Source organism: Sinohyriopsis cumingii, unplaced genomic scaffold, assembly GCF_028554795.1.
Source record: "Sinohyriopsis cumingii isolate HCF-2022 unplaced genomic scaffold, ASM2855479v2 utg000198l, whole genome shotgun sequence".
Lineage (NCBI taxonomy): Eukaryota > Metazoa > Mollusca > Bivalvia > Unionida > Unionidae > Sinohyriopsis > Sinohyriopsis cumingii.
In genome coordinates, this window is record NW_028315875.1 from 4,734,863 (window position 1) to 4,861,675 (window position 126,813).

The following is a 126,813-nucleotide window of genomic DNA, read 5'->3' on the forward strand; positions in this document are numbered from 1 at the left end:
TCTGAGAGCACGTTGACTATGGACAAAACTCCGTGGACGCTAGGATACGCAATGACAAGTCATTCATCACAAGGCTTAACCATCTCTGATACAAATGTTTGGATTGTAGATGATCGTATCGAATGGTCAAATTTAGTTTATCTTGCAGTGTCTTGAGTCAGAGGAATATCTCAGCTGCGGAGAATTGTCATAGATTCCACATAAAATAATAATCAAATTCAGGAAACCATTGCTGGCAATGTCGATGATATAGTAAGAAAAAAAATTAGCTAAAAGCAATGTGACTAAAAATAAGCGCGACTTTGATCTTGATGCTGAATTTATAATTACATTGAGTCAACTTCACGTCTGCAATATGTCGTTGTTGCAGATCATTACTTTTATAAGATACATCATGAACATGACCTGCTTGATCAATAGCATTTATTAGATACTCTCCACGTCTTGATTGATCTTTCTCGTCAAGTCGGATATCAAGTCGTGTCCAGGACCACAATAATTATATCCTTCCTGGAAGATGTTTTTCTCCTGGGTATTTAGCCCTTGAGTTCCTGGTAATTTTCCTGATGAAGAAGCGATATCACCACAAATTGTATTATTTGAAATTTTGTTATATTTATTTGTACCACATTTTACACATTTGCCTGTAAGTGCACGCTTTTTATTTTGTGTTAATATTGTTGCTATTTCACTTGTGGGGGTGGATGCTCTACATAGAACACAATATAAATCATATTAGTCATTATATTTGTATAACATGAATTCCATTGATTTCTCAGCAACACGAAAACAAGAACCAATAAAACATATTTCAGCATTACCGAATTCCATCAGAATGATAATAATAGGTCCATCCGGATCGGGTAAAACACAATTACTGCTTAATTTGATAATTAGATGGCCCAAATGGGATAAGTTGTATTTAGTAGCTCCGTCAGTTGATGATCAGTGATGTTACGGTGTACTTAAAGATTTTTATGAATATGCAAAATTGTTGGATGAACATGGTAATGATATTATTAATTTTATCACCGATATTGATGAAGCCCCGTATGTAGATGTCCTCGATGGATTTATTAATAATTTAGTAGTATATGATGACGTAATGCTGGACAAACAATCAAATCTAGCAAGAATATTTTCTCGAGGCAGACATAAAAATACTGATGTGATTTATGTTACTCAGCGATATACACAAATACCTAAAGTGATCAGAGATAAATGTAATATTTTATTTGTGTGTAATGGAGTCGAGACACATTCTCTGCGAAACATTCATCATACTTGGTGTAGTGAGGACATGGATATGATTAGGTTCAAAAACTTGTTTTTAGAACCACAATCTGCTCCACACGGATTTATAACAATAAATTAACATGATCCTCGATCACGATATCGTATAGGTCTTGATAAAATATTTGGCTGAGAGATTAATTTAATTACTCATACATTTATAGCAGCAGAGGAGGTGCAACCTCAGTGAACTGACGACTTGGCTTACGTATTCACGTGTGTCTGCTACAGCGGTAAATATCTAAAAATCGAGTTGGTTGAAGGGTAATGAAAAGTATCCTAATTTGTCACAGTACTAGTGAACTTTAATCATGCACACGACACAAGCTGATTCGTTTAGCCGCCTTGTCACATGAAAATATTCAAAATAGCTCTTTGCTGTCAAAAATTAATTTATAAAAGAGGAGTTGGTGGTAGTGTTGTTTCAGTATCGAAGCCACTAGTTGTAGAAGGAATCAACTTGAATAGCTCAGGCAAAATCTCACAAGGATGCTTTTTACAAAAATCATTAATTTTTATTTGTATCTTTAATGCAAAATTAATATATCATTGTCGGATGAAAGTGTACCCCAAAAAGTGTCCAGTGAGAAATATAATGGACAAGTTTTCGAATGATTTGAATACAGTAGGGTACTAATTAGGACGGGGTGGGGGTGGGGGGGGCAACTTGGCTGAGGCACCAAAACCACAGGCGCAAGAGGTCTTTGGGCGCCAAAACCCATTTGGGCCATTATCATCGCCTCGGACGCTATTTACGTTTAGAAACGTTTCAGATTTAGTACAAATTTCGTTAGATCACAAATTTAATATCCCACAAGAAAAAACGAAGATAAATCAAAGAACATTTCGTCTTTCCGTGTCTCCCGTGGGGACGGTGGCATGTGAATGACTTCGTTCTTTATTAGTCTCTATATGCACAAATAATGCATTCGAGATGCTCTGCTTTCTACCTCACCGATGCCATTTGGCTCCTATGCGGGATGTTGCTTTCTAATGTATGAATGACATTTGGATATAATGCATGATGATGCTTTCTAACGTATAAATGGCATTTGGATACAATGCAGGATGATGCATTGCAATATATCAATCACATCTGGCTACTATGCGAGATGTTGCTTTCTGTTGTATCAATGACGTTTGGTTACTAAAGCAGGATGATGCTTTCTAACGTATGAATGATATTAGTCTATCCATGGGGGATGATGCTTCCCAATGTATCAATGACATTTGACTGTTAATGCAGGATGATGCTTCCTAACGCATCAATGACATTTGGCTGTCAATGCAGGATGATGCTTCCTAACGCATAAATGAGACATGCCTATTAATGCAGGATGATGCTTTCTAACGTATCAATTACATTTGCCTGTCAAAGCAGAATGATGCTTTCTAACGTATCAATGACATTTGGCTGTCAATGCAGGTTGATGCTTTCTAACGCATCAATGACATTTGGCTGTCAATGCAGGATGATGCTTTCTAACGCATCAATGACATTTGGCTGTTAATGCAGGATGATACTTTCTAACGCATAAATGAGAAATGGCTATTAATGCAGGATGATGCTTTCTAACGTATCAATGACATTTGGCTTCTAAAGCAGGATGATGCTTTCTAATGTATCAATGTTATTAGCATATCAATGCAGGATGATTCTAATGTATCAATGCCATTTGGCTGTTATTATTATCGTGTGCAGTGCGTGCTCAGCCATTTAACAACGTCATCGTCAGCAACGTGCAGAGTCTGCAGTCCACCGGGAAACTTTGTCAGTGGACAGTTGTTCACAATGAATGACATTGCCTGATCATATCCACAGCAACAGGAAGCGTTAAGGGCCTGGCCCCATCGGAGAAGATTGACTGCACAAGTTATCTGTTAATGCATGACGATCTTTCTAACGTATCAATGACACGTCTGTTAATGCAGGATGATGCTTTCTAATCTACCAATGACATTTGGCTATGACTGCAGGATGGTTCTTTCTAATGTAACAGTAACACTTGACTATTAATGCAGTGAGAGTCTTGTGTGGAAATATGGGTTAGAATATATGTTAGTAGTTTTATTCCAAGAGCTGAATTTATATTAAACTATTTTATATACAGACATGCATAAGGCAGACTTAGGAGCTTGCAGTAAAGTGTTACGGTTAGGGTTAGGATTCAGGGTTTAGGGTTTAGGGTTAGGGTTAGGCAAAACGGAATATGTGGTCGGAATTGTTAAGGTTTCTAAGAACACTGGCGCAGGGAGAATTACTTGCGTTCCTTTTTTTATTACTAATAAGTATCACATAGGTGTTTATTTTTCCGGTATCTTGTTTATTATTTTGTTTAGGAATCTCCGGCGAAAGTGTCTTCACAATTGACTGAAATTCCTGGATAGTTTCCAGTTTAAGTTTTATCCTCAAATTTCTTTTCGCCCAGTCAAGCGCCTGGTGCGACAGTCTTAATCGTCCAGTCCGCAAAGCTGTAGCCAGCAATCATCCCCATTAATTCTGAAATTCGTTCTCGATAATGTTCCGATAATGGCTGAGCGACATTGGTTGCCCATGTTCTATTTAAGTTTTGCAATTTATAAACGAGTCTTGGGTTCAACTGGGTCGATTTAAGAAACGTGTCCATATAGGAAACCTGTTTTTCAAATCATTTTTGTCCTGTGTTCGTTCTTCTCTCGCCGTCTCAAAACATTTAAATGATAAAGAGCCTGAATGATTTGATTAAAAAACTTGATAAATTTAACATTCGGGTTTCTAGACCTCCAAAACTTGTTTCCCATACGAACTCGGCCCTGATCATTTGCCATTGTCGTGAACAAAAATTAATTGTTTCTTTGTACTGTAAATGTAGTATTCCTAGACTTTTAATTTACCTGTACATTTATTCAGTAAAAAGTTTGCAGATGCAGCAAATATCGTGATAAAAACAATTTGAAACTATCAAAAATGTGCAAAAATATGAAAAAGTTGTGAAAATATGGGGAAAACCCCCAGAATAATAGCAATATTTATCTTTTCTTTGAGATGTGATCCTTCCTTCAATCCACGTTCCGGAGCGGTGAACGAATACTTGTGTACACTAAATACTTGACGGAATCACCGAGGATTGTTGAATTCGTCACTGAATATAAAAGTGTATATTTTACCACTAATCCTCGCCAAATGAGACCCTTTCACATGAATAAATCGCCTCCCTCGCTGTAGTTCCTCCTTCTTGTCCTGGAATCTAACACTCACAATAACAGTAGTTAAGTGGGATACATTAGCCTCAGTGGGAATTAGCATTACAGAACTCCTTGGGAACGTTTAGCCTCAATGGAAATTTAACATGGGGAAAAATCCTGCGACAATATAGCCTCAAGGGGAATTTAACATAGGAAAAAGTCTTGGGTCACTCTAGCCTCAAGGGGAATTGAACATAGAAAAAAAATCTTGGGTCTGTTGAGTGACAATGGAAAATGGAACAGGGTCGGGACCCTATTTTAATATGGTTCCGACCTGATGGGTCTATGAAAACGGAACATACGAAAATTGAAACAGGGAGGATTCTCTATTTTTTTAAATAAAAAATAAATAAAATTAAAATAAAAATAAAAAATAAAAAAGGGGTAGGCAATTGAAAGTCTGTCTCTTTTCGAAAGATGTGGGTGGCCCTGAAAAGGGTCTTTGGGTTTCTTATTCTTCTAATTTCTTCTATTTCTCCACCAACTTCTTTTTTTTTCTGTCCTACACTTTTTCTCTTCTTTTCTTTCTTTTCTTCCTCCTTTTTCTCTTCTTTTGGCTTTTCCTCCTCTTCTTTCTTCCTCTTCTCATTTTCTTTTCTTTTTCAATTGTTTCGTTCCATTCTCTCATCCTTATCATTTCCTCTTCATCCTCCTTCTTCTCCTTTATTTCTTTCATCAGAGCATTGATCATGTCCTTTCCTTTTCTTAAATTGTTGATCTCCATCTTCACTCGATGGGGACTATAAGAATAGTGATCCTCGTTTAGCCTCACTAACATTTGCTCCATCCTACCCAAATTGTCCAGGACGTCTTGCAATGTTTTCATTTTATCAAGTTGGTTTGAAGCCATCTTCTTTTTTATTCTGTGTAGAATGGTTTGAACGACGAATACTGTGAGTTCTTATACGAAAAGCGAGGACGTGATGGAAAACATCCCCCTAAAGCCCAAAAGTTATATTACCTAGATCATCACTTAAAACGTGCGGACGTGAAGGAAAACATCCCCTACTTTTCTCATTTCATATGATCTACTATCCACATAAGTGAAGCGGCAATTAACAAACCCCAAATCTACTATCCACACATGCAAAGCATTAAAATGAAACCCTAATCTACTATTCACACAAACCAACTTAAGCTCTTACATAACCCAATAATCTACTATCCACACAAACGTACGTGAGCTCTTACAAACACACACACACACACACACACACACACACACACACACAAACACACTCACACAAATAAAAAGAGTCAGTGTTTATATTCACACTATTCTACATACACACATTGGCAAATCGATTACTATTTCTTTTCTAGAGTATTGGGTATCCCTGAAAAGGGCTGTTTGTTTTTGAACTCCATGGCACCTGGTTAATGATGGCACCTTCCAGGCCTGGCACCACACACACATCTTCTTCCCCAGTCTCTTTTCACTCTTTTTTGGGGGAGAGCAGAGGCGGGATAAGTGGCTTCAGAACCCCAATCTTCTGTCTCTGGGATTCTGAAATTTCCTCTCTCCTTTTCTTCCTCTTCTTTGTTTCTTCTCTCCTCCTCTTCTTTGTTTCTTCTCTCCTCCTCTTTCATCCTTCCCTCTTCTACGATGGCCTCTGCAGCCAGCTCATACACTATACGCCTGGCATATTCCAGGTGCACATGAAGTTCAAGCAGTTTAGCTAGTCTGGTGTTCATTCTGGTGGTGTTGATCAATCAACAAGGGTAGCTAGACTGCCGAACGATTTTTAATTTATACTGAAAGCGCGGACGTGATGGAAAACATCCCCTAAAACAAAATTGATCTTACCTAGATCATAACCAAACAACGCGCGGACCTAAAATAAACACTCACTCACTTTTTTATACTACCCATCACTATTCTAAAAAATTTTATTAAACAAATAATATAATATCCACATACGCAAAGCAATCCAATCAAACCCCAAATCTACTCTCCCCACACGTGAAACACCAAGAAAAAAAATCCTCATCATAATCTACTATCCACACAAACGTACGTGAGCACTTACAAACATACAATCATATACACAAACACATACACTCACACTATAAAAAAAGAGTCAGTGTTTATATTCACACTACTCTTCATACACACATCGGCAAATCGATTGTTATTTCTTTTCTAGAGTATTGGGTAGCCCTTAAAAGGGCTGTCTTTTTGTTTGCTATGGCAATCTTTTAGTTTCTAAGAATGCGACGTCCTCTGTGGATAGACTTTCTGACGATAGGTCTGCTTCTTCGGAAAGAGAAGAAGAACTCTTTGGTGTCGATACGACAATCGAAAAAGCCTCTGTCAGGTTCAGGTTGCTGCTGCTGCTGCTGCTGCTGCTGCTGCTGCTGTTGTTGCTGTTGCTGCTGTCTCTGAAGTCTGTACTTCTCTGTCCATTCTTCTTTCTCCATGTTCACTTCTTCTCTGAAGAGCTCTTCTATGAGGTCTTCAGTGACTTTTAGCATTCTTATATTCTCTATCTCTTCAGGCTTCGGTATCAGACTGTGTCTGACCCTATGCAAATTCACGTAGGCTTCGTTTAGCTTAGCTAGTTTGGAGCACATCTTCGTAGGAGGATGAGTCGACAATGGATGGTTAGACTGGAAACTACCCCGGTTCTTAAAGTCAAAGCGCGGACGTGAAGGAAAACATCCCTCTACGGTTTTCGAGCCGGTACGATCAATGAGTGTCATGAGAAAGATAGAGAGAAGTCAAAGAGTATGAAACAACATTCTTATAGCCAAACAAAAGACAAAGGCATTTTTTTCAAAACACAACATTTATTATTCAAAAATCACTTAACACTAACCAACAACTCTAACATTTTTAACAATAATCCAACAATATAACATCAAACATTTTTTTTCAAATCCCAATCATTTTTTTTCAATTTACTCATTATTTTGACAGGGGTGACAACGTTGTGAATGAAATTGTGATTTCCACTGTTGGAAGTCATTAGGCCATTGATGGACACTACGTTTCCTAGCTTGAGACAAAAGATAAGCATAATGGTCACAAAACCATCGATCTACTTTCACATCGTTTCTAGAAGAAGAACGAGGATCAAAATGAGTCACTAAATGTTCTAAGGAATAGCCCAGGCTGCGATGATGCAGAAAATACACACAATATTGTCCACACACCAAGGAATCTGTGCCTTGTAATTTCACATTATTGAATCGGGTGGTTTGAGCATTTCTTCTCATAAAGTCAGTGATATCGTCTTCCAAAGGGGGCAATCCATACGAATCGAAATATTCCACACATCCTTCTTGAGGAAAGTAGACGGCTACCCAGTGGGTTCCTGGGAGATGACTGTCGTCCGTGTTGATCACATAAGCTAGATGGTCTTGAGGTTTGCGATGAGGGAGTTCATCTTTAGCATAGACGACAGGATTCCAAGAAGCCGTGTACGAACTGTGGTTCAAAAGGTAATAAAGTTCCCAGGTATCCATGTTTTGTGTGGTTTTTTTCTTCTTCACAGGTAATAATAAGTCATCAATTCGATCCTGACTTTTTGCTTGAAAATGTCTGACAAATAACCGTTTCTTCGCTTCGTCTCCCCACTCTGATTCAGGAGAGCTTCGATACGATGGATCTCTTGAGTGGTTAATGGTGGACAAGAATGTTCACGCAAGTCTTTATACCACTGATGCAACACGACTTCGTCTGAGATGAGACTCCAAGCTTCGTCTAGATACTCGTTCAATTTTTCTTCTTGACTCAGCATTAGGCATTTTTCGTGTTGAATTTGACTGGGATGATCGTTTTGACATCCATAGCAATCTTTCTTGACCAATTCCGTCATTTTTTCGACCAAGTGTTTGGCAAAACAGGAGACTAAATGGGCTTCTTGTTCTGGCCATCTTGACTTCATCATGATCACTTCTTCGTCTTTGTCTTGAGATTCTTCTTCCCCGGTCTCCTCACATTCCATTCAAAGTTTCTCCACTAGGCAAACAGGGATAACAGTCTTCCATGGCTTCTAATAGTCTAGCATGACTCCTCTCAAACTGTTGATTTCTATGGTATTGTCAAATTCTGCATACAGGAGGACGTTCACTGTGTGATCTGGAGGTGGATTTGCAAACTGAAGTTCCACACGAATCTGACCCGATTTTATAGGGTGGAAATGTCCCTCGTTGATGCCTTGGTCTGGAGTGAAAAAAAAAACCCACAAAGAGTAGCCTCCTGCATAATCGTTGTACGAAATACCGTGACTGGTGTTGGTTCCTAACTGTCCGGTGGCTTCATACAGGGACAAGTACGATCTCAAATAATTCTTCGCGACACCAAAGTTGGGCTCAAAGGGTCGGGTACACAAGGTCTTGCCGTCGCGACTGACTTCGATCTTGGACACATTGTAATGTTGAAACTCAAAAGGATTTTGATCGTGGGTTCCGTTGAATGCTGAATTCCTGACGATACCAACAATCAAACGCTTGGGTAACTGACCTTGGAACAGATGATCTTCGATCATAGATCGCTGTCCAGCGGGAATGGTGAACGTTTTCACTTCTACGCGTCGTATCTGATACTTGGCGGTCGTTCTGCTCAACGTCTGACTGACGTCGTTTCCCACTTTAGGTAACACTTCCACACGACGCACGTGAAGTCGGGCTTCTTGAATGATAGTTTTGTATTCATTGGCATGGGCCATCAAATGGAAAGCGGCACTGCTACGATTAAGTCTCAGACGGATATCCACCCCGTTCAGCAAATACTTTTCTTGTAACCACATGTCCAAATGCAAACGATCCATCAGTTCTAAACTTCGCCCTTGCAGAATTTTCTTACGACGGTCGTTAAACCCCACATTGTGAGGATTGTCATCTTCTGTCAGGACTGTGTCGCTAAACGTGCCTATACCTGCCGTGTCAGGTTTCCATACCACGCAAGCATCCAGATGAGTATTCTTGGCTTCTTTTCCGTACGTCAAGAGATTTTCCAGGTAGGCACGATATGGGTAAGTATCCATGCTGTTGCTGACCAGTTTGTTATTCAAGTACAAGTCCGCTTCGCTGAACAAGGAATGCATGAAATTGTTGACAAGAGCTACTCTAGCATCGCCTCCTGGATTGGTGTTGTCCGTTTTGCTCACTTTCACTTTCAAATACAGGTAACTGCTATTCAGATCGATGTAATCTTCGGGTTGTCCTTTGATTTCAAACTCGATGGGAGCGGAATCCGTCAAAGAGGAGACGGGATGAAATTCCACCCACTGGGATTCTTGCATGGTCATCATGGTGGGGGCATGGCAAACAGATCCAGTTCCGACTTGGAACAAGCGCAAGACTCTCGGTGCATCATTTTTTCTCTTTCTCAATAATCGAAAACGTCTAAGTCTCGAACGGTTCTTCTTTTCTTTGCCTTTCTAGCTTTAGACGTATGAAGTCTGGTGAAAGGGTGTTTTCTTCGTCGTCTCTTTCTGCCTTGTCCTTGCTGAATGCTTGACTCGGTAGCGTGCAGGGCATTTATAGGTGTGTCTCGTCGACCCAAAAGGTCTTTGCCCGTTTGCAGCAAGACATTTTTGCTTGCCCTCATGAAGGCTTCTTTAGGATTTTGTTTGTCGATGATGACATTTTGGAGAAATTCTTTCCCTCGTGTCAGTGCCGCATCTTTCAAGGCGTGCAATCCGCGTGTCATCATCGGTTTCAACACCGGGGCCACCGAACGAAAGGCCGATTTTAACATATCTCCTAAACCGTGTCCTCGCTGTCGAGCAACCCCTCGGTACACTGGATACATGACTTACGAGTCGTGAGAGAACCGTTTTCGAAAATGGAGTTTCACCGTGACTTTTCCTTTGGTGAATGGAATATTTTGTCCCAGATCTCCTTTTATAGCAATGTTGACCGTGTCCAAATAGGACTTGCTGACAGGCAAATAGTGAGGATGTACAAATTCTCGGTGAACGTGGTAAGTGTTTCCACCTTCCTCGTCAGTGACCGTGGCAGAATCCACTTTGATAGGAATGACACGCAGTAACGGCACAGAGGTGTGTCCCACCACGTTATACTCCACCACATCGGAGTACACAAACATCAAATTCAGTCCTTGGTTCAGTTCTACCGGGGCACGAAATAACTTGCTAAAAGACTCGTTGTCGTAAATGATTGGTAATTCGTTTTTCTTGAGCATGGCCTTTCTCATGTCCATGTCTCCGCACAACATGTCAAACAATTCAGGACAAAATAAAATGGACACGATTTTACTCCCGTCAAATTTCATCAAGAAGTGACGAGCTGCTTTGTGGTATTCCATGGTGACACTTTTTTTGACACTTTCCAAAGCTTTCAGAAACACGACATTAAACCTGGAGGTTATGGTGCTCACCAAATATTGACCACTAAAATAATAGCCTGGGGGAACGAACAAGTGATAGGTGGTGTACTTTTGATTTTTTGTGCCAGGGGTTTTCTTGTCATATTTGCCATAGGTATCCAAGCACTGTTGCAATTGTTCGTCATGAACTTCCACATCAAAAAAGTTTTGATTGGGAAGGACATTGAGGACTTGGGTCGGGTGAATGATTTCTACTAAAGCCACTTCCCAATGGGCTTCGTGATCTAATGGGATGGTCTGAGGTAATTTGGCCGTGTAACAGCACAACGTGTTCTTGGGAAACACCTCCATGGAACTGTCACTGGGTAAGGTTAAGTAAAATTGGTTTTGGTGACTCATAATTCCAGAGTTCTGTGGCTGTCCGAGGGGTTACTGGACGTCAGAGGCGTGTCTCCGCTCAAAATGGGGTTATTGTTGTTGTTCAAGTGGTGACTGACACTGGCACTGGACACAAGGTTCCCCTGGTTCCCGTTGGAAGAGAATTTCAGGGAGGGATTGGGAAGCAGGTAACCGATGCATCTGCTCAATAAAATGGTCCACAATTGTTTGTCTCCTTGTTGCAAACTTAAATTGGCGATGGCTGCCCCGATGACACAATACACAACGAAGATTTGGCAGAAAAAGACGATTTGCGTTTTAGGCACACGTTCTCCACACCACACCCACAAGGGTTGTTTCTGTAAATCTTGCAGAGAAGAACTGGGTGAAGGAGTGGTCGACGTACCTGCGTCTGTGTGAAAGGGCATGATGGTCACTTCTTTTTATAGTCGATGACTTCCGAAGCGTCGATCCAAGAGTCAAAACTGGGTGGATATCCTTTCCAACGTGCTTTGACTTCTTTGACACGTCGTTTACCCACTTTACGGGTTCTGCGTTCGAGAATGCTTTCGATGTCGTACACGTCGTCTTCTTTTTTGGTGACACGTTGTAACTCGGGTAAGTAAAACGTTTCTTTGAGCACTTCTCCGTTCATGTCTTCCAATTTATAGACGGCAGGATGACGGCCATGCACTCGTCCAGTGACACGAAACAATTCGGTCGTCCAGTTAGGTAAGTAACCTTTGTCGAAAGTGCGTTTGGTTTTGCCAATGCGTACCCAATCTCCTACGGTCAACACTCCACTTTTCTTGGGGGCAGCCCTCGTCGGGAAAGTACCAAACAGGCGCTCAAACACCAACACTTCGTTCTCGGGAGTCACTTCTTGAGGGGCACGTCCGATGCTTCGATGGTAAGATTGGTTGTACGCTTGCATCAGGTGCGGGAAGATGTCGATGTACTTCAGAGTGTGGTGATGCGTAAAATATTTCCACATGCGTTCTTTCAAAGTGCGTTGAAAACGATCCACGATGCTGTGCTTTGGTTTCGGGATTCTCGGTGGTAAAAAAATGAATGTCACGTTTCTTTAATTCTTTTTGGAAAGCTTGGTTTAGAAATTAGGTGCCTTTGTCCGTTTGCCATCGAAGAGGGTGACGACCGCTTTGTTTCAACACTCGTTGCAGGGCTCGCACTAACTCGCTGCTCGATTTGGAAGTCAAGGGTACGACCCAGGCAAATTTGGAAAAGACGTCGATGACACAAAACAAATATTTGTAGCCACGATTGTAGCTGGCCAAATGAGAGACATCGGCTAAATCGGCTTGCCATTGATGATCGATGCCTTCCACTTGGGTGCGACTTCTGGAAAACTTGCGTCGAATGGGTTTCTGTAAAGTGTAGGTATCTTGTTCTTGTAACCATCGTTGCACTTGAGGTAAACGGAGACTTTTCAGTCGCATTTTGGCAGCACGATACAATTTTTGAACTCCTGCGTAACCTGCAGGATGCGAGGGATCGTAGTAAATGCTGGCTAACACTTTTTCCATTTTGTGTTTGTGTGTTAATAAGGCACCAACTCTTGGAAGATGCTACTCTTTTTCTCTTGGGGTACTTTCTTGGATTGCAATGCTTTGCGTGTGCGACCAGCAATAGGTGTCGCAGAGGAGGATGTCGGAACAGGGGATATCGGTTCTTGTTTCACTTCTCTCTTCACTTCTGTCTTCACTTTCTTTTTCTCTTGTGATGAAGAAGGGGTGGTCATCATCTTTTTAATCCATCCAATTCTGGAGGTAGGTGGTGTTGTTAACTTGCGTACTTTTTCTGGTGGAGTTTGAAACCCTTCTTCTTCTTCTCTTTCTGTCTTTGCCACTGGTAGTGGTGGTGGTACTGGTGATGGTGGTGGACTTTTCATCAAGGTCTTAAAATCTTTTAGAGTGGGTACAGCTGTTTCGTCTAAGGCTTTCTGGTGAAAGAGTTGCAGTCGTTGCAAGAGTTGACCGTACTTTTGCGATTTTTCTGTTTCGGACAAATCTTGGCGATCCATCAAGGACTGCAATTCGTGTTGTAACTGGGACATCTCGCTCAAATGGGGATTGGGAGGTAAATGCGGGGTGCGTTGTTCTTGCCACCGATGGTATTCCATCCATCGTTTGTAAGGCACTAAAGCTAGTTTTCGTCCTTCCATGGGGTTGTCAAGGGTCGATTCTAAGATCTTGGGACTTCCGAGAGCCTTTTTATCTTGCTCCCACCAGTCCTCCCATCATGGTTCTCAAAAATCCTTTCAACAATGGGCCTAAGAAGAGGGGTAAAATTCCTCCACGTTGGACCAACATCTTCTTTTGACGAAAGGGAATTTTCTTTTGAACCATTTGGCGAAGAACGTGACGATGTTTGCCTAAGCATTGTTTTTGGTGTTTGGACAAAGGGATCGTGCCTTTCAAGACGTTCAAACAACATTCCTACACGGTATCGATGACCTCTTTGGAAGCTGATTGAATGAGTCTTTTTCGTAGGGGTGGAGAAGCTTTGGACAGGACAGATAACATATCCCCATGTTTGACTAAACGTGGTGGCAGTCCTTTCCTTTTCTTTCCTTGGGGTTGTTTAGAAGAGGGATGTTTTCTGGAGGGTGACATCTTCAGTAGCATCAAAACACTGATACCCTACTTGGTCACACACCTTTTTTATACTTAACGCGTCGCCACTGATTGTCTTTACGTCGTATCAACTTCTGGACAGGCATGACACGTCGTGCAGGGGTACGTAACGGACTAAATCGAGCCAGTTCTTGCTTGGACAAATCCAGTAAACTTTGTAACATGCCCGATCTTTCTTGGACTTTGATTTTGGGAGAAGGTACTTTGTGAGCAGCAGCCACTGCCACTAAATTGGAGGGTCCTGCCACTGGGGAAGTTCTTGGGGTCATCAACGGAGAAGTTCTTGGTGTGATTAACGTCTCCAAGTACTCTTCAGTTCTTGGTGTCATCAACGGAGAAGTGGATGAACTTGAGGCTGCCGGACACGCGGTCACCGCCGTGGCAGGTCGTGGTTTGCGAGTGTAAGGTTGCGTCCTGGCCGAAGTGCCTCTCTTGCGACTAGTTTTCTTCTGTGGACTTTTCTTTTTCTGGGGACTTTTTCTCTATTTCTTTTTCTGGGGGCTTCTTTTCATTTTCCGGGGTGGTGTTTGGTAAGAGGAGGGTCCCGCCACTGGAGACGTTCTCCTTGGGGACCTGGTCTTTTTCTTCTTCTTGGAGCTTCGTTTGACTTTTTTCTTGGGGAGAACTTTGGGGGCATTAGGATCCCATCTTAAGAGAGAGCGAATGATGACCCCTCCTAGAGTACCGCTCGCTCCAGGTTTCAAATTGATTTGTTTTTTGGTTTGAGTGTCGATGCGGGGATCAGCCAGTTGGGTCAAAGCGACTTTGTTTCGATCGAAAAAGCGTTTGGTTTGATGAGGAATCTGAATGATCCCTTGGAGTAATTGACGTGCTGTCACCGTGAACCATCGTAAGACTTCTTTGAGACTAGCTTCTAAGACACGAGCTCGTGTTTGTGGATTTTTTTCTCGACTGATGCCATACAAGGCACGAATCAATTTGACGGGAAGATGCGACTGAAGGGGTGTCATGTTGACGTTGTGTGAGACAGACGAAAAGTGTCTGAGGTTTTTATAGATTTTTTTTGTGGAATGAAGTTATGTCGAGGACGGAGACGTGTACAGGACAGGTCCTCCGTCTTGCCACCAGTGGTGAAACAAGTGGGTACGAAATCGCAAATCATCGTGGGTCGTAGGTTTCAAATCGACGAGTAAATAGGCTTGTGGAGTTTGAGTGGCATCGTCGTACGCCTGAGTCAGCCAAGGCGTTCCTAACTGTTTGGCTAAGACTTGCACTTGCGATTTATCTCGAGGGCTTTTAAACAAGACCACGTAATGCGCATTGAGACTGATGGTGCGATGGGCTTTACTTTGTTGAAACAAATTTTGAGTGATGTAAACGACACTGGCATTACGATAACGCCCTTTGCGCGTGAACCACAGTTTAATTTCTTCTTCGTCTTCTCCTAACATGTCGTCGAAAATGACCAAATGGGTTTGACGGGAGTCAGAGACGATGCCGTCGTCTTCTTTAGGAATGCCTTCCACAAACACGATGGAATCGCCTTGACTTTCTCGCAAGAGGCTGTACGCCGATTGCCACTCTTTGTAACACCACACGATTCGCTGAGGTGGCCGATCGATCAAATGATGTTTATGTTCGATCAAACATTTGACGAATTCGGTTTTGCCTGAACCGCTAGGTCCAGCAGTGAGCATGTTAAAGGGATGGCGAAGATACAAAGCCTCCCAACTGGCACGATCTAAGTGTTCGTCGATGACTTTGACAGTAGAGGAAGAAGGAGCAGAGACAGCAGAGGTAGCCATAGTGTTAGGAATGTCACCTGTGACACGAAAACAGACAAGACAAGAATTTATATACTTTTTTCAGGACACGTTTATTGAATGTTTTAAACATGAACACGAAGGACAAAAATACATAAAAGCCAAAGACTTAAGTACAACGATAAAAGGCACATGATAACCATCAACGTTGAATAAACACAAGTGTCTGTACAACATGTTTTGGGTAATGTTCTGACCACTTCTATAGGGGGTAAGGTCACACAAGTGTCCTCCCGAAAGGGTCTTTCAGGCATATCCACGACTGTCCTGTCCTGGGTGACGGGTTCTTCTGGTACTGTCACTAACACAGGTTAAAAAGTGACTTTTTTCTTTGGACGTTGAGAGGAAGGATCACAACTCTCGAGCATACTGGGCCACTTCTTGGGTCAAAGCCTCAAAATCCCATTTTTTCCAGGCACGGATATCTGTCCAATGGGGGTGTAAGTCTCAAGCTACACACACATCGTCATACACGTCTTGGGTATCTAAAAGTTGACGAATCTTTTTTTCCCGTAGAGGTCGAGAAGTATCCAGATGAAAACGTAAGGCTTTGAGCAAAATGAGTCTCTCGTAAACATTTAAAGGCACCACTTTCATGTTGAATGGGGTGGTAAATACTGTTCGTAAAGAGTCCACAAGGAATCGGCTGGTAAACGAAATCCCAGAAAACAAGTCACTAAGACACACACTATGCGTCGTCCCAAATTGATTGGATACGGTTCTTGTAATAATTGATGGTAATGATCCACGGTTGAATATGGTCATTGAGTTCCTTCCACGGAATCTGTTCAATCACATGTGATAAAAACCTCGGCATGACAGCCTGTTTTTATACTCTCTTTTTTTCGGATGCAATACAAGTACTTTCTAGCCAGACATCTTCGTTCTCCAGTAGGAAATCTAAATCTTGCATACTGTAACCTACACTTCAGAGTTCGTTTAGGAGTTTCCTCTTCCGCTAAGTAGATTCCACGTAAAATATGTTGGTAATCCTTTAACTTGTCTTCCACAATGCGTTGATCTAGGTGAATCTCGAAGTAACCAAAATGATGAACATGTCGATCATTGGCGACCTCAAAGTTTTGAACAATGTCTGACCACTGAAACAATTTCTGACGAATCAGTTCTTTTACACCATTCAGGTACCAGTGGTTCAAACACCGGTGACGTAACGGATGCAACTGTTCTTTACGTTTGACTTGTATTTTGACCAGCTCTCGGTAAATGCGTTCTCTCAACTCCACAGGCAAAGCACGAATGTTCTCTTGTAAAGTATCCATAAACAGATTATGCTAAGTTACTTCAATGTCTCGGTCCCACTAAGGGTAAGTAATGACAATTCGGTGACCATCGAGCATGTTCTACGTAGGCCGAATCTTGTGGTTCCCAGTGATGAAGTGACACACCGCAACTGAAGCACTTGACTTTATCTCCTTCGCCCAAGTAGAACAATCCGGCTCTGGCTAATTCTTCGGGGATCGGTCCTCCCAGATACTTAGTCCATTTTCCTTTGAAGGATTGAAGACGATTTTCAAAGTCGCAGTAATCCGACAAACGCACAGGAAACGAAAATTTGTCTTTCACAGGTTCGTTTCGATGAGGGTTGGGTGACATGGACAGGAGTTTGCTCAGGGTTGGATGACATCCGTAGGGAGGTAGACGTGAAGGTGAACATCCACCTTTAAAACGAAACCCAGTAAAATGTCCAAGAGGACGAGCGGCATCGCTTTCGCATCCCTGAGGTTTGACACGCACACCATCACTTTCCATGATAGGGGTAGTGAGAACAAAGTTCCCATGATGCTTTACGGCATCGCTAAGGTTACAGCGTACAGCATCGTTCCCATCGCAAGGCTCACAATCGCATTCCAATTCAGAAGCCCCACACTTGAATTGTGCTTGTCTGAACTTGTTTTGTGTTTCTCTGAAAGTATTCATCTTGTTCGCTTGGTCTTGGTAGTCACAATGAACTATCGATCTTGCCTAGGGTTACTATTTATATACAGACCAATACCGACGTGTCCATACGGTAAGGTGAAATGATTGGGCAGTCGCACTCTCTTCTGGTACACTATTTGATAGACTTTTTCCAAGGGTCGACTGACGATGTGGTGAGTGGGTAAACGTACAATCTTGTTGGGTTGATAGGTGGTGACTTCAAAGTGTTGATCGTTTCCAGACTGCAAGGCTTCTTTCAGTACCCCAAAGTTGACCACTCGACTGGTACGATAATTCAGAGTCAATCCTTTCACTTTACACGTCGTGTGCACTTCTCCTTGTTTGTCCCGGTATTCGTAGCCGTAATTTTTAGGACCGCTACTGGCGAAACTTAGAATCTTGTCGTCGGGATGCTCGTCTGTCCAGGCTCCTAAACGGTCTCCTTCGATGTCAGGGTGCTGTTGACTCGGGTGATGGATGTAAATGCAACTATCCGTGTCAAAGTACAGGACACGTTCCCCTAACAGTTCTAAAGCTTCGTACAATTTTAAGCGAGCATGAGCTGTCACGTAAGCCGCAATGATGACATTTCCAAATGGGTCGTCTTGTACAAAGTCCATATCTTCTTCGTAATTCACTAAGATCAAATCCTCGCGAACGACGTCCACGTGTTTCATGTATTTGGTTTTGTCGTGAATCATCTGGAAGTAGCGGGAAGGTTCTGTCAAATATTCCGTCTTGGGTAAACACGGTCGTTGTGAAATTTTTCCCCACAAGCAATTTAACATCACTTTGGCAAACGATCGCCTGCCTTCGTTTTTCTCGATGTGGTCTAAAGGGATACCTTCTTGTGCCCAGTACTTCTCTTTGAATGTCTTTTGGTCTTCGGGAGTGTGACACCAGGACGGATAGCCGCTGGCTTCTTGCTTCAGTTTCAAAAAGGCATCCACATAGTCGGCGAAAATGCCTTTCTGAGTGGGGTCACCCTTGTGATATTGTTCTGTCTTGGGAAAGTGACAAATTTCGTACACTTCTAACAGTTGATATCCCATGTCCAGAGCTTTGAACAATTCTACGCTGACCCACGTCCCCGTCAAGGCTCGTTCTTCCTGGGTGTGATGGCAAGGTTGATCTTGGTTGCACGTTTCTGCACAAGTACGGCACAAAGGAAACATCAGTTTGCCTTGGCAATGGTGAGGTAACACGGGATGGCACAAGTACGTGGGAGGCAAAACTTTACACTTGATCAGACCTTCGTATTGTCGAATGCTTTTCAAGTCGATGTGTTCCGTCAACAATTGTGAGTGCCCTACAGGAAAGCGACAATATTTGCACACGTAGGGATACAGCGAACACACGTCCAAGTATTTGATTTCTTCTCCTTTCTCTTCGTCGGCTTGGTACAGCAAACAGGTGGCATTGGTCCTTCCTCCGTACAAACTATCCCTCGGGTTCAAGGGGTCCATGAACTGGTAACTTTCCACGACACGTTTAAACTCGGGATCGGTTTTCAAACGGAGATCGTACTCGTGTTCCCACATTTCCACCACTTGGCATCCTTCCTGTTCTAACTTTAGGCGTCGCTGACAAGTGGCCTGGTACAAATCTTCCATGGTTCGTTGTAAAAACTGATTTTTAGTGTCGCGGTCAGGGTAACAGACGGGACATCCGTGAAATAAGCAACCGTTAAATTCGTACACGATCTTGGGGTTTTCTAAGTTTCAGCCATCGACCGAATGCTTTCCGATGGTCTTTTCACCTCCTCCGTTGCGGGCATGCTGAATCCATTTGTCTTCCTTGTCGCACAAGTAATGTAACCAACGTAGGGCTTTGACCGAGTATTGACGTTTGACATAGTTGGTCGTTTGAGGACTGATGACAGCCACGGTGTTTTCAGGCATGAATCGTTGGCGGTACACTAAGGAACACGCTTTGGCAATGGTACAAGCTTCTTTCAAAGGATCGACCCCTCCGTGTTCCATGAACAGTTCTCGAAATTTTCCACAGCATCGCCGTAAAATGTCCACGTCGGAACGACAATGCTTTAGCATTTCTTCCTGAAAGTCGAAGGGGTCGGAGGCGTGAGCCTGGTACCAAGCGTAGAAAGCTTCTCGTTGTTCGGTACGCATGTTGTCGGGATCGTAATAGTGAGCCTCAGGCAAATGGGGTAGAACGGCATGTTGATTGGCTTCCGTATTGAAAAAGTGTGGAAAGTACCCTTTAGCCATTTCTGTCATTCCAAACGTTTTAGGCATTCGACTCAAAGGCATGGCTAAGTAACTCATCGAATCTTTAAACTGCACTTGTCCCACTTGCATGAAAATGATTTTGGCTCCGTTCAAAGTGACTTTAGGACGTTCGGTGCCATGTTCCGTATAGTACCTGAAAAGAGACTGTCCATCGTATCCGGAGAAATTGTGAGCCATCACTGTGGCATGACGATGACAATCTCCGTAACGTTCGATGTCCTCTTGGCTCCACGTCTTGTCGATGGGGTCTAAGACCCATTGGGCAAAATCGGCTAGCGTGTTCGGTCCTCGGAAGATTTTTTTCACGCCCTCCAGGAATTTTGCTGCAGTGAGGGCAATAACTGAAGATAGGTTCTTGAATACACTTCTCGCACCTCGATGAGCCACACAGAAATTAGGAATGTGAATACCGGTCTCTTGCATGCATTCGAAATCGAAAAAGATGAAATTGCCTTTGTTCTTGTGTCCATCCTCTTTCTCTGGTGGGGATTGGTATTTTTGCACGTAGCATTGGTGTTCCAAGTCCACGATGTGGTGACAAATGTGACATTTTTTTTTCCTGAACATACGTGTGCCTTGGCATTATTGGTACGTACGCCTTGTCCACACGTAGGGCACAATCTCAGCAGTTGACAAACACATTTCTGCTGTGAACCTTGCGTCTTCAGATGTTGTTGGCAACAGGCAGGGCTGACAAACGTGCGCAGACAAGTTTAACAATGCACTGGTTCTTGCCCTTCGTTCAGACAGGGTGGAGAGGCCAAACATCTTGAGCATTTCGAACCACAATGCTTGTGTTGCTCTCGATTGTTATAGCCATAGTCACATTTCTCACAGTAGTAAGCGTATCCCAGGAATCCAGTGATACTGGTAATGGTATCGAAATGGTCATCGTGATGATAGACATGAATGTATTTTCCGTCCTTAAAATCTTTCCCTCGAAACAACAGAGGCCCACGCATTTCTTGAGGATGCACTTTCAAGGTGTATCGTGGAACTAGGGCATCTTGCAATTTTTGCATCTCAGGAATGCCACAGGGTGTGTCTTTGGGCAAGCCAGCTTGTTGTAACAGGAGTTCTGCTTCGTTTCGTTGTTTGGCTCGGTCCGATTGTCGAATAGTTTTCCAGGCTCTTTTCCATTCTGCCGTGTCGTTCTTATCGGCATAGGTTCGTCCCACCACGATGGCCCTGGCTAAACACATCTGGTCTTCAGGGTTGTGAATTCGGACGAGACTCTTTTTGGTGCTGCGAAGCTCGTCCACCAATAACATCTTTTTGCGTCCAGTCCCTTGACGAGGAGAGACGTGTGTCATGTTCAGTGTGGCTTTTCCATCGGTGATGTCAAACTGGTCATTGGATTGTTGTACGTGTTGAATCTTGTCCATGACTTTGGAAGCGGTCAATTCTGCAGGACTGCTAAACTCGATTCACACAGGGGATTTCAAACCGTCGTGTTGTATGGAAAGTCTCAAGCGATCGTCTTCTTTGGGTTGACATTGTCGCTTGAGTGTGGTAAGTAAAGAATCCCACACCCTGGTGATGAACCCTTCTGCTTTCTCCAACGGTACTTCGGACTTGAAATCTTTAAACTTCACCGTGTATTTGTAAGCCGTGGTTCCAAATTTTCTAGAGGAGCGCTTTTCTGTCTCTCGAATGTCATAGTACTTTTCAGGGTTGATTAAGGATGGCGAACTTTGTTTAGAGGGTTTGGATTCTGGTTCACTCATGTCCTCTTCAAAATCACTGGCATGAATTTGTGCCAAGACTTCAGCTCTGGTACGAGGCGATAGATTACGTTTCTGCCTCTTACTTTCTTCTTCTTTCTTCTCAAATGAATTGGATCGTTTCATCTTGAGTGCAAAACGTCAAATGACAAGTTTAAACACCATAGACTAATTTATAGTCATGGCAAACCAGCGTATATAAAAGGGTGTGTGTCTTGTCCTTTCACTATTCATTTCACTCTCAAACCGAGCACAACGATGGAAGAGACTACCCAGATGGAACGTTTCATCAGATTTTTGCTAGGGGTTATTAGAAAATTCTCTTCAGACCAGCCGAAGGACTACTCTCCTTCCTTTCGAGATAAAAGTCAAGATACTTGCTATATCTGTCAGAAGAAAGGACATTGGTCTTCAGAGTGTCCAGACCGTCAAAATAGAACAAAAGGGGTTAGAAAAGACAAAAGTCAAGATACCTGTTATTATTGTCAAGAAAAAGGACATTGGTCTCCAGATTGCCCTAAGAAACAAGAGGAGCAAGAAGAGAGGGATTCTGGAGAGGAAGACGAAGAGGAAGAAAGTAGACAGGTGAAGAAAAAATGACAGGAGAAGAAAAGAAGAAGGAAAGAAAGTGAGGAGGAAGAGGAGGATAAGACTGTGACGGTGAAGAAATTGAAAAAAAACAGAGAGAGTAAACAAAGAAACAGAAGAAGTCTATGAACTTTTTAAAGTACTCAGTTGTGAATTGTGAATTGGATTGTAACTATTGATTAAAGAATAAATTAGGTATAAAAGGTAAGTGTCCTTGGGTTTTGATTTTAAAATAAGAACGTACACTCACACATTCATACACACGTACTATAGGGGTAAAATGGGTTTTTTTGTTAGTTTTTTTTGAGCTATTGGCAATTGAAAGTTTATCTCTTTTCGAGAGAAGTGGGTGGCCCTGAAAAGGGCCTTTGGTTTTTGGTGTAGGGGTGAGTTTAAGCAATCAACTTTAACTGCCTTAAGCCTTTGCTACGGCCGAGGCCTACTTCTGATGATGATGATTGGGTTGAAATCACTAAGGGTGGTACGGTAGGCTTAGTCACAGGGTTGGTGTGTTTATCTCGGGAAGGTCGTGTTCTCTTCGGTCGTGATAAAGAAGTCTGATACATTTGTTTCAGACTTCTTAACTCCGCTAAAATGTCTAACAGTACCGTGACCGTTTGATTTTCACCCTCTTGTTTCTTTGCTGCTGCTTCTTGTTGTTGTTATTGTTGTTGTTTTCTTACCTCTTGTTGCTGTTGTTGCTGTAAAAGAAAAGCTTGTTCCGCTTCCTTTTGTCGTTGCATAAATTTCTCCAATTCTTCTTTCTGTCTCTGTCTAAAATTCTCCACGTGTGGTAATGAAGGTGACGAAGGTTCCGGAACAAATTCTTGCGAGGTAAGAAAATCCACAAAATCCCAATGTACCACTTCTGAAAGTAAGTCCGGGTTCCCTTGTGTAGTCTCCACTGCTGGTGCACCCCAATGGATCGTTTTCTGAGTTTCCGTCATGTTGAATCACTGTCTCGCATCGACTGACTGCACACAGGCGGTAGCGAATCTATGTAGACCACGTGACGTCACAGACTGTTCTCTTCGGATTGGATGCGGGCTGACTGAATTTTGTAACGCGTGTTTGGATTGGTCAATGAACTCAATCCGTTTCAATCCTTCCTCTACCTATAAATAAGCGCAGTTCACTGCATTGATTCACCTGTTCTCGGCGCCTCAAGATGTGGACCACAGTCGAATCATCCACCCTTGTTTCTTCGATGATGTTCAGGACGGACATGCTAATGTATGTCCGATCCAAGTGGACAGTTGTCCACAAGTCAGACACTAGTCTGTGGATACGAAGAGTGTACGTGGAAAGACAATGATGCCTCAAGAGGACTCTGATTTATGGCCCTGCAGTAAGACGCAGCTTGAGGACAAGAAGATGCCACAGAAGCCCTTTATGTTAAGGGCATATTAACATAAATCCAAAGGCCCTTTTCAGGGCTACCCATATCTCTCGAAAAGAGACAGACTTTCAATTGCCTACCCCTTTTTTTATTTTTTTAATTTTATTTTATTTTATTTATTTATTTATTTATTTATTTATTTATTTATTTTTTGTTTAAAAAAAATTGAGAATCCTCCCTGTTTCAATTTTCGTATGTTCCCTTTTCATAGACCCATCAGGTCGGAACCATATTAAAATAGGGTCCCGACCCTGTTCCATTTTCCCTTGTCACTCAACAGACCCAAGATTTTTTTTCCATGTTCAATTCCCCTTGAGGCTAGAGTGACCCAAGACTTTTTCCCCATGTTCAATTCCCCTTGAGGCTAGAGTGACCCAAGACTTTTTCCCATGTTAAATTCCCCTTGAGGCTATATTGTCCCACGATTTTTCCCCATGTTAAATTTCCATTGAGGCTAAACGTTCCCAAGGGGTTCTCTAATGCTAATTCCCATTGAGGCTAATGTATCCCACTTAACTACTAATAACTCTTCGAATTTTAGAGTTTATCTCACTAAATCCCCACTAATTCGTGTGTCTCTACTAAAAGTCTGACAATTAGGAATAAACTAAGCAAAAACATTAATTAACATAAAATCAATTTTTGGGGGTATTCTAAATAATTGTAATCTTTTTGGGGCATTTTTATGTTTAACACCAACGCCAACAAGAAATAAAAACACTTATTCAACTTATCAATATACACCAAAAATGGTTCCATCCGTTAGTCACGAGGCCTTTCTGCGTATCGCCTTCTTAAGGTGACAACTGCAAGTCTGAGGGGCTGTGTGTGCCGTTGGGGTATTTATATTCCTAAACTTCCCCACCCCCCTCATTTTTTTCTTTCTCCTTTTTGTTTCTTAATCTATTTACGACAGCTTCCTACTCATCGCTATCTCGAGAAAAAACGTGCCCAACGTGCTTTTCAATCAATTAATCAGCGCACGCTTTGCCGTCAAGCGTCAACAAAAGCGACTAGTGCTCCCATTGCCTACCCATAAGGAGTAGTGTAGTGGTTTGTTTGGAAAACATATGTTTAATCTTCTTACTTATCAAACGAAGCCCATATTGTTAGCCGTGATATTTCCTTATTCCTTAGAAAACAGAGCCAAAAGATGTCTGCTCTGAAAGGGGTAGTTATTGTAAGTTCCGGTAATTAAAAAGATATGTCAGATTTAAGGTCTTAACCCAGTTTCGTCTAAACTTAAGAATTAAGAAAGGGGCTGGATTGATCGATTTCTAACTGGTGTTATTCAGCTTCGGTATACCTCTAAGTCAGAGTCAGTTTATTAATAATAATAATAAGGAACGTAATAACTATACGAACACTATTTAAGGTTTCTTACTTATCAAATGTAGCCCATATTGTTAGCCATGATATGTCTTTATTCCTAATAAAACATTGCCAAAAGATGTCTGCTCTTAAGGGGGTAGTTATTGTAAGTTCCGGTAATTAAAAACGTGTGTCAGTTTTTAAGGTATAAACCCAGTTTCCTCTAAACTTAAATCTTAAGAAAGGGGCTTGATTGATCGAGTTCTAACTCATGTTATTCAGTTTCTAGGATGGAGTCAATTTAATAATAATAATAATAGTAGTAATAACAATAATAAAAATACTGCTAGTACTACTACTACTACTGTTACATCTGCTACTACTACTAATAATAATAATATTAATAAGAAATAATAACAATAATTAAAATACTACTAGTACTAATAATAATAATGATAATAAGTAATAAGAACAATATTATTATTATTATTATTATTATTATACGAGGATGTATATTAAAATACATAAGGTTGACGAATCTATGGACCTTGATTACTACAAATACTGACACCCTAGCGCTAAGCAATCAATTTCAATAATTCGCTCCATACTGGGTTTTTGCTTGGTATCGAACCTAGGACCTCTTTATGCAAGACAAGACAACTATCGCCTGCCTGCACGTTCCAGTGCCCATACTATCCATACTACAACGGCCACCGCCACATCACCAAAAACTTATGTTTTGATAGCCGTTCATATACGGTAGGCAGACACTCTCGAGACTTAGATATACAGTATTTGTCCCAAGATACCTTGACACTGGCTAGGTTAGGCTTTTTATATGAGGGAGTAATTTCACATTATATATATATATATATATATATATATATATATATATATATATATATATATATATATACACCCTATGACTGACGTTAGCTGTTGTTCTATATACCTTCGTTTATCATCTTGTCTTTGGAAAAACCCATTTCTTGTATCCAATCGTTTGAAATCAGATCAGCTGAACGTCAAGGCCAGTGGATCCCATCTGAACTGATTTTGAAACAGGATAAACTAGTTTGAACCGGTCTGATCAGAATTGATCCGGTTCGAAACAATTAAAACCGCTTAAAATCTGTAGAATACAGACTTAAACCTTAAAATCTACTTGGAATAAATCGGCATGAACCGGTTCTAAACTAGTATTAACTGGTTTGAACTGGTTAAAACCGGATTGTTTCGGTTTGGTCAGGATTTTGCAAGTTTGATCACGTTTACACCGGTCAAAACCTGTCCAATACAGAATTTAAACTTAAAATCTACTTGGGATAAACCGGTCTGAACATGTTTTGAACCAGGATAAACTTGACTGACCCTGTGTGAACCGGATGTAACCGGTTCGATCCGGATGGAACCGGTTTGTACCGGTTAAAACCGGAAAAACCTGTCCAATACATCCTTAACCCTTAAAATCTATTAGCAATAAACCTGTTTGAACAGGTTTCGAACCATGATAACCTGAACTGAACCGGTTTGAAACGGATGGAACCGGTTTGGTCCGTATTAAACAGGTCTGAACCAGAGGAAACCAGTCAAAACCAGTCCAAAACCGCCTTAAACCTTAAAATCTACTTGGAATAAACCGGTTTGAACCGGTTTTAAAACGAAAATGAACTGGTTTGAACTGGTTCGAACCGGATGGACCCGGTTTGATCCGGATTGAACCAGTTTGATCAGGATTGAACCAGTATAAACCGGTTTAAACCGGTCAAATCCTGACCAATACAGCCTTAAACCTTAAAATCTACTTGGAATAAACCGGTTTGAACCGGTTTTGAACCAGGATAAACCGGTTTGAACCCGTCTGAACCGGACTGAACCGGTTTGATCTGGATTGAACCGGTTTGAACAAAAGCTGTCTAATACATATTTAAACCTTAAAATCTACTTTGAATAAACTGGTTTTGAGCCAGGATGATCTGGTTGGAACTGGTTTGATCAAGATTGTTCCGGTTTGAAATGGCTAGAACCAAACAAACCCTGTCTATACATCCTTAACACTTAAAATCTATTTGGAATAAACTGGTTTGATCCGGTGTTGAACCAGGATATTACATCTTACTACATACATTTCATACAGACAATACTATATCGAGTGACATCTTAATGCGAGCCAAGTGCCTGATAGAAAGAGCATTTCAAACAGCCAATAATTGATATAAAACCATCTTACTACGAGCAATTGAAACAGACAACGCTAGATCGAAAGGCATCTTACTAAGAGACTTTCAAACATAATATACTAGATCGAATGACTTCATACTACCGGCATTTCAATCAACCAATACTAGATCGAAGAAGCATCTTATCGAACGCATTTTAAACGGCAAAAAAGTGATAGAAAGACATTTTGCAAAGAGCAATGCAAACAGCCAATACTAGATAGAAAGACATCTTACTACGAACATTTCATATAGAAAATACTAGATCGAAAGACATCTTACTACGAGTATTTCAAACGTACAATATTAGATCGAATGACGTCTTACTACGAGAATTTCAAATAACCAATACTATATACAAGAATCATCTTACTAAATGCATTTCGAACGCTAAATGCTTGATGGAAAGATATTTTACGAAGAGCATTTTAAACAGAAAATACTAGATCGAATGACATCTTACTACGAGCATTTCAAATAACTAATACTACATACAGGAATCATCTTACTAAGTGCATTTCGAACGCCAAATGCTTGATGGAAAGATACTTTACGAAGAGCATTTCAAACAGCCAATGCTTGATAGAAGAAACATCTTACTAATATCAGTTCAAACACCAATTACTAGACAGAAAGACATCTTACTACTAGGATTTCAAATTCCATATCCTTGATAGGATGACTTCATAATAAGAGCATTTCAGACAGACAATCTGAGATCGAAAGCATTTCAAACAGCCAATATGAGATCGAAAGCATTTCAAACAGCCAATATGAGATCGAAAGACATCATACTACTAGCATTTCAAACACACACACTACTAGATCGAAAGACATCTTAATGGGAGCATTTCACGCAGCCATACTAGATAGAAAACGCATCTTACTAAACACTTTTCAAACGCAAAAATGCATGATACAAAGTCATCTTGCTAAAAGCATTTCAAACGTCTAATTCTCGATAGAATGTCATCTTCCTAAGAGCATTTCAAATAGCCAATATTAGCTAGAAAGACATCTTAATAAGAGTATTTCAAAGAGTTAACACTAGGTAGAATAAACATCATACCAAAAACCTTTCAAACAGCCATTATTAGATAAGACTATTTCAAACACCCAATACTAGATGGAAAGACATAATACCAAGAGCATTTCAAAAAGCCAATACTAAGTAGAAAGACATCTTACTAAGAGCATTACAAACAACCGTTACTAGATAGAAGAAACTTCTTGCTAAAAGCATTTTAAACACCAAATGTGCTTGATACAAAGACATCTTACTAAAAGCATTTTGAACTTATAATACTGGATAGAATGTCATCTTCCTATGAGCATGTCACACAGCCAATATTACGTAGAAAGACATCGTACTATGAGCATTTCAAACTGCCAATACTAGATATAAGAAACATCGTACTAAAAGAATTCAACAGGCAAAACTAGATAGAATAAATATCTTACTAAAATAATTTAAAACAGACACTGTTAGATAGAAAGACATCTTAGAGGATTTCAAACAACCTATACTTGATAGAAGAAACATCGTATTATAAGCATTTCAAACACCAAATACTAGACAGCTTACTAATAAGATTGCAAACAGCCAATACTAAATAGAAAGACATATTAGTAAGAGACATTCAAGCAGCCAATACTAGATATATATACATCTTACTAAGAGACTTTTAAACGGCCAGTAAAAAAAATAGAAGAAGCATCTTACTAAAAGCATTTCAAAGCCGAATTCTTGATAGTAAGACGTTTTACTGAGAGCATGTCAAACAGCCAGTACTAGATAGAAAGACATATTGCTATGAGAAATTTAAACAGACAATACAAGATCGAAAGACATCTTGCTAAGAGCGGTTCAAAACAGCTAATACTATATACAAGAAACTTCTTACTAAATGCATTTCAAGCGAACAATAGTAGATAGTAAGACAGCTTAATAAGAGGATTTCAAACAGCCAAAACTAGATAGAAGAAACATCTTACTAAAAGTATTTCAAACACCAAATACTGGATAGAAATACATCTTACAACTAGCATTTGAAACAGACAATAACAGATCGAATGACATCTTACTAAGAGCATTTCAAATAGCCAATGCTAAATAAAAAGACATCATACTTAGTGAATTTCAAGCAGCCAATACTAAATATAAATACATCGTACTTACAGAATTTCAAACGGCCAATACTAGTGAGAAGAAGCATCTTACTATAAACATTTCAAACGCCAAATCCTTGATAGAAAGACATCTTACTAAGAACATTTCAAACAGCCAAAATACTTGATAGAAAGACATCTTAAAACGAGCATTATAACAGGCAATACTAGATAGAAGAAACATCTTACTAAAAGCATTTCAAACATCCAATGCTAGATAGAAAGACGTTTTGCAAAGAGGCTTTCAAACTGCGAATACTAGCAAGATTAAACATCTTACTGAAATCATTTCAGTCACCAAACACTAGACAGAAAGACATCTTACTCCTAGCATTTCAAACAGACAATACTAGATCGAAATACATCTTACTAAGACCAAGTGCTTGATAGAAAGACATCTTACTAAGAGCATTTGAAACAGCCAAAAATATATAGAAGAAGAATCTTACTAATATTATTTCAAACGTCAAATGCTTGATACAAAGACATCTTACTAAGAGCATTTCAAACAGTCAATACTAGACAGAAAGACTCTTACTAAGAGCATTTCAAAAAGTCAACACTAGATTGAAGAAATATCTTACTAAAAGCAATACAAACACCAAACACTAGTCAGAAAGACACGTTACTGCTATGCCAGCATTTCCAGTAGACAATACTAAATTGAGAGACATCGTACTAAGAACATTTCAGAATACTGTCAATACTAACTGGAAGAAACATCGCAATAAAAGCATCTCAAACACAAAATTCTAGATAGACATACATCTTACCTCTAGCATTTCAAATAGACAATATTAGATAGACATACATCTTACCTGTAGCATTTCAAACAGACAATACTAGATAGACATACACCTTACCTCTAGCATTTCAAACAGACAATACTAGATAGACATACACCTTACCTCTAGCATTTCAAACAGACAATACTAGATAGACATACATCTTACCTCTAGCATTTCAAACAGACAATACTAGATAGACATACATCCTACCTCTAGCATTTCAAACAGACAATATTAGATAGACATACATCTTACCTCTAGCATTTCAAACAGACAATACTAGATAGACATACACCTTACCTCTAGCATTTCAAACAGACAATACTAGATAGACATACATCTTACCTCTAGCATTTCAAATAGACAATATTAGATAGACATACATCCTACCTCTAGCATTTCAAACAGACAATACTAGATAGACATACATCTTACCTCTAGCATTTCAAATAGACAATATTAGATAGACATACATCTTACCTCTAGCATTTCAAACAGACAATACTAGATAGACATACATCCTACCTCTAGCATTTCAAACAGACAATACTAGATAGACATACATCTTACCTCTAGCATTTCAAACAGACAATACTAGATAGACATACATCTTACCTCTAGCATTTCAAACAGACAATATTAGATAGACATACATCCTACCTCTAGCATTTCAAATAGACAATATTAGATAGACATACATCTTACCTCTAGCATTTCAAACAGACAATACTAGATAGATATACATCCTACCTCTAGCATTTCAAACAGACAATACTAGATAGACATACACCTTACCTCTAGCATTTCAAACAGACAATACTAGATAGACATACATCCTACCTCTAGCATTTCAAACAGACAATACTAGATAGACATACATCCTACCTCTAGCATTTCAAACAGACAATACTAGATAGACATACATCTTACCTCTAGCATTTCAAATAGACAATACTAGATAGACATACATCTTACCTCTAGCATTTCAAATAGACAATACTGCATCGAAAGACATCTTACTAAAAGCATTTCAAAAGCTAAGTCCTTGATAGAAAGAGTTGGGCGCTTTTCTTGTGCAGCAGTGGTTAAGAAGGTTAGTGAGTTTAAATGAGGTGGTGGTTTTTTTCTCTCGCGTTGATTTCCTTCATTGTTCAATTATGGAATGACACAGTACATTTTCAAAGTCCGCCATTTCATTTTATTCTCTGCAAAATCTCTCTCTCTCTCTCTCTCTCTCTCTCTCCATTAATCACTTGATACCACTCATCCATGAAATACTAGTAACCAATGCCGAGCCTTTGGGTACCAGAAATTAGAAGACTATTTATATATAACTATTTTTAAGATAATGACTTCGGCACTTGATCAGGGAAACATTAGGCCGTATTGTGCTGGACTGGATGTAATACTGAGAAGACTTTTGCTTCCAGCCATCATAAAAACAATTCGCAACAGTGATCGTTATATTTGTATTAAAAAGTTTGAAATATTCTTTATTAGTATAATTCAGTATGATTTGAAAGATTGAGATAGAATATAAAAACGCCATACCTTCACAGAATTATAAAGAAGTTTATAAAAATGCAATATAGCAGTTATTGTATGTAAGCTTTATATATATATATATATATATATATATATATATATATATATATATATATATACGACAAACAATCATTCATTTTAATACAATAAAGATCAGACGTAATACATTATATTTATAGCAAGTCAACGGCTTGTTCAGTCCCAGTCTATTTTTTGAGCATTTGTTTTCTCTCTCTCCTTCTGGTGGTTATAGGAGACTTAGATATAGGCATTTTCAGCATTAGTTTAAAGGTAATTGATTATTCTTTAGAATTTGAGCATTATGGTGTGGTTGTCTGTGTGTATTTAGGCGATAGTCCACAGTGAGTAATTAGGCATTTATGATGAAATCGTGTCCCGATATATGGTGCTGTTTTTAGGCCTAGTCCAGCCTCTGAAAACAAATGTCGGATAACCTACAAGGGCTTGTATCGTCGCTTACAATTTACCTGTCAAACATCTACTGTATTTATTATACATGGGTGCTCCACGCGAGCTTGATGTTGAGAAAAAATAATAATAATCTGAATGGGAAAAAAAATCATACAGAGTGACAAAAATACCTTAGATTACCCCCATGACTCGTTCTGACATAGGACCCTCTCTATCATAATATATATGAGATTATATATTATGATAGAGAGGGTCCTATGTCAGAACGGGTCATCGGGGTATATTATGATAGAGAGGGTCCTATATCAGAACGGGTCACGGGGGTAATCTAAGGTAGTTTTGTCACTCTGTATGATTTTTTTCCTTCAGATTATTTTTTTTTACTTCTCAACATCAAGCTCGCGTCGAGCACCTGTGTTATTATACAGTACATGTATGACAGGTAAATTGTAAGCAGCAATACAAGCCCGAATGGGATAAACCGTGACAAGAAATTCACCCGAGTTCAACTTTGAAGGTACTAAAGAAGAAGATAATGATTTATTTTCGTTTGGACACAATGGAAAGTTCAGTACTAAGAAACAAATGTTGAGAAACTTTAACGGAACATATTTTTGGCACTGGGACTACGAAACTGGTTGTGGTTATCATTTTACTATTTACATATAAAGTGAACTTTGACCATTAGTACACCTGACTAAACGCTTCACCGGAATCCGGAAGTAAAAAGCCGACTGTCACAGACGGGACAAAGATCAGGTTAAGAAAATTAGATCTTTATTTGAAGACGGCAGATGAAAAAGTTGCAGTGTTTAGAACAAAATAGTGCGCATCTGAAGAACTCATCCTAGAGTTGTCATCTCTGACGTCGTATTTCGGTAATTTGATCAAAACAATCGTATTCATCGTTTTATTTTTCTTTTCTTGTGGGGTGTGTTTGCGTGTGTTCTTTCAAATGATACACAGCTAAAGAGGGTTATCACATGCCATAATTTGTAGTATTAAAATGTCTGATCCAAGATGAATAAATTTGCTGGTGGATCACTAAATACACTGTCTACGCCAATGTGATGGGTCAGTAAAAATGTCTACTGTTGGTTATCATAAATTAACATACACGGGTCTTATCTCTCCTTACAATTTGTCTATAAGTCATGTATGTATGTCTTATCTCTCCATACATTTATCTGTAAGTCATATATGTACTGGCGCTGTAGCAGCTGTATGATTTGTAGATAAATTGTAGGGGACGATACGAGCTTCTGTGGTTAACAAGTGGTTTTGTGCAGAATGTTTCTAATAAAACATGTCATGTCATTCTATTTATATGAAATTTTGTGTTGAGATTATCTGCCAAGACCCGGTGTTTGATAATTTAAAGTGAATGCCTGCACCAGAAATGACCATATGTGGATCTGTGAGATGAAGTAAATAATTGTATTGGCTGTTTAAACTGTCACCACACATGCCAAACTAAACCAGTTGCATCCCGACCCAATCCACTAATTTCAAAATTGTTGTTGAAAAGGATGTAGAGTATCATGTTAGAACCAAAAGTTTGGGAAATCAGAAAAGGTGATGTTATCAGACTTAGCAAACAATGCAAATAATGCAGAATTATACCAAATAGCAGGTTTTCTGATTTTTGGGGTTTGTCTATTAAGTCAGTAATGTATTCAGTAACATAGTCTTTGTAATTGATGTTTTCCTAGCACATACATCCTAACCTCTGGTTGATATTGTAATTATTGCCTGTAAATGAATCCTGTGCATGCTCCTATTTCCACTTTTGCTTTTCAGTAAAAGCATAAGGGCTGTTCCAGTAAAACATATACCCCCCAGGGGGGAAGGCACTTTCAAATTCAACCAACCCATAGCAGAAGCATTTTTAAAAAATTATTATCCACCGTCAGATGTGTTTTAATCGAGAAACACTGCCCCCTACAGAAGTACATTTTTTAACATAATTTCTGGCTATGGGTTAGTGGGCAGTAGAAGTGATTTTAATATTGGGTTGGGGACAGAAGCGATTTAAATGACAGCTGGCTGGAGGTAATCTACTGAATTCATATACATCATATAATCTACTGCATATTTTTATTTGTATTCATTCATTATAATCAGTCTTTTGTCCTTTTGTTTGTTTGTCTGTCAGCCAAGTATGTCTCTGATACTGTGAAATCACATATTTTCATGGTGGCTTATTATTTGTAGATGTCATTGATCAGTCCCTTAATACCTACTAATTTAACATCCATGAATACAGATTTTATAATAGATAATTCTATTCTAATACAGAAATCATGAATTTGTATCCTTACTAAACTCTGTGTTTCCTAAACTGATCAATATGTCTTGCTATTTTTCTTTGTTCTCAGGCATGCTGCTTTTGATTATAATAGTTAAATCTTGTATTGCTTTAAATGTGTGGTCAGATTCTATGATTTATTGTTATTATTTTTTCCAATAAATGTTTTGGTAAACTTTTATGATTTGTCAGAAGAAAAAAACAATGATGCCTGTGAAAGTGATGTTGCATCATTTGTCTACTTTTACACTATATCATTTCTTGTAAGAACATCTTTTTCAGTTACCGATGTCTTATTTTTATGCCTTGTTGCAAGACTAATATCAAGTTATAAAAAAATGTAGCAAGTCAATCATTTTTATATCATAGATTTTAAAAGTGGATGAAAGTCAAAGAATCATTTTTCCAGAGCACTCATAAAATCAATGTCATTGCAGTTAACTGTATTGTCAATACATCATAATCATCACTGATGGCCTAGCTGTAACATTCTGCACTTTCAATCCAGTTGTCACAGGTTCTATCTCCCACTTCTGGTCTTTCATACGAGACTTATACCTATGGCCTGAGGGGCTTTCATGGCAGAGTGGTATAAGATGCTTGTCTTGTGATACAGATCTGAGGGGCTTCCATGGCAGTGGTACAAGATGCTTGTCATGTGATTACTTGCCTCCAATATGTAAATGAGAATGCTGCCAGTTACTTGTGGAAGGTCAGTGGTTCTACATAAGTGGTGTTTCGTGTCTCAAAAGAACTTTGATTTTCTTCAGCAGTAAAACTGGCTGCCATATAAAGATTCTCTTCATCTGAAAATGGTGTAAAGGCCATAATGATCTACTGAAACCCCCGAGATCTCATGTCTAAATGACTTCAGCTGTTGGAGATAAACGTCAAATCAACAGAGGCTCCATGTGCTCAAGTGTACTAAGGTGCTTGCTTTTACATCACTTAAACATCTCACAGAGTGAGTTTGTGTCACAGATCAACCAGTTTAGGTTGGTGGTCTTTCGGGGTTCTTCCTCTACCTAACATATTGTAAAAAAAAATCACCAACAAACCCAAAATCAAACCACACTGAATCAACCAACTGATCAACCGTGGCAACAGCAGCAAAGGTACTAGTCAATCATTTTTGCCACAGCCATACGAGTTTATAACTTTTGACTCCAGTAATTTTTGTAGACCTTAGAATATCGTCGAATATCGTCAATTATGCCTTTCTGACAGTTACCTAAAAGTCATCATCAGTTGGTGCAAATGGATTTTTCATGGTGAGCATATGAGATGGAAAAGTCTTGAGCAATCCTGCATCACACACTGCCGAAAGGTTTACATTTTAGCTCATTTAGATTTTCTCTTAACAATGTTCATTGTTCCAACTAGAACTGTTATAACTTATTCAAGCGATATTCACCAATATCTGATGATATGCATCTGTAATAAATATTTGTAACAAAGTATGAGAATGCATCAGTGTTTTTCAATGATGCATTTGAACTGAGCAACAACCACAATCAACAAACCAAGAGATAAAATTATTCACATCTCTCAGGCAGAAGTAGGGCATAATCATAATCTGCCAAAAGATTTTTAATTTTTTAAATTTGCCAAATATTTTTTCCAACCAAACTGATTCAGTGGACATATCACCAGAATGGACAGAAACAGACCAGAAGGTTAAAATCAATTTGATACAGCTTTTAAGTAGCTAAATTCCTATTGGTTTAGTTAACTGTACACCCTTTATTGTCTTCCTTTTGATGAAATTTCTTACTGAAGTTAAGAAAATAATGTTGCACACATAAAAAAGAGGCACACTTCTACCCACTATTGTTTTTATTATACTCCTCCATTCCAGCCTGTTCTTACGATCTTCTCCCCCCACATACTGTTCGTCTTGTTTATGATATGTATCTAAATTTCTCACTTACTTTTCCTACTACTATGCAAATGTTCTGTGAATGTGAATATCAGTATGAAACACAATGGGGAGACTAAATCCAAGATTGAAAACCTCTACGTTTCTGGATGTATTCTGCTTGGATTCCATATTTCTGCACAAGACTCAAGAGTTCAGGACTCTGCACTAATTCAGTTCCCACTGTAAATTTGTGCAAACACCACGAGATTAAAATTCAGTAACTTAAAATTCTGAGTGCTCATGATCAAATTTATATCGGTATAGATACGTCTATGACGACAGCTTTTGCGAAGAAAAAAAACATAACAGCCGCACCATTTTCTGGATCTATACAAATTTGAAATGTGTGCTTTCAATACTGCACCAAAGAGTCAGCTGCTGATTTCAGTAATGAGTCATCCAAACTCGGGTCTGTAAAGGGATGGAAATTATGTTAATAAAACAATGTCCCTCACTTTTTTCAGTTACAAGTAAGACAAGCTCTCAAGCTTTTTCTAAAACTTACTTTCATTATCAACCAATCAGGGACAGTCAAACACATATATACTCTATTTTATCTTCACTGATTTATAGTATGGTTCTCGTTCTTTCACATCTGTAGTAATGCGAGTCCTTGAACAACTCTCAATGCTAAATGAACACACTGTAAGATAATGTTCAAGTAACAGAAATACCATGGGATAACCAGAGACCAATAAAATTGAATAGTCAAGTTATCTCCTCTGCAGGGATGCTGCCAGGATTTCAGGGTGTACTCTAAGTTTTGTGTGTGTGTGATCTCCAATGAGGAAGTGGTGGTAGTGGGAATAGCCATTGTTAAATATCTCCCTAAGAGATGTCATCTCATGTTGTATAGCGATTATTACTGTAATGTCATTGGGCATGGTCATGTGGTTGTGGTGGGGTCTTGGTTGGGATGGCATAAAGACTATAGGCTTACTCCATATTTGACCGCTAATTATGACGTTATCAAAAGAATTTAAAAATTTCTAGCAACTCAGTTGGACTCGGATACTTGATTCGTAGTCAGTGAACAAGTTCTAAAATTGATGTGTTTATATTGGAGCTATGTTCCTCCATCACATTCAAGATTTGGATATACCAAAGGTGAAATTGGTACAGTTACATCCTAAACTACTATCGTGGCCACTTCAAATGTTATTTAATGTGAGACTTTAATGCAAGAACTCGTAGCTTCAGTGATTTTTGGGTTAAAAAAATTAATTTCTTCTCAAACAACTCAATTTGGTGCAGATTACATTGTGTTTTTAATGATACGGTGAGATTTCTTGATGTGTAAAAATTGCACAAGAAATGAACATCAGATCAGAAAATTACTACCACTGGGAAAATACTGATAGGAATATACAGAAATAATGATATAATTATTTAAGTAGAATATGTGGTGACAATACGAGCGCTAGTTCTACAACTTTGTGCAAAATACATCTTGTACAACTATTCTGTTGTTTCTAACAACACTGTAATATGGCAATAATTTCTGTCCACTTTTTACTTTAGTCCCTTGCTAATTAATAGTTTTAGATTTTACAAAACTAAGCACATTTTACCTTTTGGCAATAACACATCATTACAAATATTTAGACTGCAAGAAAATAGAAGTTACAATTTTATTAAAAGTACTGGTAGCAGTAAGACTAAAGGAGATGGTAAAAAAAAAAAGAATCAGGATGAACAGATTAGTAGTGTAGTAAAGAATCCATATATCAGAATGACATCAAGTATTTTTTCATCAATTTCATCATCAGTTAATGATACTGCTTAAAAATGTATCGTACTAGATAATAGACATTTTTAGTTATCCATTTTGCAATACAAATACCAAATGATGGCTTGGAACTAAGTGCCAAAAGGTCTGCAGAAAATACCACCATGATCAAAATATACATAGGAAGAACCGAACACAAACAGGACAAATTTTTATCCATCTTGCTTTGAGTTTACACAGATCAGTCTCTTATGTTTAATGTCATTTAATTTTTGCACATAGAGAGCATGTACATCATTTGGTCATACATCTGCATGATACAAAAGTTTGTCTTTCTCTTCCTTTGTTGCTCAGTGGTTCTGCCAACTTGAGATCTACACACACTTAATTATATTGTATGGAGATTCTCTGATGTTCCCTATGAGCATTAATCTGTTAATTGTTTCTGAAATTAAGATGATCCTCCTCCTCGGTGTACAAATATTATTCTGTGATGTGAACTCCTTTCATTGCATGCTGTCTGAAACGCATATGCATAACTAGCTTGAACAAGTTACTGTTCTTAAATGGTTGTGCAATTTTCAATATCTCTCATATATGGCCCCATGGGTTTTCTCTCTTGGATATCTCTGTCCCAAAATGAAAAGTTTTGAACCAGAGGTCTCGTTAGGATTTTAAAACTAAGAGTCCATGGCTCCCATTTGGGTAAAAATGAGTTCTATCAGGAAAAGTTGCAGTCCCCTCTCAGAAAACTATGCCAATTATAAGAACTATTGGTTGCCATAGAGTTTAATTTCTACATTCTTTAAAACACTGACATAGCTCTTGCTTGTCCATCAGAGTGAGTCTGAATTTTGTCGATCCAAGGAAGGTCTTATTCAAAGCACTAAGCTAGGCATCACACACTTTCTTACACTTGGCTAATGTCCCTTTCAAACTATCAGTTCTAGCAACTTTAGCCCTCTCCTGAATCTCATAATCTTCGTCAGTTTGCCGTTGAACCCCAAAATACTCATTCAAGTCTATGTCTCAACATGTCATGATTCCGAGGTCACGTGCACTGCTTATTCCGTTACACTCTGAAATGAACACAAGAATGAAAGCTAAAGTTGTTTATTTGATGTACTGTTATAAATGACCACATGTACATCTCTGGGTATTTCTGCCTCTGAATTCAAGCATTGTAAATATCAGTAGATTTTCCCACCCAGCTGCCAGTCAAAGCCTTTGATCTCGCCGCTTAGCTATTGCAGCATGTAGTTTTGATGTACTCTTATCATGGTGACGACGGGGAAGCTTTCAACCACTAAATTCTGTCATTGTAAATATCATCACAGCTAACTGATCAACACATTTTCCCACGATGCAGGTAACTGAAGCTGGACTGGCACGTCTTTGAATTTTACCGCCCACCTAAATAAAAAAAATTGGCGTCCAAATACGCGTGATTATAAGCGTTTCCGAGACCTCTGTCAGTTTTCACTAACATGAACCTGCCAAAGATTCACTTCCTTGAATCAGTGTTTTGCTGCCTCTTATGCCAGATTTTTCTCTTCCATAATGCTGTATTAGGGTTTTAAGTCCAACATTCCCATAGTCTGCTTGTTTAGGCATGGGTATATTTAATAAATATAACCGGCATATTGTCCATCCAACACGTACATCGGACTCGCACTCAACATCAATTTTAGGCTCAAAATCACACAATGGTATTTCCAGTGACATTTTTTAAATGTTCAGCAGACCGATATACATGAAATTCATTGTCATCATAGCTATCACCAGCCAGTTTTTGCCGACGAAAACGTCGTCTGAAGACAAACCGTGTTGTGATTGAACCATTTTGGTTTCCTGTGTGGCCCTTATTGGAAACACGTATTTGTAAAACTTCCACGATGAAAGTTAGGCTAAAACTCCATAAAATGCTTGTTCCAGGGCCAATGAACGAATCAAATTTAGTTTAACAGTCATTCATGTCGAACCGAAGTATCCAGCTGTCTGAATGTCGCATCAAGCGCTGTGAGACAGCTGCGGCAGCGCGAATTACGTCGCGAAATGCACTTTTAAAGTTAAAGTTAAAAGTTTAATAAAAATTTCATACTGCGCAAAGCACATTTTTTATATCCGCGGCGTTGACGTAATTTGCCGAACGCGTATCACTGCTTTAAAAGTACGCGAATTCGTACAAATTACGTGCACTCGCGTGTACTTGCATCATTTTTGGACCCAATATTTTATTCACGTTAGACCGCTAGGAGGGGGGTAGATGCAATTTTAAATATATATTCGTTTTTTGTTTTTTTTTCTTCTTTCTGACAACCACACCAGTTATTTCTCATTTTGTTAGCACAACCCACAACAGAAGTGATTTTCCTAACCAACCTTCCACTGTCAGAATCAAAATAGTTCGAAACACAACCTCCTACAGAGGGTTTTTTGAAGTGCCGTCCCCGGGGGGGGGGGGATATATGTTTTACTGGAACAGCCCTAAGTATTTGGCAAGTTTATGCAAATTTACAATTTGTCATGTAATTAAAGATTTGTAAGTTTAGAAAGAAAAATGTTTTGTCCTCACAGCTGTACGTTTCTGCTTCCTTACTATGGGTTCAGTTCAAATGGGATTGCACAAGTTGAACTGAAGGCAACGGTCATTGGCTCTGTTGGTGTTATGCTTATCAAAGTCTATATATATATATATATATATATATATATATATATATATATATATATATATATATATATATACTAACAGAGAGAGTGAGAGACACTGATATAGTGATTTCTTTAAATTTATACAGAGAGGGAATGCCTCCTTTGACATTTTGATAAGGGAAGGGTAAAGTTTTAAATAAATGGAATTTTTATATGAGAACAATATTGATGAATAGACCACTTATATCATGTTTTAACAAATGTATGCATGACAAACAATTTATATCATGTTTTAACAAATGTATGCATGACAAATCATTTATATCATGTTTTAACAAATGTATGCATGACAAATAATTTATATCATGTTTCAACAAATCAAATGTATGCATGACAAATAATTTATATCATGTTTCAACAAATCAAATGTATGCATGACAAATAATTTATATCATGTTTCAACAAATCAAATGTATGCATGACAAATAATTTATAGTATATTTCAACAAATGTATGAATGACAAATAACTCCTAATTACTTAAGATGAATTATGCTGAGGTTTAGCTTCATTATTGACACAGAGTAGTGATCATATTTTACACCATGTCATGTACAGTCATACACGAACTTCATGTTTTGGCAGACTTTACTACCAAGTACTGAAGACTGCATGTATGTCATTGTACAATCTCACATAGTGCAAACATTTTTTTATATATATCAGTAATATTCAATACTCAAATGCATGTAATAAACACTTGATTGGTGGTTTATTTAGAAGTTGAGTGCTTACACGATGTGATAGAGTTTTGTTAATATTGATGCATTGTTTCTTTATCTCTTTATGCTGTTGGTAAATTGACTGTGCACAATTTTCACATAATTATTCATGACTTTAATTTAGGGCATTATTGTACAGTCTTGCATCCTGAAAAAAAAAACGGTTTAATGGTTTTACTTGGCTATTTATTAGACCTCACTTAGAATTCTTCAAGAATTTTACCATTTAAAAAAAATGTTGGACACTTTTTGGTTTATATAAAAAAAATTGATCCATATTTAAGGAAATTATGTTCTTCTACCCTTATTTTTTTATATACTTTTGAAAGAATTCTATCATTTTTTTAAAATCAAATGTTTAAGCTTGTTTGGTAGGGTTTATTGTCCTGAGGTTTTGCTGTATTTTATCATTATATACTTACGTTAACTTTAAGTTGGTTATATATTGCTGGTTTTGTGCTGACATATAGTGAAACCCTATATATGCATAATACATATTTTTAAAATTCTTTGAAACATTTCCAGATTTATTCTAGACTGCCATGTTGATTCCTAGTTCTCATAATTTAAATGTTTTGATGATTATTGATAAAAAATATTGAACAGTTATTGTTATGTTTTATTTCTTAGAACAGGTTCAGATTGGAATATCTTGTATTGAGAATTTCCAGAAATGTATTTCTACCGATCTTTTAACCACATGTGCCAGCATTTAGTAGTCTCAGGTTAAGGACACCATTTTACAATTATAGGTAAATACTGCAAATCAAGACCTAACTACAGCTGTATCATTCTTTACACTAGTATATTGTCTATAAATTGATTATATATTCTATAGGTTTATTTATATAATTATTAATTATCTTGTATATGCACAGAAAAGTGCTAAACAGATTTCTAACTGTACTTTGTTATATCATATTGATATTTGTGTAAGTTAACATTTAAAGTAATCTCTTATATGTCTTAATTTTGATTTTCAAATGGCAGCCAGATAAGTCTTTTTTTAAATAACTTTAATTTGAATGATCAAACAATTGTTTTTATTTTTTATTTTTTTTTAAATTCTAAGTTGTGAGGGAGTGCATCGAGCAAGAAAACTGGAGAATGAACTTGCCACAAGGGGAGATAACTTCTACTCCAGACTTATGCTCTGAGAGCCTGGTGCCTGATGAATTGACATGGGAAGAGAAGGTCAGTTTTATTAATAATGATATTTCAGAAGCACCTTTTAACCTGGGTATGCCATTTTTACTAGAAGTTGGTACTTATATATGTTCCAAAACCTTGATCCTTTTTAAAGTTTATGAACATTTTTCTGCTGAAAATATCACCTGTTGTGTGATTTCCTGAATATGGTCACATTTTAAAGCAAGCTTTGTATTAAAAGTTACAGTTCACATGATAAATACAGTGTGGCACACAGAACATTGGCTTGCAGGTTTCCTGCCATTTTTATATTATGTTCACAAAATCTTGATCCTGTGTGCCATACTATTTGCACTTTTACATCAAAAATTATTTCCTTTGTTACTATTTTTAGTAAAAACATAAGTATCTGGCAAATGTATGCAAACACACAATTTGTCAAATAATTTATGATTTGTAAGCTTGAAAAGAATCAAAATAAAAAAGGTATTATTATTAAAAAAAGCTGGTCAGTAATGAGTATATGCAAACGCTAAATTAGAGAGCAAGATCTGGATTGGAAAATTCCATGGTTTTAGCTCATTTTGAGTTAACCAGATAATGTTTTCAGGAGCTACTTGAATACATGATGAAATAATTACTGCAATAATATAAGTGTAAAAAAAAATATATGATAGTACAGTGCTACTATAAAGTTATGGTGACAAAACTGTTGAAGCATCCAAGATTATCTTATTGTTAAAGTACTATTTGTGTGTTATGTAAAATAACATGTATTTTCATTTACCCCTTTAAAATTGGGTGTATCTCCCAGATTTGGAAGAAGGACGATAGTGTCTCCAGTCCTTGGGATTTTTATGTACAACACTGTAAATGAATGGCCTCCACTATAGAAAGACTGAAAGTGTGGGACAGTTAACACTCTAAATGAATGGCCTCTTCCATAGAAAGACTGTAAGAGTGGGACAGTTAACACTGTAAATGAATGGCCTTTACCATAGAAAGACTGAAAGAGTGGCACAGTTAATGATGCAAATGAATGACCTCTACTATAGAAAGACTAAAAGAGTGGAACAATTAACACTACAAATGAATGACCTCTACTATAGAAAGACTGATAGAGTGGGACAGTTAACACTGTAAATAAATGGTCTCTAATATAGAAAGACTGAAAGAATGGGACAGTCAACAGTTAATACTGTGCCAAAATCTTATAGTTTTAAGGAAGAACCTGTTTCTTAACCTGTTAACAACGGCCTTCTTGGACCCATTTAATAGAAAACCTGAGGACAAAAGTCATTTGGACCCATTCAATAGAAAACCAGCTAACAATGGTCTTTGATCCCAGTTAATAGAAAAACACAAGACATTTCACTTCAGTTGTACAAAACGCAGCCTTTTCTTCTGCTTGCTAAAGCATTGGTCCAAACATTTTTTAACTGAACTACTTTAATGAACTAACATTTTCTCTTCTTTGAATCATATTTGCTTTGGCATTAATAATATTGCCTCAGTAACTTCAAAACTCTATCTCTTACCTTTTATAGCTTTTTACCATGATTATATGTTATGTATATCTATATTTTGTAATTGACCTTAGTCCAAAATCAAGTTATTGGTCTACGTGACTAGCAACATTGACTTTGCAAACAACATAATAGATAGCTTATATCTATCTATAGTTACATCATAAATATTCAGATCATTATTATTAGATGTAAATATGTTTAGTTGAATCTGAGTATGGGACATTAGTATTCCACTTGGAAATTCCTAAACTTGTTGACAACTTTAAATGTTTTATAAAAGAAAATGACCTGCATCCTGGCTCAATTATTGTGTCTTAGCATTTTTTTTCAATGTTGCTTACTTTAAAAATTACTCATTCCTAACTTAACACCCAAAGCAGAATCAGATTTATTTATATAACTTATTCACTAGAATTACAAAGTGCTCATTAATACTTCTAAGTCATTAATTTGTAATTATACCAAATTCATTCAAAGACATTTTGGATTTTATTATTGTGTTACATCAAAAGACTATCAACACATAACCACATTAAAAGCCATTGACACATTAGCCCATATGAGACTACAGGCACATTGGCACATTTAATACTGGAGTTTATCTACTGGAATTCAATTGGAGCTTGATACATTTGGACTTGTGATAGAACTTTTGCAATTATTTGGGTTTTAATTCACAATATAGTTATCTTTAAATGTTCACTTTGCATTCTATGGAAATAAAATATTTTATGAATTTGGCAAAATGTATTGGTTTACACGCTTTTCTGTTACTTATTTTAAAACCATCGAGTCGTAATACACCATGCCCCCCCCCACTTTTTAAATGATATAGGAAACCATTTTTTGTATTTCATAACTATGTAAAATTATAGGTTTAGCACTGAAGGCCATCTAATGTGTTCATGTCTGTTTCACCCATTCTAGACAGTGTGTAAAAAGCCTCTGAATGACATGACATTTAATTGTGTAGCTTCATGCATCACACTCACTTATGACTGGTCCAGTTAAAGTTGTATTGGAAGGACCAATTGCACTTGATGAAAAGATTTATCCAGCAGCATTAACCATTCATTTTCCAGGCACCTTGGTTTATTCATGCCACCCTTTATTCATTTCACGATGTGAAACAGGGCCATAGGTGGCCAAGTGGTCTAAGGCACATGCCTCAATAGATCACCTCACTCAGTGTGGGTTTGAGGCCAAGTGGTCCAAGGCATATACCTCAACAGATCACCTCATTCAGCATGGGTTTGAGCATTGACTCAGTCAACATTGGTATGTGAGATAACTAGCAGTAACTTACTGTGAATCTGGTTCTTCCTGGGTTCTTCCTCCTATAATGTGCTGAAAAATGGCATTAAACCCACAAAACCAAACCAACCATGCAAAACTGGTTTATTGTACTGTAGAATAAATGTTTGGATGCCTCAGTTATGCTTTAAAGATACCACCTTACTTTATCTGTTGATACTGGCCCTCCATTAAATCATTATCCAAGTATTGTGCAGCTGTCTGGGCCTGATCATTCCATACCAAATTAATTGATGTCTAGCTCAACATAACAATGCACATAATGTCTAAATGAACACATCATACTTTACCATGGCTGCCAGTACCAAGCAACATTCCTCCTCCACATCTCCATTGCCAGGAAGCAACTACAAAATTACTAGCTAAGGTCTATGACAGTGAGAAACTTCCACTGTACATGGACATCATTTCACATCCAGCAGTCCGCTTGGCTTCAAGACATCCAATCTGGTTAGGTCCATCATCGGAGGATATGATAGCTATTTCAGCATTAAGTGATAAGTGGTCTTCAACAGATGATGGAAACCATTCTCACATAGCTGAGCCATCTGTCTGCCCTCCTGGTTTCAACTTTCCATGACATCTGTGGACCATGCTGAACCATTTCTGGACAGGACATGGGCATTGTGCAGTGAACATTGTACATTGGGGCCAGGCAACTGACTCTTCCTGTACCTGTGGAGCTCTGCAGATCATGTCACACATTGTGAAAAACTGCCCATTGACAAAGTTCCCTGGTGGACTGCAGGCTCTGCACCTTGCTGATGATGGTGCTGTTAAATGGCTGGGCATGCACTGTACATGATAAATAAATACAAAAAATAGACCAGGCAGCCACATGACCAAGATGTTTCTGCAGTAGCCGTGGAAAGTTTTGAATAGAAGACACTTAATCATATCCTACTTCACAAAGTTATTATTAAAAATAAAGTTCCAGGATTCTATCTTAACTTTTTTATATACACTTGTTGCAAGTCATGCATAATATACCTTATGCTGTTGACCATCCATCCTAAGAATCCTGCCTTCCTTCCTTCCTTCTGTTAAGATTTGTTTGTCTCGCCAATGGTGGAGGAGATTTTTTGAAATTTGTTACTAAGTGCATATCATGACTAGGTGTGTTGCATACCAGACAGGCCTTCTCTACAAGGTCAAGGTCATGGCAAGGGAAATTGTAGTTTTGTGACTTTTGTCTTTGCATGGAACATAACTTTTTTTTCATCACTGCAGTTAATTTAATTAAACTTTATCTTGTTCACATATAAGCAATGTAGTAATGCCTCCTGCATCAAGATGAATGGCATAGTAATGGAAAATGTAAATTATCATGCAATATTCAAGTTCCTAGCTTAAAGGTCAAGGTCATTAGTAGGTTAAATGTCATGACTTGTGATTATCATATGCTCTTTGAGACATACTTGTAAATTTGTAATTTTCAGTAAGTATTTATTCATGGTTCTGCCTTTGCAGTAGTTCTCTTAGAAATTGATGGACAAGCTTGCTATAAGAATTTTTGTTCTTTTCCCAAGCTATTTGTGTTTTACTTGTATTGCACACTGGGACTGCCCATGTGTCATTTGAAGACATAGTTTCATCGGTATTTGCTTTTAATTTTCAAGAATGTACCATATGGCTTTTGACTTACTGTTTTGTGTCCTGAATAATACTTGTTTATTACATTTGAACCCATTTAAGACTGCATTGTATGGTAAAGCATGCCTCATTATGATTTCTTGTTTACAGTACTCTGATGAGGCAAGGTCAGAAATTCAGTATCCAACATCAGTAAAATCACCTTCTAATGAACAACCAAATGTGATGCCAGTCTCTGGTGCTGAAAGTAAAACAACCAGTTATTCTAATAGAGGATGTTTTGATGACTCAATATCCACATTTCCTTTGGATTCCATTAGTAGTATAGATTCTGTTGAATTATTTGGAATGTTCCATTCATCATCTGAAGAACAACTAAATTTGATATCAGCCCCTGGTGCTGAAGGTCAAGCTACAGGCATTGATAATCAAGATAAATTGTTAATGCTGCCGATAACTGAAGACACGGTCAGCATTTTGGATGAAAATTGTCAACATGCTAATGTTTCTTTATCAGAGAAACTTAGACCACAAGGTTTTGATGGAAGAACAGGGAATTACTCTGACTCAAACCCAGACAACACTTTTGAAGGCACTCATTTCCCACACATCATCAATCTGTCAAGGTCATTTATCTCTCAGTCTCCCAGATTGGTTGGTCAAGGCACAGATTACATTCGTTTTAAACCTGGTTCTGCAACCTCAACTAGAGCTAAAATGGAATACACAGGAGAAAATAAGATCCTGACAAAATGCCAAGGTCCATATCTAGATAATAAAGGTACCCTAATGAAGACCACAAGTGTAAGGAAAGGTCCGATTTTGCTGAAACGCAACTCACAATCTTCTGAAGTTGATCTAAGTGTAAAAGAGAAAACTTTTAATGAAAGCATAGTCAACCAAAACCAAAGTGGACTTGGACCAGTTTCCTGTACAGAGACAGTTGGTAGTGATGATGATGAAGAGGGGCAAACTGATCCATGTCAAGGTCAAATGTATCCTTCTCCAGATAACCTAGATCTTGATTATACAACAACATCTTCAGAGCCAACATCTCCACCACCACAGTTATCATTAATGGACAGAATAACTCCATCAAGGCCACCAGTTGGTTTCCATCCTCCTCAAGGAGTTTTCTCTGCATTTGAAACACCATTAAGAAATGTAACTGGGGATAGGATATCAGCATTAGGAACTGGTCAAATAGAAGAAGATGGAGATTATGTGAAAATGACTGGAAAGCCACAAAGTTATAGCAATAAAGAAAACTTTGAAGAAGCCAAAACAACAGATGGGCATGAAAGAGTGACAATTGAACAAGATCCCAAAATGAGGACTATAGAGGACTCTGACATGAAGGAAGATAGACCTCAGTCTCAGATCTACCCCATACTAACTGAAGATAAATTCCAAACTGAAGAAAAGATCCAATATAAGAAAGACTCTGTGGAAAACAATGACCATACTGACAGAAGGAACTTCATGGAATCCCAAAGACTTTGCCATGGGAGCAGACTTTCTGCAAAAGAGGGATTTCAAAGTGATAAGAAAGCCTCACCTGATGTCCAGGTGGATGCCATTGAAACAGATTTGAACACAAGTTTCCACAAAACAGTGGAGAAACTAATATTAATGGATGATGCTGAGAGGATTGTCTCATTGGATAGTGAAGCCGATGTAAGAATTAAGAAAAGTAGTGATTCAGGTCAGTAGGTGTTTCTTTAGGCCCTTCTCTCATATTGTACCCATACAAATAGAAAACACTATTACACAGAGAGTCAGTTCTTATTGCACATTTTATACAGAGAAAATTAAGACTTTTTTTAAATGATATAAGGATTTTATAAAATAAGAGGAAAATTTAATCATCATTATACATTTTAATTAGTGTAAATAGCCTTTCAAATTATTTTTGGTCATAGTTAAATGTGAAGCAAATGGAATAATTTATCAATGTCAGATTCACAGTTTAGATCATAATGAACTATTTAGTTTCGTTTCCCCTCACTTTGCTCAAGTTAATTTATTTGATTTTACCTTTAGCCATTTATATTTCATGTTCGCAGTGCTCAGATGGTGAGATATTGTACTTGTAAATTTGATCTGCTGTATTATGTATGTTTTTAGTTTATCTAATTGCAGTTTATAGAGATAAAAGACATGATTTAAACCCTTTGAGACCACGTCCTATGATCTCTGCTGAATTTCCCTTACCTCCACCCCCAGAAGTCCAAACGAGTCCAATTAGTGAAGGTGATGTTGATAACCAAGGTAAGACATGGCAGCCATATGGCAAGAAAGGTTGAAAATTTTCTTCTCTTTGTATTAGAGAAACTAATTTGTCTGTGAAACGCAATAATTTATTAAAAAAATTAAAAAGCAATGATAGTATAATTGTTTTGGTATACAGTTCTGTATACAATGAAAGCACATATTGAAGTCCAGTTTCTTTTTTTTTAAGAATGTTAATGCACAAGGCATCATGGTTATGAAACAATTTATATGACTTTTATTGGGTACAGCTATGTTCAGTTTCTCTTTTCACTCCTGCAAAAAATGTTAGGTTACATATTTACTGAATACATTTCTTACAAAATTTGCTTTTTGTGGGTGTGAGGTTAATTGTGCTAGAATTTTAAAAACATTGATTGAGCACTAGATTAATTACATGTGCCTCACTTATTTTCATCTCTATGGCAGTCCATACATTGGCAGTTTGGTTTCCACATGATAACTTCATTGACAGTCCATGCATTAACAATTTGGTGTCCACACAATAACTTTAGTGGCAGTCTATACATTAATAATTTGGCATCCACACAATAACTTTAGTGGCACTCTATACATTAACAATTTTGGTGTTTAGACAATAACTTTAGTGGCACTCTATACATTAACAACTCTATACATTAACAATTTGGTATCCAAACAATAACTTTAGTGGCACTCTGTACATTAATAATTTGGTGTCCACACAATAACTTTAGTGGCAGTCTATACATTAACAATTTGGCATCCACACAATAACTTTAGTGGCAGTCTAAACATTAACAATTTGGTGTCCACACAATAACTTTAGTGGCACTATATACATTAACAGTTTGGTGTTTAGACAATAACTTTAGTGGCACTATATACATTAACAACTCTATACATTAACAATTTGGTATCCAAACAATAACTTTAGTGGCACTCTGAACATTAATAATTTGGTGTCCACACAATAACTTTAGTGGCACTCTATACATTAACAAATCTATACATTAACAATTTGGTGTCCACACAATAACTTTAGTGGCACTCTATACATTAACAATTTGTTGTCCACACAATAACTTCAGTGGCACTCTATACATTAACAATTTGGTGTCCACACAATAACTTTATAACTTTAGTGGCACTATATACATTAACAATTTGGTATCCACACGATAACTCTAGTGTGAACTTTTGAATTTAAATTTTAAAAAATTGTGTAACTATACATTGATAAAACCTGTAAAGAATTTGATTTCCAGCCTTAATTGATATCATGTACAAGAGTTATGTGCCATGATTGCCTGTGCTATCTTTACCTAATTGATATCATGTACAGGAGTTATGTGCCATGATTGCCTGTGCTATCTTTCATTTATGTGGCTTAATTTTACCACGGATCAAACCAAATCTGGCATACACCTGTATATTGACATGACCTTAAATGAGTTTGTCCTAAAGGAAAATTACTGTATATACTCGCATACAAACCAAATGTGGCATACACCTGTATATTGACATGACCTTAAATGAGTTTGATTTCCACTAGTTTGTCCTAAAGGAAAATTACTGTATATACTCGCATATAAACCAAATGTGGCATACAGCTGTATATTGACATGACCTTAAATGAGTTTGATTTCCACTAGTTTGTCCTAAAGGAAAATTACCATATATACTCGCATATAAACCAAATGTGGCATACAGCTGTATATTGACATGACCTTAAATGAGTTTGATTTCCACTAGTTTGTCCTAAAGGAAAATTACCATATATACTCGCATATAAACCAAATGTGGCATACACCTGTATATTGACATGACCTTAAATGAGTTTGATTTTCACTAGTTTGTCCTAAAGGAAAATTACCATATATACTCGCATATAAACCAAATGTGGCATACAGCTGTATATTGACATGACCTTAAATGCATTTGATTTCCACTGTTCCCATTTACAGGAGTTATTGCCCTGAATGTCTGTCTTCCTGACTTTGATTTCTGCATTATAACTTTACCAGGGATTGTACGAAGGAATGTATGATTACGTATGGACAAGTACCAGGTCCAGGTACCAGGAGGGGTCAGTTTTTACTGGGTTGGGGTTCTTCACTCCAGTTTTTTCTGATTTCCCAACTTTAGTCCCTGATAAACTCATGAATATTTTTCCTCTTTTTTTTCCTATTGGTTTTGACCAGTGAGTAATTCAGTCGAAAGTAACATTAAAGCCTAGAAATATAAAATAAAATGTTTATTCGGCCTTTTGGCTTTTGCAGGTGTGATTCAACCAATTCTGAAATTGTCATTCACACTGAAAATTCTAGTAATATTGTTCAGAAGCAACTATTACCAGAAAATACAAGATATCCCTTGCTGGCATTTTAATATGTTGTGTCCAGGTTAGTTTCTAACATGTCCGAAATAGTTGGTCATCTAAACTAATAACTCATGTGCTGGATTTTATGAAAGTGAAAGAAATAAATAAGGAACACATTGCAGAGATGCTTTAACATGAATTGGAGCACTGCAATATTAAATATAATAGGAATTGATACCTTTAATCAATTTGTTAGTGCTGAATTTCCATGCTTGCTTGGTTGATTGCTTGGTTGCTTACATTCTCTCCTTCCTTTGGTGCCTATCAATATACCAGATTATAAAGTAATATAGCAATGGAAAATGCAGACTGAATTGGCAATTGCACAAAATGTAAGTAGTTAAATGTTTGTCATGCTCTTTGTTTTCCTATCATCTGCACATTAATACAAATTTACAGTGTTCTAATGTCTGGTGTATAGTTGTTTTAATATTGAGTAACTGTGGAATATCTGTGTGAAAGTTTCCTTGTCAAGTCAAGATAGTATATTTCATGAAAACAGTATGATACCATATTTGTAACATAATAGGAATATGCTCAATGATTATTAGGTCATGCCCTACTTTTAAAGACTGTTTAAAATACAGCAAGTGTTGCAAGAGTAAACCCACAGGCAGTAAGGGTGGTCTCTTAACCTTGATTGTAATAATTGTCATAGAAACTAATAACATCTGGAGTACAATATATGATAATATGAAACGGACCACTATTGATACTGTTTTAGGTGATGTACATATAAAATATGCAGTACAGTATTATGATAAATATGAAATGGTCATCTCTTTATTCTGTACTTAGTTGATACACATATTTCATAAATAAAATGTATATACTTCAGTTATTTTCTATACTTTTCAGTGCCTTTTTTCTAATTTACCTTACCTTTCTACTTCCTATTTGACTTCACCCATTTTTCATTTTGTTGTTGTGGAAGCTTGCTATTTTTGGCTTACTCCATTTCCTTCATCTGCACACCTCCATTCTATGTTTTGTCTTGCCAGATGATAAGACTCCTACATTTTAGAGAGGTCATTGTCCATGACATTTTTCACAATACAAAACGTATGGCAACATCATAATGACAGATACATGGGTTTTTTTCTATTATAGTTTTTACTCTTACAGAGTCATACATGCTTGCTTGTTAGTGCACCTGGCTGTAACACTGTGTGAGGTAAGAGTATTGTCCTCAAAAGCTACACATACTGCATGTCATCCATCAACTTTTCTGTCCATCCAAAAAGTTTGGTGAATTTATTTTATTGACCATATTCTATACTTACCATATTCCTCTGTACTGGATCCTCTGTTCTTGCATGTGGATTCTGTGTATGAAGTCTGTTTATCTCATGGCCTTATGACATTTTTAAATGCATGTGTATTTAAATTCAAAACAAGTATGGTCCTTTCACAGTCAGTTCTTCTTATCAAGTTTGTATCAAAATTATTAAATGTAGATGCATATGTATGATTAAAAATTATTCTTTGCACACCAGTAATTATCATATACAGTAAAACCTGTGTTGAAAGACCCCTTCTCTAGAGAAACCTGATACACCACTCCCTCGATAACTCGCGCACATCGGGGTCCAGAAACATCGACCGCACTATAAGCGAGGGGCGAGTTATCGAGGGACCTATAAAATAAGCCCAAAACCAATAAAGTGATTGACGACATAACGGAAAAATAAGGGGGGAGGGGTAGGCAGATTATACTGTTGAATACTCACTTTATAATCGTTCTGAGATTAACTGTTAATAAATATCTCTTCATAACGGTGTACTTTATTATTTTCTCATAGGACAACATTAAAAATTTCAGGATAAATTACAGTATATTGAGGCGATCATCGAAAACATTATTCCACGTGGTTTCCGTTCGCTGAACATGTGTACCATTTCACACATTGTGTACTACGCCACTAAGTTTTATGTTGAATTGTATGCATTCTAGTTTTATTGTTTGAGCCAAATTAGAAGTTTTTTATACACAAAAGATCGACTCTTTTCGAGAAACAGTGTCGATCGAACGATAGATAGATAGATAGATTTGAATGCGATAGAAGTAAAATGGAAAACAAAAAAAAAAAAAGTTAATCAGTACTGACATATTTAATTGGTCTACAAATTTAAAACAACGTAAATTAGAACAAGTTAATACTTGCCGTTTGTGCCACACTTGACAAATATCAATTCACTTTTTGAAAAAATCAGTTAATTTTTTTTGTGTGTGTTACTCCTTGGTTTCTCTGCCGCCGAGCAAAATCCCTCAGATTTCTCAACTGCATGAGCTTTACGTAGTCAACATTTTGGGTCTCCAGCCACCTTATGGCAATATCAAAATATTTGCTTCCTGTGCAGAGGGGTGGGGTGCAACATCTGTGTCTGCATCACTTTCAACACTTGTGTTACTCCAGTTAGAATCGTCTTCTGCTGCAAATTTGTTCGCTATAGAAATAATTATAGTTTTATCTGACATGTATTCGTCTGTAGGGCAATCATTGTCAGCACAAATCCACTCCTCCACCAAGAGAAACGCCCATCTCAGGACCATGAGTCTGTACTAATTTCTCCCAAACAGCCTCGGCATTAATGACATCAGTTTCACTGAAACATTCGAAGTCACTATCATCGTCGTTGTCTCTGTTACTGTTTTGCTTTACGTCAAAGGCAGCTCCAAGACCCTTAATCCAGCACCTGAGGTCTCTTGTAATAGATTTTTTTTTTAATGCAACAAACACTTCCCCAAGTTGTTGATCAAAACAAAGCCGGCATGTACATGTAATTAGGTTCTCACAAAAGTACTCACGGGTTTCGATGTGACGGTCGATTGACTCTTTTCATGTTTTCAATGAACAGACTATGTTGTGATTATAATGTTTACACTGAAACGGAATTAAAGGATTAGAACGTGACTTTCACACAGGAAGTCGTTTAATTGGTGTTTATTTCATTCTCTGTTGCCACCTGTTAACATTTACCAGAAGTTTTCATTGATCGCCATTTCACCAGACTGTTTATTTACAGTATAATGACAACTATTTATCCTAAAAACTTACATAATATATGATATCTTTAAACAGAGGTCTCGCTAGGATTTAAAAACTGGGTCTTTCTGCCTCTGAATTCAATCACTAAATATCAGTATATTTTCTCACTCGGCCGCCAAGTCAAAGCCTTTGAACTAGCCGCCTAGCTGTTGCATCATGTTCTTTTTTCTTTTAATGTACTCTTATGAAATAGCAACAGTACATCAAAGAGTCTTTCAGTCACTGAATTCTGTCATTGTAAATATCAGCACAGTAAACTGATCAACACATTTTCCCACAAAGCAGGTGGCTGAAACAGGACCGGCAAATCTTGGAAATTTCCCGCGCACCTATTACATGCGTACGGAGGACTCCAGCCTCAGTGATTTTCTGCGTCCCAGATCAAAAATTGGCGTCCAAATACGCGTAATTAAGCGTTTTCGAGATCTCTGAAATTAATTCTTCTCTAGAGCTTGCAAATTGCAAAATATGAATTATATTTTTACGGGCATTAATCACCATTTTCGATGATAAAACGAGCAATGTATCAAGGTTTAATTTATCAATTCTTATCGTAATTTTTTTCATGTTCAGCATATTTCAAAGATATTTTAAATACATTTTGTCTGGAAAAAATCGGGAGCCAAGACGGACACCGCGTTATAAGCGGGATCGCGAGTTATCCGGGCGCGAGTTATCGAGGGAGCGGTGTATTGAATGGCCTAATTAGGATTTTCCAACACATAATGACAGACTAATTACACCAGAGAAAGAAGTCACTACCAGGAACACTCATATAAGACATGCAGTTTTCATTGCCAATACCAGGATCACTCATATAAGACATGCAGTTTTCATTGCCAATACCAGGATCACTCATATAAGACATGCAGTTTTCATTGCCAAATGCAATGGCTGAAGCATCAATGATAGAAGTGTCTTGACAAAATATAGATATGTCCTAACATCCAATGACAATCCAGAGTCACATAAAATTATTGTGGATATTCACCAAATACAGCAATTCTCCAACCCAGTCAAGGAGTGCAATCATGAAATATAACTGTGGCAACAGCAAATACATGTATAAACATTTCCCAACCACCTGTAGAAGGGTCATCAGCTTGCCAACAGTGCCACAACTAAATTTGGACAATCAATTGTAGCATCACTGCATGAAATGCCTGGGCAAGTGAATTCATGTGGATGTACAGACCACTGTAGTGTCAAGACATGAAATGCCTAGGCAAGTGAATTCATGTGGATGTACATACCACTGTAGTGTCAAGACATGAAATGCCTAGGCAAGTGAATTCATGTGAATATACAGACCAATGTAGTGTCAAGACATGAAATGCCTAGGCAAGTGAATTCATGTGGATGTACATACCATTGTAGTGTCAAGACATGAAATGCCTAGGCAAGTGAATTCATGTGAATATACAGACCAATGTTGTGTCAAGACATGAAATGCCTTACGGCAAGTGAATTCATGTGGATGTACATACCACTGTAGTGTCAAGACATGAAATGCCTAGGCAAGTGAATTCATGTGAATATACAGACCAATGTAGTGTCAAGACATGAAATGCCTAGGCAAGTGAATTCATGTGGATGTACAGACAGCTGTTGCATCAGAGCATATATTGCTAAGGCAAGTGAATTCATGTAGATGTACTGACAGCTGTTGCCTCAGGACATGTAATACCTAAAAGATAAATACAAATGTTATTAAAAAAGTACAAATAAAGTTACAATTTGAGAAAGAGGAGAGATCTGAGATACAGAAAAGAGAGAAAGAAAAACAAATGCATTTACAAGCGGAAGAAAAAGAGAAAGAAAGACAAATGCAGTTGCAAAAAGAAAAAATGCATTCACAAGCGGAAGAAAAAAAAAAATGCAAATGGAAGAAAGAGAGAGATGAAAATGCAGAGAGAGAAGAAAGAGTCTGGGCTTAAAAATGCTTGATGTCAAGTCGTTTCCTTCTGTTGTTGTCAGCTTTTGAGTAATATGTTAATTTTTCTTCAGATTATTTGGATTCTGAAAGATTAATTTGTTTCTTTGGAAATATTATTGTGCTCATACAGAATTCTTGAAGAAAGACATTTCTTGAATAATTTATTTAGATTTCCAAAACTGGAGGATTAGTTACTGTGTTTCTACAAGGAACTGTAGACTTCAGCATAGTACAGGTTACAGCATACATCATCACCTTCCATCTTGGATTCTTCTAAGAACATTTTGTTATTAGGACTTCTGAAATTTTATTCATGGATTGTTCTTTGAATATTTTTGGATTTGATTCTGGAAACCGTAAGTTATTTTTTTAATTTTTTTACAGTATTTGTTCAGAAAAATAAATTATTTGTTATATTTTTCAAAGCTTGTTTCTTTTTTTGTGTTACTGTTTATTCGAGCCTAAACATGTAACATAAACAGCTCCATGGTCCTACCAGTCACGCAGCTAATTACCCGTATAACCTTTCGCAAATCATGCTATTGGTGCCACTCATTCAGTGCCAAATGGCCCAAGAAGTTCAAACCTATCACCTCTATGTGGTATGTACCAACAATATTCTTGCATTCTACATGTATACATCCACAAGCATATCTTTAATGTTCATTATGCCTGCCTTAAGTCCACCAGTTGGTTTCCAGTCTACTCAGGCAGGTGTCTGTGGTTTTGAAAGCAGAGAGATATAGCTTGGCATAGGTCAGCAGCATTAGAAACTGGTCAAAATAGAAAATGACGGAGGCGATATGAACATGACTGGAAGACCTCAAAGCATTATCAATGCAGAAAGATTTAAACAAGCAAAAGAAATAGATAAACCAGAGAGACTGATAGTGTAACATAATCCTAAAATGAGAAAATGAGATACCTTTAAAATGAAGGAAGGCAGACCTTAGTCTCCAGTCTATCTGATGATCAATTTCAATTTAACAGCAACTTGTAAAAAACGTATGTGTTCCTGAGAAAGTAAACCTTGTGACTTCCAAACGATTCTCTTTATAACAGACTTGGTGCATAGGAGTAATTTAAGAGTCACAAGAAAGCCTACTCAGATGCCCACATGAATCACAATGAGTATGAAGGAGTATGAGTAAATATGAAGGAGCATGAAAGGGTATGAATTAAAGTTCTTATGAGACAATAGAATTATGCAGTTATATTTTACTTAGTGGATAGTGAAAACTTTGTAAGAATTAAGAACTATATGGTTTAGGTGAGTAGTTGCATTGACTAATTGGAATCATAGCAACACATTCATTATATATTTTCATATAGTGGTTGGTTTAAGTAGATTTAGAAAGATTCAAAATCGAAACCATACCATGCCATCTGCATGATGTGTGTACATCTTTATGTCTCCTTTCCTTTTTGTTTTGTGTTGATGGCTTCCTTGGAACATACCCCATTTTATATATTAAGACAAATGGATTATTAACAATCACAATCACTTTGTTAGGACACAATAACAGTCTGCTAGCATTGAACTCAGCATTAGTTTCCATAATAAATGCACTTTGTCATGCTTGTTTCATCTGCTTAAAGCTTGCACATCATTAGGTTTTTCTTTCAACTAAATCTAAACTCATGCAAAAATTATTATACACAGGGAATGAGTTCTCCTACTTTATATAGAATGAACTATAACTTTTTAAAAATGTTTTAATATTTGTATGAAATATGAAAACATTACTTGATTATACTTTTTATTTAGTTCAGTTAGATTTTGAAGGCATTTTAATCATTTAAGGCCAAAGTAAAATGTACAGCAGATTGGATTATTGATGAATTCAAAGTTTAAGTTCAACATTATAATGAATATTGACCATATTCCCATGCTTTCTTCTCTGTCTTTCTCTCTTCTATTTTTCCTGCACTTTGCCTAGGTCAGCTTTTTATACTGTGCTCATTTGCTTACATTACTACCTAATAAACGGCAATGCTTAAACTGTTATAGCATTACTATCCTTCATTCAGTCCTTGTAAAATGTCCCCATATGAACCAAGAATTACTCCAATATAGCAACACAATTTAACAAAAATACCTGATTTAAAAGGAAAAATGCCTTGCAGATTAGTAGGCATGGTGGTTACATCTCATATGGAAATTTGTCTTTTAATAGCATATAATGGCATAGTTAAATGAAGGAATCATTTAAAAGAGAAATATTGGACTGTATAATAGCATAGTGAGATGATTGGACTATATTTAGCATAATAACATGATGGAATCATTTGAAAGAGAATTATTGGACTATCTAATTAGTAATAGCATAGTGAAATGTAAGAATCATTTGAAAGAGAATTATTGGACTATATAATATCATAGTAAAATGATTGGACTGTATAATAGAATAGCGAAATGATTGGACTATATATTAGCATAGTAAAATGATGGAATCATTTGAAAGAGAATTATTGGACTATCTAATAGCACAGTGAAATGTAAGAATTATTTGAAAGATAATTATTGGATGATATAATAACATAGTTAAATGATGTACTATATATTAGCATATTGAAATGATGGACTATTTAATGGCATAGTTAAAAGATTGGACTATATATTAGCATAGTGAAATGATGGATTATACAATGGCATAGCTAGATGATTGCACAATATATTAGCATAGTGAAATGATGGACTACATAATGACATAATGATAGGACTATATATTAGCATAGTGAAATGATTGGACTATATATTAGCATAGTGAAATGATTGGACTATATATTAGCATAGTTAAATGATTGGACTATATATTAGCATATTGAAATGATGGACTATATAATGGCATAGTTAAATCATTGAATCATTTGAAAGAGAATTATTGGACTATCTAATAGCATCGTGAAATGATGGAATCATTTGAAAAAAGATAATAATAAAAATGCCTTGTAGATTAGTAGTCATGGACCCATCTCATTTGGCAATTTGTAAGTTAAGAAGAGTATTTCTAATGGTACATGCTTCCATGAAAACCATGTTATTACATATGTATATACATTAAAATGTATTATTTTTGGTATAATACTTTGATTTGATATAATTAGATTAGTTATATAAACATGGACCTTCAGATGCAGAATAATGACTTATATATCCAAATGAATTTACCAGGGATTTAATTTATCAAATACTTATATCTTTTTACGTGTATTCTTAAGGGTTGCACTTATTATGAAGAAATAAAATACAAAGAAGTTATTTCTAGACGAAAAGTCCTTGACTCTTTTGACTCCAATATCAGTAGCATTTTATCGTGTGGAAAAAATATTTTGATCTTGAGGTATGATTAACTTTGTCTCCTTTAATTATAATTATGTCTCCTGTCACAATTTGAAAGCAATTATGGCAAAGTATCTTTTCAAGCTCTTCTTCTTACAGAGGTATTTTCCAAGTTAGACTATGAAACAGAAGATGCAGTCAATGAGTTGAAGTTGCCAGATCCAGTTGAGTTGAAAGATCTGAACCCTCATATCCTCAAGTTTCTCGCGAAAAATAAAAAACATAGATCGATGTTTGAAAAGAATTTGTCCGATATATATGGTGTTGCTAAATGGCCTTCATCTTTAGATGACTATGTCATAATTGAGTGCCATGTGAAGGTGGAGGACAAAAATGCCAGCTCTCTTTTAAAGGACTGGAGTATAAGGGTTGTAGACAAGGTGGACAGTATTGCAGCTGGTATTGAGGTAGCTGAGTTTAACATGATACAGATGGCATGGCCTAGAGTGTTAAAGGAACTGCAAACCATTCGTGTTGACAATCCTGAAGATGTGGGGGTGTTTATAGAGCAAGACAAATGCAGCATCACATTGGCTGGTCCAAGAGGTACTATGGAAAAGTTAAAGACAAGTGTATTGGACATGATTGCTATGGCCATAACTCAAATAAAGTGTGAGAAGCAGAGAATTACAGAAACAAAGCAAATGAAGGCATATGCAATAATTTTGCTCAGAGAATCAGATTTTAAGCAAGAAATAAAAAAGATGTATCCTGGCTTACAATTTGATCTGAAGCAGAAAGAAAAGAATGTAATATTTGTTGGTCAAGCTGATATTGTACAGAAAGCAGTTGTACAAATGCATGCAAAGCTTCAGAGTTTTGTAAGCAGGAGTATGCAGATGTCTAAACCAGCTAGAGATCTACTATTTACCAAAAAAATTACAGAGTACATCAAGCAGAAGATGAAGTCTCAGAAGGTCATTGGAGTTTGGGATGTAGTTTGTAAAGAGGAGGTTCAAATGTTTGCATTGGATGAGGGAGAGGTACAGAAGGCAATCCAACTTGTCAGGGATTGCCTTGTTGAGAATGAGATACCACTAGATGATGCCATGGCAGAGAACATTAAAGGGCAACAGTGGTTGCAACTGGTTGAGAGGATACAGGAAAAGCACAAACAAAAGGTTGCCATAGAAACCAGCATGAAGAGCATCTTGGTTGTTGCTGAGGATGACATATTTCAAGATGTCTTTAATAAAATAAAAGACTACCTTAAGGAACATTCTGTCAAAGAGTTTGTTTTGGTATTTGATCTAGTGAAGATGAAGTTTATCAAAAGATACAAAATGGAAGATATAAAAGCTTTGGAGAAAAAATTTGAAAAATCACATGTGAAGCTTTTTATTATTGATAATGGGGATCAACAAGGCATCAAAATAAATGGCACAAATGATGTATGCAACACACTCAAAACTGCATTGGCAGAAATGGCAAAAAATGTCATTACCAAGGAGCATGCAATGGTCAGCAGAGCCGGACTTAAAGAACTCTTCCAGTGTTCTAGAGGGCAAGATGAGCTCAGTTTAATTGAGGTCAGGAGGAAATGTTTGATTGAGATGAAAGATTCAAACACATCAGTTAACCTGCAACTAGAAGGTATCAAGTTTCAATTTTTATATGTCATACAGTTTTCCATATTACTTCTTCAGATATTCATAATGAATATCTTAAATTTAGTGTATTTTCTGTTTGGTCAGCAAAAATAATTTGCTCTCTGTAAATTACAGAAATAATTCATTAATTATCCAAACAAGCAAGAAAAATCCAGACCCAGGTGTTAGTTGAGCATTACATCCATACCATGTGTATGATATCAGGCTACACGTTATATAATGTAGTAATCACATTTTACTTGTATGTTAATGAAGAAAACCTGGTATTATACCACTCCTTGATTTTAGTGTACACTAGGCTGGTAACTCATGAATACACTTATATTATGGAGGCAGGCATGGGTCCGATCTTTTTCTTGCAGAAAACGCTTAGCACTTAAAAATCGTGTTCAAAACTGCTAAAGAAAGCCTAAAATATCTTTCATCGGGTGGGGTGGGGGGGGGGGGTGAGCAATGGCATATTGTAATATAAAATGGGAGCAGAAGGTCAGTTTAAATTATTATGAACCCAACCAATAAATCTATCCCACATTTTGCAGTCTGGTATCAAAACTAATGTGCAAGACTAATAACAAATGCAATATCATTGACATCTGTGTTACTACGAAAACTTCCGCCCAGACTTTAACCAGATTCCAGGTGGAATTTTAAAGCGGATTTCCCTTAAAGCCTAGATTCCACTTATTATAAATTTTAGGTGGGTTCAGGGCGGATTCAGGGTGGAATACAGCCTGAAATATGCAAATTAGTCCGTCTATTACTAGGTGGAATTTATTTATTCCGCCTACTAGGCGGATTATACTAGAGCTGGGTGCCATACTAGATTATACTAGAGCTGGGTGGCTATATCATTGGCATCTGTGTACATACTAGAGCTGGGTGCCATCAAAAAGTTTGCACAGCGGTATGCCATGGTATTTCTGAATATTCCACAATCCATACCATGGTATACCATATTTCTATTAGGGACCAACAATTCAGGGGCCTGCTCATTTTAAAAAAAAATTCTGCTGTCTGTAGTTATATATAAAAAAGTTAGTCAGATATTTTGCTTTGATTTATAGCAAAATGATACCATTTTTTTACCCATTATAATATTTGGAAAAAAACATTAATTATCTTAAGATAAAAAAAAGAAAATATTTCATTTCAAAAGAAAATCGCAGTCCCACTTCCCAACACTGAAAATTAAATGGCCAATACCTTAAAATAGAGGGATTTCTTGTGTGTATGTTAACTGTTGTATAAGCTGTAAACTCTTGGCATCCGTCCGTCTACGGGAGACGATAGTGTAGCTCCAAAGAAAGCTTTTATTTATCCTTCTTTCTAGCTCTCTTTTCAGCCTGTTTTATTCTTCTCTCTTCCTCTGCGTTTTGAACTCCCTGCCTGATGGCTAATGATGCCAGCTGGAACGGTTGTTTGCACAGCTCTCCCAGTCATTGACATTGATGTTTGCTGTCTTCATATCCTTCTTGCAAACATCTTTGTAGTGCAGATGTGGTCGTCCAGTTGGTCGTGCACCTTCTGCTAACTCCCCATATAACAGGTTCTTGGGAATGCAACCTGGGTCCATTCTCTTGACAATTGGCCAAGCCAGCGAAGGCACCTCTTGCTGAGAATGGAGAACATGCTGTTCATGTTGGCGCATTCTAGAACCTCTGTGTTGGGTACTTTGTCCTGCCACTGGATGTGCAGAATGCGCAGCAGACATCTCAGGTCGAAGCACAGTTGATTTTCCTCCCATGTCTTGCATAGGTGGTCCATGTTTCACTGCTGTAGAGAAGTAAGCTGAGTACGCAGGCTTGGTAGACACGCAGTTTGGTCTTCTCTGTGAGGTTGGGGTTGTTCCAGACTCTGGTTAAGTCTGGCGATCACTGCTGCTGCCTTGGCAATCCTGCCGTTCACCTCAGAATCAATGGAGAGTAAGCTGGAGATGTTAGACCCAAGGTATGTGAAGTTCGACAACTTCCAAGTTATACCCATAAATGGTGACAGAGGGAGGGAAGTTTGCGTCCTGCGCCATGACGTTCATTTTCTTCAAAATGATGGTCAGTCCAAATTCCTTACAAGCATGGGAGAGGTAGCATACCAGCTGCTGTATTACCTAAATGAGATAAATAGGCTTATGCTATGTAGCTCATAATGACATGGTATATAGCTAAAATTATTAACTCTTTTTACAGTGACTTTTACATTGTTGGCACACATTAATGTGGACTTCTTTCAATGATAAAATGAACAATAAATCAAACTTTAAAGTAAATAGGAATATAATTTAACGTATTTCTGATGAAAAATGGGATTCACACCTGCCTCTGAGTCATACATGTGTCCATGAATTATCATGTTATGTTAAATTGAGGGAATAGTGTAATGTGTGTGTGTGTGATTTGGATTTTTAACATAGCTTTAACAATTTTTCAGTCATATCGCTAAGATGTCTGCAGTGTGGCAGTTTAAGGTGATGTCTAGCACTGGGGCATCATGCCGCAGGCATGTAGCATGATGTCCCACCCAGTCACATTATCCTGACACCAGGCTGACCAGTCCTAACACTAACCTCTTAATGCTGAGCGCCAAGCGAGGCAGCTGTTAGTACCATTTTTGTAAGTCTTGGTATGACTCGGCCGGGGATCAAACCCATGACTTCCCACATCCGAGGCAGACACTCAGAATAGTGTAATGTCTTTGATGGGTTAAATTTGATTTCAGATTTTTGTTTACTTTTTATCAGGAATGTATACATACATACATACATACAGACAGACAGACGGACACAGACAGACAGACATATGTGACTGGAAATTTCATGAGCTTTGGTCAGACATTAATCAGTAGCAATCCCACATAGACACCCCATAACATACATACATACAGACAGACAGACATACATACGTACATACATACATATATGTGACTGGAAATTTCATGAGGTCTGGTCAGACATTGATCAGTAGCAGTGCCACATAGACACCCAATAACATATTACATTGTATCTTGAAGTTCACTAAAAAAGAACTAAATTTATATATCTGCCATTAGGTGGTTGTCCATTAAGCCATCTGCTACTAAATTTATTTCCATCTTCAGTTATCAAACTATATAGAGGTTTGAATAAAAGAGCCAATCAATTCAAGTCAAATGGTCAAGGTCACTGAAAGAAGAAAAATAGTTTATAGACAGTAATAATAATAATGAGGACTTTGTATAGCGCCTAATCTTCAGAAGCTCTAAGCACTTTACAACATTAGACAAAACTTATAACATAAAAAAACATATATTGATATGATTACAAAAAAAACCGTGAAATTAGAAAACATAAAAACCTGCTGAAAATATTTAAGGTAGAAAACATTATTAGATCTTTAAACTTATCCTTGCAGTGAAAATAGGTGAGTTTTAAGAGCACTCTTGAATGGGAGATTAGAAACTGGGTGGTAGTTCTTTAAATTATAATGGCTAAGTACTGGTTTCTTCAGCAGAGGCTTTACAATGGCAGTTTTGAAAAATGATGGGAATTGCCCAGATGAGAGAGAGGTATTAAGAACATCTGCAGTTAGTGAAAGCAATATGGGATCTAAGCACTCAAGCAGAAGTGATGTTGGAATTGGATCAACTTCACATGACTTTGGTACACTCTTCATCACGACTGTACGTGCTAAATCCATAGAGACAGATTCAAATACTGCTAATGGTTGCCACTGCAATTCTGTATTCCAACTGTATGTCATGACAAGTCAATTGAAATTGTGTTGTCAAGCTTATCTCTAATGATTTGTACTTTGTCATTGAAGAAATTTGCAAACAGGTCCAGAATGTCGACTGGATAGAAGGTGAGTTGCAAGTAGTATACATTTGTTCCTTGACTTTAGCTTGTTAGTAATCTCAGAGAGCTCTTTGCAGCTGGAACTTTCCATGATCTTAGTACTCTAGTGGGCTGATTTTGCTGCATGGACAATTTGATGTTCTTCTTAGCAGCTTCATAGATTTGCTTATGAATAGTGAGTTTGGTGTAAAGCTAAAGCTTCTCAGCTTTATGGTGGTCTTTTTTAGCAGTGCGAAGCTGGTCACTAACACTGCTATACCATGGAGAACACTTTTGAATTGATACTCTGCGCTTGGTGGGTGGTCCATGTGTGTCAAGCAATGAACGCAGGCAGTTATCGAGTTGTTCAGCTGTAGGAGGTAAGCAAGTTGTTAGGTAAATTGCTTGGATGTAATGTATTTAAGTTTGGTACTATTTATGATACAGAGGTTTCTGTTAGGTGGAGGGCTAGGGACTGATACATCAAGATGGTATAAAATGCAGATGTGATCGTGCGAGTTCGTGGGATACCAGGAAGGACCGTAGAATATTATCATCAGGTCTGTGAAGAATCCGTCTAAAATGTGACTATGTTTATGGGTGGGTTGGTTAACTGACTGTTTGAGGTTGGAAACATTAATGGAATCTAGGAATTTTTTATGTGTGTCAGTTTCCAGGACAGTCAAATTTAATATTGAAATCTCCAAGAATAATTAGGTTGCCACCTATCATATTTCCATGCTCCAGAAGATTCGGAAACTGCTCCAAAAAGAGAGATTAGTCAGCTTGTTTTTCCTACTAGGAGGAGGGTGGTAGAGGCAGAAAAAATGGACTGACCTTTGTTCCAGTGTTAATGTGGTTTGGACTAGTTCAAATGATGTGGGGTAGAAATTGAAGGTTGTAGTGTGGTTAAGATGTTTGATCATGGAGTTATAATTTGTGATGACAGCAATTCCACCTCCATGAGAGTGGCGGGGGAATGACTTGATGGAGAACTGGTGGGTGTTACATCTGCACACTTTGGCTCATCGCCTGATGTTTTTAGCCATGTTTCTGTCAGGAAAAGATGTTGATAATCTGATAGTTGATAAAATTAACTATTTTTGTGTGCTTTATTGGTGGTTCTACTGATTGGGCATTGAATAATGCAATAACAATTTAGACTTGGACTAAGCTGTTTGGGTACCCTGCACTTGGTGTAAGGAAGAAACCTGTCAACTTAAGGGTAAAATCAGAAGATCGAGGTCACTGTGACGGAAAGAAATATAACTTCTTCAGAATAGTATTAGATCTACATGATGTACCCAGATCAATTTTTGTGAATGTCTAATGTACTTGAGAAAAAAAAGAAGAGTCTTTATTTTGTGTTTTATGAGTCAAAATTGAGGCTTATAGTGATTGAAACAAGAAAAATGACTTTACATGAAAATTTTAGTTCTTGGCCATGTACCTTCTATAAAAGTCATGAATGACTCACATGTTTAGTAGGAAAGAAGCATGTACATTTTGGGGTCAAACTTTTAAAGGTGAAGGTCAGTGTGACAGACAATAAAGATTTTTGCATCATAACTTTAGTTCTAGTCCATTTACTTTGATCAATGTTTGTGGAAGGCTTGTATTTACAGCATGGAAAAAGTTCTTGCATTAAGGGGTCATAGGGTCAGAAATGATGGTCAAAGTAGCTCAAAGAAAAATCTGTGTAATTATGGATAAAGTTTGCTAAGATTTATGAATGACTTGTACCAAGGGTAATAAAGATACATCTATAGATTCAACAGTCTGTATGTCAGAGGTCATGGTCATGATAATCCTTATACGAAAATAATGGTTTCTGCACAATACAATTAAGTTTTGAGACTGCATACCTTGATCACAAATCCAGGTCATTGAAATCCTTTGGTTATTAATCTCCAGAGGCATGATGGGTATACATCCACATTTTCATCTTTCATGTACTTAATATATGACTGTATGGAATTATCAATATGCTGAAGTCCATCACAGTCCTTTCTGTTTTCCTAAAATCTCAACCTGCTCTAGGCTGGGCCATCACAATCCTTTCCATTTTCCTAAAATTTCAGTCAGGGTCATCATTTGGAACTGAACCATTTAAGTTCTTTGACTGGAAGGGTCTCCTGTTATATAATTACACTTATTACTTTAAATTGTTTTACAAAAATAGTTTATCGGTTTGTATCAAGACTTTTCATCATCTTTACAGAAAATAGCTCAACCATTTTCTGTTGATACTACTTCACTAAATGATCTACTCCCAAATTGATTGAAACAGAGATCTAATTACCAGGTAGAGATTATATTATTCTGTCATTCAGGCTGAGTGTTTACAGAAGCCCTAAGGCAGTTACATCACACCTGTTGCAGTATAATATCGTAAATATTAATAAGAGATTAAGACATGCATATGAGTTAAGTAAAACATGATTACAAGTTTCCTTTATCTAAAACTCCCAATGTCAAATTTGGGCATTTTATAGATGGTCAAAAACCAGTCCAATTAGTCATGTTTGGCATATACAAGAATTTTGAAAGAAATTATTGTACACACACACACACTGTACTTGCAGAATACTTAATATTTTTCCATAATAGGGGCCAGTGGTGGCTATAGAAGTGAAGAAAATGCTGATGAAAGTAATGAGCCAACTGACAGGCAACCCTCATCAGACAGTGTTGGTACCAGTATTGATGCTTGTGGGATCAAGGTTTCTTTTGTACAAGGGGAACTTGCACTACAGAGGGTAGGCAATACACATGATATATCTTATATATAAACAGCCATTATTGTCTTTCTACGTCTCATCTGCCAAACAAGAGTTCACAAGTTCAAAAGTTGTGGCACATCCCAATTATTTTTATGTTCAAACTTTCTTTGAAACTTGCACATCCCAATTATATATATATATATATATATATATATATATATATATATATATATATATATATATATGTCAAACCTGACCTAATGATTACCTGAGTTCAGCATTCACCTGGTCACATGAGCACAATATGCCATGTCATCAGCATTCACCTGTCCTCCACTGTGAGCAGCCATGTGTTTCTGAACCAAGCAATGGTTTCATCCCTTCTGTGGACAGTGACTTTGTGTCTCTTAACCATGCATTGTTTTCACCCTTCTTTCCATGGTTGCTGGAGCATATCAGCAGTGACCACTTGAAGTATGCAAATTAAACTTCTATTTTGTATGAGTAAGTCTTGATATATATATATATATATATATATATATATATATATATATATATATATATATATATATATATATATATATATATATATATATATATATATATATATATATATATATATATTTGCTGGGTAGTAAAAGCAGTAGTTATATAGTTGCAGCAGAAATGGGAGTCTGGAGAAATCAGATCCAAGGGAGATTTAAGCATAAGCAAGATATTAGCATCAATTTTGAGAATTTTAATGTTATTTTTAGTTTTTTAATCAAAGCTATCTCTAACATAATTTCAATGAAAGTTTTGGGCAAAATATGTGTGAAATCTCACCAAACTTTAAAGTGAAATGAAAAATACTAAGTGATGCCATGTTGGATTAGATTTTGTATGCAAGAAAGAAAATGGCACTGCCCCTTAGGACAAGTAAAACCTAAATCTTATTTGATAATGTCTGTCAAAATAGAATTTTTGATCCATTTTAAATATTACTGTGAATATTTATCATTGATTCCCAATAATATCTAAAAATCATTAGGCAGTTTAATACATAATAGAAATCTGAAGTATATTTTTTATGGTTTAGGCAGAAAATGCTTAAAAAACCTGTCTGAAATCTGCCTTGACATTTTCATTATTGGATGGGGTTTCTGCAGGTATTTCCATGTAATTAGGCAGAAATAAAGATTCCGCCTAGTAACAGTAATTTCAAGCAATATTCCACCCTGAATCTGCCTTAAAGTGATAATAAGGGGAATCTAGGCTAAATAAGTGGAATAAACAGATTCGACCTAGTAGACAGAATAAACAAATTCCACCTAGTAGGCGGAAGAAACTAATTCCACCTAGTAGGTGGAATAAACAAATTCCACCTAGTAATAGACGGACTAATTTGCACATTTGGGGCTGTATTCCACTCTGAATCCGCCCTGAACCCACCTAAAATTTATAATAAGTGGAATCTAGGCTTTAAGGGAAATCCACTTTAAAATTCCACCTGGAATCTGGTTAAAGTCAGGGCGGAAGTTTTCGTACAGGCATACTGAAATCCTAGCCGAGATTATGAATGTCTTTCAAGACAGACAGTATATTGAGATCCTAGCCGAGATTATGAATGTCTTTCAAGACAGACAGTATACTGAAATCCTGGCCGAGATTATGAATGTCTTTCAAGACAGACAGTATACTGAAATCCTAGCCAAGATTATGAATGTCTTTCATTTAGACAGACAGTATACTGAAATCCTAGCCGAGATTATGAATGTCTTTCAAGACAGACAGTATACTGAAATCGTAGCCAAGATTATGAATGTCTTTCATTTAGACAGACAGTATACTGAAATCCTAGCCGAGATTATGAATGTCTTTCAAGACAGACAGTATACTGAGATCCTAGCTGAGATCATGAATGTCTTTCAAGACAGACAGTAAGTATACTGATATCCTAGTTTACAAAAGTTTTATCACTCTTATTTTAATATTAATGACATTGATATTCTGCGCTGTAGAAGTACATATTCTAAAATTATACCTGTGACAGTTTAAAATTTAGTAATCACAACAACATTGCCACTCTTCATAAATTAGTAAGTTATTAAACTGAAGATGCTGATTTATTATTTTGATCTTGTCTTCCTGTTATTATATTATCTTTAAACTTCAAAAAAATTTGCTGAAATTTAAAACATAACTATATAATCAACATTAGACCCATTTACTATTTCGAACTTGGCGCATTGTTTGAAATGGGAAACAAGTCCTTTAAAATATTGCTACAACATGGTTACATGTAAAAATGAAATTGTATAACACTTGTATATATATATATATATATATATATATATATATATATATATATATATACATACATACATACACACACACACACACATACTGCAGGGGGGTGCATGGTAGGAAAAAACTTGGATAACCCATGCATCATATTCACTAATTTACATTTACCATCAATTGTTTAAAGTGTGAACACTTGTTTTATTAAATGTTGTTATTTTCCTTACTGCTAATAATAATAATACTTGTGAAATAATAATAATGATGATACTACTGATGTTAATGCTAATTCATATAGTAAATAAATTTGTCATGAACCATTAGTTTGAGAGCTGAACCTGCATTCAGAGAGCACCTGTCTATATTAAGACAAAATCCAGTGAGCTTTTAGATGAGTTTTTAATTCTCCTTGCCTACCAGGTATATTCTTGAGCCCTTTCCTTCTACCTAATGTTTCACCCTTCTAGAGGATGTGTACATGGCCAAGTGGGTGCACGAGAGATAGCTGCCATTATTTATGACACGTGTTAGGTTCTTGTTAATTTAGAAGGGGGAATCATAACCCTCAAACCTACTGAATTATATTAGCATCATTCTGTATGAAGAAAAAGGCATACCAAGAAAGTATATTTTATTGGTTATGTCCTTAAACATGATACCATTCTGTTTCTACTTTACTTGTCCCAAATGAAAAGAAATTAGATGACTTTGAAGACTTTTCAAATAGGCTCAACAAAGGCTTTAACTGAGAAAGCATGCATGTAATGGGGAATTAGGCTTCCTGATTCAGTGTGCTTTCTATATAGTTAAAATCTGGGTTATACCATCACATTTTTATTTATGTATTCAGTGATCTAAATTCTATAAGTGCATTAATTGTACAATCAATTAGTGCATTTATGTGGATATAAGTTTTTATGGTTTCGCAAATCAAAATACATTTTTATCAGTACTTAAATTTGTTACCAATTTAAGAACAATGAAGAATTTAAAGTATTTTGTTTGAAGATAGATTATGGTGGCTGAAAGCATCAATGGAAAGATGGATGAACACATGAATAAATGAATGGATTATTAAGAATATTGTAAGATAAGTAAATAACTAAATATGTTTGTTGTTTTACATCTAGGTTGATGTAATTGTTAATTCAACCAATCAGAAATTAGACCTCGGCATTGGGGCAGTTTCAAAGACAATCCTGAAATATGGTGGTGATGGCATCCAGAGAGAGTGTTGGCAACAGTATTCCAGTGGAATCAGTCATGGAAAAGTTGCTGTCACAAGTGGAGGCTTGCTTAATTGTGCAAAAGTCTATCATGGCTGCTTAAGAGCATATGATGGCGGCAAAGGCAATTCCTTTCAGGTAAAATTTTTAAATGTTTGAGCACAATTCAGTTACATCCAAATATATCTTTTTGAGTGGGTACTAGATAATAACAGTATGCCTTTAAGTGGGTACCAGGTAATATCAATATGCATTTGAGTGGGTACCAGGTAATATCAATAGCAGCCTTTGAGTGGGTACCATTTAATACCAGTATGCCTTTAATTGGGTACCAGGTAATATCAGTATGCCTTTGAAGTGGTCTCATGAAATGATCAAATGATAGGCTTGTCTACAGAGAGATTCCACTTTTTAATGCAATCCTTGTTAGTCTCCTAATATTAATTTAAAATTGATAGACCCCATCACTTAAACATCGTAACATATTTAAATGGCTTCTTAAAATCCCCTCAACAGAACTTAATCAAATTTGACAGATACCATCAAGGACTTTCTCATTTGTATGAATAATGCTTATACACTATAGAAAATTTTATGTTACTATAAACAGTAAAATCTTTCAGCATCTTCTAATTCATATCATAAACAGAAGTTGACTATATTGGACCAAGGGCTGGACTGGCATCAAATCCCCCCAGATTTGTTAAAAATGTTGCCACTGTTTATTAAATATATAGTGAGTTGCACACAATTTTCTTCTCTTAACAACAGCTCATCAAAATTACACCTCATTTAATTGAAAAAAGTATTACCCATCTACTATCAAATATTGCTGCAGTTGCAAAATTATATATAATTATTACACAAATTTTTCTCTAAGTTTTGTTCAGAGTGTGAAGTTGAAACAAGCTGTCTTGAGGAAACTATATCAGCTCACTGGACAATTTCCTAAATCATTTTCTAAATCATCAATTCAGAACAGCCAAGCATTTTCTAATCAATCATAAAATATTTTTTCAGTCTGTGCATCAGTTTGTTCATTGGTGTCTTCCCATTTATGTCTGTCCATATCACTTATTTTCAACTATCAAAGATACATGTTTCAAGGATTTTACAAAATAAATGTGTCTGTCACCAAAGTAACTCTCTTCAAATGGGTCACTATTGCCTGTTGTTAAAAAATGTACAATTTTTTTAAAAAGATAAACTTTAATATTTTGCTTATCAAATTTGAAAAAAAAAATCTTTGTTTACATAATGCAAAATTGAACCACTTCTTATATTTTTTTGTTGAGATAACAAATCTGCTAATACACTGGATGAGGTAAACATGTGCTGGATATTGAAATACAGTTTTGAGTGTACAGTCATGTGACTTTTATCTAAATGTCCACACAGATAAACTAGGCCACTATAGCCAGTATTTCACCCATTTAGGCTATGAGCGATTCTGTTAGGTGAATTTTTCAAGCATTCTTAGTGGTGTGGGTCTTTATCTTTGTGTGGATCCTTTTGTGGTTGGTATAACACCATCATTCCAAATTTACACCACTGCGACCTATATTTGACACTTTGCTGTCTTTTTGCCAAATTGTTGGGATCAGTATGTTGTGCATGGTTCACTCTACAGGTATATGACTGTGTATATGTCAATCTATGCATCATGGCGAGTAGAAATCAGATATGTTCTAGTTGGTGAATGCTGTATTAATACATTATTTGTCCATTCACATGATTTTGCTATTTTCTGAAATTTGAATACAAAATGCCTAGTTATTCTTTCCCCAAAAGACAAGCTATGATGTCAACAGGGCTTTGTAATGTCAAACCATTTTTTCATGAAAGAATTTTGAAAAGTAATTGTCTGTCAATTTGGTATTTTTCAAATGTTGGTGTATATGTGATTAATGCTGTCTTCTGATGGCTTTTGAAATTGGCCATTCATATTTGTAAAAACATTGCCTTCTTCTTGTTGTTGCCATGGATCTTAGAACCCTGCTTTAACTAAGGCATGAAAATAAACATATCTCTGCCATTATGACTTAAACCCATAACCTTAGAGTTTACCTGTATTAACCATCCACAATTGTTTTTTATCAGTTTTGTGCTTCAGCCAGCACATAGTATTCCTAATATTGATTAGAAGTAAATGTTAGTTAAAGTAAATATAGGTGAAAGACATAATAGATATCAACTTTCCTTACACTCTTACAAGCCTGACGAAACTTTTCCGCCAGAAATCCTGTGATTTTTTAGTATCTGTCTTTTGTCTGGAGATTTGGTAGGCATGTTTATTTGCAAGAAGGAAATGTCAACATCTTGCAGAAAATGAATTATCATTGCTTGATGTTATGACAGTGGTAGGTGTGGTTAGTGAAAAGATGTTGTCCTGGTCTGAAATCCGTGTTGTGAAAGGCAAGAGGTGGGCTCTTAAAACAAATGCTCTCTTTCAACGGTCATTTATCTGGTTCACATGCATTTTCAAAAGTATCGCTTTCGCTCATTTCTATTATATATGTTTACTGTAATGTATCAGTGATGTTGTATTCCACCTGTACAAACAATATAAATCATAAAAGAAATGACTGTCAAAGACACTTACTCCTTTCCAATACTGCATCGTTGATGCAATCGAGCCTTTGGCTTTTCCTTGACAAATAAAAAGCCCAATGGCCTGCACGATATGCTGACAAATCAAGTATAACTATTTGTTGTTTTGATTTTTAGCAATAAAAGAAATGGCTGATTGTGTGCACAGTAGATCCAAAATATCATCCAGATATCTGTCTGTGGTGATGATTGGTTGATGAAAATACTTTAATCCAATCAAATTAATAAATCCAGGCTATGTTTTGGATTCCTGCTTTTGGCTAAGTGCTCAAAAACTTGATGATAAGTCAAATGTTTAACATATGCCCAAATAATATTTCACCAATCCAAAGATCCCGAGATGGAGCTAAAAAGCTTGTGAATCCAGCTTTTATCTGCAGATTCAGTTGAGCTGTTGTTAGAATTGTAGAGCAAGCAACTTTCCTCTGCATCAACCATATGCTTCACTTTCCCATTTCATCATCATAGAAGATGGAAGTCAATATATCTAATATTTGCTGAGCTACATCAATTTTAAAAAAGATCTAACATGTAAAATATTAAGAGCAAGAACCATAACTCTGATTAAGGGAGGTAATCAGAGAAAGTACTCATAAGGCTTTTGACATTTACATTACATCGACAGATGATAACATTTTGTTTCTTCACTTTGGAGCTATGCCATTTGTAGGAAACCATAAATGCCAGGTAAAGTTTCATTATCCTGTACCAACAGCATATTGAGAGAATAAGTTAGACATCTTCCATGAAAAAACACATTTAAGTGTATGATAGATTTGACATAAGAAATAACATTACAGTATACTAAAAGGATGCAGAGATATCTACTGGATGAAAATAATAATCTCCAAACTATGAAGATTAAAAACAGATCTGTTGACAAATTCACAAGCTTCACTTACCTGTCACCAATTGTTGGTGCAGCATTGCTGAGTCACCATTCCAATTGATCAGTGACTAGTGTTAAGGTGGATTCTGTTTGATTTATTACATAATAATATCTGTGATTTTGAGTTTATCAGACTATAAAATTTGCCTCATTAACTGGTGGTCTGTCCCTTTGGCTAGTGTTGATATATACATAACATGTATAAATTTAAGCTAGTCTTCACTCTCTTCCTTTCAAGTTCCATAAAATGTTCTATGTCATCATGGATTAATTAATTAATGTATTAGTCTTTGGTACAGTATATAGAAATTAGGAACTATTATTAGAACTAAGATATTATAATTTGTTTTGTTTCAGGTGATGAAGACTTTTATCAAAAATTGCCTTAAACAAGCAGATAAGACTGGCTTCCAGTCCATGGCCTTTCCAGCCCTTGGGACCGGAAAACTCGGATTTCCTGCTGATGAAGTTGGGAAGCTAATATTGCAGTGTATTGAGAATTTTGGGAAGAAAACACCAAAAACAAGTCTGAAAGAAATTACCTTGGTGGTGTTCCCTTTAGATATAGATACTATTAAGGTTGGTCATCAAAGTTACTGTATGATGTCATAATGATTACAGTTGTGTCTTTATAGGTTAATGCATTTTTATGGGAAAATATGAATGAGTTTTTTCGGATGGAATACTGCACAACCTTGGGAGTGTAGTATATCCATCCGACAAAGCGAGTTCATATTTTCCCATACAAATGCAGTAACCTTCCTATTATATGCTCATTTTTATTTAACTACCTAAGGCTTAATAATAAAATACATTACAAGAAATATGTATTTGATTTATGCTCTATTCCAAAATAAATTCACAACCATAGATTCTTCAATACACAATAACAGTATTTCATGAGCACATAGCTCCGCCTGCCAACCTTTTAACTTCATAACGTACCATGCACTCAGTCTTTCATTTGAAAAAGAAGTCCCATTTTGCTCTTTCTAAAATTTAAATTTAAAGTCATATTATGAAGTTACTGCACCACTGAACAAAGTTCCCAGCTGGTCAGGAAATTCAGGAATTTAGTTGTTCTGTCAATCCAGCTAATTCTGATTATCTCCTTCTGGGAGTTTTCTGCACAATGTTTTTGTGACTTGAGGGACTGGCATTGACAACAAGCTGCATAGCTGTTTCTGTTATGCCATGGATAATTTGGAATCATAAGCTGGAAAAATATGAAAGTTTTTAAATCTAAATTCTCAAGAAGATGCTGGATTCAACATTGCTTTTTAGAGAACAACAAATTCTTTTCATTTTGGAGTGCAGTAAAGTCTACTTTGTAATGTAATATTTTGATTTCAAAAATGTAGTCTGGATTATAGACCTACATATTACAGTACATTTCCGTGATGTGGATCAGTATTTGGAAAACAACTTAATTCTTATTGCCAGAAAGAGCCCACAAAGTACATTTTGAGGAGATTAAAGATGTACAAAGGCAAGTAGATTTATTCTCATTAATATTACCAGTTATATATAACATAATTTTATGCCGAGTCACTTGCATGATCTTTGTTGGAGGGACACCAGCTTTCAACAGGGTTGTTACAGTAGTCTTCCTTACTAACTGGTTGCTAATTCTCCCCTGGATTCTGCCCTTTCTGTGGCTTGTTTCATCAGTTCCCAGTTGGTCTCAGATAATGCCTTCAACTTTTAATATTTTGTCCAGTAAAATATATTTGTTATATTTTTTTTAAATGCACATGTTCATAAAAATCGCCGAGTGGTCTAAAGCGCTCTCCATTACGGATCACTGCCATCTCACCTCTGTCTGCATGGGTTCGAGTCTCGGATTTGGCTAATGTGGGTATGTGAGAAAGCTTGTCAGTGGCTTCTCATGGGTTGGTGATTCTTTCCTGGGTTTTCCCGGGTTCTTCCTCCACCATTAATACTGGCCGCCATGTATAGCCTATCGTGTGCTGAAAAATGGCGTTAAACCCTACAACAACAACAACAACAACATCATAAAAATCAGTTTTCTTATATTTCACAAGGTTAGTTGATGCATTTCATTGTAAAAATTGTTTGGTATTTGCAGAGTACACAATTTATTTCAGATTTTTCCCATATTTTTTGTTTACTTTGATATAATTTTATTTATATTCTTTTTATTTTCAGAAAAAAAATATAAGAATATTTTTTCTTTACTTTTTTTTATTTATAAATAAGGACATTAACTGAATCTTTAGAAATATAATTACCATATCTGGGAAGTTTCTGTTAGTTTCTGCACTGGAATTGATGTCAAATAAAAGGGGCTGTCGGCATCCATCATTTCCAAGGATCTTCATTTCAAATATTGCAGGTAAAGATGAACAGGGTCTTGCTCCATTGTTGTTCCAGTAGAAAAGATGTGAGGTATTGTTGATCTGTAGTCATCCTTCCCAGTACCATCAAAGGTTTTGCTATCCCTCTCAGCATATTAAAGATATTTTGTACCAGTTGAATCTGTAAGAACTGATACATCTCCAAACTTTAATTTTCTGTGCTTGTCTCGGCCTCTAAATCCAATCATTTTTCCAAAAACGTAGAACAGGGAAAATTGCAAAGCAGCTGGCGTGTGAGAGCCCATTTCACTGGCTGATTATAAAGCTTCTTTATCATTGTGGCTTATTGGCTCTGTTGCTCTTGCTTTTCTTCAAAAACCAGCTTTCTTCATTTGCATTTTTTTAGAATTTAGTGCTTTGGTTGATTTCTGAAATGGACAGTCTCTAAGACAGATGTGATACCCTTTAGCCTTAAGATGTCGTTCTGTGCTGTTTCTTATAGAATCTAAAGAGCATGGCTCATACTCAGAACCATTGGCTTTGCGAATCGTTATAAACATTTCGGCTAAATACGTGTTTAAATGATAAAGCCATCGCTGCACATTTCTGATATCACGTTCAGTCACCTGCTTTGTTGAAAGTTTCTTTTGTGATTCTATGAATTCATCCACATTGTCAACTTTGGCATCTCTAAATTAAAATCACTCAAACAGTTGGTTTACTTCATCCACAGACAAATAAAAAAATCAAAAGTGCTGGCATCTACATCCATTGTTTGTGACAATAGAAAACAATTCCTTTATGCATGCGAGTGCAATATGTGTATTTGCATGCAAGTTCAGTAATGGGTATTATTGCACGATTCTGACAATGTAAGTTAATGGAGAAAAAATAAACATATAATAATATATTTTACAGACTTGTATTAATCTATAATCCTTTTATTATGTCTAGTTAGCCTTAGATGAAAATCTAATATGTCTAGAAATGATACATGATAGAATCATGGGTCATTTTTTGTGCTTCTTGACCATGCAAAAAGTTAATTCTATAATTATAGTATAATGTATATCTGTATGGCCCACAAACTTAACATTTTTGGTCCATGTGGCCCACAGTGTTGAAGACGTTGGACCACTATTAGCTATATCATGCAGAGGAAATGGAAGCTAAGTGCCTTTCCAAAAGGCAGCCAATCAAGGCTGGCCACTTAGGGGTATCTTGTTTATCCTAAAAAAAACTAATGCTGATTATTGATGGCCATGTTGAAAATCTCATCTTAAATGGGATGGACATATTGACTTTGGGTTTCCACTAAAACACTTCTTTACTGTATGTAAATTGGTCCCAAATAACAATGATGCCAGTGCAACTTCCCAAAATATGCCCAATTTTGTAACAGCTCTTTCTTGTCAATGGGTGTCTACACCAATATTTATAAAAAGGAAATAAAACACATAAAAATTAACTTTTTATGATATTTAGCCGTTCCATATATTAAAATGAAGCAGCCTTCAAAATGACTGTCTTGACAGTCATCTTGAAAAAAATCATTTTATGGCATCTTATCCTTAATAGATGATTATCATTATAGGGCTTTCACTAAAAGACTATAGCAATATGTAACTAGATCTGAATGGAAACGATATTTATCTGACCATCAAGATCGTACCGTATCCACTATCTAAAAGAGCTAAAAGTTATCTGTCTGCAAAGGTGGGGTCAGGCAGAATTACCTCCCCTTGATATAGGGATTGTTGGCGATACCCTTGAATATCTCAGTCACTACTTCCACTTGTACTGAGAAGCCCATTTTCAACACAAGATGCCTCACAATAGCCAGAATCAGTCTTGATACAAGTTGGAGTTTTCACTTTTCACAAGTAAAGTTTACTCCATCTATTTTTCCAATTTGTCTCTCTTTCTATCTCAACTAAGTTCTACCTTTACAATTTTAGCCACACTTTGTTGTTTTTATGCTTTTTATTGTACTTGGGTACTTGCATGGATAGCCTGCACAACAATGCAAATAAATTTGGGCTATAGTTGTATTATGCTAACATCCCTGAGACCTATAGAAAACTCTTAATATATGTTTAATTCCACAATGATGGGCTAAAGAGAGGTGTGTATTCTCTGCTATAACATTTAATGTCTGGATGCCATGCTTTATTGAATTTACCAGTACAAATAATTCTCTCCCTCATGGGAATTCCTTCACCTTCTAGGCTTACTCAACATGGCAGTGGACTTCATCATCCTAGGTTGCCATTGTATGCTTCCATTACAGATGATACTTTTATCCCAGTGGCGGCCAAAAGTGTGCCCACTGGACCAACTGTTCTCCATAATTGCACAAATGTGAGGTATCATCTGCAGACTTGGAGCAACTTAACTTGGCTCACAGTGAGAATACCTCAAATAGAACTGCCAGAGATCACAGTCTGTACAGATGCAAGTACATATGGCTGGAGGGCACACCTACAACTGTCTTTTCAGGAAGCCACTTTTGGTTGGGTGCTCCAGGACTGGCAAGTGAGTCCTCATTTTATCCAACAACTCTACGATGGTGACCTATCTTAAATGGCAAAGCAGAAGCAAGTCTCCTGATCTTGGCATACTGGTGTGGAACTTTCTAAAGTGGTGTTGTTAACAACAAATCCACATCCAAGTTTGTCATTTTCCTGGACACCTTAAATTTAAAAGCAGATCCTTTGTCCTGGAACAATCAGCTGACACAGACAGAATGGTCTGTCCATTCCTCAGTTTTCATTCATGTATGACCCAATGGAACTGATAAATTGGTGGACCTGTTTACAACAAGGTGGAATACCAAGCTCCCATCCTTTGTCTCACCAGTTCCAGAACTCAAAGCTTGGGCAATTGATGCTCTATCCATAGATTAGAATGGCGTGGACACATATTCCTGCCCTCCAACAACTCTGATTCCAAAGATGATACAAAAAGGAAGAGCAGTGAAGTGCTGCCTCATTCTTATTGCATCACTCAGATGGCAGAAATTGTGAATCAATAACCTCCTCAATCTCACTATGGAAATTTCCTGAATCACAGCAAATATTCCCTAATCTACTCAAACAATCATGATGACAGTTCTTTCACTCCAGCCCAGAGCTACTAAACCTGCATGTCTGGATCATATTAAACAGGTCCTCAGACACAGTTCTCACAACCAGTCATGGAGAGAATTGCTCAAGCAAGAAGGTCCTCCACTCTCAAAGTGTATGCAGGCAGAAGCAAGTTTTTACACAGCAGTGTACACAAGGACACATTCTACCACTACAGGCATCTATATATTAAATAGATAACTTCCTCCTCTGTCTCTCAGATACAAAAAGGCTAACACCAAGCGCAACCAAAGTTAACCGCCCCATAATAGCTGAACATGGAAGAAAAGATATCAGATAAAACAAAGACTTATCTGACCTACTCTCCAACTTCGATTATACATGGCCAAAAACATTGGCCTTGTGCCCAAATTGGAACCTATCTTGGGTACTAACCTGTTTGAACAAAACATCATTTGAACTACTTTCAGAGGCACCTTCGGCTCACCTTTCATAAAAGACCTGCTTCCTTACCACATTAGCAACAGCAGGCAGTATCAGTGAGATACATACCCTATCATGGAACCTGAATTATATGTAGTTCCGAAAATACGTTCAGTTTTATTTATGCCTATTCCTTCCTTCATTGCCAAGAACAGACTTCCATTCATGGGCAACCAGACTTTTGTACTGAAATCATTGTCTATTCCACTCAAAACCACCTACAGAATCCAGTAAAGCCTTGTAGTGGTACCTTAAAAAGACAGCCATTGTGCGGATGGAGATCACACCTATTTTTACTTCTTAGGATGATATAACAGCACAGACCCTCTCATCCTGGATTAAGTTAATTATTCACTCTGTATACTAAGATGTGGCTTCACAACTTCTGCAGGATTTATGGGAAGAATACATTTTCCCTTTTGGAAGCCGCTCCCCGACAGATGGAGTCTTCTCCAGTCAGGTTACCTTGAGGCTGTCTCACATACCTTAGGGTACCGAAGTTTTCATCTCCATGTAAACAGATGTACTTTCTCCACCTCCTACCTATATCCAAATTTATTATGATTGGGAAATGTATAAAAAGAAACTAACTTTTTTTCTAGTAAATATCTTTCTTTGTGAATGCTTTCCCAATCATAATACACATATACCCTCCCAGCGTCCCACCAATTATATACATAGAGTGCATACCTTATGCTCCAGTAGGGATCTGGAAGTTGTTTTCGTCAGTAGAGATTCGATCCGTTTGAAGAACTCATACTTGATGAAATTTACATTTTTGAGAAGAGCCAAAATTTAAAACAAATTTAGTTTTTGGCTTCATGTTGACAAGACCTTGAATGACTTCAGTTTCCAGTGTTCCTTAACAAACTGTACAGGAGTTATACCCCCTGATTGCTCATCCTTCTGAAATTGATTTATGCAGCAGAACTTTAGCAAGGATTCTGGATTTCAACCAAATATAGCTTTATCTCGATGAAACTCTGAAGAAGTTTAATTTTACTCCATGAGATCATTTACAGGAGTTATGCCTCCTGATTGTCCATCCTCATGAAATTGATTTCTATATTTATAAAAGAATTGGGCAGTTTCAACCAAATGTGGGATTATGTTGATGGAACTATGAAGAACTTTAATTTCACTCCATTACATTATTCACAATAGTTATGTTGTCCGTCCTCTTTTCTTTGGTCTCTGTAACTATACTAATCCAAGGAATGTTCAATTTTAACCATCTGACCTGTTTTATATTAATAAGGCCTAAGATTAGTTGGATTTCATTCAATATTTCATATGACGATTTAGAGGAGTTATGGCGCCTGCATTTCTTTTTTTCTAACATTGTTTCACAGGATAATTTTTTCTTCTATTTAAAGCCCTCTTGAGCAAGTTGCAATTAGTGAGACCCATTAAGATTTATATGTAAATTATAACCTGCTCATTAATCAGCCTAATGCTTCAATTTTTGCAACAATACAACAATTATGTTACAGAAATTAATGAAAAAGAAAATCATGATGGATTCAGAGATAGTCTTAGATGATAGGATTTCAACTTGACTACTGTGCTGGTGCATTGGTGATTTTTTTTTCTTTCTATGATGATATATCACATGGCACATCCTGTTTACCTCGAAACACTATTTAAAAAAATTCTTTGCATTTTTTTGTCACTGGTGGAAATAAAAACTGAGTAATGAATTGGTGACTTTTGTTGTTGTTGAGTTTAATTATAGTAGCGTTCGCACAATTGTGCATGTGCCACTTTTTTCTGACTGCACCGCAGCCTGCTAGTTGTTCCTGGGGAAGGGGATGGTGCCATCTCCCCCAGGCTTTTATAGATTCAAGGAACCCTGATAGTTTGGCCTCAATCTGTGGGTCCATAAAGGTCCCTACAGTTGAATGGTTGGCTGTCATTAGTGGGAAGGAGAGCTCGGGAACGGTCCTGCTTTCTTTACATCGCTGGTTTCTTGTCGCATTTGCCTGTTGTTTTTTTTTTGTTTTTTCTCTCTTCTTTGTTTAATCATGATACATTAATATTGTAGCTAAATCTTGAGAAATGTATCATATGCAACGGATAACTTATTTGCTATTTTCCCATCTCTATCAATAGTTTGTGTTGCCTCTCATTTTTGTATGCATTTTTATGAAGCCCACATTAGTGGAAAGCAACATATAGCAGTTGGTTTTCAGATGTTAGCATTGTTGTCATTGACAACAGTTTGTTAAGGTTTTGACTTAAGTTTTTCATTTGAATATTTTTTCTAAACACCCTTTCATAGACTTTCATTATATTTGACATGAATCATTATGAAGCTAAGACAATTCATTCAACAACATGCTTCTTTGTCCTTGAGATTGAAGTCACAGGAAATTAATACATTAAGGTTTGATTATAGATTTTTATTTTCTTATATATCCTAAAACAATTGATGGATTGTTTCATACTTGGAATGAATGATTATAGAAAAGTGAATTTCATCCTATACCATGCTTGCTCACTCCTTTGACCTGGGAGACAAAATTATAGTCGGACTAAATTTGTATTCACCTTCTATTTAAAATCTTGTAATTTCATGTTTCATGAAAAAACTCTAGAGGCATTTTCTTCATACATAGGTTGCATCAATATCAACCTAGGACAGTTTGTTCTGTGACATGCTGGGCCCCCTTCGACAATGTGGTCAACGTCACATTATTGGAAAACTTGTGTTATGTTTGGTTTAGTTTCTTCATATGTAAACTCTTTCCTAAACTCTTTTGATGAATTTTTTAAATAGTCAGCCTGAATCATTATGAAGCCAAAACAATTCATCTTGCAGCTTGCTCACTTAGTCTAAATTTTGACCTTGTGATCAAGGTCGTGTATTTAACAGTAGTGCTTTGATTGTGGGTTTGGTACACACTGGGCTGTGTTGTTTAATTTAGTACTGTTTTGTACAGTATGAGTAATTAAAGCTAAAGATAGAAATTAAAAAGTGGTCATAACTTTAGATGTCTCTTTGAAGTACAACTATTTGCAAAATTCTAATTAGAATATGATATTCTCTGTATGAAAATGAAAGGAATTGTTAAGAGTTGATGGTGTAGAATAAATTATTATTAGGATATGAAACATTCCAGACCATATGGTATTTTCTTAATTTGCATCTGGTACATGTCTTTACATGACAAACATTCCACATGTCTGCATATTTTTCAGGCTTTTAATACTCTGTTTGTTGGAGCTACAGTGCCATCTAAAAGCAAGATAAGGAGCGCCACATTGTCTTCAGACATATCCATGGGTAATTTGTTATTGTGAAACTTTATTCTTATTTCTCAATACTTTGAATAATATGTCAAATGTACATTTATTAACGAAGTACACCTTATCTGTGTGTTTAATGAATACACATTTTACCAAGTTCATGGGAACCTGCTATATGATGGTGCAACAATATTGAAACCAATTGGATGCTTGGATTGAATGACAATGCAACACAATGTGAGGGTATAAAAGTTTATGAAACAAACAAAAGAATGAATAAAAGAAAAAATGTTGACTATAACACAAATGCAAATTGACTTGCACACACACACACACACACACACACACTACAAATAATAGAATACTACTATACTGAACATGTTAACAGATATCCGTATGTGTAACAGGAATATGAGTATGGTTCTCACATTCACAATGTGCACAATGAAGGGAATATGAGTCAAATGAACAGACACGAGTACAATTCATGGAATCATATGATGCAAAATAAAATAAGTATGGCTCACACAACTATATGATAATGGAAAAATAAGTGGTTCACACTACCATATGATAACAACATAAAATATGTATGGTTCACACTACCATAATGGTAACAATGAAAAATAAGGTTCAAATAACCATGTAGTACAAAGCAAATTAAATATAGTTCACAACCATGTGTCCTTGTAATGGTCCTTATCCAGGAGTTGAGAATTCACATCATAATTCCTCGTCCTTCACCACAATTACATGTCCATATTCATCAGTTCCCACCACGAAACAGATACACCATCAGTTGAAAATGGCTTCACTGCCACACTACAGATACTAGCCTGACCATCCTGGTTCTGCTAGTCAATCAATCCATCTATCCGTCCATCCATACATACAGACATAAACAAATTAAGCTGGTCGTAACAAGGAATAAACAAAGTACAGAAGAGAGATCCATAAATATGTTACTGAATTGTTTTGTGTCAAATAAAGACCATAGAGATAAACTGTAACATACAGCAGTAAATTGAAGAAAGGCATTTAAACTATAAAAATACATTTACAAACTGGATTTGTATAAAATTTAACACTTACTGCTATGGCTCTAGTTTGAAGTAAGAGTATTGACACTCACTGACAAGATCAGAGTGATCACTCTATTGCATATAACAATAAGCCTCCTATAAATACATGAGAACAAAAAATGCACACAACCAAGGGTGAAGTACTCGTACATACCATGCTATATGAGTATCTCACTGCAAGTGACCTACGGCAAGATGCATGATTGTTCATTCATGCAAAACAAAAACAAATGAACCACCCAAGGTAACACTGTATGCGTCAATGAAGTTAATTAACCAAATTGTTCTTAAGGTATACCAAATTATTTTCTTGCCTTATTCCATGACAATACATACCCCTAAAAGAAAATGAACACAGTTTTGAGCTTTCGTGGAATATGAATAAAAGAAAATAAGTTTTTACCTTTCTTGGTTTGCAATACCAAAACTGGGCAAATGACAAACAAAACAAAAATATACTGGATTTGCCACTCAGGTGTTCACAGGGTTCCATTGTGTTATGTAGCCTATTCTGCCGGTAAATACTAATGAACTTACAATATACTATATACATAACACAATATATCTCTTACTACTACTTACAATATAATATATACAAACACAATATATCTCTTACTACTACTTACGATATACTATATACATACACAATATATCTCTTACTGCTACTTACAATATACTATATACAAACTCAATATATCTCTTACTATATACATACACACTACATCTCTTACTATATACATACACAATATATCTCTTACTATATATAAACACAATATATCTCTTACTATATACAAACACAATATATCTCTTACTATATACATACACAATATATCTCTTGCTACTACTTACAATATACTATATACATACACAATATATCTCTTACTTCTACTTACAATATACTATATACAAATACAATATATCTCTTACTATATACAAACACAATATATCTCTTACTATATACATACACAATATATCTCTTACTACTACTTACAATATACTATATATATATATATATATATATATATATATATATATATATACACAATATATCTCTTACTACTACTTACAATATACTATATACATACACAATATATCTCTTACTGCTACTTACAATATACTATATACATACACAATATATCTCTTACTACTACTTACAATATACTATATACAAATACAATATATCTCTTACTATATACAAACACAATATATCTCTTACTATATACATACACAATATATCTCTTACTACTACTTACAATATACTATATATATATATATATATATATATATATATATATATATATATATATATATATATATATATATATACACAATATATCTCTTACTACTACTTACAATATACTATATACATACACAATATATCTCTTACTACTACTTACAATATACTATATACAAATACAATATATCTCTTACTACTACTTACAATATGCTATATACAAACACAATATATCTCTTACTGTATACATTCACAATATATCTCTTACTACTACTAATAATATACTATATAAAAACACAATATATCTCTTACTACTACTTACAATATACTATATACAAACACTATATCTCTTACTACTACTTACAATATTCTATATATATATACACAATATATCTCTTACTGCTACTTACAATATACTATATACATTCACAATATATCTCTTACTACTACTTACAATATACTATATACAAACAATATATCTCTTACTACTACCTATGATATACTGTATACATACACAATATATCTCTTACTGCTACTTACAATATACTATATACAGACAAGATATCTCTTACTACTACTTACAATATACTATATACAAACAATATATCTCTTACTACTACTTATGATATACTATATGCATACACAGTATATCTCTTACTACTATTTACAATATACTATATACAAACAATATATCTCTTACTACTACCTATGATATACTATATACATACACAATATATCTCTTACTGCTACTTACAATATACTATATACAAACAATATATCTCTTACTACTACTTACAATATACTATATACAAACAATATATCTCTTACTACTACTTATGATATACTATATACATACACAATATATCTCTTACTACTACTTACAATATACTATATACAAACAATATATCTCTTACTACTACTTACAATATACTATATACAAACAATATATCTCTTACTACTACCAATGATATACTATATACATACACAATATATCTCTTACTACTACTTACAATATACTATATACAAACAATATATCTCATACTACTACTTATGATATTCTATATACATACACAATATATCTCTTACTACTACTTACGATATACTATATACAAACAATATATCTCTTACTACTACTTATGATATTCTATATACATACAAAATATATCTCTTACTACTACTTAATGATATACTATATATATACACAATATATCTCTTACTACTACTTATGATATTCTATATACATACACAATATATCTCTTACTGCTACTTATGATATACTATATACATACACAATATATCTCTTACTACTACTTACAATATACTATATACATACACAATATATCTCTTACTACTTATTTGTGGATAGTCATCGATAGTAGAGTTGCTACGTTTTCCAAAGAACATACTGATACTTAGCTACTGTTCAGTTCATATCTTGATGCTTGGTTGAAGACACAACCAAGACAAATGTTCTTCAGGGTAGTTAGGCTGAAAAAAAAATGAGCCACGTGTTTATGTTGAAGACGCAACCAAGCCATATGTTCATGAAGGCAGTTAGGCTAAAGACAACCAAACTTTATGCACATGAAGACAGGATGAAGACACAGCCAAGCCAAATATTCATGAATATATTTAGGCTAAAGACACGACCAAGTCATATGTTCCTGAATGCAGTTGGATTAAAGACACAACCAAGTCATATGTTCATGAAGGCATTTAGGCTGAAGACACAACCAAGTCATATTGTCATGAAGGCAGTTAGGCTGAAGACACAACCTAGCTATATGTTCATGAAGGCAATTAGGCTGAAGACATGACCAAGCAAGATGTTTATGGAGGTGGTTCTTGTTTTTTAATCATTGTTATACATAGCTGCTGTATTCTTTGGTGCAGTGGTATGCGGATTGAACAATAGTTGTACACAATACTTTCATGATGAACACAAAGAAGATTTATTAGCTTTACTGTTTATGATTCAATACAATTTAGATTAACTGTTATCAGTAACGTTTAGATCTTATGACTTGAAAATGTAACAAGCTATGAATATGAACTGAATATTGACATCTAAAATGAATTTTCACAAAGAAAAATGTTTACATTTTGATTCATTTAAAGAATGACAGATTTTCTTAGACAATTTATTTTTCATAAAAAATAGAACAGATCTCAATGGATGTGCTACAATTTAAAAAAGAAGCAACATACAAAGACAGCTGTACCAAATGCTATTGTTTCTCAGAGGTCAAGATCAAGGTCATATATTGGAAACAGTACATTTGTGAGGTCAAACAAACCTCAGTCTGATTTTATTATGGAGAATAATCAACCATTTATGCCGAAAGGTTCTATATCACTTATTAGTGATTCTGCCAGTCCTATCCCTATTAAAATGTTAAGGGTCACAGAAACTTCTCAGAGTCTTTGATTACCAGATACTTTACCTTTCTCTGAGAAGTCTTCTTCTGATGAAAGTGTTCCTATTCAGGGTGTAGATTGCAGCTTTGTTAATGTTCCTCTTCACTGTGTAAATTTGTCATCAGACAGTCTCAGGACCCGTGACAGTCAAAACAGTGATGTCTTTACCCATTGAGGATAATCATTTATTACTAAGCACTGACCTAGCTGAAGTTAAGATTAATCCACTTGCAACTAGCATACCTAGTTTGGATCAAAAAGTTGATCCTACTGAAAATGAAATCCCTGATTTGTACCCAGCTTGTGCATTTACTATAGTTATGGTGAAAAGAGCTCATGAAAATGAAGTTGATCAGGAAATTATTCCTTTGGCTGACAGATATGTTGATCAAGCTTTTGATAAATTCATTTATGCTTCTAGTAATGATCAGTCAAAAGGTATTGATCATTGTGATCCTCCTTTTCTGCTCTAATATTATTCTAGGATTGTTGTGTATTATTAAAAGAAATTCTGGCAACTGCCATTTTGACACATCAGGACTGTTGGCAAACCAGTGAATTTTTATACCTGAAATGTATACGGAACTTTTCATTGATCTGAATAGAACTTATTCATGGTTATTTTGGTTTCAATTCATAATACTGTAAGATCCTCTGACATTTTTTTTTTTTTAACATTGACAGTTAAATTTGTTAAGTTTTACAAAGCTTGTTGGTTTTGCTTTTTTTATTTACTTAATTTATTACCATATCCACAATTTTAACATTATTTCAACCAACTGTCAAGCATGTTGTATATATGTTAAAAGTTTGAACATTTAATATGTTTTATGGTACTATGAAAGCAAAAAGTATAGCATATAACTATATAATATGAGAACAGAAATCTTTACATAGTTTGGGTACCCTGACAATATGTCATCTCTAGACTCTGGCCATCTCATATGAACACCTAAAAATGGTACTAGTTGTGGCATCACTTGGAGCTCTGCATTAGGTGGTTGGTGTTTGGACTGGTTGGCCTGGTGTCAGGATAATGTGACTGGGTGGGACATGATGCTACATGTCTGCAGCATGGTGCTCTAGTGCTAGGCGTCACTATAAACTGCCACACTGCAGACATCATAGCAATATGACTAAAATTGTTAAAGCTACATTAAAAGATCAAATCACATGCACACATCATCCCTAGATGATTATTTTTATATTTCATTTTTTCAGCAGATTGATCCTGATAAAACACATTGAAAGATATTGTTTTTTATATTTGCAGATCATGGGATTTGCAGATGCACCTTTCCTCACTCAGTTGTCCTGGAGGTGATTGAGGGGGATATCACCAAGGAGATTACAGATGTTATTGTAAACAGTGTCCGGTCAGACTTGAGTCTCGATCAAGGTCACTATATGTCTTTTACTTAGATCAGATTCAAAGAATAACAAATTACTGTTTCCTTGATGTGCAGATATTAACCCATCTTATAATAGTTTCCAATAAATGAATTTATATAAAAATTGCTCCATGCAAAGATTAGTGCTGTGTAGTATTTAACATCATCAGAGACTGATATTTTTATAAATTTAAGTGCCAATGACAGCAGTCTAACAGCAAGAAGTTCATATGATACTTGCAATTTGTTACACTAGGATGGTTATATATTTTTTTAAGAGTAAGGGCCATTACATGGAAAATTAATGAAAATGATCTGTAGCAGATTTGAATGATTTTGGCAAAAGTATTCACAAATCCATGATAGGACTTCGCACATATTTTTTCTAAGTTCAGTATTAAATTTCAATATTTTACTAGCAAAAGTAAAGAATAAGAATAATAGCATTATGTTTTAACTTACATGAAAATCCTTGCATTAAGAGATTGTACAATGGTGAAGTTGATTATCTTTAATACTGATAGTGAGAGAGCAATTTTTCAAAGTAAATTTCATAATACGAAAACAACTTAACAGTTTTATAGCTTTCAAGGTGTATTATACTTAATGAATATCATCATATAATTTTAGTATTAAAACCAAATTAAACTGAAATTTTTTGCTTTAAAGGGAATGTGTCAAAAGCCATTCTTAAAGCTGGTGGCATTTCCATCCAACAAGAATGGTTGGGGAAAGGTAAGAGAGAACATTTCAATTGGATATGGTCTTAATTGACTTGATTATTTTCAAACATTCACTTGACAATAAACAATATATGCGTGAAATAAGCAACCTCTTTATAGCATGTTCTAAATTTTCAGTTTCCAAAGTAAATCTGCATTACCTGTGAGTTCTGTTTATATTATGTGATACACAATTTTGTTTGTACAAACTTTGTAAGGATAGTAATAGTTATATTAATTTTTAGAATGACTCGGAGCCTGTAGCCAAGATTGGAACTGATCATTTACAGAAAACTCAGCTTCATAAATCTTTCTGTCATTAGCTCATTCTTCTCTTTTCATCTTTATTTTTTTGTTTCATAATGTAACCCTTCATTACAATAAAAATAAATGCCAGTTTCATATTGTACATGTGGGGGAAGTGACAATGGTTAAAAAAGCATATCTACAGATGCGATAAAAATTTTAAAAAAGTGTTCATTACAGCTGAAATCACAAGGTGAGATAGCATTGCATTAGTTGGAAGTAAATTCCATCTAACAACAGCACTGAGAAAACAAGAATAATTAAAACAAAAGTATTTGTATGATGATATATATCTGTATATCATGTCTATATAGCAGAATAAGGAAATAGTCTATACACACTCACTGTGAATTTATAAAATTTTCATTATTGATGGCATTTTTTAAAATTCTTTTGATGGCAATTTTTTTCTTTGTTCCCATCATACTTGCCAATTCTATGTGTGTCACATGAAAAACATGGTTTTAGACGAAGGGACACACTTTACATTTTTTAAACAAAATGCTTTAAAATTGCAGATTTAATGAAATCGTGATAATTTAAAGTCCAGCACTGTTAATTGAATTTCCTCCTAAAGGGTGTCTACTTTCAAGTTTAAAAAGTTTTGGCCATTATTGGCACATTTTGCAAGGTATTACCAAGCATAGAGCCATTTTTCATTGCACACTTTACTCAGCTGAATACAGTTCAGGTTATATCCATTTAACAATGAATGGAAGCTAGGGGAGGTAACTGGTGGGATTGTTATTGCAAAGAATACAGGTTGAAACACTAATAAAGAACGACAGAAGAAACTGAACAATATGTTTACACTAAAAATGGATCTTTCTCTTACAGGAATATAGAATACAATGTGATAGAAATGATACTGATATAAACATGAAGTAATAGAAACAGAAGGAATAGCCATTTCAAATTTAGCATGGCCATTAGATATAAATAATTACGTTAGCTACTTCTGCTCATTTTGAAAAGTGAATGACTTGCATGATATGCTATGACACTCACTCCCCACTGAGCCACACACATATGATTAAAAATATCTCTCATTAGTGTCTGAAAACCCACTTCAGGACTATCCAGAAATATGGCAGGAATATACAACTTGTGTCTGGGTTTACATTTCCAAATAGATTCCTGAAACCTGATTAGGACATGCATTATGAGCTACTGTACCATGCCTGATTAAGGCATGCATTATTATTGGTAACTACTGTACCAAGTGTGATTAAGGGCATGCATTATAATTAATAGCTACTGTATCAAAACTGATTGGGGCATGCATTCTGATTGGCAGCTACTGTATCAAAACTGATTGGGGCATGCATTCTGATTGGCAGCTACTGTATCAAAACTGATTGGGGCATGCATTCTGATTGGCAGCTACTGTACCAATATACAATGCATGCTTTTCATGCTGACATAAACTTTCATGCAACAAGGTACTTGCAGTTTTCTGACAGCCTTCATCTCAAGATACTGAGTCATTTTTGTGACTGCAGTTATAGGGATAGCAGCTGAATTATTTCATATTTCAAATTGCCTTATGACATGTCCAGTACTTGGGAAGTACCTGTTATTAATTATTTTTACGGCTGCTTAAGGCCCTTGAAGACCAATAGCTATAGTTTTAAAGATCAAGTTGCTTTCTAGAACTAATGTTAAAAACTAATGTTTTGATTTCATGTAATTACAAATAGACCTTTCTTCTTTTAAATAAAGATATGAGACTGTTTCTTATATACTTGTCAAGTTGGCCCTATTTTCCTTTTCAACAACAAGGTATAAATTACTGGTATTTTGTTCAATGTTTTGTAGTTACAGTTTTGAAGAAGGATGGATTTGTGGTCACAAAGGCTGGAAATTTGCTATGCAAAATGATAATTCATATGGCAGCCCAAAATAAAAAAAAGGAGTGGGAAGATATGATTGGACAAGTTCTCCATCATGCTGACCAATTAAAATGCGAGTCCATCTCTTTTCCTGCCCTTGGCACAGGTTTGTAATATTCAAAAAGTAAAAAATACAGAGGGCAAGACTATGTCTGGAAACAATAATATTCATAGGTGCATTTTTAAAATAGTGTACTCACCAGCAATCCTAAACATTTCCTGAAATCAAATGGTAATGCAGTATATAAAAGATAAGCAAAAGATAGGTGGCATTCTGCAGAAAACTACTGAAAACTTTGAATACCAAGATACCATAGCACCTGCGTTATTGTATGAAGCAAGGATATGTAGTTAGATAGCTTAGCTAATAAAATGCAGTTGTAGTATTTTTTCATTAATAAGAGTTCGTTTAGTTTAATCTGTCATTTTAATGAATATTGCTTATTCATCATATTTTGGGTCTGCATTTTAAAGTGAACTATATGGTTTAGAGGATAGATTTCATGGTACTACAAAAGATCACAGATTGTCTCTTCAAAGTATTTTTTTCCTCTTTGTTTCTTAATGAGTTCTTGTTCCTTCATCTGTCTCTGACAGAAATGTCTTCTTGGTTGATAAAGAATAGATTTAAAACTTTCCCATTCTAAATTATCCAGCAGATCCTGCCTGAGTAGGCCACTCAATCTCTACAGTAATACAGCTAACAATGTAACCAAATCTCACTTGCTACAGCAATAGACTTTTGAACAGTGATTCATTTCCTATTGTTGACCTACCAATACCATGCTGAGAATTTTCTTGACAAAAAAAAAGTAGGCAACTCTTTCCTTGCCATTTTTGTACGAAAAGCACTCAAATCCTACTTGGTAAAACAGCTAAGCTATGATCAGCAGACTCATTCTCTACAATGTTACTAGCAATAGCGTGCTCAACTGTTGATTGTTAAAATAACATACTTTAATAAGCCAGCCAATTTATTATATTCTGTATTTCTGCCCATATCATGTATTATGGATATCCACATCCACATTTTTTTATTTGATTTTTTAATTCTGTGGCTGGCCTGTACTATAAGAAGAGTGTATCAGGGGTATTGCCAAAATTTACGTCAACAACCAATTCATTCAAATAGTTCAGTGGAGGTCATGTCAACATCATGTGATCCTAGAAGAACATCTGTACCCTAGAGCTATTATGCATGCCTAGTTGCTGATTGGCTCAATAATAAAAAAGTCAGATAAAGACTGTTAAAGATATATCATAGTACAGAATAATTTAAATACATGAAATCTTTTCTAGTGATTCAGAATTAGTGATTTGATGCATATTTAACTGTGTAAAGAAACTGAATATGCAGCATTTCATTCTTTAGTTATAGTTTGGTTTTGTTAGAGTTACGAGAGGATTCAGTTTTATTTATTTATTGAATGTTGACATTGCAGAGATAAAAATCATTTATTCTAAACAGACAGTACTTTGCTGGATTATTGTGAAACATTCAAGGACTTGGATATTTAATAATTTTGTTGGATTACATGAAACATTCAAGGACATTTTTGATATTCTACTTTCATTGGAGTTACCTTGAAGTAAGAACATTTTTCTCTGTGGTGATAACACATAAGCAAATTAATTAGAACTTTCATTTCAAATACTTTTGTTTCTGGATTACTGTGAAATTGACAATAAATTTAGGAAATATTGTTGGAATTCATACCATGCTGTAAGTTTTTATAAAAATTCTTTCACTTCTTGTTTGATTATAAATTTTAGGGAAATAGATTTATATCTTGGAAAAATTAATGGCTTGATGGGTTTACCTTTTCTTGTTAAATAGTGTAAGCCCCTTGAATGTGATACATGTACATATCCTATATGATAAAATTTTAGAGTTTAAGCAGTTGAGAAATTCTCCTTAGAGTTACTGAGCAGCCAACTCTTTCCTTACAATTTCCATGCTAAAAGCTTGCTCAGAAACCCGTTACCACAAATTTGAACTTTCTAACTCACTTCCTTGCTCTTTTCCTGCACACTCAAATTCTGATTTGTTAAACATTGTTTTGAGCAGCCATACTGATACTGCCTGTAGCGTGATCAAATCATGCTTGCTAAAGCAACAGACTTTGAGTAACCAACTCAATTCCTTCTGTTTTCTTTCCAATAGCACATTAAGTTCCTGCATACTGAAATAGTAACCTTGGAGTAGCCAGTGTATTACATGCCATTTTCCTACCAATGGCATTCTCAATTCCTGCTTCCTAGAACATCTTTGATAAACCTTCCATTCCCGACTGATTTACTAAATATACTTAAGTACTTGATTGGTAGACTGCTATGACTTATATTTCTTGTTTTCCAGCTTTTTTAGATCTTTGTATACAAATAGCATTGCTGAAATACCACCATTTTCACTCAGATTCAAAACACTTTCTGTTAAAATATGACAGTACTATTTAGAATTGACAAATGATACATTTAGTAAATCAGTCTGGCAAATGACATATTGATTAATTTCTCTCTGAAAATTCCCACACAAATTTATTCCTTTGCAGGCTATTCTCAGAATATTATTCAAAATATATTTATTGAGAATCACAGTTGCTTGGCCCCTTTACAACCAGGTGTTTGCCATACTCAAAACCTGCAGACAACCACACTGTTTACCTTATTTGCATACTTGCTTTCCCCTATCAAATTCCAACTGAATTACTATATTTTTTATATTATTGTGCCAGTTTTCAGAATCATCAGTGAAACATGATCTTGAAATAACAGTATTCTACTCAAACACCCTCTTTTACTATTGCCTGTTATTAACTCCAATACTGTTTTACTATTGCCTCTTACTAACTCCAATACTATTTTACTATAATTGCATCCTGCTAACTCAAATGCTCTTTCCCTGTTGCATCTTACTAACTATTGTACCATGGTTCTAACTTCCTGTCAGTTCTTTAATCATGAAGCACCATGGCTCTGACTTCCTGTCAGTTCCTTACCATGTCTGAGGCACCATGGTTCTGACTTTATGTCAATTCCTTGCCATGAGGCACCATGGTTTGGACTTCCTCTCAGTTTCCTTCCCATTAGGCACAATGATTTTGACTTCCTGTCAATTCCTTCCCATGAGACATCATTGTTCTGACTTCCTGACATTTCTATACCATGATGTATTATGGTTTGTTTATGACTTGAGATTGGTACTTACATAGTACTTGCTACAAATTTGCAGTTTCAGACTTCAATCAAAATATTTGCTAGTGCACACAGATAAAATTAAACTTAAAGAATAATTAATATCTACAAATTGGGCATTTGAAATCACATTTTGCTAAATGATGTTGATGTTTCTTGTTCAGGTAGATACTTACCTTTGACCTGGCATTGTATCTTGTACAGAGAAGTGCTTTTTAGCAGTAGAAAACAATCCACTTTAACTAAAATATATGCAGAGATATATGTATGTACTATTTCTAACTTGGCATTCATATAACTAAAAGTGTGATGTTTACCTTTTTTGTGTGCCTATAAAGACCAAATCTTCTCTTATCAGTGTGAACTGTAAGCTTCTAAACTGTATTTCCCAAGCTGTTCAAATTTTCTTTATATCTTCTGCACCTTCACATATCATCTGCGTCATCTTAGTAATTTCTACATCGTTGGCATTCTATGTTATAACATAGATACCATTTTCTTTATAACATTTCTTTAGACCGTACAGAAAACAACATTTGGGAGAGATTCTTGGCTTCTTGTGTACTAACAGCACAAGAAAAGTAATCAGACAAAGCATAATTTAAACATATTTTCTGGTTTCATTCTGCCAATAAAAACCTGTTGAGACCTTTGGGCTAGGTGTCATCTGAACCATGTTAATGAAAGGTGGCTGAACATTTTGTTTTGAAACTCTTGCAGAAGAATTTCGTAGTCTACCAGGTTGAATGCTTCCTTGATATTAAACAGATATATAGAATTCCTGTCAAGAAGCCTTTATGCATTTCTTTAAGTCTCATATTAAAGTATAATTATTAATCTAAATATAGTGATGAAGTATAGTTACTCAGGTCAGCATTACAGTGGAGTCACTCAAGTCAGCAATTGAATGGAGTATAGTTACTCAGGTCAGCATTACAATGGAGTATAATCAATCATGTCAGCATTACAATGGAGTCACTCAGGTCAGCATTATAATGGAGTGTAGTACAATGGAGTCCCTCAGGTCAGCATTACGATGGAGTCCCTCAGGTCAGCTTTACAATGGAGTCCCTCAGGTCAGCATTACAATGAAGTCCCTCAAGTTAGCATTACAATGGAGTCCCTCAGGTCAGCAAAACAATGAAGTCCCTCAAGTCAGTATTGCAATGGAGTCCCTCAGGTCAGCATTACAATGGAGTCCCTCAGGTCAGCATTACAATGGAGTCCCTCAGGTCAGCATTACGATGGAGTCCCTCAGGTCAGCTTTACAATGGAGTCTCTCAGGTCAGCATTACAATGAAGTCCCTCAAGTTAGCATTACAATGGAGTCCCTCAGGTCAGCAAAACAATGAAGTCCCTCAAGTCAGTATTACAATGGAGTCCCTCAGGTCAGCATTACAATGGAGTCCCTCAGGTCAGCATTACAATGGAGTGTAGTCTCTCAGGTCAGGATTGCAGTGGAGTCAGGTTAGCATTACAGTGGATTATAGTCACACAGGTTAGCATTACAATGTAATCCCTGAGGTCAGCAAAACAATGAAGTCCCTCAAGTCAGTATTACAATGGAGTCCCTCAGGTTAGCATTACAGTGAAGTATAGTCACTCAGGTCAGCATTACAATGAAGTCTCTCAGGTCAGCATTATATAATGAAGTCCCTCAAGTCAGCATTACAATGGAGTCATTCAGGTTGGCATTACAATGGAGTATGATCATTCAGGTCAGCATTACAGTGGAATCATTCAATTCAGCATTACAATGGAGTCATTCAGGTCAGCATTACAATGGAGTCATTCGGGTCAGCATTACAATGGAGTATAGTCACTCAGGTCAGCATTACAGTGGAATCACTCAGGTCAGCATTACAATGGAGTATAATCATTCAGGTCAGCATTACAGTAGAGGCATACCTGGTCATAACTGGATTATTTGTGGATAAATATCCTTTCAAACATCAAAAGGAATATATCTTGACAAATCAAAGGAAACAGTAATGCAGTGTTGGGCTTTAGATCATGAAAGATACTCACTTTATTTAGTTTGCTTTGAGACTTTAAGGGATGGTTTTCTACATGCTCTTATGTATGATACTTATCATTAAAATAGGAATTGTTTTAGACTTAAAAATGCATTTTATGGAAGAAAAAAATCACATCAAGAATTGTGATTAAAACCAGTTAAAGTTCATCTTGAACATACAGAATTCATGACATACTTAATGGTGTTTCTTCCCTGTATATAGCTGTTACAGATACAAGCAGAAAGAACAACAGAAAATGTCAAATAGATAAGTGCCTAAGACAACAATTCTATGGTTTTTGTAAAAAATTATTTTTGACAGGAAAATCCAACATTTGCCACAGTTAATATTGATTGCCTGTGTTGGTTGCCTTATGACACATAAATGCAAGGAGAAAAGCCAACAAGTTTTGTGAAACTTAACAAAATATTTTAATTATAAAAGTTATGAAATGAAAATTTAAGAGGAACTTATATTATTATGAATTACAATCAAATTAATCCTGAAAAAGTTCTGTCACAAGTTCTAAAGAATCAAATGTTCCAAATAAATTCCAGATCCTCCAGTGTACTGGTCTACCAACAGTTCTGATGGATCAAAATGACATTGTCCAGATTTCGTTTAAATAAATTCATAATAGTCCAAGAATAATATTTTAGTCAAATGAGTGCTTTGTAATTCCAAAGAACAAAAATGACACAAAATTTAGACATACATAACAGTTGTTTTAAGTTGTGTTTTAATGTGACAGATTATTAATCATGTCCACCTATTAGATTAAAATCTTTTATTACTCATCTCTTTTGCAATGTTTGAAAACAAAATTTAAACTTGTGGTAATATATATGATACTTAATTAAATTGATTTAAAATAGACTTATCAGAAAATCTGACTTGTTTTGGTAAAAATGTATTACCTTGATTTCAGGTGGCAAAGGCCTGTCACCCAAGAAGATTGCACAAGCCATTTATTCTGCATGCACAGACTTTACCAGTTCTCAGCCAGTTTGTCTGAAGAAGATTCGTGTGGTTGTGTTCAAAAAGACAATGTTCATGGCATTTGTTCAAGCTATCAAAGATTACAGCCCTGGTCAACGGGAATCCAGATGTATGACATGTTAATTAGTTTTCGTGAATTTGTTTCTGACATGGGTATCAGTTTCTGTATTTATTTCAAAAATAGCATTTTCATTGATACTGAAATTGGTGGAGTGGGGAAGAAGTTTCTATTTCCACAGAAGGATTATAATTACTTATTGAGTCAAACTTTGTGGTTTGTTGCAGTGAAATAATTGAAGAAGATAGAAACTCCATGCAAAGCAATATATTCACAGCACAATCCCTTAAAATACAGTTCCTCAATATACAGTTCCTCGATATATAACTATCCAACCTAAAGCACAGATATGCTCATGATGGATCCCATTTAATTGTTATATTCCATCCATCCATCCATCCATCACTTTAGTTACACAATGTAAAGAATTGACTTTATATGCATGATGGGGGAGGGTTGACCTTGCCATGCATGATGGGGGAGGGTTGACCTTGCCATGCATGATGGGGGAGGGTTGACCTTGCCAATATGCATGATGGGGGAGGGTTGACCTTGCCATGCATGATGGGTGAGGGTTGACCTTGCCATGCATGATGGGGGAGGGTTGACCTTGCTATACATGATGGGGGAGGGTTGACCTTGCCATGCATGATGGGGGAGGGTTGACCTTGCCATGCATGATGGGAGAGGGTTGACCTTGCCATGCATGATGGGGGAGGGTTGACCTTGCCAATATGAATGATGGGGAAGGTTGACCTTGCCATGCATGATGGGGGAGGGTTGACCTTGCCAATATGCATGATGGGGAGGGTTGACCTTGCCATGCATGATGGGGGAGGGTTGATGCCTTCAATTGGTTTTATCAAGCATGTTTTGCAGTCTAACATTTAATGGGGCCAGATTTGCAAGAATATCTCAAAGAGTTGCACTTACTTTAATGACTTTGTCATTACTTACTGTGTGGTATGTATTTTCTGATGAAGTGAATATATTTGAGAGCATTTGGCAAAATATGATTATCCATGTTCATTTTGTTAAAGAAAAGAAACCATTAAGTTACTGACTTTACCATTTCTTGGGTACCATAACTCTTCAACCAACTGAAATGGCACCCAGTAAAGTTTGAAAAACCCAGCGTTGAATACAACTAGCCTTGCATACATATTTTGACCTGTCTCTTGGCTTCCACAGTTTTTGATAAGACTTGCCATTCTGTAGCAGTACATGACCTTAGCACAACTAGTCCCCAGTTTTGAATGGTTTACAATGATACTAGGTCTATATTAAGGTTATCACCTGAACAAGTATATATTGAATAATTACTTTACTGCAGCAAATTTTATGTGATTTAATTATATTCATGTCTCATAGCTGAATGTAGTGTATGACACAGTTTGCTAGTACAGCTAGTCCTGCAGTTGTTGATGGATTACCATAATTCATTACCTGCAGATGCACACCTCATCAAATCATTTTGAATGTGCTATTTATTTTAGAGTTGTTGCCTTTGACCCTTGATTATTATTTTAGTGTATGGCACATGCTTGTCCTGCAGTTGTTGATAGTTAGTCCTGAAACTTGTTAAATATTATGGCCACCACCTACTCTTACAGATTTCAGGAATGCTGTGACACTTAGTAGATATCATGGTCATTATCAAAATAATTTGTATGCTAGCAATTCATTGCACTTGTTTTGATTTCAGAAGAGGTATTCACTTTTGTTACTGGAGATTCTATTTCATCATGAGGTATGGGTGGGATGCAGGAGAGGCAGGTGTATATTTACCTGGACAAATTGCTTACCATTCTCATGTAACAAATGTGGAATTCACTGTGCTGCTGGAATTATTTCACTTGACTTTAATCTTTGGATAATAAAAACCAACCAAGTATAATGTAATTTCCCATCATTTAATAGTCCTTTTCACTAATGTTTTAGTGCATTATTATGGCTCCCTCACTTATTATGCCAATCGCTTTATTTGGACATCCCTCATTATAAGGTTCCTCACTTCTAATGCAAGTTATTTTTATTATTTCACTGAAAATTATTATAAAGAGGGTCCTCAGCACTGTATTATTTGTATCATATACAGCCACCATTATTAAAAGTAGAAATTTATCATATTATTTATTTTCAGATTTTGCTCAACAGAACTTGACTAAATTTGAGTCAGCATCACATCATAATGGGCTTTATGTTTAGCAAAGGATACTGATTTTTCTTAAAATAATGATAATGAAAAAAATAATTTCTGAAAAGATATTATTTGACATATTGTTTAAAAGAAAAAGGCAGAAGTTTAGCATCTCTGACACATGGCAGATTACATGAAAGAATGTAAAATTTATACAAATGATCAAATGGTACTGGTCAGCTTTCAAGGTGCTAAAAGTAGATAAAGAAAACATGCAAATACCTTCTTCGAAAATATTATTGATGAACATAATTTGACAAAATTTTACAGAAGGTACTCTAGTGTAAAGAGTTTTGACATTATGTAAAAGGTGGAGATCTGCATTACACTTTGCTACCATTGCCAAAGATAAAATTTATTACTTATTCTCAGGACAGACTTACAGAATTTTATCAAATTTAACATAAATCATGTTGACATGAAAGGTTTTCAAAGTTATACAAGTGATGCCTATATACTGTACAGTATGGCTGCTGTTGCTAAAAATAGGAAAAAATTTTAAAAACTTTTCAAAGGAATAGTCCAACAGAATATTTCTAAATTTAACATTATGCATCCTAGCTTGAAGACATTTCAAATTTTTGCAAATGATGCCCATCTCCTACTAAATATGGCTGCATTACTAATAAGAAAAATGCAAAGAAAACTTTATCTAAAACAATTTACTAAACAGAATTTGACCAACTGAGACAGAAGACTGGTAGAAAGGCCTTTCATTATTGAACAAATTATGCTGGTGTACCATAATATTTGGATAAAAACATTTTAAAAAATTAACATGGAACAGTTGTTTTCCTAATATATGCAGTCACCAGTGTTTGAAGGAAACTTCTTCAGCATTCTACCAAAACACACCTTGGCCAACGGCTCTTGCATTTGGCCATGATGCAGATGTCCACTAGGTGACTTGAGTGATCTCATGCCAAATTGGGCCTCTTGTTTCACTGGCAATATTTTTTGAGTTTTCCTAATTTTTCCAATGCTGCAATAGAGTTTGAATGTTTAGTATGTTGTTTTGCACTCAAAATGTACTGTACCTTTTTTATGGTTCTTGAAATTTATTATTGAAATGTTGCAGTTCTTTCATAGGAAGGCAAATAATGATAAGACTAAGTTGAAAATACAGCCTGATATACTGATAATGTCTAGCATATTTGTCAGAAAAGAAAATCTGATCCAGTGTAAAAGTCATTGTCTGATGAGAGCAATGTGTTTGCAATCACTGGCTCTCATTACTTAGAATTTGGTATCACTATCAACAGTTCTTCAGGCTGCATTTTGTCAAAGGTATATGATGCACATATTTTTGTCCTGTAAAAAAATCTCTGTGTTTCCAGTGAGCGAAAACCTTACAGTGGCTGGGACATTAGTCAAGGAGAGGACCAGACAAAGCAATTTGGTGTTTTGTATAACCATAGATTCAGAGTTGAATTTCAAAGCAGCAGTCAGAGACCTTGAGGGCTTTATAAAGAATGAACTCACAGAGAAAGAAATTAATTCTCCTGGAGAAATAATTTCAAAACTGCTTGATTTGCAGGTAGGTGTGTTTTTATAAGTACTTTGTTCTTACGCATGCAAATTATTCTTACTCTATACACCCATAGTAATTAGGTTTCAGTGTTTTGGTGGGAATACAATATATTCCTCTGTTTCTAGGTACATGTAGAATCCCAGATTTTCTAAACAAAGAAAAAACAACTGATGAAAAAGATAGCACATTTCTTTGATTGCTATGTGAATTATAAATATGGAATATTCTATTCATCCCTGCTGTACCTCCCCAAGGGGCCTTGTTTGGTTGCAGAGAAATGACTAAACCTTGCTTCAAATGCATATACAGTAGGAACATCAAGTTTGACCACTGTATCATAGATAGTTAAAATGCTTTTGAATTTATAACATAACTGACATACATAAATACAGACAAACAGATAGATGGAAACAGAGAGGCAAGAAATACACTAGCTTTTTCCAAAATATACCTGCTTTTTCCTAAGGCAAGTATAAAGACCTTTTCTGGTCTTACACTGATTAGAAATAAACCATGTTCCTTCTTGTACAGACTTAGAAATGGTAAAGTAAATTAAAATGTCTCATTCCTGGAAATCACACGTTACTTAAGTCACAAAACATTTCAGCATTCTAAGAATACTGAAGTAATTATTAGGCCTTTTTGAAATAAAAGTAAATTATTGAATATCTTTTATTTTCATAAGAGTTATTATCCTGATAGTAAGACTGTGAGCATAGACCTAAAAGTAGGACTGTGAGTATTAACCCTAAGGGTAGGACTGTGATCATAGACCTAAGGGTAGCACTGTGAGTATAGTCCTAAGGGTAGGACTGTGAGTATAGCCATAATGGTAGGACTGTGAGCATAGCCCTAGGGATAAGACTGAGTACACCTAATGATAGGACTGTGAGTATATCCCTAATGATATGATCATGAGCATAGCCCTAAGGGTAGGACTGTGAGTATAGCCCTAAGGGTAGGACTTGGAAGATAGCCCTAAGGGTAGGACTGTGAGCATAGCCCTAAGGGTAGGACTGTGAGTATGGCTGTAATGGTTGGACTGTGAGCATAAACCTAAGTGTAGGACTGTGAGTATAGCCCTGAGAGTAGGATTATAAGGATAACTCTAATGATAGGATTCAGTGAGTATATCCCTAAGGGTATGGCAGTTAGTTCATTGTTAAGGGTAGGACTGTGAGTACTGCCTAATGATAGGACTGTGAATATGGTCCTAATGGTAGGACTGAGTATAACTCTAATGGTAGGATTGTGTGTATAACCCTAAGTGTAGGGCTGTGAGTATAGCCCTAAGTGTAGGACTGTAAGTATAGCCCTAACAGTAGGACTTTGAGTATAGCCCTAAGTGTAGGACTGTAAGTATAGCCTTAACAGTAGGACTTTGAGTATAACCCTAAGTGTAGGACTGTAAGTAAAGCCCTAAGTGTAGGACTGTAAGTATAGCCCTAAGTGTAGGACTGTGAGTATAGCCCTAACAGTAGGACTGTAAGTATAGCCCTAAGTGTAGGACTGTAAGTATAGCCCTAAGTGTAGGACTGTAAGTATAGCCCTAAGTGTAGGACTGTATGTATAGCCCTAAGTGTAGGACTGTAAGTATAGCCCTAACAGTAGGATTTTGAATTGCATGGATCAGCAAATGAATGTTTTACTTACTGATGGATTTGGCTGGCAGTATTTAAAAACAAACCCTCATCCTGAGATCATTCGTTAAATTGGATGATCTGAGATCTAGTAATGTTTTTCACTTTTGCTGAATATTGTTCTCATAACAATTTTTCTGAAGCAATAAATACTTTTCAATTAAATAAAGTTATGCTTTGTAAACTTATAAAGATTTTCAGGCTGCCAAGAGACAGTGTAGTATCTAAACAGGTTTTTTGCACAAGAAAAGACACACACACCCCAGATTACAGTAGGAATTTTTTCCACAATTATAATTGCAGGTAGTTGCTTGTAATTGGTTCATTTGATTGCAACTGTAATGTTTATTATAACTGGTCTATCCATTCTTCAAATCGAAGCAATTTAGTTTATGTTGCTGAAAATTTCTTTTGCATTGCAACAATCCACTATTTTATCTATGCTTTTCAAATATGAATTCTCTCGGATCATCATCGACTATAAAGTTGCCTCATTGTACATCAGTCTGATAAATCCATAATATTTTAGGTCACACAGATGGAGGGAATGGGTCAGGGAGGTGCCATGGTGTCTGTAAACAGGAAGAAAGGTGTTATCAAGGTGTCTGGAACTCACAGAGAGGTGTTAGATACCTATGACAACCTCCTGAAATATCTACATAAGATTGAGCGAGGTAAGATGAAAGAGGAGAAAGTGAAACACAAGAGTGTTTTATTGCCAAACCTTTGAGAGATTTTATGAAGTAAAGTTTCTGTGTGTAGTGATGTATTCATGTGCCTATATTTCTGTATTTGCCAGTAGAACCTTCCCACTGTTTTAAGAGTTTTCCCACTTTGTATCTTCTCTGCCATATTTCGTGTAGACATTAATTTTTTATGGTAAGCAAATTTGGAACACATTTTCTCCTTAAATAAAATGGAAATAATTACTTTGTTTATGGGCCATAGCGACATTAAGACAAGTAATATATAAGTAATGTACACATTTTTAAGGATGAAGGCAATTAATTCTTCAAATTTGAAACAATTAGTCCAAAAACCTAATTTTGCCTTCACAATAATCATCTTAGTTAATGGATCAAATCAATTATATATAAAAGATCACAAAGGTGCAGTTTAGGAGCTATTTATATTCTGCACATAAAATATTCAACATGGCCAGTATGTCAGTCATTGTCAGAATGCTATGATTTGTATGCCTTATGAACAGGGTATTTTGAAACGTGTCATCACTGACTAACAGCATATTGTTTTAAAGTTATCACTTCTAGCTGAGTCAAATTTTAAGGGTTATATTTTTTATATTTTCTGTTGATTATTCTGAGGTCTCCACTTATGAACTCACTGAAACGTATAGCTTTTGACTCATAAAAATTAATCAGAAACATATGACATTCAAAAAGATTGTCATGGCAACTGTATTTAGTGTTATACCTTATCTTAATTGTACAGCAGGCTTCAAAATGCTCCATAAGGTTCAGATCATGATAAACAGTGATTCTTGAGAAGGTTCAGATAATTACATGCAGTGATCCTTGAAATGGTACAGATAATTATATGCTTTGGTTCTTGAGAAGGTTTACATGCAGTGATCCTTGTGATGGTACAGATAATTAAATACAGTGACCCTTGAGAAGGTTCCGATCATTAAATGTAGTGATCCTTGAGATGGATCCACTTGTAGTAAGAAGTACATTTTCATTTGGAAGGGGTGACAACAGATATGATCAATATCTATCTGTTTTGTGTATTTTTAGTTTTGGACTGCAGAGGTGTAAAAACATATTTGTTTAGCCATTTCAATGTTTAGGACGTAAATGAGCCTTAAATTTTTAATGTGTTTATAAAAGGAAACTTTTATTCTTTTTCATGCCATGTTGCAGTACAATTCACAAATAATGTTGTGGTGAAACCTAAGTTCAGGCAGCATGTATTGTTTCTTAAATAGAAATTATGTAAATTTGTTAACTTGTGAGCTACATAGTCTGATGGTCTTGTAACTATGCAAATAGCTGGTTTTGATCTCTACAGGTACAAAAATTATTGCATAAGAAATTCACCATCACGTTTTTTACATGCACGACTTTAATGCCATATCAAAAATTGTACAACCATAACAGCAGAGTACAAAATTATTGTTGTCAACACTATAAAACAATGTACTTCCATAGCAGTGGCATACAAAAATCTTGTTATCTTCACTCTAAAACCTAGTACATTCCATAGCAATAATGATTTTGTTGTCAACACTATAAAACCTAGTACTTCCAAAGCAGTCGTCCACATAGATCTTATTGTCGACACTTTAAAACATAGTACTTCCATAGCAGCAGCCTTCAAAAATATTCTTATCAACACTTTAAAACCTACTACTTCCAGCCCACACAAATCTTGATGTCAACACTATAAAATTTAGTACTTCCATAGCAGCTGCCTACAAAAATATTGTTATCAAACCTAGTACTTCCAAAGCAACAGAACAGACAAATATTGTTGTCAACACTATAAAACTTAGTACTTCCATTGCAGCAGCCCACACAAATCATTGTTGTCAACACTGTAAAACTAAGTATGTCCATAACAACAGCCGACAAAATTATTTTTGTCAACATTAAAACTTAGTACTTCCAAAGCAACAGAACACAAATAAATATTGTTGGCAACACTATAAAACCTAGTACTTCCATAGCAGCAACCCAGACAAATATTGTTTCACACTGTAAAGCCTACTACATGTACTTCCATATCAGTAGCTAAACAAAAATTGTTGTCAACACTATAAAATCTAGTACTTCCATAACAGCAGCCTACAAAAATCTTGTTGTCAACACTGTAAAACTTACTACTTCCATAACAACAGCCTACACAAATGGTGTTGTCAACACTATAAAACCTAGCACGCACATAGCAGCAGCCCACACAAATCTTGTCATCAACACTATAGAATTTAGTACTTCCATAGCAGCAGCCTACACAAATCTTGGTGTCAACACTATTAAACTAGTACTTCCATAGCAACAGGTTACAAAAATCTTGTCAACACTATAAGACCTAGTTCCTTTACTAAACTGAAAATCACACTGATAGTCATTTTATTATCACAAGTTCTTTTGAATCATGTTTGCTACTATACAAATATTTTTGCCAATTTGTGTTGGGATCAACCTAGGCTTTTTACAGAATTGATCTCAATATAAACAAACATCTGGGTCAAAATCAAAGGCCATGATCATTATTTTGCAATGTTCATCCTTTAACGATTATGCACCACTTTTGTTAATGCTGTATCAATTCAAACCATTTGAGATTAAGGAAATATACTTGGTATACTTATATATCATTATTAGAAAGTATGTCATATACTATATTTGAGGGTCTGTCTTAAAGTTAAAGGTCACATGTCAAAATTTTAAGTTTTACCATCCCATTTTCATTTCAACTCTTAAGTCTATAAGCTGCTTAAGATAAATGGATGAAATTTAGTGCACTTATATGTTATCAGGTGTCAATATTTTAAGTGTCATACACATTTCATTAGTATAATTATATAGTATCACTTGTCAATATTTTAAGTATCAAACAGATTTTCTCAGTCAGTCAGGCATCTAGCGTGAACAAGCGAGTTTAAAAATAAGTTATTCAAGTTGTTTCAACTGTCATCAAGTGACTTTCAAAATAACCTATTCACGTTATTATTATCCTTTCAAAAACCAATGTAATTCTGCTTTGTTTAGTGTTTTGCGCATATTTATACCATCTGGGAAACATAACACATAGGTGATTTGATATTTCTCACCAGAGTGTTTAACATGGGAAAATGAGGCAACAAATACACGTTTTGTGCACATTTGGGTCATTATTTTATGTTCTTTTTACTGTTAAAATCGACAATGTTAAATACGATTTAGGAAAAGCTCAGATCTTTTCCTATCATAATATACCTCTTTCCCAAGTGCTTCAGCATTCCTATTTTTAATTTTAACCATTCCTACTTAAGTGAATTGAGATTTTAGATTTTCTTGAAAAACAGGACTTTCGGTGTGTTGGGTTCACGTGAACATAATGCGTTTATGTTAATTACGAACTTATTCCGTATAATACCATGCACAGCTACGACAAATCTGATATCCTTACCTTGGATTGGCAATATTACAAATTATTTCTCTGCCGTTGAACATTGATCTTAGCGATTGAATATTGTATATGTGTTGATATTCAGTATAAATTTAACATTATATCTGATAAAAGTCATACTGGTACCACGATGTATGCATGCAGCCAATACAAATAGTAAACAGTTGTTAAAAGTGCTCATTTAAAAGAACGCCATTATAATTGTCACATGGGCTAAAGATGGCAATAAACAGAGCATGCCTTCGTTTCAGTGTTTAATAGCGCATCAGCACATTAATTTCTTTATGGTGCTAATTTAAAAATCATTATAGGATAGATTATTTAATTGACAGACAGGAACTGACCATATATTATTGCCATGTATGGTCCTTCAAGCGTGTAGCTGTTGGCTTTGTATTTCTAGATTACGAATACCTCAGTCACTGCTCTGGAATAGCCCATTAAGTTAATGTGCATTGCTAAAGTTGAAGAAATAAATTTATTAGAAATTATGTAAAATGATTATTCAAATATAAGGCATGTTGAAGAAATAAAATTATTCACACATTGCTGTCTTGAACAAACCTGTTAAGCCATCTGATTTATATATTATTGATTTTTTTTTAATTGGCGGCAAGGTTCTTTGGGTTTTTTAAGTAGGAGTGAAATGCATATATACAATGTTATTACTTCGTTAGTTTCGAGTAGACAAAAGATTTCATACTTGAAACGAAAATATAGAATCGTAGCTGTCATTCAGAGATGGAATCATCTATATATGGACTCAAGCTCAACAAAACTCTGTTTAAGAACTGGTTGACCTGTGAACGAAGTTCGACTTATGAAACTTATTTAAGGGTGGGGAATGTTATATTTATTTTTCATATAGGTAGGGAATGTTATAATTATTTTTCAAACTCTGCAAACACCATATTTATTAAAATAAATTACTTCATATCTCATGCAACATAGCTGTAATCGCTAATCCCTTTCTTCAAACATTACTTAAATTTAGAGATATTAAGTCTTTGCTCAACCAAATTATTTTCAAAGGTTTGCTTTTCAAAAGTAACTTTTTTGATTTGTTCTGTTTGTTTTCAGTCTGTTAAGATGCATTCTACTTCAGTACATGTACACTTTACCTCAAGGTTAATACAAAATTAAGTCAGCTGATTCAGATTTAAACACTATCTTTAGACAATACTTTAAATTGCTCAAAAAGTTAACTTTTTATATGCTCAAGTTTCTACTGTACGATTGTAAACTTTTGTAACTTTTTATTGGGGGCCCGGGTGGATGATCGATTTAAGGTGCTCACCCTTACATATCTCTGTTGTCTAACCTCCGTCTCAGTTTGGCCAGCGTGGGCATGTGAGAAAACTTGATAGTAACTTACAGTGATTTTCTAGGGTTCTTCTGCCACCATGTACTGAGTATTTATGTGCTTAACAAATGGCGTTAAACCCACGAAACCAAACCATACCTAATGTTCATGAAACACGATTCCATAATCCCTTGTTCAACATCACATTAATTAATTTAAAGATCTCAGATCTTCACTGAACCAACTTATTTTCAAAGGGTCTGATTTTAAAAAATAATTTATTTCAGCCTTATTTCTCCCCTTTGTTGCGATGGATTCTACAGGTGAACTTCACCCTTATTTGCAAATTTAAAAAATACCAGCATTTCAATTAGCTGATCAGGGTTCTAACCTGATATTGAGATAACTCTTAACCTTCATAAACAATAATTGATTTTATGGCAACACAGTCAAGTGCTTAATGTATGATTTAAAATGTAAAATTTAAATCAAATCAGTTAATTGTTTTCTCTAATGTAACATAGTGTTTGCCTGATTTTGCACTTCAAAATTTCATAAAAACATCACTTATCTTTTGTTGCAGCAAAACCATGCTTTTATTGTATGATTTTAAATGCACTTAAAATAAATGACCTCTTTTCTCATCCAGCATATTTACAATCCCCTTCTTCAGTTATTGCATATATTTATTTTATGACGTTGGATCTCTGCTGAACCAAGCTATTTTCAAACGGACTGCATTTTAAAAATAACATGTTAGAGTTATCTTTCTTTTGATCTCAATCTGGAAGCATTTTACATGCCAACATTGCCAGAAGTAAAAGAAAAATTGAAGACATCAGTTTTGCACTTTTTAATCAGTTAAATTTTGCACTTCATCAAAACATAACTTCCGTTTCGTTGCAACACACGGTTTCAGTATATGATATTAAAACATTTGTTACAACACTGTTCTAATCTAACGTATGATTTTTAAATTTAATTAAATGAATTTTGTCTTTTAGATGCAGCATGGTCCTAATCCTTTCTTTAAACATTACTTCAATTAATTTGAAACTGTTAAAGCTGAGCGCAACCATATAATCTCGCATGGGCCTGCTTTACAAAAATAACCTAGTTGTTGTTTGGTTTTCTCTTGATTTACAACTTGCATGCAACTATTCTACATGTATACTCCTCCACAAATTTAAAAAAAAAAAGAATTTCAGTCATCAAATTGGGGCTGAGAAAATTTTATGTTGCATCAAAATTCTTACGTTTTCTTGCAACATGTTTAGAATTGTAATATGTGGTTTATAACTTTAATATAAATAAGTTAACATCTTTTTATGCAGCACAGTTATAATCCTGGCATATAATATTAAATTTAAGATATCAAATTGTACTTTACCAATGGGTGTTTTTCAAAAACTAACTTTTTTGAATTATTTTTCATTTTTTCTCAGTCTGTTTAGATACATTCGATATTAACACATTTCCCATTTTCAGTTAACTTATAAGTGTCCTAAGCTGATTTTGAGATACATTTTACACTTCATAAAAGATATAGCTTCCTCTTGTTGCAGTATAGCCAGGGTTCTAAAGCATGATTTTGAAACATTTGTTACAATGCTGTTGGAATAATATAAGGCATCTTACAATTAATTCAAATGAATTACCTTTCTTTCCTTGAAACATATTTCTAATCTCTTCTTCAGATGTTATTTCGATTATCGCAGAGCTGCAGTCATCCAAGTTATTTTCAAAGGGTATTCGTTTAAAAATTAACTTAGTTATATTTATTTTGTTTTGAGTCTGCTAAGATGCAATCTACATATACAATTTACACTAATTGAACACAAATACCAGTTTGCATTTTAATCCACTAATCAGAGTTTTAGAATTATTTTCAGATAACTTTAAAATTAAAAAAACAATATTTTTGTTGTAACAAGACCAGGCTTCTAATGCATCTTTTGAAACTTCTACAAAATCTAAGGGTGTTCTGGTTCTGGCATTTTCTGCACTCCTTACAGCAGGATAATAATTAGGTGTGAATGTAAAGAAATCCACTGCCACAAAGGACCAATAACCCCCACTGCTAGGACTATGTACCATGTAATATGATTACCAACAAGTAGATATCAACACAGTCTGTACTAAACCAATATTGTGAAGACTGTTCCAGGGAGCAGAACATGAACAGTTAACATATCTTTACAGAGCAGCATATCATATACGTTGCTGATAAATGAAACATTCCAGTTTATTTATTTTTTAGACATGTGTTCATTACTTTTTCACATTATTATGATAGTGTTGCTTTTTAATATTCTTGCAATAGCTTTAACTGCTATATGGTGCCATTGCTATCATCAAACATCTTATTCATTTATTTATTTAGTTATAAATTTGTAAGAGCAAATCATCTTCTAGGTAAATATTCTTATTTTCCCAGCATACTCTCATTTCAATTCATATTTTGTAAGAAAGGTTAATTATCAAAATTTGATTGAAACATAGCTCTTTAGAAATCAAGAAAATATAAATATAGTTTATCAAAATTTGACTATTCTTCTTGCATGCAGAAAAATTTTAAAACTTTCGCTTGTCATTCTAAACTGAAATTTTGTGCCATCTATTTTTACTTATTTTGTATAGGTTTAGCTGCAAATATAAAGCTTTCTCAACCTTTGTTTCATTATTTAGTATAATATTAGTATGATCCTTTGCAAGAAAACAGAGCTGATTTTAAGTGATGATACTCATTCTACTTTTCAGTTATTGGTGAACGACATAGAAATCAATTTTGTAATCTGATATACAAATATTAAGACATAAAAATGATTAAACATTGTTTTCATGAATATTTGCGACTAATATTTATCAGATATCAATGTTCCTTTTTCAAGCCATGACTTCACCCTTAGAATTCCAGTGTCTTAGTGATATTTTGAAGGGAAAGGATACCATTGGAGTTCATAACATTTGTGCAATAGAAGAAGATACTATGGCTCAAAAAATTCTAGCATTTTTGCAAGGAAATACTGACCCAAAACTTAAGAAGCAAATATTGCTACACCTCTCATCGCAGCTGTCAGAACAATTAAAGCAAGTGCTCAAGAAAGTTCATTTTGTTGTTTGGCCTGGTACCAGTCTTGCTGATGGAAGAACTATTTTTGTATGTGTATATAAAGGCACCATTGAAGAAGGTCCGAAGAGCTTTTATGACATAGAAATATTTTATAGCGATTACGAAAAACCAAGAGGAACTCCATTGTTTCCTCGTAAAGAACTTTTATCAGATGAAAAAAATTCGAGCTTAACATACGAAGATGCAGCTTTTGTGGAGAGAGCAATAAAGGAACATGGAGATTCTCTTTTTGACAAGCACAGTAACTTAGAAGCTATAAGTGGCAGTTCATTTGTGCTTTCTATGAGTCAAGGTTTCATTCAGCGTAAATGCGTAGTGTTGTACTGTCAGATGAAAGGAATTGCACCATATGGGGAAGATCTTTTCCCAACAAGTCTTCAAGTAGGAGATATATCTTTACATGTTGATGTGGTTGAAGGTTATTTCAGATATGGTATGTTTGAACAGAACAGTATAGTTGGCAGAACAGAATGGCATGATCATCTACGAATGGGAGTTAGCATCGGCGTAAAAGAAGAGGATCTAGCAGGAACACTTGGGCCATTTGTAAAATTAGGAGAAACAAGTTTCGGATTCCTGACATGTGCTCATGTGGTCAGTTGTCGAGAAAAAGTGAAGGTGCTTCAACCAGCAAATGGTGAGTCGAATCCGGATAAACCCGACTCTGAGAGATATTGTGGCCAAGTTCTGAGGGTTGCTTTCACATCAAACGGTCTGACTGATAATGTTGGTGTTGATGCAGCTTTAGTTCAAATAGAAGGAAAGAGGACAATTGATCCTAGAAATTTCCCCACTATTCCGCAAACAGATTTACTCAAAGCTGGTAGGTTTGATTGTTTTGAATGTCTATTGAATTTGAAATTACTACATATATACAGATGTTATATTCTAAATCAAATCTGCTGGGCAACATGAAACAGTTTTAAAAGATGTCAATACTGATAGAAGCGCTTTTCTCTAGAGTTCCTAGAATTAATAGTATCGAGGAATGTGATGCACACTAAAGCATTAAAGAAGTGTGTAAATAACCATTAATCTCTTGTAGGCATTAGCTACAGTAAAAACTTCCTCGTTTATTTTCGTTGTCTTATGACCTTTTTAAAGCTGTACATTGCATTAGGTTTACACACAGAATCATTGCACCAAGACTGTAATAATTGCAACTGAATTCTTAAGAAATAACTGGAATCTTTTGTACAAGTGACAGAATTAGATGTTTCCCTTGTGATCCTAAGCAAAAATCCAGAGCTCAAGACAGGTTTTATTTCTCAGCATAACTTAATGCTGCTTTCTGTCGAATACATATAACATTTATATCTACTTAGCAAATCTCTGTGAAAATAAAGACAAGAATACTACTGATTGTCTTAGGACTACAATAGGATGCAATAACAGCCCACTTGCTGAAAATTAATAAAGCAATAACTATAACACGACAAGAAAGCAGGCAATTAGCTTCCAGATAATACACTTAAACTACCGAGACAAAAGAGGATGAAATATAAAACATAATAACATATTTTAGTCTAATATATTTTGTGTTTGAAAACAATTGAAAATTAAATTGGTGTTTCTGCTTGTTTTCATCTTCCTTTGACTGATCTTATGCAAAAATGCTCTGCTCATTCAGTCAAGAGAATATCTGGTCTCAAAAATGTTCAGTACATATCTCAATTTAATATCACTTTTGATTCCCTGTGAAAATCAATTATGAACATTTGAAATATGATTTCTGGTGCAAGTGTTCGGTTTTACAAATTCATAATGCACACACACAAGCACACACAACTTTTCAACTGATATAATTTTGAACATATACTACTATGAAGTGAAGAAACTAAGAACCTTATTCCTCATAATTTGAATTTTTGATTGTTCTCCAAAGACAATTCCGGATATTTTCTTGCAGGTTTTGACCACAAAAAACCACCATCCTTGGGCCATGGACCGTCTGTGAGTGATCTTTCTTTTGAAGATATCCAAGGGAAACGAGTAATCAAGTGTGGTAGAACAACTGGCCTTACCAAAGGGTCACTGGAATTAAATGGAGCTTGGATTAAGAGGCGGGATGCAACTATGTTATTGCCAAATAGTTCATCTAGTGTAACCATGAAAGGGCAATATATTGTAGAAAGGCATGGGGACACTCCATTCTTTGACCTTGGGGATTCTGGAGCAGCTGTATTTGTAGCAGACAAGGAGAATGAACTAACATGCATTGGCTTAGCAACTGGAAAATTAAATGAATTTCAATGTGTTGTGACGCCTATCAAGTGCGTGTTAGATGCTCTTGGTTTAAGACCAGACGATCTGGCATTCAATGACGATATTGATGTGAACATGGAAGAAGATATGGAAATATAATGATCTCATATTGTGAAATGACATTTATCTTCTGTCAGAGACTATGCTTGGTCATTGCTTAATATTGTAAAATGCAGTAATCTAACTAACATTTATTGTAAATTATTTTAAATTGTGTTTAAACTTACAAATTACCATTTTGTAACTTCATTTTGCCTCAGATAGCAGACCATCAGTACACTCCAGTTTTACATGCATGAAACAAAACTTCATTTTCATTTTGTTTAATAATGCACTTCTTCAAACCTTTCTATTTTTTATCTTCCATTTATACAGTACTATTTCGTTTGGTTAATTTGGTCTTCTCTACTAACTACATTCATTCAATTGTTTATTTGTTTTTTTTTTTCCAGTAGAAATGCATGTAAAGTATGAATATTTTGGAATTGATTCTCATACTAATGAATTCAGACTTTCTTTGAATAGAATTTCTCAATTTTAAATGATCATATATATTTTCTTGCAAACCGATATCACTGTAATGCATATATAGTTATTGACAAGTCGGTGTCTTGTCAGCTGCAATGTTAATTCTTAGATTAAAGTTCTTCCGGGTTTGGTAGATGATGAATTTATTAACTGATATCAGAACCATAATTCAGCATATTTTATTTAGAACACTGGCTACCCTTTCCCACTATGTTCGAATTCAATTCCAGAATGTATTTTACAATAGATAGAAAAATTAAGGCATATATAAGGGTATATTCTCCCATGAAATTTATTGCAATCAAACAAGATAAAAGGTAAATATGTATCATGATGAAGCCTAATTATAATTTCAACACTTGTTTTATGTCGAAGGACTGCTGCATATAAACTCCGATCATTTTACATTCAGGAGTGCTCATTAAAATTAAACTCTGGGAATCCTATTTTAACATTTTAGAAAACCACTTACTGAGAACTATTGTCCATGAATGATAAGATAAAATCATTATTGAAATGTGTAATGGAATCCAATGAAATGTTTACGTGCATTTTCCCAGGAAGTCTATTGCACCTAAATCATTATTTGATGTACAATATATCATTTGAAGCCTAATGCCGTTTATTATGTATAATTAATTTGCATTGTTTGTTAGTTTTAAATTAGTTTTATTTTCTTATCTGCTATTGTAATGCTATTGTAATGGTTCATGATATGCTGGTCTTAATTTTGTCCTAAATTAAGTTTTTTTTCTACTTGACATGAATTATTGATTATTTTTAATTCTGTAGCTTGCAGATTGGAATCTTTACATTATTTATTGCAAATTAATGATATCACAGAATTATAATTTGTATCCATTATCTTTGCTGAAAATGTTACTTATATCCTTTATTATTTCCTGCCTCATATTTCGCGCAACTCGACAGAAGATGCGAATCATATAACAGTTGCTGACAACAGCTTCTTTTGTTGTTTTACATCTTTCTAAATGCTTCTTGCTCCCTCGTGGCTATTGATAACTCTATTAAAGGTATGACAGTAATATACAACTGAAGGTAATTTGGATTCAGGTTCTTTGAAATATCTTCCTAAATGTCTTCACCAAAATTCCAGTTTGAAGAGAAAATTCAACATCATTCTCATTTTTCTTTTGTGTAACTTTCATTTGTTGCACTTTTTGTTGGTGTCAACCTGCATTTGCAAATGTGAGAGCTTTTCGGCTACACTACCGATAACCTTTATCAGATAGCCGTGCTCTCTAAGATTTTTTCAACGATTTGTTTTGGAAAAATGTATTAAAGTATGAAAGCTGCCACTCCAAAGTTTGCCAATATTCACCTATACCATTCCCTCGTCATATTACGTGGTAGGTAATATTTTATGATCGTAAGAAGGACATACGGAAGACCAGCTAAGATATGTTTGCTCTGGATCCATATAAATATCAAAGACAAGAACAAAAGAGGGATATTACACTTCCTGAGCAGTTGCATATGTTTTGCAAACTTACATAAATGATCAACACAGGTTTTCAACGTGCATCCGACTGAGGATGTCTAAAACTTTAATGGCATATTCCTTAGATCTGCCCATATTCATCCTCTGTATTTGGAATAATGTGAGTGTTGGTCCTTCCTTCCCTTGCAAACATTCTAAACTGTTAGGCCTCAGTGTAACATTCATGGGACACTGGAAAACTTTATTAAGTTCTAATCAGACTCATTACTGCATGTCACTTCATCAAAAACATCAATTGAATGAAGTATGGATGCTGTTTGTTACAAAATGCAGTGTATTCAAAATGATCTGTGCCCCAAAAAATACTTTATTTCTCACACATTCCATGAACGATAAACCTTCTTGTTTATTTTGAAATGCAATATACAAAAGAATATTGAACTCGGCAACCTATGGTGAACTTGAATAATTTAAGTTTAGCTGTACTGCATTATTTTCATAATACTAACACTTCTTTGAACTAGAATCTGGCATCAACTTGATTTTCCAGTTCCACTTTCATCATGAATCACGGAAGCTGTAATGTGGCAAAATGACCCCGTAGGAAAATGATCCCTGTATTTTTACATAGAATAATGACCTACTAGCTCATAGAAACATGACACCACTCATAGAAACGTGACCCCCTTGAGGGTCATTTTCCTACAGCTCACTTAGTTATATGAAAGTACATTGAACAAGAAATTAAGCTACTGTAATGATAATTACAGGGATTAGTTATTATATATATACATATCTTCTAGTACATTAATAAGTAATATGTACATGCATGCATATATTATCTACTATAATGGAGCAGATCAAAATTGCGACATCATGATATGGTATTGATTTTGACTGTTCTCAACCAGACACAATAGTTTTCTACCAATAATGTTTAATAGAATAAGTCATGACTTGTCTTATTCTCCACATGTTTGCTGATTTGGAAAACAACATTTAAAATCAGTATTTCCAAAACTGCATTAATAACTGTTCAGTGTTACTTATACAAGATAAGTGTTATATATATATATTTAATAAGCATTGTTTGTTAGTTAAGTTTTTTAATTCTTTTATGCCATTATATGCTATGGAATACAATTGATTCTGACCAGATTTGACTTCATCTTGCCCAAAATAAAGTTATTTTCTACCTGACCTAGATCATTTATATTTTTTTTAAATTCTGAAAAAAACTAATACATAGCTAATTTTATCAGCATTGATATGGGTTAACTATTAGGATTATTATCTTTTTCATGAATCAAGGCTATTGTGTTTACTATGTTCTTTATTATAATTTTAGTTCTAGACTTTCTGATTATAATTCAGATTTTGTCTTGCAAACATTTAGAATCTTCAAGAATGAAGTTCTCCATTAAGTAACAGTTTTTGTTAGCAAATGTTAATTGTGACCTGAGGTCAAATAGAGGACTATTTAATCTTGTTACTAGAAAAAATTATTAATTCATGCTGTCAAATCTGGTCAGAATCAGTTGTATTATTTTTGTGTCCAGTGTTTCGTTTGGACTGGAATTTTTTTTTATTCAAAAATTATTTATTTACTGGAAATACAAAGTACTTCTCCTCTAAAATTATATTTTCAGATATAAGACTTGTAGTTAAATTGTAGTTACGATATGCGCCTGATAACTAAAGCCTATCTTGACCGAATGAATGAACTCCTCACATCCCTGCGAGTGTGCCGGCTACAAAATATGGCACTATGATTTTTCTTGTTTTTCAAATCAAATATGCAAATTGATAAGTTGTTGGTTTTCTTTTTGAGTTTCTATTTCCATTCAGATTTATTAAATCAATATAAGACACACTCATGAATTAAACATGCAATATGGTTTTTATGAAAAAAGTAGTGAACTACAAACACGGTTAGCTTCTTGTACACTGAATCTGAACTGCATTAGCATGGAATAGAAACTAAAAAAAATGACAAAGAATAAGAGGTAATTCAAATATTGACAGTTCATCTAAGTCATTATTCCGCTTTAATGAACATTTCTAAAGTCTATAAATCTCTTTCTCTCTTTCTTTCTCATTCTCTCTTTCTTCCCCTTTCTCTATTTCTCCTGAAATAGGTACCATAATACAAACTGAAAATATTAAAACAAACTTAGTTTTATTAGTATTGTATTGTGATTTTGAGAGTATAAATATTCTAATAGATATTCGCAAACAAAATCTGAATACTTTGTGGCTAGTTGAAACAGATAGGCATATTCCATTAGATTTTGCATTGTTATGTACATTTAATTTGTATTTGTTACTTTTTTTCCTCTATGATTATACGCTAGGTAGAATTTAATTTTCAATTTGATCACTGCTTACCTGACTAGGGACATTGATGTTTATTGTTTTATTTTGTTTGATATGTATGGCGGTGGAATGTGAGTCCCTCCCCGTCCCCTCCATGTCATATTTTTTAAATTTATAGACTACCAAAAATGACACTGTAGTAATATCATGTGTTATTTATATTTATATTGTGTGATATTTAATGGTACAGTTTTTGCCTACCTGAATATTGTCGTGCTTTGTGTACCTGCTTTTAGTCACTATTATGAGAAATGAACGAGATTTTTAACAAAAGTCACCTATTAATTCAGTAATTCAAAAACACAATTAAATTCATTTTAAAGGATGAGAAAAAAGTCCACATGTTCTAAAAGAAAGCTTTTTTATTTGATACAAATACAGGACATAAGAAACTGCTGATCTGCTCACAAAGGTGATACAAATAAGTAATGACAATTTACTATTACTCTAACGTTAATTAGTTTACAACATTTTCTAAAATTCCCTTAATGCAAGTTTTGATGTGGCATTGATTTAAGTTGTATATAAAAAAGCAATAGAAGGTAAAATGACTACTTTTAACCAAATCAAAAATTATAAAACATTTTCTTACTGAAGAGTTTTAAATGTTTTTTATTATTATTTAGGATTAGATTTCCAAGTAATTTTAATAAACTTTATTTCAGTGAATGTGTTGCAACAAGGAATCATGTTGTTCTTTATTTTTCAAAATATTTGTACATTTTCGTATTTTCTTCTATTGCATTACTGTCTTAGTCCTAACTCTGTTTCTAATATTAACATGGTTACTTGCTAACAGAATGTCAGAAAACATGCTAATCAAATAATTTAGATTTCATTACAAGTGCATATAATTATTAAACATGTTCCCTTTGCACTGTCAAGTTGATAACGCCTTGCTGGCAATTATATTTTATACCAATAATTTAAATTAATGAATGACAAGTGAAAGTTAATATTTCTGTATTGTAATACAAAACTCCAGTTTGAAACAAATATCAAACAAATCTGGAGCCAGATTAAAATATAATGGATTATATTTTATATTTAAAGTTCTTTCTGGAGGAGATCAAAGATAACATGATCAGAGACCAAAGCCAGCACAGTGCTATTTCTATAGAAGAATGCATATAATTTCTTAAAAGTGTATAGTTACAGATCACATCTATTCAAATGGTAATTACTGTATACCGGACCAGCCTGTATTGATCGTAAATCACAATATTTACATTCTACATATCCTGAATATCAATCTTTATTTATGCATTTGAATATATTGCTTTATTTGAAACGTTTCATGAACCTCAATGACACCCACTAGAAACAAAACACAAAAGCAATGTTATTCAAACCCTTCAGAATCTTGAAGTAGTAAAGATGATTACAAATGTGTTAAAGATTCTGTGAAACATTTTAATCTAAAGTCTTTAGGATATGATTTCGATACTATATTAAAAATATACACAGATATTTGTGAAAACTTTAGAACATATTGTATTTAGACAAGTGCAGATTAGATACAATGTTAATTTTTTGTGGTAGACTAGTAAATGGTGCATGTTTAAATAAACTGGGGTAGAATGAGAATTGACAATAGATTGTAATATGTTCCTGATGATATAGTCTTGAAATAGAGGAGGAATCATCATTATTCATCATATATATATATGCTATGGCAAACCTTTTTATCATTATATAGTACTACCACTCACTTCCAAAAATTCTATATACCCTCGATGTGTACGATTATTCTATATAGAATTTTTTTTTTTTTTGGAGGGTTCTCTCTCCTTTTGATCTTCACAGACCATTTAGGGAGGCCCTCGTGCCCTACATGTTTTCGTTGTTATATTGTACGTATTGGTATCATGTTATTGTATTTTAATATTTAATTGGCATCATGTTATTGTTTTATATTTTTGTATTATTATTATTATTATTATTTTTTTTAAAATTAATTAGGATTCAATGTATTCATCTGTGCTAAACCAAACTTCTTCTTCTATTCTTTTTTTCTCCTCCTCTTGTTGTTGTCTTCTTTTTTCTTTTCTTTTCTTCTTCGTTAATTCCCTGAGTGTTTCCCGTACTTCTTTACTTGTTTTCCATTGTTCATCTTTTGTTGTTGTTGTTGTTGTTTGTAATACTTCTTCTTGTATTTGTTTTGTATTTTCTATCAGCGATTCCTCTCTTATCCTCCTTATATATGGATGTTTCTGCGGGCTTGCGTTTCCATCTGGAAGTTGAGGCACTTGAGTTTTCTGAACTTGTTGTAATTGGAAGGTTGTAATCTCTTCTTGCAAAGAGTCTTTTTTTAGATTCTTTATATAAGGCTGCTGTCCTTGGAGTTGCTTTTCAATTTCTATACCTTGGTGTAGTGACATGGTTTTATGTGGCTGCTGTAGTTGTATTAATCTAATTTCTGTTCCTTGTAGACTTTGTAGAGTTGGTTGTTGTGGTTGGTCTCTTTGTTGTTGTTGTTGTTGTCTAATTTCAATACCTTGTTGGCTTGGTGTGTTTTTTTGTTGTTGGCTTTTTTCTTCCTGTTGCTGTTGTTGTACGTCTTTATTTCCTGTTTTTATCTGTATTGGTTGTTGTTGTTGTTGTTCTGGAATTTGGGTTTCGCGTCTGTTGGTGTTGTTGTTGTTGAATCTTCTGCCCTTTCTGTGGTGATTTTTCTCTTTCTTGTTGCTGTATATTTCCTTGTTGTTGTTGTTGTGGTTGTATTTGTTCGATTCTTTGTGTTTTTGCTGTTTGTATCGATACTTTCTTTTCTTGTATTTGTTGTCGTTCTTTTTGTTGTTTGGTACTTTGTCGGTTATTCTCCATTGCTTCCAATACTTGTAACTGTTGCTGATGTTGTTGTCTGGTTTTAGTAACTTGTTGGCTTGGTGTTTTTTTTTGTGGTTGGCTTTTTTCTTCTTGTGTTTGGACTAGTTGTTTCTGTTGTTGTTGCCTTATGTTTATTGTCGCCTGTACATCTTTATTCCTTGCTTGTATCTGTGTTAGTTGTTGTTGTTGTTGTCCTTTTTGCCTACATTCTTGTTGTCTATTTTCTACTGGAATTTGGGCTTGAGTCTGTTGGTGTTGTTGTTGTTGAAATTTCTGCCCTTGTTTTGCATTCGTAATTTCTTTCTGTGGTGACTTTTGTCTTTCTTGTTGCTGTATATTTCCTTGTTGTGGTTGTGGTTGTATTTGATCAATCTTTCTGTTGTTTGGTACTGCATCTGTAGTTGTAACTGCTGTTGTTGTTGCTTTATCCTGTATTTGTTGTATCGTTTCTGTTGCCAATTGTCTAATGGGTGTGATTATTGTTGTTGTCGTTGTTGGTACCGCTGTCGTTCCTTGATTTTGGGGACATTTAAAAGGTGTGTGTCCTATTTTTCCACATCTATTGCATGTACGGTCATATACACATCCTTTATACCACGACTTGGCTAGAAAACCGAACATGTAGAATGCTCTCTTGATATTCTTCATGTAATTTTTTTCAATTTCCAGTATTCGTGTACCATCTAGTATTGTTGTTGTTTCGATAGTTCTATTCCTTGCTGAGATTACTGGAATGTGGAATTTTTCCTCAAAGCGTTTTACTACTTGTTCTATTGGAATTTCAAGTGGGATATCAGTCACATCTAATTCTCCTGTTCGTTTTTTTTATTTTCCTTCGCAGAGGTTCCGGTTCTTTAACTATCACTGTTTCTTTCCCCATTATCATCTCTCCATACGGCAAAATCGGTGTCTTCCCTCTCGGTCTTATGATGTAAGCTTTGTATCCGTTAGGGTTTATGGAGTACACTCTGTTTATACTTTCTGGATGCGCTATTTTCATTGATATCATTACCGAAGTAAGACTAGGTATTTTTTCCCTTTGTATGTGGCTCATATCTATCTCTTGTGTCCCTTCCCTATATGTGCATTGCAGATAGCTCCCTTCATGCGTGTCTATCCTTTTAAGCTTAAAGAATTTCTCGAGTTGTTTTACTTCTCTTCTAGTTGCCATATTGCCTCGTGTTGCACGTGCTCTGGTCTCGCCTGTTTGGTTTTCCATGGTATCTTATTTCCTTTATATTTGTATTTGTATATTCGACATTAGATATAAGTTGATTCTTATCCTTTCTAAGATATGGAGTCCGTAATGGACAGTAAAGATAGTCCTGTCCGGGGGTCCAGTACTTCTAAACTGTTTGCTTTGTCCTTGCCATTTTCAGACGATAAAGGAACGGACTGTACTTCTCAAGAAGGAGTATGCTCTATGCTTGCTTAGGCGGCATTGTACTGTGCTGTGCTGTACTGTACTGTACTACTGAGCATTCTATATAGAAGGAGAAAAACATTATGTGTCAGTTAATGCCAGCAAAAAAGCGTTAGCTTGGTAAACAAAAACAAAATAAAAATACTGGAGGAAAATATAATAGTTTGGAAATATAAAAATCGAATTTGGTAGCAGTTTAGAAGTAGATTTAGAGCTACCAACACATTTGCATGTTCTCTTAAAGATCATTTAATACCTTGTCCTGTTAAATGCAATCAATTATCACACATGCTTTCTGGACAAAATCACTAGCCATGGTAATCGTATATTACTAATCTCAGTAAGCTTTTGACACGTATCAAAGAAATAGTTCCTTGTTTCATTAAAGTACGGCTTCATTTTAAAACCCTGTGAATGCAATATCTGTAACCATTATAACGTAATCAATATTCAGTCTGTTGATGAAATGAAATCCGTTTATGATCAGCCTCTGTCTTTCCAACACAGGTGTCAGTACATTGTCTAAGCTCATTCCTGGCGAATCAAGTATGGCATTGGTTAAGGTTGCATTGACAACTGTACAACATCAATAATTACTTTTCTTTGTGATTTCGTCCTTAAAGAGGAAGTCCCTTTCTACAATAATCGTTATGAAAGTTAGCCATTATATCCTCGGTAATTACTTAATTCTGCGAAACAAATATTCTCCAACTCACAATCTTGGTTAGTACCAGCCATCTCTACAGATCCCCTTCTACAACACAACTGTAATCTTAAGTTTCGAGGAACGACAAAATGATACAACGAACAATGACATGTTACTATCTGGATATCGATTGGTATTCCACAGTTATTACAATATTCGAGAACTGATCAACTTTTGTATCAAAGTTCTGCGCATAAGACGCTTTTTTCTCTTCACATTCTTAACTTTTCATTCATAATGTGCTGCTCTTTTATATTTGTTTTCGCAGATGTTACCAACCACAAAACTTGAATTTGAATATCATTTAGCTTCTAAACATCATATCTCAAATAAGCAATCAGCCTAAATAGTTTTCCACACCTTTATTATCATTTTCTATCTCAAACCCAATAAAACATACCAGGTACAATCATAATATTATGTCCTAATCTAGAAAGCATCTCTTGCCCATGTTCACGTTAAATACTACTCAGATTTTAATTAATATAACAATCAGCTGGATTAAAATGTTTGAGTGTTTTTCATGATTATGAGAGATTAAATATTTTCGTACACTGAAATTTATTTAGTGGGATAAAGGCCAATCTTCATTGCTTTGTTCACAGATGCTTAAATACAACATGCTAACTCCCATTATAATGAAATCCATTTACTTCACCTGTCGGTAATGAAAACAAATATATCAATTTGTGATCTTATATTACATGTTTAGGTAAAAAAATGAATATAAATCTGATTTCTTTATTTAAATGACACATCAGCTAAGGAAGACAAGTAAACATTTGTAACTATTCGTTGTGGTGTTGTGAGCTAGATGATAAACAAAACAAACCATATTTAATTGTATAATTGCCTTTTTCATATCTTATGACTTTAAATGAAGGTGTAACAGGATAGACCTGAATGAATGCTTGGATCGAATAAAAACAACACAAAGTGATGAAAGATGAAAATTTATAAAATGAATTCATAATATATATATATATATATATATATATATATATATATATATATATATATATATATATATATATATATATATATATATATATATATATTACAAATGCAGTGATTCTTTCATGCTCCAAAGGGGGCCCCGAGTGGCCGAGTGGTCTAAAGCGCTTTCCGTCATGGATCACTGCCATCTCACCTCTATCTGCGTGGGTTCGAGTCTCGGGCTTGGTCAGTGTGGATATGTGAGAAAGCTTGCTGGTAGCTTCTTGTGGGTCGGTGGTTCTTTCCGGGTTCTTCCTCCACCATTAATACTGGCCGCCATGTATAGCCTATCTTGTGCTGAAAAATGGCATTAAGCGCTACAGCAACAATCACGCTCCAAACATTAGCGGTTTTTTTTTCATATGGCCTTGATGGTTACATCATCTTCCATATCGACACACAGACTGCCAGACAGATAGCTTGAGATACCCGCACACACATACGCACCGACAGTACACAGTTATCCTAAATTGGGTTGGCACACTTGTATTGGCCACGCCCACCCTTCATGGATCCACCATGCGCACAGACATATGTATAGACAGCTACAGACATCCGTAGAGAGATACAGACAGTCCTAAACAGCCTCAGACAGCCTTAAACAGCTACAATAAAACCAAACTGGTCATAATAATAGGTTCGGAATTAATATCTATGGATAGATGCTACTAAATTAAACTCTAAAAGCAACTTCCAATTCAAAAGTTCACAACGTTTCAAATCTGCATAGTAGTAAAGGCATCATTTCACGATAC

At 35.6% G+C, this 126,813-nt stretch overlaps 1 protein-coding gene across 1 annotated transcript; it reads left to right on the forward strand.

Annotated features, from left to right (window-relative positions):
* The first annotated feature begins 32,734 nt into the window (after nucleotides 1-32,734).
* Nucleotides 32,735-120,787, forward strand: LOC149774605 (uncharacterized). The gene is made up of 17 exons (XM_089945104.1): nucleotides 32,735-32,875; nucleotides 42,461-42,582; nucleotides 47,124-48,678; nucleotides 49,116-49,244; nucleotides 60,035-61,528; nucleotides 67,961-68,109; nucleotides 71,487-71,720; nucleotides 75,439-75,660; nucleotides 84,170-84,254; nucleotides 90,225-90,350; nucleotides 91,012-91,077; nucleotides 93,189-93,368; nucleotides 99,404-99,583; nucleotides 103,070-103,269; nucleotides 105,433-105,577; nucleotides 113,232-114,296; nucleotides 115,383-120,787. The coding sequence occupies exons 2-17, from the start codon at nucleotides 42,496-42,498 to the stop codon at nucleotides 115,835-115,837; spliced, it is 6,372 nt and encodes a 2,123-aa protein (XP_089801230.1). The 5' UTR covers nucleotides 32,735-32,875; nucleotides 42,461-42,495; the 3' UTR covers nucleotides 115,838-120,787.
* The last annotated feature ends 6,026 nt before the right edge of the window (nucleotides 120,788-126,813 follow it).

What these genes read in the sequence shown, in the direction of transcription:
- LOC149774605 (XM_089945104.1), top strand. Translation starts at nt 42,496, where the DNA reads ATGAACTTGCCACAAGGGGAGATAACTTCTACTCCAGACTTATGCTCT. An exon ending in AATTGACATGGGAAGAGAAG is followed by an intron (nt 42,583 to 47,123) that starts GTCAGTTTTATT and finishes TCTTGTTTACAG; the next exon opens with TACTCTGATGAGGCAAGGTC. An exon ending in CAAAACTGCTTGATTTGCAG is followed by an intron (nt 103,270 to 105,432) that starts GTAGGTGTGTTT and finishes ATAATATTTTAG; the next exon opens with GTCACACAGATGGAGGGAAT.